This window comes from Mauremys mutica, chromosome 16, assembly GCF_020497125.1.
Source record: "Mauremys mutica isolate MM-2020 ecotype Southern chromosome 16, ASM2049712v1, whole genome shotgun sequence".
NCBI lineage: Eukaryota > Metazoa > Chordata > Testudines > Geoemydidae > Mauremys > Mauremys mutica.
The window spans coordinates 31,338,027-31,480,222 of record NC_059087.1 but is presented as its reverse complement, the minus strand read 5'-3'; the positions used below and the strand labels follow the sequence as shown (position 1 = coordinate 31,480,222).

At 50.1% G+C, this 142,196-nt stretch overlaps 1 protein-coding gene across 5 annotated transcripts; it reads right to left on the bottom strand.

Moving 5' to 3' along the window:
- Positions 1 to 24,680: 24,680 nt before the first annotated feature.
- On the bottom strand, positions 24,681 to 123,385 carry NF2 (NF2, moesin-ezrin-radixin like (MERLIN) tumor suppressor). Of its 5 annotated transcripts, none has more exons than XM_044989754.1 (18): positions 119,850 to 120,195; positions 119,692 to 119,817; positions 87,073 to 87,198; positions 85,660 to 85,782; positions 81,521 to 81,604; positions 76,881 to 76,949; positions 75,553 to 75,635; positions 71,138 to 71,213; positions 70,581 to 70,715; positions 63,710 to 63,784; positions 61,986 to 62,099; positions 58,255 to 58,377; positions 57,625 to 57,842; positions 55,399 to 55,504; positions 43,520 to 43,647; positions 41,937 to 42,096; positions 39,340 to 39,384; positions 24,681 to 26,415 (listed from the first exon to the last, which is right to left on the bottom strand). In XM_044989754.1, the coding sequence occupies exons 2-17, from the start codon at positions 119,803 to 119,805 to the stop codon at positions 39,349 to 39,351; spliced, it is 1,770 nt and encodes a 589-aa protein (XP_044845689.1). In that variant the 5' UTR covers positions 119,806 to 119,817; positions 119,850 to 120,195; the 3' UTR covers positions 24,681 to 26,415; positions 39,340 to 39,348. The 5 variants fall into 5 exon arrangements, with proteins under 5 accessions (XP_044845689.1, XP_044845688.1, XP_044845690.1 ...); XM_044989753.1 differs by having other exon boundaries at positions 43,520 to 43,650; positions 119,850 to 120,189; XM_044989755.1 differs by lacking the exons at positions 39,340 to 39,384; positions 119,692 to 119,817; positions 119,850 to 120,195 and adding exons at positions 122,365 to 122,513; positions 123,270 to 123,385 and having other exon boundaries at positions 43,520 to 43,650.
- Between the last annotated feature and the right edge of the window lie 18,811 nt (positions 123,386 to 142,196).

The window sequence follows — 142,196 nt, the reverse complement described above, 5'->3', positions numbered from 1 at the left end:
GGTGTGGGAGGGGGCTCGGGGCTGGGGAAGGGGTTTGGGGTGGGGGGGGCTCGGGGCTGGGGAAGGGGGTTAGGGTGTGGGGGGGCTCGGGGCAGGGGAAGGGGGTTGGGGTGTGGGGGGGCTCGGGGCTGGGGAAGGGGGTTGGGGTGGGGGGGGCTCGGGGCTGGGGCAGGGGGTTGGGGTGTGGGAGGGAGCTCGGGGCTGGGGAAGGGGGTTGGGGTGTGGGAGGGGGCTCGGGGCTGGGGAAGGGGGTTGGGGTGTGGGGGGGGCTCGGGGCTGGGGAAGGGGGTTGGGGTGTGGGGGGGGCTCGGGGCTGGGGAAGGGGGTTGGGGTGTGGGGGGGCTCCAGGCTGGGGAAGGGGGTTGGGTGTGGGGAGGGGGCTCGGGGCTGGGGCAGGGGGTTGGGGTGTGGGGGGGGCTCTGGGCTGGGGAAGGGGGTTAGGGTGTGGGGGGGCTCGGGGCTGGGGAAGGGGGTGGGGGTTTGGGAGGGGGCTGGGGCAGGGGTCTGGGTGTGGGAGGGCGCTCGGGGCTGGGGAAGGGGGTTGGGGTGTGGGGGGGCTCGGGGATGGGGAAGGGGGTTGGGGTGTGGGGGGGCTCTGGGCTGGGGCAGGGGGTTGGGATGTGGGGGGGCTCCGGGCTGGGGCTGGGGGTCGGGATGTGGGAGGGGGCTCGGGGCTGGGGAAGGGGGTTGGGGTGTGGTGGGCTCCGGGCTGGGGCAGGGGGTTGGGGTGTGGGAGGGGGCCTCCGGGCTGGGGAAGGGGGTTGGGGTGTGGGAGGGAGCTCCGGGCTGGGGAAGGGGGTCGGGGTGTGGGGGGGGCTCGGGGCTGGGGAAGGGGGTTGGGGTGTGGGAGGGGGCTCTGGGCTGGGGAAGGGGGTTAGGGTGTGGGAGGGGGCTCGGGGCTGGGGAAGGGGGTTGGGGTGTGGGAGGGGGCTCGGGGCTGGGGAAGGGGGTTGGGGTGTGGGCGGGCGATCGGGGCTGGGGAAGGGGGTTGGGGTGTGGGGGGGCTCGGGGCTGGGGAAGGGGGTCGGGGTGTGGGAGGGGGCTCGGGGCTGGGGAAGGGGGTTGGGGTGTGGGTGGGCTCCGGGCTGGGGCAGGGGTTTGGGGTGTGGGAGGGGGCCTCCGGGCTGGGGAAGGGGGTCGGGGTGTGGGAGGGGGCTCGGGGCTGGGGAAGGGGGAAGGGGTGTGGGAGGGGGCTCGGGTCTGGGGAAGGGGGTTGGGGTGTGGGGGGGCTCTGGACTGGGGAAGGGGGTTGGGGGTGTGGGAGGGAGCTCCGGGCTGGGGAAGGGGGTCGGGGGTGTGGGAGGGAGCTCGGGGCTGGGGAAGGGGGTCGGGGTGTGGGAGGGAGCTCCGGGCTGGGGAAGGGGGTCGGGGTGTGGGAGGGGGCTCGGGGCTGGGGAAGGGGGTTGGGGTGTGGGAGGGGGCTCGGGGCTGGGGAAGGGGGTTGGGGTGTGGGAGGGGGCTCGGGGCTGGGGAAGGGGGTTGGGGTGTGGGAGGGGGCTCGGGGCTGGGGAAGGGGGTTGGGGTGTGGGGGGGCTCCAGGCAGGGGCAGGGGTGTGGGGTGTCGGAGGGGGCTCTGGGCTGGGGAAGGGGGTTGGGGTGTGGGAGGGGGCTCCGGGCTGGGGCAGGGGTAGGGGGGTTGGAGGGCGCTCGGGGCTGGGGAAGGGGGTTGGGGTGTGGGGGGCTCGGGTCTGGGGAAGGGGGTTGGGGTGTGGGGGGGCTCCGGGCTGGGGCAGGGGGTCGGGGTGTGGGAGGGGGCTCGGGGCTGGGGAAGGGGGTTGGGGTGTGGGTGGGCTCCGGGCTGGGGCAGGGGTTTGGGGTGTGGGAGGGGGCCTCCGGGCTGGGGAAGGGGGTTGGGGTGTGTGAGGGAGCTCCAGGCTGGGGAAGGGGGTCGGGGTGTGGGAGGGGGCTCGGGGCTGGGGAAGGGGGTCGGGGTGTGGGAGGGAGCTCCGGGCTGGGGAAGGGGGGGGGTGTGGGGGGGGGGCTCGGGGCTGGGGAAGGGGGTCGGGGTGTGGGAGGGGGCTCGGGGCTGGGGAAGGGGGTCGGGGTGTGTGGGGCACCGGGCTGGGGAAGGGGGTCGGGGGGGTGGGAGGGGGCTCGGGGCTGGGGAAGGGGGGAGGGGTGTGGGTGGGCTCAGGGCGCTGGAAGGGGGTCGGGGTGTGGGAGGGGGCTCGGGTCTGGGGAAGGGGGTCGGGTGTGTGGGAGGGAGCTCCAGGCTGGGGAAGGGGGTCGGGGTGTGGGAGGGAGCTCCGGGCTGGGGAAGGGGGTGGGGGTGTGGGAGGGGGCTCTGGGCTGGGGAAGGGGGTTAGGGTGTGGGGGGGCTCGGGGCTGGGGAAGGGGGTTGGGTGTGGGAGGGGGCTCGGGGCTGGGGCAGGGGTCGGGGTGTGGGAGGGCGCTCGGGGCTGGGGAAGGGGGTTGGGGTGTGGGGGGGCACGGGGCTGGGGCAGGGGGTTGGGGTGTGGGGGCGCTCCGGGCAGCGGCAGACGCTCGGGGTGTCGGGGGGGGCTCGGGGCTGGGGAAGGGGGTTGGGGTGTGGGTGGGCTCCGGGCTGGGGCAGGGGTTTGGGGTGTGGGAGGGGGCCTCCGGGCTGGGGAAGGGGGTTGGGGTGTGGGAGGGAGCTCCGGGCTGGGGAAGGGGGTCGGGGTGTGGGAGGGGGCTCGGGGCTGGGGAAGGGGGTCGGGGTGTGGGAGGGAGCTCCGGGCTGGGGAAGGGGGTGGGGGTGTGGGGGGGGCTCCGGGGGGGGGAAGGGGGTCGGGGTGTGGGGAGGGGGCTCGGGGCTGGGGAAGGGGGTCGGGGTGTGGGAGGGGGCTCGGGGCTGGGGAAGGGGGTCGGGGTGCGGGAGGGAGCTCCGGGCGGGGGAAGGGGGTTGGGGTGTGGGGGGGGGCTCCGGGCTGGGGAAGGGGGTTGGGTGTGGGGAGGGGGCTCGGGGCTGGGGAAGGGGGTCGGGGTGTGGGAGGGGGCTCGGGGCTGGGGAAGGGGGTCGGGGTGTGGGGGGGCTCCAGGCTGGGGTAGGGGGTTGGGTGTGGGGAGGAGGCTCGGGGCTGGGGAAGGGGGTACGCGAGTGGGGGGGGGCTCCGGGCTGGGGATGGGGGTGGGGTGTGGGGAGGGGGCTCGGGGCTGGGGAAGGGGGTCAGGGTGTGGGAGGGGGCTCGGGGCTGGGGAAGGGGGTTGGGGGGTGGGAGGGAGCTCCGGGCTGGGGAAGGGGGTCAGCTCGGGGCTGGGGAAGGGGGTTGGGGTGTGGGTGGGCTCCGGGCTGGGGAAGGGGGTCGGGGTGTGGGAGGGGGCTCGGGGCTGGGGAAGGGGGTCGGGGTGTGGGAGGGAGCTCCGGGCTGGGGAAGGGGGTCGGGGTGTGGGAGGGAGCTCCGGGCTGGGGAAGGGGGTCGGGGTGTGGGAGGGGGCTCAGGAAGGGGTGCAGGAGGAGGTGTGAAAGGTGGTTCTGACCTGGGGCAAGAGGTTGGGGTGCAGGTGGGAGTGCGGGGTCTGGGCGGGAGTTACGGTGCAGCAGGGGATTCCAACCTGCGGCAGGGGGCTGGGGTGCAGGAGGCGGTTTGGGGTGTGGCCTGCAGCAGGGCGGCGCTTACCTCAGGCGGCCCCCAGGCGGCGTCGCAGTGGGGCTAAGGCAGGCTCCCAGCCTGCCCCGGCTCTGCGCTGCTCCCGGAAGCGTCGGGCATGTCCCTGCAGCCTCTAGGCGGAGGCGCGACCAGGCGGCTCTGCGAGGTGCACACTGCCCGGCCCACAGGCACCGCCCCCACAGCTCCCATTGGCTGTGGTCCCCGGCCAATGGGAGCTGTGGGGCCCCCGCTGGGGGTGGGGGCAGCACTTGGAGCTTCCCTGATTGTCCCTGCACCTAGGGACAGACAGTCTGGCTACTTCTGGGGAGCTTTGCAGAGCCAGGGCAGGCAGGGAGCTGCCTTAGCTCCGCTGTGCCGCTGACCGGACTTTGAACTGTCCCGTCAGCAGTGCTGCCCAGAGCCACCAGGGTCCCTGTTCGACTGGCAGCCCCGGCCCCGGCCCCGGCCCCTCCGCTAGCCTGAGGGCACTTGCACAGGCCAGCTGACTTCAACCTGCCGCTGGCCCTGAATTAGCGCAGCTGTGCTGGCGAGGCCCATGTCAGAATGACATTCACCCCCCTCTGCCATGGCTGGGGCGGCCCCGCGGGGCTCACTCGGCCAGGTGCCGGCCCCTCCCCCGTCGCTGGGGCGGCCCCACAGGGCTCACTCGGCCAGGTGCCGGCCCCTCCCCCGCCGCTGGGGCGGCCCCACAGGGCTCACTCGGCCAGGTGCCGGCCCCTCCCCCGCCGCTGGGGCGGCCCCACAGGGCTAGTTGTTAACACAGAGTAAAACCTTCCCTTTGTCCTTCACGTCCCGGCTGTGAGCAACGCTCCCCGGCGCCAGGCCAGGAGAGGGAGACGGGGCCGTGTTCAGTCCCTTTAACGCTGACCGTCTCCCCCAGCCTGGCCTACAAAGGAGTTTCCCCTGCCCCTTGGCCTAGCCCCAAAGGAACGTGTTACCCCGGGCGAGGCCTGTCTTCACGCCCCTGACCCACCCAGGCTGGGGGGCTCTGGCTCCCTGGCCCCGGAGCCCCTTGCTCCCTGCATCATGGCGATCCTGGCCCGACTAGGGGAGACGCGCTCCTCCCCTGCATCCAACCCAGCCCAGGTGCTGCTGCGGGGAGTCCTCTCTCCCCACCATAGCCCCAGGGCAGCCTGCACCCCAAGCCCCTCATCCCTGGCACCCCCCCCCGAGCCCGCATCCTCAGCCAGAGCCCACACCCCCTGCGCCCGAATCCTCTGCCCAGCCCTGAGCCCCTTCCCACGCCCTGAACCCCTCATCCCTGGCCCCACCCCAGAGCCTGCACCCTCAGCTGGAGCCCTCATCGCCCTGCACCCCAACCCTCTGCCCCAGACCCAATCCCCCCACACACACTCCAAACCCCTCAGCCCCGCTCCCGCCACATGAATTTTGTTATGTGCACCAATATGGAGGTGCTGTGTCACATCACTTCCATACTGATGCACATAACAAAATTCATTCCGCACATGGGTGGGAAAAATTAGAGGGACACCCCTTGTGCTCCCCGTAAGTCTGGTGCCACCTGTTATCTCATCTTAGATTACAAGGTCTTTGTTCTGTGTCTGTCCAGCGCCTAGCACACCAGGGCCCGGGCCCACGGCTGGGACAGCTCAGCTCTGCGGGAATACACCTCAATAACAGCAGCTTCTCTCTGTCCCTCGTCAGGGCAGAGCTAAGGCCTGTGGAAGCCACGCTGTTCCTGAACGCTCCCAGCCCATGGGCACAGCCAGGCCTCCTGGGGGAGAGGCTGCATTGAGGAGTTACATTAGACCTGCAGCTCCTCGACCGTAGGTGGCCAGCTGGCAGGCACTGGCCTTGGGACCGCAGCAGGCTGGTCTCTCACTCCCTGGAGCCGAACTACTGTTAGCAACGGGGGGCAGATTTCAGGGAGGAGGAGCTTAGTGTAGACAAGAGCACTGAGCTCTGGCTCTGGCCCTTCTGCATCGGGGAGGAATGAGCACCCCCTGCCCTCCCAGCACTGGGGGTGTTTGGTTGTCGCTGGAGAGGTAATCATGGAAGGGTGTGCAGCACTTCTTACCATGCAAATGCAGCCTCCTGGAGAGCCCCTTGTAAGGAGCTGGCTAGTGAGTGTATGAGCCTTGTTGCCCTCTATTGGCTGGAATCAGAACTGCTCAGCTGTGTGTCAGACTCCCTATACTGCTGGCAGCTAACAGAGATTCTCCTTTAACTCAAGGGGTAGAGGTCTGTGCTTTTGCAGCAGAAGTATTCCCCACCCCCCACCCTACTCACAATCACTGTGAAGTCCTAGCTAACCACAGCTTTGTTAGTGAATGGCGCTGATCCCTGGATGGAGCATCTCAGGGTTGGAAAGACATGGGGTAGCATGTGATGTAGGGGTGGGGAGTCAGGACTCCTGGTCTCTGCTCCCAGCTCTGCCGCAGACTCACTGTATGACCTTGGGCAAGTCACTTCACCTCTGTGTGCCTCAGTTTCTTCATCTGTAAACTGGGGCTAATGATACATTCCTCATGGGGGTGGCTGTGACATTGAATTCCTTAACGCTGGGAAATCACGTTGTGGTGGGATGCTAAAGGTGTCTAGGTGCTTCCATGGCCCTCTTCCTCACTGCACCTGAGCACGTCCCAGCCAGTAAATGCACACAGCCTGGGCAGGAGGGGAGGAGCAGCCCCACCCCCACGAGGAGCAGATGGGAAAACTGGGGCACAGGGGGTAGATTAGGTGACTTGGACAAGGTCACACACGGATTCTGCGGCTGAGTCGGGAACTGAACGCAGGTCTGTGGGATCCCAAGCCAATGCCCCAGCCCCGCGCTTGCCCTTCCACCCACATTCTGAGAAGGGGCATTGTCATGGCACCGGTACCCTGGCTTTCCATCCAAACATGCTGGAAGCTGAGTATCTAAAGGGTTGAAACAATCCGGTTGCGGGGCGGATCACCTGCCTGCAGAAAGCAGCTGGGAAAGACGGATCTGACACATCCAGTCTTGCTTTTAATGCGGCCACGGCGAAAAGGGGCAAATGTGCTGCTCTGAGCACCTCGCACTGTTCACTAAAGCGCCTGCCCGGGACACGAGCTGAGCACTAACTAGTGCTTGTGGGGTGACACCTGCTTGAAAAGCTGGGTGGAATTGCTCTTTGCTAGACGGTGTGGCAGAGCTCTGACCTTGCTCCTGTGGGTCCTGCACTTCTAGGTGGTTTATGCTGCCTCAGTGGCTCACTGACCCTCCACGTAGCCCTTCTCTCTCTAGGGCCAGGGTTACAGTCTACTGAGCCCTTTTCATCATAGGCTGCAAGGAGGTTGGTGAGAGAACTCCCACAGTCTCTGTTCAGCCTCCTGTCCTGACAGGGACCTGACTTCCCCTTCCAGGAGCTGTTCCTGTAGTGGTGGGTTGGGGGGAACCCGGGCCCGCCCTCTACTCCGGTTCCAGCCCAGGGACCCTAATGGTAGCAGTTGTTGGCAGCCAACCTTTCACTGCCAGAGTTGCTACATTTCCCTGGGCCACTTCCCCACAGCTCTCCTGCTTCTCCCTTCTTCACCCTTACCCTTAACGATGGTTTGAGGGTGTCTTCAGTAACCAGCCCTTCAGCTGCCCTTCCTCTCCTCTGGCTCCCCGACTCCCCTGCCTGACTGGAGTGAGCCCTTTGTATAGTAACAGCTGGGCCTGAATTAGAGTCAGGTGGTCACATTAGCTTAATGGCCTCACCTGACTCTTTGCAGGTTAATTAGAGTCAGGTGTTCTCATTAGCCTGGAGCAGCCCCTGCTCTGGTCAGTCAGGGAACAGAAAACTGTTAATCCAGTGGCCAGTGTATCTGCCTTCTGCTATTCTGCTGTACCCAACTGGCCTGGGTCTATCACAATGGTTAAAGTGGAAATCAATCCAGAAAGGCCAGAGGATGGGGGCAGTGGGGGAGGGGGAGGAAACAGCGTTTCACTCCCTCAGCCCTGCTGGAAATGCAGCTAACCCTGAAGAGAGGGATCGGAGAAGGAATTCCTCTGCCTTGGGGAGGGCCTGAAACAGCTGGCACAGAAATAGAGCTCCCCTTTCCCTCGCTGCTCCCACTTAACGCCCACTGTGGGGACGTAAGCTGATGCCTGACCGAGCACAAAGCACCAGGCAAGAGAGCTGCACTGCCAGGGGTCTTTGTCACCACAAATCAACCCGAGCCTTCCCCAGGCTGACAGCGTGCCGGCCCAGAGCCCCACCCTGCTGGGTGCTAGGCCCCCGGCACTGGGCTGTGTACCCCAGGTGCGTGCACACGAGCACACCCATGCTAAATACCCCCCCACCCACACATGACATGCCCGGGTAGGTGCACTCATGCACACCAGCCTTCACATCCACATGCCCAGCCATGGCCATACCCATGCACCGGCATCCCTACCCGTACCAGTGCACACCCTCGCACCTGGCGCTGCCAGCCTCACAGCCGCATGCCCATGTAGGCCACATCTACACCAATAGGAACTGCCCCTGCCCCACGCCCATCCCTTTGCACACCAAACCACCTTGATATGGAAATACTAACGTCTCTTTCCCATTCCATTAGGAATTTCCTTTCTCCTCTCCAGAGAGTCCGGCCTGGCAAGTGGCACCCCTGGTGGCAGGTGCAAGGTCTGTTGTCTGGTACCCATCAGGTGCATGGTACCATTGAGATGGCAGCTCGTGTTCCTGGCAGGGCCCTTCGGATGGCAGCATTGTCCCATAGTGACAAGTAGGAGCCATCATGAGGAGGTTTCTAAAGTGAAGTCGGCACACGACTTTTCTTCTCCCTTTGTGGCTTAGGCAGCTGGAGCTATGGAGACCTGGCTTTACAGGTGGAGGAATATGGGAAATGGTGCCCATCAGAAAATGACACTACACTTCTCTAGGATAAGCCACATCAACAGGGAGCTAGTCCCATGCACACCAGCCCTGGCCACTCCTGACCACATGGGCTCTAAAACGGGGCTGAGGCCTGCCAGGGCGCCCTCCAGTGGCCATGCACAGTACAACAGGGGAGTCCTGCCTTACTTTCCCCTTTGCTGCCCCAAGGACCAACCAAGTTGCCCATCTTTTCCCCTGACCAGCAGCCATTTTGCCTGCCCAGGAAAGGAGGGATGGCTTCTCAAGTCCAGTTCAAGGCCTGCCTCTGGGCATAGTTTATTCGTACCATTCTACAGAGAGAAAATTCATAACCCCTAACGTCAAGTGAGGTAAGAGGCAACAGTTCTCCCGTTCCCTTGTACCCAGTTCCCCTGCCCTTATTCCAGGGCATTTACACCACTTCCCAGGCACCAGGCTTTTTACCACAAGCTGTTCTGCCACAAGCCTGAGCTCAGGGCTCTCTGCAGCATTCCACTTCCCAGCCCCTCTGCCTGTTAGTCCTACCGCTGCTGAGCTCCTCCAGGGTCACCTTTCTGCTCTGTGCTTCAGCCTGCCTCTGCACCTAGGGACCTCTGCATGAGCCTTCTTCTCAACTAGGCTCCCCTGCTCTGGCCACGTTCATCACAGCCTTAGCAGCAGGGCTGGCCCACAACATTTTGGCAGCTGAGGCGGGGAGCTCAAATGATGCCCCCATGTCCTCTTGCTTGGGACAAAACTCTGAAAGGTCTCAATTCTGCCTTCTTCCCGTTCTACTCCTCTCATCGTACTGCTCTGCTACTTACCCCAATAAAGGAGAACTAACAACTTAAAATGCCTTGTTCAAAAATTTTAAGTAACACTTAACTTTCAAACGCCTGAACAGCAAATGTAACTTTTCTTGTCTGCATAGTAAACATTGGCATTTGTCTCTGTTTGAATAATCAAAGTGGTGCTTTCCGTGCCTTCTTGGTTGCAAAGATTTGAACTGCTTCCTGCTGAAGGTCCACAGTCTGGGCCAGCTCATGCTCTATGGAGATGGTTGCAAGGCCGACCAGCCTCTCCTGTGTCATTGTGGAGCGTAGATGTGTTTTTATTAACTTCAGCTTGTAGAAGCTGCGTTCTCCACTGGCCACTGTTACAGGATGGGTTAGAAGTATGTGCAGAGCAACAAAAGCATTTGGAAAGAGGGTGGTCATCTTATTTGTGCACATATATTCCAGAACAGCCTTTGGAGTTGATCCTGCTGGAATGTATCTTGAAAGGGCTTTCAGTTCATCACCTAAATCACTCGCATCAGTATCATGCATGTCATCATGTGTCAACACTGTTTCTAGTGCCCTGCACTGCTGGTGTAGGTCTTCTTCAGGTAGAGTTTGCAACAAAAACACTATGCTGCATTCTGGGTTTTTGAGTACCTAAGCCATGGCCTCACCATTTTGTCACCACTGGGGATTTCACACCAGGAATGTGCAGTGATGAGCTGCCAATTTTTTAACAACGGGTTCCCTCCTCCCTCCAAAATTTTAACAACGGGTTCCCTCCTCCCCCCCCCTCCGTGGGGGGGGTCGTGCCCCATCCAACCCCTCATGTTCCTTAACACACACACTCCGAGACCCCTGACCCATCCCCCCCTTCCCTGTCCCCTGACTGCCCCTTGCCGCCCCACCCAACCCCTCCTCTCATTCTCAATGGCCCCCCAGAACCCCTACCCCATACAACTACCCCTTCTCTCTGTCCCTGAGTGCCCCCACCACCTCATCCAACCCTGCTCTTTCCTGACTGCTCCCCGGGACCCTTGCCCCCATTCAATCCCCCTGTTCCCTGCCCTCTGACTGCCCTGACCCCTATCCACCCCCCCACAACCCACCCCCTCCCTGCCCCCTTACCACACTGCCTGGGGACCGGGTCCACTCTGCCAGGACCACGACCGGCGCCGCTCGGCCCGACTCCCCGGGCCGGCACCGGGGCCCGGCCGCTCGGCGGCAGCCGTGGGGCCCGACTCCCCGGGCCGGCGCTGGGCTGGAGGGAGCCGCGGTCTGGGACCGGGAGCTGCTGAGCCAGCCGCACCTCCCCTCCCCCTCCGCGCCCCAGCTTACCTGCTGGCTGCCTCCATGCTGCTTGTTCAGGCTTCCCGCGAACATCTGATTCGCGGGAAGCAGGGGAGGGGGAGGAGAAGGGGGCGGAGCAGGAGAGGAGTGGGCGGGAACTTTTGTTAAATTTAGCAGCCCTTAACAAGCGGTTCTAAAATGGCTGCTAAATTTAACAACGGGTTCCCGCGAACCCGTGCGAACCCGCTGCAGCTCACCCCTGGGAATGTGTTGGTTGGAAACTTCTATTTTCATTGTCTTTGGGGAACATGAAGTTTTTCACTTGCTGTGGCCCAGGCAGTACAAGGAAGTCCCTCAAGCTACTGCTCAAGTGGGTCCACAGTCCTGGATCATCTAGATTTAAGGAACTAAACTCAGCAGCAGCTGTTTCTTGTGCCTCCACCACACTCTTCTCTGATCTACACTTTTCTTCAGGAATGTTCATGGTTACATCCATCTGAGATGGAGATTTGGATGCTGCAGTAGCTGCCAGGTCACCTGCACTCTGACTAACTGGAAGATCAGGCATCTCCTCACCACTCACATCCTCACTGGGGCCGGAAGGCTCAGCGTGAACATGTGTGTCTCTGTATCTCAGGAAAGCTCCTGCCTGCTTAGATAGAAAAGCTTCCTTTGCTTGCTTTCTTTTTCTGAATGTTGCCCCAGGGGGGCGTTTTCTTCTTTCACTCATGACTGCTGTTCTGTACCAGCTCTCAACACTCACTTGAAGGGGACAAATAAGCAGGCTGGTAGCAGGGCCTGAGTGAGGGAAGATCTCAGCGTCTTAAGGGCCTAACTGGCTCCTACTACTTCAGGTGACTGCCTGTTCCCCTCAAGCGGGTTCAGGGAAGCAGCAGGAACCAGGAAGCTCCCTGAGAAGCTGGTGTGAATCAGCCCTGGGGGCTCCTCCTCCTCTCTCTCCCTGCAGCTCCTGCTTTCTGTTATTCCCGCTCACCTTTTCTCCTGCCTGCCTGTTATGTCTCTTGTGCCCCCTTCCTCCAGCACAGCACTCCACCAGCTCTGTGCACCAGCAGCAGACACAATTTTCTACACTCTGGGTCCTAGTGGCCCCTCCACAGTCTGGCACCTGAGGCGGCTGCATCAGTTCGCCTCATGGTAAGGCCAGCCCTGTCTGGCTGCTCCAGGCAGCTCTCCCCCAGCCACTTCTCTCCCAGGGTTCCAGCAGCTGCCTGGAGGGAACTCCCATAATACCCGGCTGATTCCTTCTTCTCAGCTACTGCCTGACCAATGAGGCAGCGAATGAGTCATAAGTGAACTGGACCCATTCCCTCTTCAGGGATCATTCACCCTGTGCCAACCCCACTTCCCCGTCCTGTGAAATCACATAACCACAGGCACCAACTGTCTCCGGCGCTAGTGGGTTCCCGCGCCCCCCCCCCTTACCCCTTTCCCCGCTCCTACTCCGCCCCCTCCCTGCCCCTATTGGATCCCTTCCCCAAATCCCCGCCCCGGCCCCACCTCTTCCCCCAGTGCGCTGCGTTCCCCCTCCTCCCCCCACCACCCTGCCCTGCGAATCAGCTGTCTGGCGGCGCAGGTGCTGGGAGGGAGCGGGGAGAAGCAGGCTGCGGTGGCGCGCTTGCCGAGGAGGCAGTGGTAAGCTGGAGCAGGAGGGGCGGGGCGGGGAGCTGCCAGTGGGTGCTGAGCAGCCACCAATTTTTTTCTGTGGGTGCTCCAGCCCCGGAGCACCCACGGAGTCAGCACCTATGCACATAACAGCCCTGTGGCAGCCACAGTTCTTGCTCCTATGGCGTTTCTGTGTTGAGCTGTCATGAGAACCATGGGACCAGCCATTGGTCCCTGGGCCACCCTCAGGAACTGCTGCCCTAAACCGTTCCTGGCTTTGGAGGAAGCTTTGGGATACACAGCGGGGAGACGGGGGGTGTTCTGTCTGTGTGCTGGGCCAGCTCTGCACAGACAGCTGGCCCAGCAGACCTCAGTCGAACTGCCCAAAGAGCCCACAGACTCGGTTCAGTAGCGAAGATGCTCCATCAGGTTTATTGCTGACAAAGCGTGCTCCTAGCGCCGCGGGATAATGTCCACAGTTACATGGACGCCTGTGAAAATGGACCCATCTCAGTGAACCCTCCGTTCCCCCCCAGGCCGGACAAAGACACACACCTGGTGACCCCTCTTTTATACACTGATACAGACACGCTACGACCTGCCCTTCTTACGTGGTTAGTTACCACCCTTCACCTTGTACATGTTGGTTCAATCCAAACATCCCTCTCCGTCACCCTGTCATCCTGACCTGATCTTTAAGAGGGGTCACTGTGTCCCTGCACCATCTCCGGGCAGTGTGTTTACACCATCACCCTGGATTGGGGTGTTCTGGTGCCGCCCTTCTGGAATGTGTTTGCATGAGTGTCCGGTGCCCAGCACTTCTCCGGAATGTGTGGGGGTTTTGCAATCCCAGCCCTGCTCTTGCCAGGTTCTGTGAACTTGCAAGTAGGTGTGTTTTGTAACAGGGCCTGACTTTTGCTCATAGCTTGACTCGTGCTAACGTTGCTTTATATCAGCAGGGCCTGTTCAGGACAAATGTCCAGTGGTGCCAAAAGAACTGGTTGCAAACCCCAGCAGGGCAGGGCAGGAGGACCGTGCCTCGGGGAGGGAGGGTTCAGGCGAGCAGCTCGGGCCGGGCCAGCTCTGTGCGGGTGGGTGGGTGCCAAGGGGTCTTTGACTGGTCCCACAAGCGTTTGGGGGGAGCTCAGTCTGGTCCCAAGCGGGCAGGTGGTAGAGGGGAACCTCGGCCCAACACCAAGCAGGCGGGTGACGGGGGGGCTCAGGCCGGCCCCATGCACAAAGGAGAGAGGGGTGCCTCAGGCCAGCGCCGTGCCGCCAAGAGGCAGAGAGGGCTGGGAGCTGGGGCTCGTGGGGGGAGGGGCCTTGGGCTGGCCCCATGTGGTAACCTGTTTTCCCTTTGGGAAAATATGGTTGGTCACCCTAAGCCCAGAAAGCTTCAGGCAGGTTGGGGTTGGAAGCAGCGTGAAGCAGGTCCAGGATGAAAAGGGTTAAGCTGAAAACAAACACAGCTGATCTGAAAGGGGGGCTGCCCTAGGCATGGGCTGCAGACGCAGAGGAGTTGCACAGCTGTGAACTGTCTGAAGACCAGGGCTTCTGCACAGGTGTCATGAGAGGTGAACAGGACCCCTTAGTCCTGGGGACGATGTGTGAGAAGGGAAGGGCCTGGCTTGACTCCCAGAGTTCAGGGTAAGTTTGTGGGGCTGGCAAAGCCCCTAGGGGAGTCAGATGCCCAGCCGTCACTGATAACTTTCCTTAGGCACCCGGGAAAATCCCACCCTACAGCTTATTACTGGTAGCCAGAGCCCATTTGAGCAGGAGCCCTAGAACCACCATGAAACCAGGCCCCCTGCTACTATTTCTACAGAGTCTCTCTAAGATGAGACACACACTGCTAGGAATGGGATTTATCATCATGGAAACACTGGCCCCGCCCCCAGCACCACTGGGATTTACACCTCTAGGATCAATGCCAACTACGGGCTTGCTGATAAGGCCCAGCCATGCTGGGGGCAGCCGCTAGGATGCCTTCGGCAGCTTGGACAAAGCCAAGATGCATGGCCGGAAGAGCAGCGGCCTCAGCCTCTTAACTCTTGCAAAGTGCTGGAAGTTAGGCAGGGCCTGAGGTGCCCAGCAGCCCCACTATCCCCAGCCCCCCAGGCGGCTGCCAAGGCCAGGGAGTCTTTGGGAAGGAATGGAGGATAGTTTAACTCCCAGCCCCCGAAAAGCCGACACAGCCCTTACCTGGTAGGACAGAGCCCTGATAACAGCCCTGCAGCACAGCTGCAGCTGGCCTGGGGCAGCCCACTTTACATTGCAGTGTAGCCATTTGGGCACAGGGACCCTCCCCCCAAGGCTCATGGGGTCTCCAGCCTGAGCCTGAACAGCTACACTGCAGTTTGACAGCCCCACAACCCGAGCCCTGCACGGCTGAGCCAGCTGGCCCAGGCCAGCCGTGGGTCTTGTTGCAGTGTAAACGTGCCCCTAGAGGCTCCAACCAAGCTTGGGGACCCGTTGCACTAGGTGCTGTGCAGACACATGGCAAGAGACAGTCACTCCCCTCAAAGCGTTTACAGCCTAAATGAACAAGACAGACAAGGTGGGAGAAAGGGATTATTTTTACTCCTCTGTTATGGTGGGAACTGAGGCACAGAGCAATTAAAGGATGTGCCCAAGGTCATACAGGAATTATGTGGCAAAGCCAAGATTTGAATCCAGGGTCCTTCAATTCCAGGGCAGTGCTTTATCCAAGTGTCTGCTCCCAGTTCTTCTAATCCCATCACAAACCTGCCAACTCCACCAAGCTTTTCTAGCTCTCTTTTCCCTAGAGATCTTTCAATCCCATCCTCTCTCTGGAGCTTGCCACTTTCTGCCTAGATCTTCTATTCACCCCACTTCCAGGCCTTCTCCCCTCACCTAGGTAGTCCTTCCACATATGGCATGTTTGTAAAGTGCTTTGAGGTCCTGGAATGCAAAGCAGTAGGGAAGCACAAACCAGCTCAATCATCATTAGGGTTCAGAGTAAACACCCAAATAAGATGAATGGAGCAGTTCAAACCTTTCTCTAAGCTCCTGATCCATGACTGTCTTCAAGGGACGACCTCACATCCTTAAAGTTTCTTTCATAACAAAAAAGCCAGAATCTTTTTTTTAAAGCTTATATTCAGCAGAGAAGATCAGAAATACCAAAATCCTGTGGAGAGGCCCCAAACCTGGGCAGTAGCAAAGAATTTCAGCCACATGGGTTTCCAGGATATTATGGGGAGGGATAGCTCAGTGGTTTGAGCATTGGCCTGCTAAACCTGGGCTTGTGAGTTCAATCCTTGAGGGGGCCGTTTAGGGATCTGGGGTGCGCACACACACAAAAACCAACCACACTGTTAGGAACAGTACTTGGTCCTGCTAGTGAAGGCAGGGGGCTGGACTCAATGACCTTTCAAGGTCCCTTCCAGCTCTATGAGATAGGTATATCTCCATATATTTGACTCATAGACTTTAAGGTCAGAAGGGACCATTATGATCATCTAGTCTGACCTCCTGCACAATGCAGGCCACAGAATCTCACCCACCCACTCCTGTAACAAACCCCTAACCTATGTCTGAGTTACTGAAGTCCTCAAATTGTGGTTTGAAGACCTCAAGCTGCAGAGAATCCTCCAGCAAGTGACCCATGCCCCATGCTGCAGAGGAAGGCGAAAAACCTCCAGGGCCTCTGCCAATATGCCCTGGAGGAAAATTCCTTCCCGACCCCAAATATGGCAATCAGCTAAACCCTGAGCATGTGGGCAAGACGCACCAGCCAGCACCCAGGAAAGAATTCTCTGTAGTAACTCAGATCCCATCACAGACCACTGGGCATACTTACCTGCTGATAATCAAAGATTAATTGCCAAAATTAGGCTATCCCATCATACCATCCCCTCCATAAACTTATTAAGCTTAGTCTTAAAGCCAGATGTCTTTTTCCCCAACTACTCCCCTTGGAAGGCTGTTCCAGAACTTCACTCCTCTAATGGTTAGAAACAGTCATCTAATTTCAAGTCTAAACTTCCTAGTGTCCAGTTTATATCCATTTGTTCTTGTGTCCACATTGTTACTAAGCTTAAATGATTCCTCTCCCTCCCTAATATTAATCCCTCTGATATATTTATAAAGAGCAATCATATCCCCCCTTAACCTTCTTTTGGTTAGGCTAAACAAGCCAAGCTCTTTCAGTCTCCTTTCATAAGACAGGTTTTCCATTCCTCGGATCATCCTAGTAGCCCGTTTCTGAACCTGTTCCAGTTTGAATTCATCCTTCTTAAACATGGGAGACCAGAACTGCACACACTATTCCAGATGAGGTCTCACCAGTGCCTTGTACAATGGTACTAACACCTCCTTATCTTTGCTGGAAATACCTCACCTGATGCATCCTAAAACTGCATTAGCTTTTTTAACGGCCATATCACATTGGAGGCTCATAGTCATTCTGTGATCAACCAATACTCTGAGGTCCTTCTCCTCCTCTGTTACTTCCAGCTGATGTGTCCCCAATTTATAACTAAAATTCTTGTTATTAATCCCTAAATGTATGACCTTGCACTTTTCACTATTAAATTTCATCCTATTACTATTACTCCAGTTTACAAGGTCATCCAGATCTTCCTGTAAGATATCCCGGTCCTTCTCTGTATTGGCAATACCTCCCAGCTTTGTGTCATCCGCAAACTTTATTAGCACATTCCCACTTTTTGTGCCAAGGTCAGTAATAAAAAATATATATTATATTAGTTATTCTCTCACACACACTTGACTTCATTCTAGTCACATTCCTCAGCAATTCCCTAGACCGTCAGCCTTCCCCAGCAACCAGCCTGATGTTAAAAGGAATAATAACTCTCACTTCCCTGGTGCTGCTGAGCTGAGGATCTCAAAACTTGTTGCATCTATGAGTGAATTCAATCTGGCACCACCAGCAGAAGGGGTATCACAGCTGAGGAGAGGGAGGCACGGAAAGACTATAGCTGACCTGCAGTGGGGAGACACAAGCTGTTTCTACCCCCTCCACCAAGAGTCTATGCTGATTGCAGAACCAGTCAGCTCATGATGTCAGAGACACCAAGGAAGGGAAAAGTGAGCTCCTGAGAGAGGATAGGGTTGTTGTTCCACTCTCTGGTTTCGTTGACACCTATTTAGCTCCAACACAATAAACAACTGGAATAAAGATCTGTTACTTGAAGATTCAACATCTACCCCCAGCCCCACCAATTAAGGGCTTCTCTAACTTCATCAATTTTAATGAGAGCTGGATTGAGCCCATAACGACAGAGAAAGCCCCATTCCAGGTCTTTAGTCCATCAAAGGCAGGTAACATTTTGCTGATGTTCCTAAAGGGCATAAAGCTGTTTTCCCCTCTTGCAGGTCACGGTAAAGTTCCTTGTCCAAGAACGGCCAGACTGGGTCAGACCAAGGGTCCATCCAGCCCAGGATCCTGTCCTCTGACAGTGGCCAGTGCCAGGTGCCCCAGAGGGAATGAACAGAACAGGGCAATCATTGAGTGATCCATCCCCTGTCATCCAGTCCCAGATTTGGCAGTTGGAGGTTTAGGGACACCCAGAGCTTGGGGTTTCATTCCTGCCCCTCCTGGCTAATAGCCACTGATGGACTCATCCTCCATGAACTTATCAAATTCTTTTTTGAACTCTTTTACAATTTTGGTCTTCACAACATCTCCTGGCAAGAAGTTCCACAGGTTGACTGTGCATCACACAATGAGTCAATGGTGGGGCTGGAAAGAGAACCCACATTTTACAGTGATAGACACGGGTGCAGTCTAATTAGCATACCAAGAAGACAAAGGGGTGACTTGATCCCAGTCCATAAGTACCTGCATGGGGAACAACTATTTGATACGTAGCTCTTCGACCTAGCAGACAAATGCATAACGAGATCCAATGGCTGGAAGTTGAAGCTAGACAAATTCAGACTGAAAATATGGTGTCAATTGTAACAGTGAGGGTAATTAACCACTGGAATAATTTACCGAGGGCCGTGGTGGATTCTCCATCAGTAGCAATTTCAAAATCAAGATGGGCCGTTTTTTAAAGGATTGGCAGGAATTATGGTAGGAGAGGTCTCTGGCCTGTGCTATTCAGGAGGTCAGGCCCGACGATCACAATGGGCCCTTTTGGCCTTGGGATCTCTGAGTGCCCTTGGCCATTGTTCTCCCCACTAGAACACACTGCCTCTCAGAGCGCACTGCAGGCCATTCCCGCTGCTGCATGCGAGACCCCACCCCCAGGAGCTGCTCCTGTCTGAGAGGTCAGCCATTATGTCACAAATTCACCACATTCCCCAGCAGCCTAGCAGCAACTCTGGCTTCGGCGGCACTTGGCTCAGGCTCTCTACCAGCACACAGGCTTGGACTGGGCCCTGGGAACAGCAGAGGCTGGCTGAGCAGTCCTGGCCCAGGCTAATCTGCTTAGCATGCAGACGCAGTCAGCAGCGAGGAACACGGGCCATCCTAATCATTAGTGCTGCCATTAATCACTCTGCTGTTCCGAGAGAGGGGTGGGGCAAGGCTGGGGCTCGCGCCGAATATTTATTAGCCAAGGCAGAGCTTGTCTCTGGAAAATACAAGGCATCTTTCTACCTAGGTGCCAAATGGGAAACTCAGCTTGCTCCTGGGAAGCCCAATAACAGACTCCAATAGGGAGGGGGATGAGAAATGCCGGCTGCACTGGAATGCCAAACCAAGCCATTTCTCTAGCAGGCTTCCTACTGTGTCACGTTGGTACGGGCCATGCCAGGGTCCTTTCCCCAGTCGCTGCATGTGCCACTGGGGAGTTGCTTTTCAGGACCCATGTCTCTGTTGCTGGGTGCAAAATGGGGCTTCTGGCTGCCAGGTTAAGTGGGATCTTGAGCTTGGAGCTTGACACCTCCACACAATTTCATCTTGCTGAAACTAGGGGAGACTTGGAGCCCTCTGTCCCTTCCCCCGCACTGCTCTCCCCACACTCCCACCCAGCTGGCTTCCGAGGGAAATTAGGCCTCTAAAGACACCAGATGAGATCCCACACTGAAGAAAGGGAGGGATGGAGGAGAATGGGGGGAAACTGATTTAAATAAAACAATGAGAAGCAGATGGAATGACCTCAGCTCTGCCTAGTAATGGAATGGGGGGCTGCGGGGGGGCACTGAGGCAGGAATCCCAAGGCATTGATGCAAACATGTTGCAACGAAGACTAAAGTGAGGGCTTCTTTCTGGTGGCTGTTAACAGCTGAGAATCCACGAGAGATGCTGATGTGATATACAAGCTGGGAAGGGAACGTAGTGCAGGGATGGGATGTGGGTGATGGGAGGAGGACTGAAGGCTTTGAGAAGGGAAACACAGTGCAATACTTTTGCACAGTCAGAAATTCCTTCCTGACTCTTGTGATCAGCTTGTGCCCTGAATTTTGAGTATTGACAGCTCCTTATAACATGAGACAAGGAAGGACTAAGAAGCCATGGTTGGATTTCACTCATCTGCACCGCTGCTCTCCGTGGTGCTGATGTCTCACAAATGATCAAGGTGGCTCTTGACTCAGGTGTGTGCTCACCCAGGTAACCGCCACCTGTCATGTTGATCTTCTCGAGATGGATTTTTTCCTAATGTTTTAAAAATAACTGTTTGCTCAGGAGCTGTCAGAACATGTTTCAGAGGCCTGAGATCACTCAATCCTTTCAGCATATTCTCTTTTGCATGTACTTTATTTTCCTTAGGCTGCTGGACATGCTTCATGTGTAGGAATGGCTGTTTTGATGGGATGCAAAACTTTATTGGGGTTCAGTCAGGCTACTCCTGCAAGCCCATCTCCTCCCCTCTACCCCACAGGAGGCCTTGGGGCAGCTAAGAAGAAATAAGCCTTGATGTCAGAGACAGGCTATTGCTACCTCCCCATCACTTTCAGGGCTGCCCTCCCCCACCTCTTTCCCCTTTAGTTTCATGTAGTTAACGCTTGCGTGCATTACAGAATACACCACTCATCAGCTGAAAATCCTAACCTGGGACTTGCTGGGAGCATTTATAAAAACCTTTTAGTCTGTGTACCCGCTAAATTCCTTGAGATCTGAGGTTCTTGCCTGCCACACACATTCACACCATGAGCTCTATTATATAGAAATAGTCTGTGTTTGATGCCAGTGAAATCAGGTCAGTGTCTCTATTTTCCCTTTGTTTTGCAGCCTGGTCCTTACAGAGCAGTGCAGGCAGACCCCCCTTTTCCTTTCAGCATCTCTTAAAAAACTAAAGTCAACCCCTCTCGTAGGGGCAGGCCCAAAACTGACACAAACCAACAGCAGAAGAGGCACCTCAGCCTACCCACCTCTGCTGAGTCAATTATTTACTGAAAAAAGTGGACATAAATGTGACAAACAGAACCATCATTCTAGGACAAGCCCTCGTCAAGAGCTAAATTTCATCTCCAGGGGTTTTGCTGCCGGGGCTGTGCAAACACAGAGCAGATAAACAACTCTGCTGCTGAATTCATTAAATGACATATGCAAACACCCCGCTGCAAACCTGCCTGTGGCTCAGATAGCAGAGAAAGGGGCCAGGCAGAGGGAGCAGCCTCCTTGCTTTTTGTGTGCATGTCCTCATGCCCTCTGTAAAGGCCTGAATGATGGATAATGAAAATTAAACATTTCCTGCTCCCATCCTAGCTGAGGCAGCTGGGTCAAATATCTATTAACCCAGCTCTGCAGCAGCTCCCTGCACCCAAACCCATGCGTTCAAGGACAGCACAAGTGGCTAAGAAATGAGAGCTGATTGAAGGGGCACATGCCACAGAGCTGGAATGAGTTATGTGCCAAGTGTGCTTGGCACTACTCAGAAACTCCGGGAGAGGCTGCCAAGCCGGTCTGAACACAACTCTGGGGACAGGTCAGGGAACAGGGCAGCTGGGAGCAAAGCAGAGGAAGACGAGCCTTCCCAAGTCAAGTCGGATCAGGATCGACAGCTGCCAAGAACTTCTCTCTGACGTTTAATGAACAGCAGCAACCTCATCCAGCCACTTCATTTATAAGCCAGAATGAGCCAATTTATTAAGCAAGTAGCATGTCCGCAGCCATGCCTCCTGTATGGGGGAACGGGGATAGTGGCCCTGCACTGCCTCCTTCCCCTCCTGCACTGCAATAGCCCAGTAGTAGAATGGCCCATGCAAGAGAGGCAGAGGCTGCCTTGTGGCCCCTTTACTCTACTGAGCAGACATGGTGGACTAGGGACGATATGGCCCATAGTGTTTTGATATAGCAGAATGGGCACAGTTGTGTCTCAGTGCTGGGGTTCCGGGTGCCATGCTGTGACATAGCGGCGGGGCTGCAGTCGTGTCTCAGTGATGGGGATTCCCAGGACCTGGGCTATAGCAGAGGGGCTGCAGGTACATCTCAATGCTCAGGGTTCCTGGGTGCTGTGATGTAGCAGAGGGGAGGCAGACACATCTCTGTTTTGGAAGCTCTTTGATGGTGAATTTAATATTCTGGAGATGATGCAATCATGGGTCTTGTTAAACCTGCTGTATGACTCGCTGTAATATTGCAAGAACAACGTGCTCTTTATTCTTTTTAACCCACCCCCCAAAAAACCAACTGCACCTCCAACTGCTTTCAATTTTTATTAAAACAAATGAGAAAACAATGGTATCTTTAGAATATAACAATCCACGGGAATAGAAAAAAAGGCCTTTCTGTCCCGGACCCCATCCCAAGGAAAAGACTGCTTCATCCATCTGAATTTCAGACACATACACTTCCAAATGGGAGGAGAGTCAATGCAAATCATGGACCTTTTAAATAAACGGGTTCAAGGGTGTGATCTGCTAAAAGCCACGATATACTATGCTGAGCCATGGGCTGACTCTGGGCCAAATCCACCCTGTCCATAACTCAACTGAAATCACCACAGGGCTAAATTCAGCCCTCTGTGATTAAACCAAGCTGTTGAAAAAAGTAAAATAAAGGCAAGTGAATTGGGTGGGTTAAAGACAGACCATTAGTGTTTGCTCAGCATTGCTAAGAGTGGGCAGCAAGGACACGATTGCTAGTAATTGTTTAAATATGAACGGCCAGACTGGGTCAGATCAATGGTCCATCTAGCCTCGTGTCCCGTCTCTGAGGCTTCAGAGGCAATGAATGGTGCAGGGCAGTTACTGAGTGATCCATCCCCAGCATCTGGCAGTCAGAGGCTTACAGACACCCGCGGCATAGGGTTTAATCCCTAACCATCTTGGCTAATGGCCATTGATGGACCAATCCTCCATGAATTTACCAAATTCTTTATTGAACCCAGGTCTAGTTTTGGCCATCACATTTTCTGATGAGTTCCATGGGCTGACTGTGCACTATGTGAAGAAGTTCTTCCTTGTGTTCTTCCTGCTGCCTGTTAATTTCAATGGGAGCCCCCTGGCTCTAGTGTTATGACAGTGCTGGATTTAAGGGGAGAGGGGTGGGGAAATAACTCCTCTTTGGCCCTGGCTCCAGTCAGAACTTGCCCCAATTCCACCAATTTATAGCCAGCCAGCTATGTAGCTGCTCCATTGTAAACCTCAAGCATAGATAAGGTAAATTGCAATTTGGATCCAGCTTAAAATCAGGCTTGACTTCACTGGAGTTAGTCATGAGCTCAAAGTTGACCACATGTATCTGTAACTGCCGGATTATGGTCTAAAGCCCAGATCCTCAAAGGTATTTAGGCTCCTAACTTCCACTGAAATCAATAGAAGTTAGGAACTGAAATACCTCTGAGGATCTGGACCTAAGTGTGTACGTAAAACGCTGGCATGAAATGTGCGTTTCTAACTAGCACCAATGAAATGGCTGCAAACTCTGGGTGCCATCCTGGCTCCACTGAATTCCCATTGACTCCCTGGGGCCAGGATTTACTATTTCAAGCTGAAATGGCTGTTGGTTGGGTGTAGCCCCTGGATCACCCCAAGGGCCCTAGCCCAACCTTTCAGAGGGGCAGTAAATATAACCAACGCTGAGTCACTAGGGAGAGAGACTGGTCGATGGAAAAGCATCTTTTAATAAAAGATCTTGTTCCCCCTCTTTCCTTTTGTCCCTTTACGGTCTCATCTCACACTGGTCTCTCTAGAGCGGAGAACCAGCTAGGGCTCCCTCAGAGCCAGGCAAGAACTCTTCTTGAATTGGCCAGAGATGTGCTACAGATCAGTGCAATACATGCCTGCACTTTCCTGTCCCCGCAGTCAAGCCTGGAAATCAACCCCTCATGGCAGGTCACTTTTCTGCTCTTATAACTTGAAAATGGCTTAACAGTTTTTCCTCTTTAAATTAAGCATCTTTCTGCTCCTAAGCCAAGCCCAGATCTGCTGAGGTTATAGCCCCGAGGGAGTGCTAAGAGCTGATCTATAAACCTCTCAAAAGCAGGATTTAGGATGGAGACTCTGAGCGGGACTTAATCCCAGTCACCTGAACTGAGACAGCTCAAGAGAAAAGCTAATCCGTAGCCCACTATTACTGCAACTTTGCAGCCTGCTCCAACCTCTGGGATACCCCATTGCTACCTGCAAGGCTTTCTGCTGGGACCATTGGGTGTTCTTTCTGCTCCCTAGGGTGGCAAAGAACATTGATACAAAAGATGTACAAACATTTCGCATCGTGGCCGTAACCCTTTATGGTGGTATATGTGTGAGAAGCTCCTACTCTAGAGTTCAGCCATTGAAGCACTTGTCCGGCAGGAGACATGCTTAGCACTTGCTCTCCTTGCAGCATCGACGAGAGGACATGGGGAGTCAATGCTGTTTGCACTGGGAGGAATCATGCTTCCCTATACTCCAAGTGTCCCCATGTCACAGGAAAGATCCTGACACTGTGCATTCCAGGACAACACCTGGATTAACCCGGTAGAAGCTGCACTGTTCAAACTGGCTGCAGTCTGGGAAGCAGCAGCACTTAAGGGTTGAATAGTGTATTTCTTTATATGTAATGAATATAACCGCCAGGGCACGAAAGCTTTATGCTGGTGCAGAACAGCAGCAAAGGGGTGAGCTTATGGGATAATAGCTGCCTATAGGTAGGGTAAGCGGGGGGGGGGGGGGAGAGGGAGTAGACCAGAGGCCATTACACAAAGGCAGGGCCCAAGTGCATTATATGAGGGGCTGCCAACAGTGGTGCTGGAACAATTTGTATAGTGGGGGTGCTGGAAGCCATTGAACCAAACGGTAAACCCTGGATATGATGGAAACCACTTCAAGCCCGAGGGTGCAGCAGCGCCCCTACTTCCAGCGCCTGGGAGATAAATTGAAAGTGATTTCTAGCACCTCTCCCCCCTCACCCCTCAAAACACAGAATACAAAGCAGGGCAGGATGGGGGCTAGCACTGGCAAAGGAGGCAGGATGATAAACCATGTGCCAGGAGTTACTCCTCTCTTCCCAAGGCAGCAGACCTATGTCCTTTCGAGAGCTGAGGATGCCACTGACTTCTTTGACAGAGCTGCCTAGAGTCCCTGGCTAGGAGAGAGAGACTTTAGCAGCCAACCTCACCTTGGCTGCTTAGGGCTGGTCTACACTGGGGGTGGGGGAATCGATCTAAGATACGCAACTTCAGCTATGTGAATAGCGTAGCTGAAGTCGAAGTATCTCAGATCGATCTACCTCGAGTCCTCACAGCGCGGGAGCGATGTCCGCAGCTCCCCCGTCGACTCTGCTACCGCCGTTCGCGCTGGTGGAGTTCCAGAATCGACGGGGAGCATGTTCAGGGATCGATATATCACATCTAGATGAGACGCGATATATCGATCTCCAAGAAAAAGATCGCTACCCGCCGGTAAGGCGGGTAGTCTGGACGTACCCTTAGTAACTCAACCCTGTTGCTTAGCTCGCATGAGTGTTCACAGCATGCTCCTTCAGGGACTGGAAACCATAGGCTCTGCCACCACCAGAGCAAGGCAGCTCCTGCCACTCTCACTCAACAGGACTCAACAGTAAAGAGATGCTGGGACTGCTCTCAGTAGAGTCCCAGCTTGTGGGGTGCTGGTTACCACTCTACCAGGGGAATCAAAATGGAGCAAGGGAGGTGATGTGCAGAGAGGCTGAGCACATGCAGCTCCCATGAGTAGATCAGACCCATGGTCCATCTAGCAGTGGCAGGTGCCAGATGCTTCAGAGGAAAGTGAAAAGAAGGCTGCAGTAGGTAGCTATGGGATGACTAGGGCACAGAGGAAATTCCCTCCTGATCTACATTATTTAGAGGTCAGCTTCTAGGCACAAGCATGAAGGTTCATATCTCTTCCAGAACCCCTTCACTTTTTAAATGTCCCCTGCTAGATTTCTGGCTATTTTTGTATCCAGACAAAGATCAAATCCTACAAAATTTTTTGTGTCAGTGGAATCTTGTAGCAAGGAGTTCCAGAGGCTCATTGCACACTGTGTGGGAAAGTATTTCCTTTGATCAGTGCTGGATATGCCACCTTTCAGTTTCCTTGACTGTGTCCTTGCTCTTGCGTCATACTGGAGAAGGAAGATCTACCTTCTCCATACCATTCATTAGTTTGCACACCTTTGTAATGTCCCCTCTATGCAGCAGCTCTCTAAGGTAAACAGCCAGAGTCTTTTCAATCTCTCCTTATACAGAAGTCGTTCCAAACCTATTCCCACGGCATATCTCTGAACCCCTTCTAGGTCCGTTAGATCCTCTGACAGGCAGGAAGACCAGACCTAAGCATGCTCTCATAGGGGAGGCCGCACCACTGATTAAAGCATTCCATTATACCACTGTGTGTGTCACCAATGGGGGCTACCAGTACTCAGCCCCTCCAAGAGTCAGGCAGAAGTACTGGGGATATGGAGAGGATGGCACACATCTCACCGCCTGGCTCCTGAACTGCTGAAAGCGCCACATCTCCACCTGCAGAAGTGCACATTATTTGTGGTATTCCCTAAAGCAGGGGCGGAATGGAAAGGCATCCCTTCCAAGGCACACGCGCCTGCTCACCAGCTCCCAGGAAGTCACATGACAGTCACACTCAAATACAAATACTGCTTAAAAAGACTGCAAGGGATACACAGCTCTGCATTATAAACGGTAGAAGAGAGTAGCTAGTTAAAAACCTACGAGGGGGATTAGGATACACTAAACTTGAGATCATCACGCTGAAATCCACAGACAGCTGACGGACCGAGTCCACTGCACAGGAGCAGCATCATGTCCCAGAATGCACTCAGCCAGCATGTAGAGGGGCTGTGTTCCTGGCTCCCCAGCCATTGGGATGGGCCTATATGGCCTGGCTGAAGGAGGTTCTGGCTGGCAGGTGGCTGGCTCGCTCGCTGGAAGCAGCAGTGCAGGATGGTTGGGTCACCTCCTAGAGCTCCTCGAAGAAGGCCACACGGGACTTGGTGCTCTGCAAAGTGAGCTGCAAGAGAGTTGAGAGAGAGGCTGAAGAAATAGCTTGACCTGCTTTCCCATCAGCCCTGCATAATGCTATCCCAACACAGTCTGGGGGACTGCAACATACCACAGGAGTTTAGGTTCACAGGCCTGATACACAGAAGTGCTGAGCTCCTGCGTCTACCAGTGAGGTCCGTTGGTACTGCTGGTGTTCAGAAAGGCTGTTCCAGATTACAAACGCTGATCAAACATTTACGGCCTTCCCCTTTTCCGCATCTGAGAACAGTCTTACAGCATGAGAACACTGGTAGTCTGATCAGACAAAAAACACCTGGAGGGTCCTGAAACATTTTGGCCAGCTGTTGATACATGAGCATCTCCTACAGAAGAGGCTTCTGAGTAACACACTTTCTAATGCACCTTTGTATGAGGCATATTCATTGAGATGGGGGGATGTTTTCAGTAAGCACTGTAGTTCAGAATTACTTAGATCAGCTGTTCCTCTAAGTTGGATGATGGAACTGGATTCTCCCAGAAGCTGGTTGGTGAGACTTGGGTAGGGTCTAGACTCACTTGGCCACTATCAGTTGTGGAGCTACAATGAGACACCTGCTGTAGCAGCCAGGGGAAGGAGAGGGGCAGGAATTCCCCATCACTCAGCCCAGAGTATCCTGGAGCCAAGATTCCATCTAGCCAAGATAGCAGGAAGGAGGAGGTACAGGAAGAGCATTTAAATGAAGTGCCATTGGAGGAACATCTCAGAAGATGAGTCCATCAATGAGACTTACTCTCTCCCACCTAGACAACTGATGAAAGCTCCCGGCTTGGGCCTTCTTCACCTCACCAACGACAAGGGCCCAAGATCTCTCCAGGCCACCCCACTTTGTGAGCGGCAGAGAATGGTCTGAGGGATTCTAAGCTACCACGTTGAGACCATGAGTCTGCATAGCCCTTCCCTCTCCCACATCAGCACATGATCTACCCCATGCACTGCTATGCAATCCCAGGCAGGCTGGCTGTGGACTTTGGTATTTTAAGCAAGTTCTTAAATATTCAGCAGACTTCTCCATTGTGCTGGAACCATGGGAGCCCACCATGGTCTATGCCTTGCAGCACCTCTCTGGCTGGGGATATTAGCTGCATGATCAGCCTCTGTTTCCATTGTGCTGCACAGAAAGAGGAAAGATTTTTTTTGTCCCCATTTCTTCGGCCACTGGCCTGCTAGCTGGGGAACTGCAGCCCACCCCAGCCATTGCTAGACATCCCTGCAAGAGGTGTGTGGGGGGTGGGGGACATGTCCCTGCACTGTTCCTGGGAGCCTGGCAGTGGAAATGGCTGGGGCTCAGGGGGAGGAGCCAGTAAAGATGCCTGCTCAGGTCTTGCAGTCAGGGAGCAGTAGGAGCCAGAGCTGGAGTCAGGTGAGGAGTGGCCAGCGTTGCTGGGAACGGGGTGGTGCCAAGCTGCTATTTACAAACAGCCTTTCAGAAGAGCTGCATGGATTTTAGACCCGCTCCCTTGGCCTACCCTGCCTGATACTACTGAGGCCCCAGTTAGAGACACCCTCCCACTGTGGTGTAAAAGGGAAGCCAGCCTCATTGGCTCCTCTCTCCAATTCCTTAAGTGTCCACTGCCATCCCAGCCTGACTCAGCCCCCATCCTTTCCCAGGGGTAATGTGGCAGGGGGTCTCCAGCAGCGATACCTGGGCAGTGGATACAGGAGGGGAGCAGCAGGCTAGGACGAGCAGCAGGCTTTAGCAGACCTAGTAGATACTGATAGTTGCACTCTGTGTTTTTTGACAACTCTCATCTGAAGAGAAGGGTGCTGCATGGCAACAGAATAAATTAATGTAATTAACATTGCTGCAGCATTTAGGTTTGTTATCTCATGGAGAAAATGGGGCCCTGCGATGGGTCAGATCCTGCTTCTAATGAAGTCACTAGGAGTTTTGCATTGAGTGAACAGGAGCAGGATCGGCTTTACAAACCTGGATCACCGAGTGCTGAAAGCCCTGTCCAAGGAGCTGCCTCGCTGCAAGCCATGGCACGTTAAGGTGGGGATGAACAATTAAAATTCACCACAGTTTGAACCACTTTCCTCCCCCTCCTGTTTACAGGGGAACTTGGAGGCTCTCTGCTGAAAGTCTGGTGGGATCACTCCACATTCACTAAAACATGAGAGGCAGGAACAGCAGGCAGTCAGCTGAATGAGTGACCGGTTGAGTTCAGAAGGCGGCAGGCCAGACAAACTGACTCATGGTGCCAGTGTTTGATCCTGCTGCCGCCCTTGCTGGGTTCTTTGTGTTGTTTGGGGATGGTTTAAGCCAGTGCATTCTCCTCTTGATAACGGTGCTCCCAAAGCCAGGGTCCAACTAGCTATGCTGAGAAGAGTCCACTACAAGGTATTATTTGCTGATCCCAAGCAAGAAGTTTAGTGCAGTTCAGTCCTGCTACCCCAAAACTAGGGGAATGTGTGTTCAGGTGGAGACTGTCAAGTACTCCCTCTTCACCACCTCTGCAATGCACAGATCCACGGCCTGATTTGAAGAGGGACAGAGCTCTATCTCCTAGTGAAGCTTCAAGTCTCAAGCCCCTCTGAAAGTCAGCCCACTTGTAACTGCTTACTATAGCTGCGAGCCACATCTGCTTCAGGTGGCAGGCCCCTTCTTCAAACCCATGCTCACCTTCCTCCTCAACAAATCCCTCACCTGAGAGCTGCCTGCTCTTATTTAGGGCCAGATCCTGCAAAGCGCTGAGCATCTTTGACTCCCACTGAAGGCAGGAGCAGCGGAGGACATGCAGCACCCCTGAGAGCACTTTCTCCATTGCAGGGCAGGGAATGTGTCTCATCTCTGTCTGGGAAGCAGCAGCAGATTATTTATGCTGCCATAGAGGGTATTTATAAAATAATACCCCGGCAAGAACCACCACTCAGTCTTCTTTGGAAACAAGACCCTGAGCAGGAAGATAAAGGAAACACCAGGGCCCCACAAGGAAGTCACTTAGGGCTAGTCTACACTTACCAGCCGGGTCGACGCGGTGAGTTCGACTTCTCGGAGTCTGAACTATCGCGTCTAATCTGGACGCGATAGTTCGAACTCCGGAAGCGCCGCGGTCGACTCCGGTACTCCACCACTGCAAAAGGCGGTGGCGGAGTCGACTTTGGAGCCGCGGACTTCGATTCCGCGGCGTCTGGACGGGTGAGTAGTTCGAACTAGGGTACTTCGAATTCAGCTACGCTATTCACGTAGCTGAACTTGCGTACCCTAGTTCGACCCCCGCCCTTAGTGTAGACCTGCCCTTAAATCCAGTTACAGAAACAAGTGCCCTAGGACAACTTCTAAACAGCAACTGAATCAGTAAATGAGTTGAGGAGGGACCAAAGCAGCTGACGCAGGGCGTCTACAGAATCCAGTGCTCAGTGGAGGTGGTTTAGACTCAGATGGATTTACTGATGTCCCATCCATGCACTAGGGAGAAGAAAGACTCATTCTACTGGCAAGCCACTTCCCTTGCAAAGCCCTGGCCCTCCTCAAGACACTTGCAGGATCCAATGTTGTAATTAATTTGCATGAGGCAGGAAGAGGAAAAGGCACGCAGCTCTACAAGAGAAACATTCTCACTGAGATCCAGCAAGAACTAAACCTGGTCTCTTGCGATCGCGTAGCGCCGTTAGCCAATCATTACAATAAGAGAGGGTTAAGGGTAATGCTGGGCATTGGGAGAAGCAGGAGGGCAGCAGAATACCTGCTCTAGGCCAATTTCATGAAGAAATGTTGTTTACAGCAGTGGATGGATGCTCGGTTATGGCTACTCACTGCAATATGCCAACAAGAGGGATCAGCTTGCAAAAGCAAATATAACCCCCCTAATGCCAGTTTAGTTCACTGGGTTCTTCCTTCCCTTGAAGCAAAGCCTCTGCTGCCATAATACTCCCTCTGAATCATTCTAGTCCAAATTCTACTGGCAGTGAGCAGGGGTGAAGAAGAGAGGGGTCAGTTGAGCAGTAAGAAAAAGCAGGGAAATTATTTAAGGAAAACACTCTCCACTGGGGAGTTGCAGAAGGGTTAGTCAAAACTAGATGCCTTGTGTATCTGCAGAGTCCATTTGATGTATTTGTTTTTGCAGAAGTAGCTCCCCACTCCAAAGAGAGGAGCCTCTCTCTCCTCCTACCATGCCCTGATCAGACAATCATTCACTATGGTTTGCTGGTTTTCCCCCTCAGCTGAGCATGAGCAAGAGAAGACATGCCACTGCCTCTGAGCATCTTGGTCTAGCAAAGGGTTAACTCAGCTTGAAGCAATTCATCATCCCTTACCATTAGGCTCATGGCTGGGAGAACAGGAATGGCCTGGGGGTAAAAGTTCCCATGAGCTTCCAATCCCATAGTCACTTGCAAATCCTTTGCTTGGTGCGGCCATCAAGGTACCTGCTCAATTAAAGAGGAAATATTGGAAGCCCTTAATTGGATCGAGACACACAAAGAAACCCTGGCCTATAGGAAGAGGATTGTGACTGAAAAGTGCTACTCAGAGAGACCACCATGAACTTAGTGCTCAGACACTTCAGTGAAAAGAGCCAGTTAAGAACACTGATCTAAGGTGAAGGGAAATATAGAATGTTTCCCTCAGGTTTAAGAGGGAGATTCTGACCTATTTTGATTCAACACTCCACTCTTGTTGATACCTTCTGATGTACGTGGGCTTTTCCATCAATTCCCATCCCCCTCGGTGTTTCTAGTAACACCTTAAACCAATACAATCACTCTTTTTGCAGCAGCCTCAGAGCTGAAGGCTGCACAAGTCTGGGTAAATGCTGCTGCAAATCTGGACAGGGCATAGGAAAGCACAGCAATGAGCGGATCCTACATAGATGCAAGGAGAAAAAAAAATCTAGCTCTGTTCTATCCTTCTAGGCATTAACACCATTCAGTGCTTGATTAATACTTTTGATCTGTAGATCTCACATCCCTTCTCCTGAGCAGACCTGCATTGCTCTCTGCATTTAATATATAAGGAAACTGAGGCACAGAGTGATGAGGTGACTTGCTCAAGGTCACAAAGTGAGCCAATGGGAGACCTGGAAACAGAATGCAGGTGTCCTGTAACCTCCTGGGTTGGGTCAGCTATTGCAGGTTCTAGCATAATGGCCACAATGGCCAGGAGATACAGGCCATACATCCAAGTACAGCACTGAGCAATGAGAGCCAAGTTTTGCCTGGTTACATTCGAGTGGCCCAGCTGATTTCTGTGGAACTTGCACCAGTATAACAGTCGAATTTGGCCAGAGATCCCATATATACATTGAATTGGCTGTACTAGAACAGACCAATTGGGGCACTGTTTGGGTCAATGGTTAACGCTGGGTGTTCTGAGAAAGCCATAAACCTCCTCATAATTCCACAGAGAAAAATTCTTTCCTGACCCTATCTTATGCCCACATGCAGGAGTTGGGAAGTTTCACCCTTATCCTCCTAGCTGGTGTAACCTAGAGGGCCCCATACTAATAGGAGGTGGGTTATTCCAGGCAGTGAGGGCTCACCATCCTGTTAGCCGGCTAAAGGCCCCGGCTGCAATTCCACTCCAGGAATCCAGACAGCAGCGCAAGGTTGCTCCACCCCTATTACTCTAGGTGTGGGGACAACTCTTGACAGCCATCAGCAGGCTGTCACAAATCGGGAGTAGCTTCCACCAGACCCACATCTCTCATCCAGCTGCCCTCTCACATCTGATTAAAATCTGTCGTGTGAATAACACAGAAGGAATTTAAGTTTGCTCTTGACTGAGCAGACTGTTACTTTCCAGCAGTGATGACATCCTGCTCCTGGACAGAAAACTTTTTAAAGAGCTTGTAAATATATTTATTACTGTTCTTCCGCTGTGGAAAAATTCCAGAAGGGCTGTGTTTGGTTGGCTCCCCTCCCCCACCTCTGGCATCAACAAGAAAAGCTCAGGTGAATAAGCTCAGGGAAGCTCTGATCCCAGGAAGTGTTTCGCCAATCAGCCTGCCTACTGCTTTTGACAGCCACTGTGCTGCACGCTGCCCAGAGAGCTGCACACTCACTCTGGAGTCGCACGTAGCAACTGCATCCACACTGCAAGTGGCATGACAAAGCCTGACACACCCACTCAAGTAAAAAGAAGGTCAGAGCCAATGAAGGCTCTGTCCCCAGCTTCTGCAGAGAGGAAACAAGCCTGACTCATCATACTGAGCACTGCTGGGTGGCCAGAGGACTTATGTAAGTGGGAGGTGCAGTGGGATTCCTTGAATCAAGCTTGTTTTCATTTTATTTCTGCTGCAAAAGAGACAGGCACCAGATATCTGGGAAATCCCACTCCCTATTCTGGGAACCACTAGTTTCACTCCTACCTGCCCTGCACCATGGTTCTATAAAAGTAGGAGACTGCAGTACTCCCTATGGCCAGTATTCCTACACTGCTGCCCATAGCCAGAGGCTGGGACGGGAACAGCTGACAGCTGCCGCTGTTTTTACACCATTCCCTATAGCACCCCTAAGACCGGCAACTAAAACTGAGAGGCGCCTCATCACTTCCCCCCAGTGCCTCCTGGCTGGTACTAGTTTAGCTGTTAGCAACAACTCCAGCACCTCCTGTCTGGAAAGCCTGGCCCTGGATCAGCTGCCCTCCTAAAGCATTCCATACACCGATTCCATTTCCCCACAGTGAAGCAAGAATAAATAAATATCTATGTGTAACATAAGATTGTGCAGCCAAAGCCGAGTGATTAAGAGCAAATTACATTTTCGTCAGTGCAGAGAGAAAATTGATTTACAAGGCAGTATTATGATAATCTCCTTCTTGCAGGAAGGGGGGGGGGGGATGGACTCCACAACGTACTACTAGAGCCATCAAAGAAAATGTAGAGGGAGAGAGGAAGGGCAATTAGGCAGCTAGAGCTAAAATGCATCAAGAGAAGGAAAAGAGAACATGGAGATTCATTCCCTGTCTCTCTTTGCTGGGGCTTTGCAGACCATCTGCCCTTAATCCAGGGGTTCCAGATTTTTTATTTGATTTTAAAGCAAACAATAAGTCCCTCACATCCAAACCCGTTTTACAGCAGCTAACCCAATAACTCCATGCGCAGAACTTCTGCTGGCATAGCAAAATCATGTGGCATTGAAATGCGACCACCAAATCCATTTACACACCCTCCCCAATGCACTGGAGATTAAGGGTTGGAAGGAGGAGGGGAGGAGGTACTGGGAATAAAATGCTAATCTTTTAGGGCAGGAGCTCGAGCCTCCAGGCATGGAGTCTGTTTACAGCACAGGGATGCCGCAAACCCACCAAGAAGCTCGGGGGGGAATAAAAGCCTGGACACGTGTGATAAACATTCCCTTTTCGCTCAGGGGCACGAAAGAGGGGACAGAGGAGACTTCTGCTTTATGGGATGCTCATATTAACAGCCCAGTTTTAAATAGTAATTTCCTTACCTGTGCTACAAGCACCACCTCAATGACTGCAACCGAGAATTCTCATTTCATGGTTTATGCTGCATCCCTGCCAGCCTCAAGGGGTGAGTGACCTATACCCCCCAAGAGAGGCAGGTCTTACCCCCAGCACCCCAGTCGAAGCGTGGCATGGCACATCTTCAGATTGTTGGTAGAGCTACATTCTCTATTAATCGTACATTCAAAGCACTGCACACAGCTAGCACCCTCCCCCCCTTGCTTCCCATTCCATTCCCACATCTGCCCTTCTCAGGCGCCACTTCTAGCTGGATGCTTTAACTTTCCTTCTCTATTTTAAAGACTCCCACCATTTTTCCTCTCCCCCACCCCCAATTCTCTACTCCCCTTGCCGATCTCTCTATCTCTATTACTCCCATGCCATCTTTACTCTTCTCAGGACGGGGGCCAGAGCACAGGTCCTCCTTGTCCTCCCAACGTGGGTGAGGAATGTGTTGAATGGGAGCAGATGAAAGTCAATTTGCAGGTGATACCTTCCAAACACTGGCAAGATGACAGCCCTGATTTTTACTTGTTGCATTTCAGTATGAACAAGAAAAAAAAAAAGCTGGTCATTTTCCTTTATGTTTCTAGTCCAGGGGTGGGCAAATTTTTTGGCCCAAGGGCCACATCGAGTTTCAGAAATTGTATGGAGGGCCAGTTAGTGGAGGGGGTCGTGGTCCGGCCCCCACCTCCTATCTGTCCACCCAGGACCCCTGCCCCATCCAACCCCCCCCGTTCCCTGACACCCCCCCCGGGATCCCTGCCCCATCCACACACCCCACTACCTGTCCCCTGATCACCCCCGGATCCCCGCCGTCCCATCCAACCCCTCCTCTCATTCCTGATGGCCCCCCCTTATCCCTGTCCCGACTGACCCCAGAACCCCTGCACTGATTGCCCCCTGCCACCCCATCCAACCCCACCTCCTTCCTGACTGCTCCCCAGGACCCCTGCCCCCATTCAACCCCCTATTTTCCCTCGACTCCTATCTACACCCCCGCCCCCTGACCACCACCCTGAACTCCCCTGCCCTCTATCCAACACCCCCTGCTCTATGCCTCTGTGCTCACTGCCTAGAGTGCCCACGCCGCCTGGCTGCAGCCAGGCCACGCCGCCACCACGCAGCACAGAGCACTGGGTCAGGCTGCCCCAGGAGCTTACAGCCCCACTGCCCAGAGCATTGCGCCGGTGGCGGAGCAAGCGAGCTGTGGGGGAGGAGGGACAGCAGGAAAGGGCCAGGGGCGAGCATCCCGGGCCAGGAGCTCAGGGGCCGGGCAGGATGGTCCCACGGGCCATTTGCCCACCTCTGTTCTAGTCAGTTTCACTCTCTGGCTCAGAGGAGGTCTAGAGCACATGGCTGTTAAAGCTGGTGCCTTGTCTACACAAATACTCACACCATCAGGTAGCCAGGATGGGAAATAAAAAAGTTATTGTGGATATGGGTTTATGGGACCCCTAGATATGCTCCACACGCCTGATTTTCAGCTGTACTCCTTTGACTTGCTCAGCTTGCACCTTACCTGCCGTTTTAGTCCTCAGGGAGATGGTAGTGTGAAGTAGGGATTGCTCTTACAGGGACGTTACCCTGCAGTCACACACTCCTCTTTTTGCTGCCAGAAGGTGTGTTTGTAGGTGCCAGGGTGCACTGCCCCATAAGACTCCATTGTTAACGTGCACATTACCAGTGTCAACGTGAGGGCTCTGGCAGGAGAATGTCAAGAGGAATACACAAAAGTAAGTTGAATCTATAAGTTTGACTCCTGACTCTGAACCTGACTTGCCAGCAATAGCTTACACACAGCCATGGACATCAGGATCAGCTTTTATTGAGCAAAAGAATGTCAACCTGGCCGAAAGAAATTACATCCCTTCTCCTTTCCTCAGAGTGCCATGGGATCTCCAAGTTCCACCTGAGGAGCCCATCGGAAAATGAAGCAAGGTATAAGTCAAAGTGCAATCACTGAATGGAAACCCTGGGCACTGGAAGACATGGCAGCTGCATGAAAAGAGATTCTGACACTAAGAGACTAATCCCATTTGCAGAACTACCAAATCACTGACTAACAACAAGACTGCTGCTCTAGGAACAGACAACGCCTAGCTCCCAGACTGGGTACCTCCCAGGAGGTCATTGTGATAGGTGGAGAAATCCAGGCAAGAGAAAATCAAGTGGGGAAAAAACTGACACCTCAACAAATTCTGTTCAATCCTGTTGACATTAAGCAGAGCTTTGTTACCTGTCCTGAGAGGGGCCCCTGAAGTCAAAGAGTGTGGAGAAGAGAAAATGCCTTGAAGTTTTTATTCCACAGCAGTCTAAGAAGCAAACCCTCCTGAAGCTGAGCCAGCTGGAGTTAGTAGAGCCAATCGGCATCAGAGAGAACAAGATACATGGGAAGGAAATCAGTTTCCAGATGAGGTGCTTGTGCTGTGCCCACAGAGCTCATAAAAAGGGATTAGCATGTTAACCACATAATTAAACATGAAAAATTTAGCAGGCATCTTCAAAGGCAGGCAGTGAAAACCCAGAGGTCACAAAAACAACATTTGCTGTGAATCAGGTTTAATTACAGGAAGGGCTCCTTCCAGACCCAGAATTTCTTACAGTTGATGGATTATTTCTTTCAAGAGCTATCAGTGCTTCATTTTATCCCAGTGTTGTGCCCACAACTGGATTAAAAGATGACACTAGGTTTCTTAAAAATAACTGCAGATTAAGAGATGGGACAGCAGGCTCCAACATAAATGTTCATCCAGCCCCACCTGAACACTTAACCCAAACCTGTCGGAGGGGTGACAAAAGCTGAATGAAGTCATTCAATGCCACTCTACACACTTTCATTTAATTTTTTTGGCGTCTTTGGTCCTGAGGGCAGGAAATGCCAAAATACAATGAGAATGGCTTTTCTTGGAGCACCTGCAGTTCAGCCAGGAGCAGCAAGGAGCGGATTGATTACACAAAATCTTGACTGAACGATTCACAGATGCAAGAGGTCTGGACAGCTCAAATAAGCATCCAGACCACTCCATTAACAATGCAGATCCAGGATCTAGGAGTGAAGAGTCTATGGTTAACACTTTAACCTGCATCACGTCATCCCTATGGTGAGCTCTAACTGAACAGAATGCTCTCCACACAGTCAGCCTACAGATGCCACTCACACACCTAAGACTGGAGTTGCAGATTTAATAAAAAAAGCACTAATATTTTTGTCTACACTGACTCCTGCTACTTTTCGAACAGAACAAACATCTTTGATTCAGAAATAGATCCTGAAACAACACTGATCAATTTGAAAAATAAAATACGGCAAACTGAACATCCAAAAAGGTGAAATTCTGGGCATCTTTCTTTTCCCCCAGTTTTAGTAATAGTGTATCATTAAATAGGAAATGAACTAAAATACAATGCTAAAATCAAATTTCAAATACTTAGCTCCTACACATCCACACAACCCTAAGCACTCTGAAAAGAGCCATTATCCCCATTTTACAGATGGGGAAACTAAGGCAGAGAGCAGTGGAGTCACTTGCCTAAGCCAAAAAAAGCCAGGACTCCTGATTCCAAGCCCAGTGCTCTATCCACAGCAGCACTGCCTCCCAAGACTGAAGCTTCTCTTCCTGGTTTTGAATCAGGGGCCTTTCATGTGTTAGGCCAACCTGATGCCCACTACAGAACAGTGCATTTCAAAATGAGTTTGCCAAGAAGCTTTCTGCTTGCATTTGAGAGGGGCTGCTAGTCTGGCAGGCAGCCTCAGAGTTTCTTCTTTCAATGCTACAATCAGGGCCTACTGTAGCTCTCCGGTGTCTGAAGATCAGGACACACCTGCTTTCTCTTTGGCGATGGTAAAGCTTTGAAGCTGTCTGAGGTATTAAAAAGGTCTTCACAAAGGCACACAAGTCAGTAAACTGCACACATGCCACCACAGACCAAGGCTTATCCAAGAGGCTAAGTCTTTAGAGAAAAGCACATATCGTAGACAACAGACATGGTGTTAACTGAGCAGGAGGCATTAGTACACTTGGGGACAGGGAGTCGGGCAACAGCATTGCAGCAGAGGGATGAAAGATGAGAAAGACAAAATTTGAGAGATGGTAGCATTAGTTTAAGCTGCAATGGTCACATTCTGCTCCCGTTGACTTCAGTGGAGTTGTGCACCTGTTACAGAGCAGAATTTGGCCCCTAGATATTAGGGCAATAAAGAAAGATTAATTGGTTCCTTGTCCAGAGTCCTAGTCTGGCCATGCTACCCCCCATGGTACTAACACTGTGAAATGTAGGCATCGCTATGAAAGAGATTGAGGAAGTCTTGCTGCTCAGCTAACATTCCATCAATAAAACAGCTTCCCAGAGGAAGTGGTGGAAGCACCATTACCAGAGTCATTTAAAAATGGACTGGATAGTTCCCTGGAGAACGGATTAAAGGGAACAACTGTGCTCCCAAGGGGCTGGGCAAGATGGGACTTAAAAGGTCTTTTCCATTTCCAGGATTCTACAGGACTGCAGACAACGAGCGAGAACGTGGCCCTTAAAACTGAGAATACCAGTCTCTGGGTATCAATTGTGGTGAACAATTCTAACTGTGTTAGTCTCATAGGACTAGCTTTAGCTGCACGCCTGCCTGGTTGATGCTTCCAGATACCGGCTGGCTTCAGTTGTTTCCCTTGACATTTCTCTTGAATAAGCAGCTCTCAGCCGAGAGATGCGGACTCTACATTCATCGGCTGCTCTGCTCTAAGACAGAGCCATGGCTTCCGTAAGGCAGTTTTGAAGCAAAAGCGGCAGCATCAAGAGTGAATTTAAGTTGAAGGGTTTTTTTTGTTTGTTTTTTGTTTTTTTTTTAAACTCATGAATTTTCATCTGCAGCAAATAGAGGAGGAAGCAACTTCCACTTTACTTTGCAACACCCTGCAGAGTCTGCAAAGGGCATCCATTTCTCTGGTACATTTCCACCCACACGCAGTGAAGTGGGATCAGGCAAGTGAGGCATTCCACATTTAGTCCACTCCTAGAGTGACCAGATGAGAGGAAGAAAATATCGGGACACTGGGGGGGGATGGGGGTGGTCGTTGCCAGCAGAGTGAAAAAAAAAAAGCGCTGAGTGCTGCCGGTGGAGAAAAAAAAAAGGGGGGGGGGGGAGGTGGGTACCGCTCCCTACTTACTGTCCCAGTTCAGCTTTCATCAAGGAGGACACCACCGAGACAGAGGACTTTGGACAGAAGTGAATAGACAAAAGCTGTGAACCCCACAGACAAGATGAGACAGAACAATCCTGCTGTCATGTAAGGGTGGGGTGGGACATGGCACTGGATCTCACACTTGCAAAGCATACTGCTGGGGTGGCTCAGGCTCATGGTGCACTTTGGGGGCTGCAGCACTGACAGTTGGCTATAGCAGCATGTTTCACAGGCAAGCTCATGCACAGGTTAGTATTACAGATGGCGATCCCATCACCACACACAGAGTACCTTGGAATAACCTACTTTGAAGTCTCAAATGCAGATAGGTCTTCTGCCCTGGGCTTGAGGCTAAACCAGCAAAGTAAAATGAACAAAAACAAAACAAATTCCTCTGTGATTTGAGCAGTGCCAAGTCATTTGTGCAATCTGTACAGTTTGCCCGTCAGGCTGGAGTGTTTAGCAGTGTCCAGGAGAGGTGAGGGGGTTATTAGTTAAGTAGGGAAAAACTATTGATATACTTTTCTCTTTCAGGTGTCTCAAATCTCCCCTTCTGTCATAGTGGTAAAGATTAAAGCCCTCCTCATACCCAGATGGCACGAAACAAGTTGTCTGAGTTTTTACTTTAACTCCTCCTTCTAACAGACTCAGTTTTAAAAAATCTTTGCTCCACTGCCTGAGATAATAAACAACAACAATCCCTAGCTCTTAGATAGTGCTGTTCGTTGGTAGATCTCAAAAGCTCTTTATAAAGCGGGTCAGTAGCATTAGCCCCATTTTACAGATGGGGAAACTGAGCACAGGTGAAGTGACTTGCCCAAGGGCAGCAGCTGCCCTGGGAACAGAACCCCAGTTTTCTGAGGCCTAGTCCAGTGTTCTATTCACTAGGCAACATGGCCTAGTGGTGCCAGAGCTTCTCTGTTGCTTCCCCCCTTGGAAAATACTTCAGAAGGTAAGCGGAGAGGACAAGATTCAAGCTTCAGCTAGTGAACAAAGACTGAGTAGACAGTCCTGATTGCAATGACGATTCACCCACGATTCACGAATGCCTAACCACCTTCCTCAATGAGACAAATGGGACTCACTCTCCTCTCTGCCAACAGCTTTTGAGATTTGTAGAGAGGTCAAATGTAGCATTTTCAGCTACAAAGGGGATTCTCCAGCATGTAAACGGAGAGCTTTATCAAAGCCTAATATGAACAAAGAGGCTTCCAGACTCTAAAAACACAAGCTCTGTGAGCATTTAAGTATTAGTATCTCTCTCGCTCTCTCAACTAAGAACCCAGGCAGCATAGGGCTAGAACAGGAGAACTAGGAAGTGAAACTGACTAGATTATTTTACTCTTTGTTCCAAGTTCAGTTGGGACAGTAAAACCAAACTCTCCATGGTGAAAGCAGAGCAAATCAGAACTTTGAAATGTTTTGTTTTAATACTCTGATGGGATTAGTAACACAGGGAAGATCTAATTTTTAAAGTGTGACTTTTACCACTGGCATTGTCCCCTTTAAACTGTAGCCCCGGCACATATCTTAGGAGTTCTAGACCTTTCAAAAGGAAGGAAACTGTAAGAACGCCTGGCTAAAAAACACTCCTTATGCTTGGATTTCCAAATCAGACCCTTGTTAAAATTTCCCCAGTTGAGGGGGATTGATTAAGTAGCAGAGTTTCTCAGCAACAGAAGAAACTGGATCAGTTTTTTAAAAAGGATAAGTTTTGTTAGGACCTTTTCGTTTGCTTAATGCTGATGCCAGTAATGTACAGTCATTTTAAATCCTTTGGCCAAGTACAGGTAGCTCCTGGATCCAGACAGTGACTTGAAACAAGGGGTAATGAACCTCATGCAATAGGTGCAATTCAAGAATCTTACTATCAGTATTTAAAGCTTTACAAGGTTTAGGACCAGTCAACCTGATGCACCCACCTGTCCCCTTTTGTCTTTCTATGGTAAGTGAGATGGGAGGGGCTGAGACTGCTGGCTGCCTAGATCCAGGCTAGAAGGGGCCTTCTCCACCTAGGACCCATAACTCAGGAACGCATAGTGTAATGTCTCTCACATTATGGAATAGACAAGTGTCAGCTGTGATGGCCAAAGAGAGACCCTTATGATTTTTCCTGACTCTCTAGTTCCCAAATTAAGGGCTGGACTTCACTAAGGGAAGATCCACACTGGGATCGATTTAGCGGATCTAGTGAAGACCTGCTAAATCAACAGCAGAGCACTCTCCAGTTGACCTCAGTACTACTACTCTCTGTGAAGTGTAAGGTAAGGCGACTGGAGAGCATCTCCCATCAATGCAGCGCAGTGAAGACATTGGAGTAAGTCGACCTAAGCTATGCCGACTCCAGCTACGATCAGGGGTCGGCAACCTTTCTGAAGTGGTGTGCCGAGTCTTCATTTATTCACTCTAATTTAAGGTTTTGCGTGCCAGTAATACATTTTAACGTTTTTAGAAGGTCTCTTTCTATAAGTCTATAACTAAACTATTGTTGTATGGAAAGTAAATAAGGTTTTTAAAATGTTTAAGAAGCTTCATTTAAAATTAAATTAAAATGCAGAGCCCCCCGGACCGGTGGCCAGGACCTGGGCAGTGTGAGTGCCCCACTGAAAATCAGCTCACGTGCCACCTTCGGCACCCGTGCCATAGGTTGCCTACCCCTGAGCTATGTTATTCACGTAACTGGAGTAGCGTAACTTAGGGCTTGTCTTCACTACAAGGGTAAGTCAACCAACACACACCCACACACCAGTCTGAGCTACCTAGAGTTATTGCACAGAGTCTCTGTAAATCTTGTTCTGGATTAAGCATTCATGGACAAACACCTAAATCAAATTATTATTATGACTCCTTGAGCAGAGTCTAAGCCCTGTTTTTCATCAGGAGCAAGGTAGGAACCCGAGTACCTTTTTAATGGTGTTGTGCTTGCTGTTGCCTCGGTCGGCATTCTCGTTGTGCAGTATATCCAGCGCTGTCTCCCTCTCCTTCAGTTTCAGCGCCTCAATCTCAGTCTTCAACTCATTCAGTTGCTCTTGCAGGTGCTTGCTCTTCTCCATGTACTCCACTCTGGCACACACAGTACACAGCCTTGTGGTTATGCTGTACAGTGAACTACACTGAGCAGTTTGTTCATTATTAAAAACAGATGCCAGATAGCCAATTCAAGAGCAAAACTGTGTCACGTAGGCATGAAAAAATAGCCAGTCTAGCATGCCCAGATGATGTTTATACGCCTCCCCATCTCTGCTAGTAACTGCAGCATGATGCTGGTTAGTCCTCTGCAATTCCAATGAGAGCTACTGGTTTTAACAATGTTGTTCTACTCCACAGTGTATTTATAAACCCAGTCTATCAAAATGCATGAAATTCTCAATTAATCTAGGCCAGATTTCCCAAGAGTGACTAGTGATTCTGGGTGCCTCGAGAGGATTTTTAGAGGGTGGGGGCTCAGCACTGTCTCAAAAATAGGTCTCTTTAAGGTGTCAAATACTGATGCACCTAAAATGGTTAGTCACTTTGGCCTTACTTGTCTCCCATTATACACTGCCTAGCACACTATAGGCAGCCAAGACTGTGACTCAGTACCGAGACCAAAGCAATAACACATGGCAAAGCATGCAGAGGTAGCAAAATACCAGCACACCCCAGGTTGCCTTGCTAAGCGTAAGGCCCTGTTACGAACTGCACCCAAGCACTTGGAGTACAGACATTCCTGCAGTGGATCAACACAGATAGAATATTTTTATTCTTCTCATTTGAGCTGTGTGGTTAGAGAGGGATGATGTGATCCAGTGATTTAAGCACTGGACTGGGAATTGGAAACTCCTGAGCTCTTATCCCAGCTCTAATCCTCTCCTCTGTGGCCTCGGGCAAGTCATTTAACCTCTCTGCATCTCAGTTTCCCCACATATGGTAAAACCATAGGAACTGCCATACCGTATCAGAGTGTGGTCCATTTAGTTGAATCTCTCACCCCAACAGTGGTCAACACCAGACGATTGAGGAAAAAGGTGCAAGAAACCTCAGAATGGATAGTTACGGACTAACTGGACTATAGGGGAAGTTTAATTCAAATCCTAAGAAGTTAGTGGCTAGCTCATGTCCACAGCAGGTGAGTGAATATCCCGTCTGTTTTTTAACATAGTAACTGAACAGGTCTCATTGTTCAAACCTGTTTTGAATCCTGCTCAGCTATTGGTCTCAATGAGATCAGGATTCCACCAGGGCAACATAGAGAACCCATCCTGGGGGACAGAAGACTAGGTTTCTTAACAACTACACCACATGCCTGGCAGGGACTCAGCTGGTCTGCTCCAGCAGACTGAAACGTAGAGGCCTTCCCATTTTGCCTCACACTGCCGCCAATCTGAGATCTACCATTTCAGAACAATAGGCCAAATTCACCAGGAATAACTCCATTCATTGCAGTTGTGCTACACAAGAAACTAAACTGACTTGTGCACACAGACTATGGAAGCAAGCTACATACTTCTCTTTCTCTATTTCCATGGAAAGTCTCTTCATGTCTGTATCCTTGAAGTCAAAGGAGAGGCTCTCGCTGATTAGGTTGAAGCTTGGCAGGTCGGCAGGCAGCGCTGTCATACCTGAGTTCATGGGCTGCTAAAGACAGAGCACAGATTAATCATCTTTGGTCACACGGCCACTGCTATCTGTGAGCGTTTTGTAGCAGGAAGCTAAAGAGACAAGACAATGGCTGACCCTGTAATGCAAGAAGCTACTTAGTGGTGCTTGAGCGAAGACCTGGCTCTCTGACTGCATGGACAATGCTGGCTATGTGCTAATTCACTGCATCCCTTTTCAAGGACATTATGCTGCCTCCAACGACATTGATCAAGAAAGTATCTCATTTAGTGTGTACAGGGGTCGGAGAGTATTGCTGGGACAATGTGATTCATACCTTCATTATCAAAACCATCGGAAGAACCTAGCATATGCCACAGTGGAAATAAAAGATAACTACTTACATTAAACATAGTGCCTTTCAAACTGAAGGATTTCTAACACTTTAAGCACTTTAAATGAGGCAGTATGGCCCACTGCATAGAGAACTGAGCTGGGACTCACAGAACCTGGGTTCTATTACCAGCGCTGCCATTGACCTGCTGAGTGACCCTGAGCAACTCACTTTGCCTCTGTACCTCAGTTTCCCCATCTGTAAAATGGGGATAATATTACTGACCTTTGAGATCTATTGAAGAAGAGCACTATTTAAAAGTTAGATATTATTTTTATTTTATATATACACACAAGGATCACTAAAGACACTGCTGGAATGCAGCTGCCTCTGGGGTGAAACTCGGCAGCTATTTAACAGTAAAACTGCATACCAGTTAAGGACAGGAAGCGACGGGTGTTAGTACAAAACCCTCTATGACAGAAGAATCCTATATTCAATTGGAAGAGCAGAGAAAAGGGTGGCAGAATGGAATTACCCAAAATCAGAAACCGGTCAGGACCTCAGACTCTGACTAACACATCCTGACCCTTGCAAAGTTCCATGGTATAGTCAATTGTCACGATTGGTCAGAACATCCATTTTAAGCTTCAACTGAAAGACGGCACCTTATCTCACACAGCACCCTCTAGTATTATGCTGAGGAACCGGCTCATTATTGACTCAAAGGAAAGAGCGCCATGTACTAAAATCACCAACACTAATTCCTGCACACACTTTTCCTTTAAGGTCTTCTGGCCAAAGGCTAACCTGCCCCAACTGTGTTTGGCTTGGGAGATCATAGCAAAAGGTGTTATAAAGGACTATGGGCTGGTGGGAGGTTTGACAATAACTGTCAAGAATAAGGCCATGCTTTGTGTGTATTGACTCTGGGACCGAAGGCAGGAACTATCTGCGGATTTCACAGACTAGAATGCTGTGCTGAGCTCCCTTGCTCCCTAGATTAAGATAATCCAAGGACAGTTGTAGCTAGTCCAAGGTTGGCAGCAGCAGCTCTGATTGGGATAGCAATGGATTTACTCTGCACAATAAGCCTCCCTCCCTTGCCATAGGCATAAACTTCTCTTGCAGTAGGGGCTTGTCCCTCGCTTGCAATGAACAAATCCAGCAGGACATCATTTCATTTGTCCTGCAGAACTGAAGCAGAAATGGGAACATTTTGAACAAGCAAAAGCTGCGAGAACAAGGCAGCTGAAGCTAGATGCTTGGTCTGGCACAAGGGTTACGTTAATTTACCCACTTTGTGCATATAATGTAAATACCATTTCCTACTCCTGTTTCTTTGCCAACACACAGTTTATCCTGCTGCTGTTTGTGTGCAATGCAGCCAAGTTAATATTGCTGTGAGACTCTTCAAAGGGACACCTGTGACTTTAAATTCCAGAATCTCAGAGAGAGGCAAAACAGACTAAAGCGCCTAAGTGACTGAAGAGCCTAAGGGTACGTCTACATTCAATCAAAGGTGTGACTGCTGCATGCGTAGACATACCCGAGCTAGCTGAGATCTAGCTAGCTTGAACAATAGCAGTGAAGCCATGGCAGCATGGGCTAGCTGCTCGGGCAGCGTTGTTCAGCCCATGCTGCCGCAGCTTCAGTGCTATTGTTATTCCAGCTATCTAGATTAAAGCTAGCTTGGGCATGTCTACACTTGCTACAGTCTCACCTCCTGACTGCAGTGTAGACAGACCCTGAATCTCATGGACTTTCAGTGGGACTTAGGCACTTTGGACAGCTTTACCTGTATGAAGTTTTCTGGCCTATGCAAGAAGTCAGACTAGATGATCATAACGGTTCCTTTTCTGCACTTTAAATAATTTGTTAAAAAATTACTAGATTTCAAGCTTTACAGATTTTAACAGTAGTTTCAGATATTGCATCTGCTGAGTTCCCATGCCAACTTTCCGCTGTTATACAACTACATTCCTCCCTCTCTTCACTGTTGCTGTATGGAAGAGCCACCTAAGCAGGTGAAGAACAGACTAACTGATCATATGCACCGGAGACCACATAGAGAGCAAAGAACAGTGAAACCAATTATACACAAAGTACTATCAGGTACATCAACTTCAAATCTGGGGGAAATATTTTCCCATCTCACTTCTCTCATTTTCAGTAATCCTAGGATACACTTGTAACAAAAGAAGGTGAGAAATTCCCAGGGCAAATTGTGATTACTAAACTGAGGTGGCTTAAGAGAAGGTTACTCACCTTGTGTGGTAACTGAGGTTGTTCAAGATGTGTATCCCTGTGGGTGCTCCACTTCAGGTGTCGGTGCATCCCGGTGCTGTCAATTGGAGATTTTCGGTAGCAGTGTCCACCAGGGAAACATGGGCACAGTAGTCATCTTGCCGCGCCATTGGTGCCTTGACTAGTGTGCGTACAACCATACTCCCTCAAGTCCTTCTCTACTGTAGAGTCCATACTGTGAACTCCAAAGTAGAAGGGAGGAGGGTGGGTAGTGGAGCACCCACAGGGGACACATCTTGAATAACTTCTGTTATTCCACAAGGTGAGTAACCTTCTCTTCTTCTTCGAGTGCTGTCTATGTGGGTGCTCCACTTCAGGTGATTGTAGAGCTGTGCCCTGCTATGACGGAGGGTGGAGGCGGAGGGACTTTGGAGTTATGTGCATAGTGGAGGAAAACACAGTTAGGCCTAGTATAGAGTCTGATCATGAGTCTTGGGTAATTGCATAGTGGTTGATGAACATATGCTCAGAGACCCAAGTAGCAGCTCTGCAGACGTCTGGGATTGGTACATTGTTCAGGAAAGCTACTGATGTCGGGTAGAGTGAGATCTGAGCCCTCTTGGCAATTCTGTTTTATTCAGTTGATAACAGAGTTGGATGCACCTGGAGATCCCTTTAGAGTGTCTGTGTGTAGATATACCGGGGTCCTTGGATCACTCTGTTGTGGAGATGAAAAGCCTTAAGGATTTTCAGAAAGGCTTTGTTCTGTCCAGGTAAAACCTATTACGCGTCTAATGTCTAGAGAGTGCAAAATAGTCCCTTGTGCGCTCCCACGCACTTTGGGATAAAATGTGGGAAGGTGAATAGGTTGGTTTAGATGGAAGGATGATATTTTAGGGGGGAATTTTGGATGAGGTCTCAATGTGACCTTGTCCTTAAAAAATACAGTGCATCGGGGATTGGCTATTAGTGCTCCTATCTCATTTACTCATCTGGCGGAGCTGATTGCAACCAATAATGCCACCTTCGTCGATAGATGGAGCAAGAAGCAAATAGCCAGAGGTTCGAATGGGGGTCTGGTGAGGCGTTTGAGAACCAGGTTTAGGTCCCATGCAGGTTGGCGCACTTCCAGATAGAGATTCTGTATGCCAGTGAGGAAATGTTTCGTGATCAGATGCACGAATATCAATATTCTGTTGATCTTATGATGGAAAACTATAATCGGCATGAGATGTACTTTAATGGAGCTTATGGACAGGCCCAAATGCTTTAATTCTAGTAGGTAGTCAAACACTAGCAGAAGTGGTGTAGTGCTTGTAGTGAACTGTTTGTTCTAGCACTATATGGAGAATCTTTTCTGTTTTTTAAGGTAAGCATTACATGTGGTTGATCTCCTGCTGTTCAATATCACGTGTTTAACCTGTTGCGAACAGGCTAGTTTGTGGTGATGGAACCATGAAGGAGCCATGCTTTCAGGTGAAGTTTCTCCAGGTTCAGGTTACCGTTGTCCTGAGAAAGACGGTCCGCCCTTGATGGGAAAGTTAGTGGGACATATACTGCCATGTGCATCAGGTCGGGATACTAGGCCAGATTGGGGCTATCAGTATGACTTTGGCCTTGTTGGCACATAACTTGTGCATCACCCTCGAGGGCAGTGGAATCAGTGGGAATGCATATAGAAGTGATGCGTCTCATGTGATGAGGAAGGCATCCCCTAATGACTAATGTCCCAATCCTGCTCTCAAGCAGAAGAGTGGACACTTGTGGTGTAGTGACGTTGCAAATAAATCGATGGGAGCGAAGGCTCATTGTTGCAATATGGATTATAGGACTGTGTGGTTCATTTCCCATTCGTGGTCTTGAGAGAACTGTGTAGAGTGTCTGCTGTCCTGTTCTGACATCCGGGGAGGTAGGAGGCCAAGATGTTTATGTGGTGGTGGATGCACTAGTTCCATAATTTCATGGCCTCATTGCACAGTGAGTGGGAACTTGCCCCGCCCCTTCTTGTCGATTAACATAAAACATGCATGCAATGTTGTTGGTCATCACTGGTACTGTTCTGTTCTTTATGAGTGGTAGGCTGCAGAGACAGGCATTGTGTACTGCTTGCAGTTCTAGCAGGTTGATATGGAGTTGGGTCTCCACATGTGACCACCTGCCTTAAACTGTATGGTGGTACAGGAGGGTGCCAAAGCCTAACAGATGAAGCATCTGTTGTGATTATTATCAATGGCGGATCCTGATGAAAGGGGATCCCTGTGCACACATTCTCTGGTCTTGTCCACCACTGTAGGGATTCCAGTACCTTTGGTGGTGGTGGTAGCTTTATGTTTAGGCTGTGTTTGTTGGGTGTGTACACCGAATTCAGCCACCCTTGAAGGCAGTGCCTGTGTAGTCTTGGGTGACTTACTATGAAGGTCGTAACTGCTATGACTTAACGATTGCAGGCAGGTTTCGTGCCATGATTCATGGACTGGTGTTGACTACCAAGATGAGATTGATCATTGTCATGCTTCTGTTCATCGGTAGTGCCGCTCTGGCCTATATGGAGTTAAGGTGCATCCCAATGCTGCACGGACATAAGGGTTGACTTTTGTATGTTTATTTATAGACTTAGGTTCTGGAAGAGTGAGAGGGCTCTCTGGGTGATCTCTGTCGCTACCATCTGGGTAGGGCCTTTCAGGGGCCAATTGTTTAGGTACAGGAAAATCATTGTTCCTTGTTTGCGAAGGTGTGCTGAGACTACCCTGAGAGTTTTGGAGAAGACTTTTGGTGCAGTGGACAGACCGAAGGGTAGAACCCTGTATTGGTAGTGGTTGTTTTCTACTGTGAATTGCAGGAATCGTCTATGAGCTTGGTGTATGGTAATGTGGAAATATGCGTCTTGTAGGGTGAGGGCTGAAAACCAGTGCCCACGTTCCAGTGCAGGTATTATCGTACTTAGTGTGACCATCTTGAAACTCTGGGATTGGACGAACTTGTTGAGCTTCCTGAGATCTCTCCATCCCCAGTTTTTCTTCTGGGTTAAGAAGTAGTGGGAGTAGAAACCTTTTCCCCTGTATTGCAGGGGTACTAGTTCCACAGCACCAAGTTGTAGAAGATTGTTTACTTCCTGTTACAGCAGGTGCTCGTGAGAAGGGTACCTGAAGAGGGATGGGGACGGGGGTAAGGTGGGTGGGCAAGAGGTAAAGGGGATAGCATAGCCAATCTTATGACCTCTAAGACCCAACAGTCCGTGGTGATTGTTACCCATGAATGGTCGCAGTCGATGGCCAAATAAGTGAGAAGTATTTGTCAGTGGTGCTGTCTGGTGAGGGAGGTCATTCAGACCCTGGACCAACCTTTCAAAACTGTTTGTTCGCTGTCGGCTGTGATGAGATGGTTGGTGTTGAGATGGTCTCCATCTCTGTCTTTGCGTTTCATAGGGTCTCTGGAACGATGTGTCTCTATGTCGTGGGTATGGCTGGTAGCGCTTCCGTTTGATGAGAGGTGTGTAAGTACCTAGTGTGCGGAGAGCCACTCAAGACCTCATTGGTTTAGGTGGAAAACAGTTTTTCCCTATCGAAAGGGAGTTCTTCTACTTTCACTTGCAACTCTTTCGGAATTCCTGAAGATTGTAGCCGTAACACCCTATGCATGACAACCACTGTAGCTGTTGCTTGTGCCGCTGTGTCAGTGACATCCAGGGATGCTTGCAAGACCATTCTGGCTACCAGTTGTCCTTCCATCAATATGGCTCTAAATTGGCCCCACTTCTCTTCCGGCAGATTGTTGGTAAATTCATATAATTTGCCATAATTATTGTGGTTGTACTTTGTAGCAGAGCACTGTAATTAGCTCTGTGAACTGCAAAGTTGCTGAGGAATAGACTTTCCTCCCGAAGAGGTCGAGCCTCATGCAGTCCTTGTCCTGAGGAGTGGACCTGTAATGTGGATGCTTGCCATGTTAGTTAGCTGCCTCAACTACTAGAGAGTTGGGTGGTAGGCAGGAGAAGAGGAAATCCATTCCTTTGGTAGGCATATAATATTTCCTGTCAGCCCTCTTGCATGTTGGTGGGATGGTAGCTGGTGTTTGCCATAACTTCTCTGCTGGTTCCAGGCTGGCATCATTTATCACCAAGGCTATCTTAGAGGTGGACGAGGTTTGTAAAATCTGTAAAAGTTTGTATTGTGTGTCCTGGACCTCCTCCAGGAGGCTGTCCTGGCTCAACAGAATTCTTTTGAACAGTTCTTGAAACTGTTTGAAATCATATGCTATGGTAGGAGGTGGTGGCATAATGGCTTCATCTGGCGATGAAGAGGAATTGTGAGCTAGTGATGTGGGTTCTTATTCAGCGTCCTCCTCCCCTTCCTCTCCTGTGTCCTCCTGGGCTACTGAGGTTTGTGGACTGGAGGATGGTGGAGGTGATCTGAGTTCGCCTCTAGGTGGAGATAAGGGTCTGATATAATGAGCGCTGTATGCCGCCTATGGGGCCCAGGGTGGCCACTGCATGAGGACTGGCATAGGTGGACACATCCAGGGTTTCGTATTCACCCACGAAAGCTCCTGCTCCAATACGTCTGTTAGTCTATAAGGTGCCACAGGACTCTTTGCTGCTGTTACAGATCCAGACTAACATGGCTACCCTTCTGATACTTGACATCCAGGGTTGTCCATACCATGGATGGACTGCCTGCCTACACTGGGTTTTAGACTGTAAAGGGTCCCCCCGGTAGTCTGCATTCCTCAGGGGAGGAATGCCGTGATTAAAAGGCATGCAGCCACCTCCTCTTCATCATTCTCTTCGTCACTAAGCATTGATGGTGCAATAAAAGATGTAGGCTGGTCTGTGGCAATGCATTCTGCAGAGCCATCAGTAGTGAAGAGACTGAAATGTCTGTTTGACTGAGAAATTGTTGTGGTGCCATTGCTTGCAGTACTGGTGGTACCGATGATGTAGTCTTAAATGGAGCCGTAGAGTGAGCCAATGTCTTGTGACTTGATTTAGCTGATGCGGGCGGCACCATCTTGACTCTGTCCATCAGTGCTGACAAAGTAGATGGTGCCAGTGGTGGCTGCATGACTGTCAGTGAGGGTCTCCGTGCAGTTTCTTGCACCATTGTGGTCGGCGTCGTGGAGGAGGCATGTCTATGTTTATACCTTGACTCCGTGTCTCTCGCTTTAGGCTCAGCAGAGGTCTTGGTACAGACAGCGCTGGAGGTGCCCTGTGCCTCAAAAGTGCTCGCCCATGTGGAGGTCAGCACCAAGGACAGCGACCTGGCAGGAGACAGTCTCTTTTTTTGTGGTTCTCTCTGTGGAGAGGTCGATACTCTTTTCTTTGAAACTGTCGAGGACTGAGCCTTGTCTTTAGTTGATTCCAAAGTGGACGGGGAGGTCTGTTGTCCTGGTTCGATTGGAGCGATTTCTCCATAAGAATCAGTTTGAGGTGGAAGTCATGTTCATGCCTGGTTCTCACTTTGAGACTACTACAGTGAGCGAACTTTTGAGGGATGTGCCACTCACTGAGGCATCGGAAACTCAAGGAGAGTCCATTGGAGACCGGTATCGCTTCGCGGCAGGGGCCACATCTCTTAAAGCCTGAGGAATCAGGCATCGTTGAGGCAGTTGAGTGTTTCCGGGGGAACAACGATGAAGTAAGAAAAAAAAAATTTTTAACTAGCCAATCTCTTATGAAGTATACAACTAACTTACCTAAACTGTTTCTTGTAGAAGATGACATTGGAACACTTCCCCAGAGCTCTGTCTCAGGCTGAGGACAGTTAAGAAGGAACTGAGGGGGTCAGGTCGCACACTAGTCAGTCAAGGTGCCAACAGCGCCACGAGATGACTACTACACACGCATGGCCCTGACAGACGCTGCTGCCGAAAATCTCAGATTGATGGCGCCGGGCCTCACTGACACCTGAAGTGGAGCACCCACAGGGAAATCACTCGAAGAACGTTTGCATTTCCTCCCTTGAAGTGATTTTAACTGTACAACCTTAACTGCTGCACTACCAGTCTCTTGCACTTAATAAATATAGGCTAACAGTCTGCTTGTAGCGGCCATCACCAAGAGGTAAGGTTTAAGTGCCTGAAGGCATGGAAGACACCGATTGGCAGAAGGAATGAAAACAAAGCCACGTCATAGTCATGGCCTGTAAGTTGCCATCTTCTTTTGTCCTTGCCAGCTGGAAAATTTAGGACAAGCACAGTAGAACTGGTTATGCTAACAGGATCAAAGAAAGGCAGACAATATTTAGAACTGCCTGGAGTGTTCAGTATCTAAGCGCAGTGAAATAGGCTGAGGGCACACTGAAATAATGAGATACAAGTAGTACCATGAATGGAAAAAAAACAAAGGGCTGCGACAGATCATTAAGCAAGGAGAGGGAGTGGAGGTAGCTGCTGACAGCTGCTGACAGCCGAGATCAAGAGTCGCATCTGAAAAGCGTGATGTCATTGATTGTAAAGGCTCCATCATGCTCTTCTCAGAGCCTCAAGGGTGTTCCCCCCTCAGCTATGTAAAGACCTTCTCTCCTTCCCACTGATGGGAACCTGATAACGCTCCCTTTGGAGCCAATCAGCCCAAACTGAGTCACTGAAGAGTGGTGCAAAGATGCCTCCTACCCCTGCTGATCTGAGACTCAAATTCACACACTGGCCCTAAATAAGCCTAATTCTCCCTGCTTGGTAACATAAAAAAACCCTCAAAAGCAGGCTGGTCATGGGCTTCAAGAGCTCTGAGAACAACTTAGCACCTTTTATAAAGCATCTCTGCTACCAGTTTGGTGGAAGACTGAGTTACAAAAATAGTAAGTCTCCTCCTGTCCTTTCTGTAGCTTAGCCACCTGCTCCTTAGGCAGCACAGAGGGATCAGATCCTGCCGGCTCTGGAGTTGAGGGACTGTGTAACCAAAGTACAGGAATGAGACAAGAAAGAACACATTCAGTGGGACAGACTGATTAACAGAGGGAGGAAGTCTGGGTACTGTACTGTGTATTAGACAGCTGCCTTCACCTGAGGGACACGTATCCTGATCCCCCTTAAGCCACTATGTTCTTATTCTCTTTCTTTGATGGCTCTTGCCCAGCTGGGTCTCTCTGCATGTTAGCAGGAAAGGAGGACTTACCAGAAGCCAGTTCTTTGAAGCAATGTGCAAGAACAGGATTTCAGTACATTTCACTTGACTGCCCTGGAACACACATGCAGCAGAGCAGAGCAGAAAGAGAGAGACCGCATGGGAAAAGCAAAACAGACAGGCATAGCAATGGAAGGACAGGAGAGAGAGAGATTTAAAAATAAGTATTACTGTACTTCTGAAAGTACAATAGCCATACTCGCATACTACTGACATTTGGCACCTTGGAAAATAGCAGCCTTTGAGCTGGTGTGATGTCTTGGTACCTGCAGAGTTAACCCAAAGGGCAGAAGCAGGAGCACCAGCAAATCCACAGGGAGCCTCTGCAATGTAACTGAGGATGAGAGAGGGGGGAGGGATAGCTCAGTGGTTTGAGCACTGGCCTTTTAAACCCAGGGTTGTGGGTTCAATCCTTGAGGGGGCCATTTAGGGACCTGGGGCAAAAAAAAAAAAAAAAAAAAAGGTTGGGAATTGGCCCTGCTTTGAGCAGGGGGTTGGACTAGATACCTCCTGAGGTCCCTTCCCACCCTGACATTCTATGATTCTTTCTCCATACTGGGTGCTCTGGTGGGAGAAGGTCCCCTGTCTCTAAGGAAAGGAGGAGAGGCAACATAATATACAGCAGGAAAAACAATTCTCTATGCAATGCCTCTAGGACAGATGCAGCTGGAGGGGTGGAGTCAAGCTTGATTCTGTCCAACAATCTTTCCCTTAATTATACTTCCGTTCTATAGGCAAAATAGATCTACACTGGCTGCTGATTAGCACAGAATGAGACAGAGGGGTGTGTGCAGGAGAGGAGAGAACTCGCTAGTCTCTGCTTTCTGGGTTTAACAAAGGACAGACCCACCAGCCTGAGGGAGCTTGGAGCTGCAAGCTCCTCACAGCTGTTGGTACTTGGCTGATATGACCATTCGGCTTCCAAACCACAATCCTCCACCATCTGTGTACGACAAAGTCATCATTAGAATTATTGGACCCCAGCAGCCTGTTGGTCCATAGGGTAGTAAAGCTAGGTGTGCTCAAAGAGTAGGTTTATGAAGCACAGAAGCCGTTAGCACTCAGTGGAGGAGCCCTAAGTCTGGAAGTCTCAGACATTTAATCACTGCAATTTCTTAAAAGTTTCTGATCATTCGCAGATAGCTTCGGAGAATGTGGACGAGAAGTCATTTACTTCTAACCACCTTCATGCGGCTTGTTTAAACTCTTACTTGAGGTGATGGCATTTCAAAGAAAAATTGAAATGGTGAAAGGTTTGGTAATTGCTCCAGATGGGATGCATCTGTGGAGATTATTCACACCCCTTCACGCCACAGTCTCCCACCTCTTGGGAGTAACAAACAGGATGGATAGCAAGGCCACCAGGTGTATGCTGCAGGGTGGAGACCACTTGATGGCATTCACAGGTCCCAATAAAATTCACAGCAAAAGAAGCAAAGCCAGGAGGAAAGGAATTGCCAGATTGGATCAGAACAACTTTCATTTAGCCCAGTATTTGGTCTTCAATGGCAACCAGTACCAGATCCGCCAAAGGAAGGTGTGCAATCCTCTTACTAGCAGTTACAGAGTAATCTCTCACAGGGTAAGTTTCTTCCTGAACACAGGAAGGGAGGTTGGGTTAATGCGTTTATAGGTTCAGATCAATTTTTATCTGATCTAAAGAAACAGAGGATGCCCTTATTCACACAAGTGTTTAATCCTATTTTGAATGCTACTAAGCCCTTGGCCTCAATACTTATATTTGTCTCCACAGGTTAACAAAACACGATTTTATTGGGTTTAAATCCGTTGTCTTTTCAATTTCATTTGTACCTCATTGTTCTTGTATTAGGCAAAAGGGTAGATGGGAGACAGAGTGAAGCAGTCTGTTCTCTGCTAAACTGCAGACTACCAGATCTGGACTTGGCTGAGGTGCACAGGAAACCGTTTGCAATTCCCCTAACTGAGTTCCACAACAAAGTAGTCTCATAACCCTCCTGATTAGGAGGTGGCACTATGGAAAACAGCCCAACTTCTTTTAAAGCCCTCAAGTGGATGCTGACCTCTTCCTGGGAAAAAATGGAGCTGTAATACAAAACACTCTTACCGTGTATGACGACTTGCTGGTGATCTCCAAGAGCTTCTGCTTTGCTCTCCGCTCGGACTCTCGAGCCTCCTGAAGGTCCTGCTTTAGCTGATCAGCCTCCTTTGCCCTATGTACAGTAACAAACATCAGATCAGAGATGGACAGGGAAGGAATGGAGTGGGATGAAAGTCAGAGAAGGAGAAATGGAGCAGCACCAAAGTGTGGGTGAAGGGGGTTTGGGATTTATCAGGCAATGAGATCTATTAAGCTGCAGAATAATTTCCAAAAGGGAAATGGTGGAAACCCAATCACTTGAGACCTTCCAACTAGACTGGACAAATACTTAAGAAAACAAACCTGCACTGGCTGCCAAGGATGGAGAAGATTGGCTAGATCAGTGGTTCTCAAACTAGGGCCGCCACTTGTTCAGGGAAAGCCTCTGGTGGGCCGGGCCAATTTGTTTACCTGCCGTGCCCACAGGTTCGGCCGATCGCAGCTCTCATTGGCTGCGGTTCACCGCTCCAAGCCAACGGGAGCTGCAGGAAGCGGCGTGGGCCGAGGGACGTACTGGCCGCCACTTCCCACTGCCCCCATTGGCCAGGAGCAGTGAACCGTGGCCACTGGGAGCAGCGATCAGCCGAACCTGCAGACGCAGCAGGTAAACAAACTGGCCTGGCCCGCCAGGGGCTTTCCCTGAACAAGCGGTGGCCCTAGTTTGAGAATCACTGGGCTAGATGTCCTACCAGGTGATCTCCTTCTAGATAGGATCTGATACTGCATATGGGGCTGTTACCCACTCAATTTAGGGCACCCTAAATTTAAGGGGTTCCCCCCCCCCATTTCAGTGGTGAACATCGAGTTTCACCCAAGGCTGGTTTAACAGGGGACAGGAGAGGGGCTGATCAGGTCTCAGGCCTGCAGGGCAGTGGAGAACACAAACAAAGAAGCAGCAGGAAATCCAAGTCACAAAAGGGCATGCTCTAAAATATGGATGTTGTGTTAGCATTTGCAAAAAGACTGACACCTGGAGAATCAGGTCAAGCTGTTGGAGTGGAGAGGACAACTTGAGAACACAGTGAGTGACCAAAATCAAAGCAGAGGTAGGAAGCTTTGGCTTGGGGAGCAGAATCTTTGTTCTTCTGAATATTAATCATCTACTGAGGGTTGTTTGTCTAAAAGGAACAGAAGAAAATGCCCAACACGTCCTGTATGGACTTTAACATGCCAATTTCAGGGCCCAAGGGTTCTAATACTACCATTTATCCTTGATGTATGGCAGCTCCTGAGAACACTCCCTGGGTAGAAAGCAAAAGGAGAGATGAGAGGAGAGAGAGAGAGAGAGAGAGAGAGGGAACCCTTCTTTGCTGAATCAGAATTTACAGGGAGCTCAAGACAGAGAAGGGATGACTGGGGATAAAGTTATTGAACAAGTGAGAGGGCTGAAGCCCAGTGCACTCATAAGTGTTAACAGGGAGGAAGTTAGTGTTGTTTTTAATTCACCCACTAATTAATGCAACATGTGACAAGAGCTCTGGCATACCAAGGCTGTGAACACCAGGCATAACACGCAACAGGGTCTCTGGCGCAAAGGGTCCCCGAGGCAACAGAAGCCTCGTGACTAGTCAGGAAGGTGAGAGATCTGGGAGTGCAATGCCGTGCAAGGGAGAGAATGATGAATTGAGTTTAATATCTAGAAACAAAACTCAAGTGTTATTAATTAATGGAGCCAAATACTTTAGAGAATACGGCAGGTGTTTCTGTGCCGGATCCTACAGCTCCTTGATAATCTGAGCCAATGGCTGCACATTCCAGTTAGTGCTCCAAGATGAGCCAGGGAAGAAGAGTCCTATGGACAGTTTGAAAGGAAGAATATATTCCAGCCACCCACCAAAGCCAGTAGCTGAAATTCCCTCTCCTGGTCACTCTCTCCTCATTGTATCTCTCCTATAAGAATTCTCCAGCATCAGGCTCAAATACACGAAAATTAGGGAGGCCCAATATGTTTATTAGCATCAGTTTACCATTCAGCATCAGCCTAATTTTGACAAACATAACTGCCTAAAGAAAGAAACCAGCTGGGTCTTGTGGTCAACTAGCCCTCACACTTGTCTGGTATACCAAGGGCTCACTGCACACAGTTTGGAAGGCCTGTATAAAGGTGTGACCCCAGGATACTGTCTCAGCTAAACTCATTGGCAGATCTGGAAAGTGGAGCATGGAAGCAGGTGTAGGGTTCCTCACTCTGACCTTCTCTCCGATTCTTCTGCCATCTTCAATGCCAACATCTCTGCCTCCAGGACCTTCTGTTCCATCAACCGTTTCTCTTCCTCTGTCCGGATTGCCGTGGCTTTGATCCGCTGCATCTCCTGCTCCGCCTCAGCTGCTTTCTGAGCCAGCAGCTTGGCTTCCTCTTCTGTGATCTGGGCTTTTTCAGCCAGCAAGTCTGCTGTCTCTTCAGATCTCATCTGGGAACCAACACATACAGCAGTGTCAGCATACACAAGGGCCCCACCCTGACATGTTCAAGATCCCTATGGTAGGGACCCTAGGTCCCCTGCCCCACCTTTATACTATGACCCACATGTGCTCAAATTCCCATTTCCACAATCCTTGCAGTGCCCTGGCCACTGCAATAAGCTCTCAACCAAGACTTTGATACTCTCAGGCTCTTTGCCTCCAGTTAATCCTCCACTGAGACCGTGTCATAGCAGGACCCTTGCACCACACCATTCAACTGACCCATCTGTCTTTTTAATCACTGTTCACAAACTGGGACTTACAAATAGCCTTAGAATGCACATTGTATGTCTGCTGACTTCAACAAAGGAAGTCACGAACATCTGGAGTGACTGGAGAACAACCATCACAAAGACATACCAGAGCCTCATTGGCCATTGTCGCCTCATCCTTTAACTGCAACAACCTCCTCTCCAACTCATCCCTTGTTCGCTCTGCCTCTTCTCTCATCTGCTTCTCTCGAGCCAGCCGCTGTCTTTCCATCTAGGGAGATGAGGGGAGAGGAAGGAAAGGAAATAAATATTAGAATAACCAACATTCAGTGTATTCCTGCGATGGGGCACATTTGCCCCACACTGGACAGGCAAGGGTTAACACTACATTGTGTTAACCAAGCCCTCTCAACTCTACTGGGCATGCTCCAAATGCACTAGTAAAAAAGGGAGAAGCTCAGCTCAGTTGCTGCTGGGAGTTGCTGCCAGGGAGGAAGGATGCCACCAGCTCCAGCCAAGAATCAGCTGAAGCCCAAGGCCATGGGAGCCGGAGATGCCGCAACCCAGGCAGACACCAAGCTACCCACGGAGGCCCTGCAGAGTCTGGAGTCGCCGGGGACAGTGCAGACCAGGGAACTCGGAGACAGCTGAGATGCCCAGACTGCAGCAGCGGGAAATATGGTAGGAAGCAGCCCAGGGCAATTAGATAGTGGCCCAGTTAGTGACCCTGAATTTTGAGTCAGCGTGTTTCAGTCAGAACCGCCCCGCTGACTCAGTGGCATGCGTTCCAGGCACTCCCAGGACCCTGGACTGGGGTCCAGTGGAGAGGAAGGGCCCAGACCCCTTTGTGTGCATGGCGGCCCCCTTCCCGACAGACCGCTTGGCCTCACCACCTTGCTACCAGGGATGAATTTACTGACTTTGGCCATTAGACCTTACTGCCCTGCTAAGAGAGGTGCACCTATGGACTCTAGCCACTAGGCCTTACTGCTCCTCTGACTGAGGCAAATTATTGACACTGGTCATTGGGTTGCACTGCCCAGCTATTAGAGGCAAGTACATTGACTTTTGCCTTAAGGCCTCATTGCCCTGCTAAGAAGGGCAAGTATATTGACTCAGGCTAAGGAGGCACAGATGTAGGTTACGTACGTCCCACCCCTAGCCCTAAGAGAGACGGAAGGCACTCGCCCCGCACTGGATGGAGTCTCCCCCAACCCTGTTACAATTCCCTAGGTATGGTGCATTTCATGGACAGGATGGGAATGTTGTCTGGTGGCTGGAGAGCACTCGGATGAGTAAGATCTCCTCCTTCTGCTTCAATTTACCCATTTGTCAACTAGGGATATTTCACTACCAAAAGAGGACAGGCCTATTCATGTGTGTGAAGCACTTTGTGATCCCAGGATGACAAGCACTGTAAGCCACAAGTTCAAACACCACGGACCTTTGTTATTTTCTATCAGATACAACAGAAGATTAAGCCTAATGCACTGGAAATTCTTCCCCATTCCATTCATTTAATGGGTAGGCCAGAAAGCATATGATTACCAACAATAAGATTCCTATACAAGTCAAGCTGCCTCCTCTCACAGTGTTCAAGTCACAGGACTTCTCCATGTGAGAAACAGCCAGTCAGGCCCTCTCTGATACAACCTAATCTAGCGGAATCCCTTCCATCTGCTCCCAGGAGAATGTGCAGCACATATACTGCCTCTGAAAGCACCCCACATTCAGTATCTTAAGCAGCAGCTGCACACTGTACAACTTGCAACCTTTGCTAACCAAGCGGTGGAAGGGAACTGCAAAACCAGTTAATTCACCACCTCTCAGCACCCAGATCTCACAGTGATGGGCCCACTAAATACCTAGGCTACATGTATAGATCACCGCATTACTCAGGCCACATGATGAGTTTAATGAGCCGAACAAGGAGACAAGCCATCTCCCTGTGATCCTCAGGCACCGGCTATGTTCTGAAAGCAGGACACCCATTGCTTTATTGGAGGTGCTTCTCTCTACTAAAGTACATCAATCACCACTTGTTATGATCAGGATCCCATTCAAGGCTCATGATGTGAGAAGGCTGCTCAGAGCCAGTTCACATAGTAACCCTGGAGTGTAGGCAGCGAGATACAATAAGGGGGTTAATCCACGGGAGGGCGGCAAATCTCCACATTTCTTATACAGCCTAGTGGCGAGGGCACTGGACTGTGCCTGAGGTCACCTGGGTTTAATTAACAGCTCTGCCACTGGCCTGCTGGGCGGCCTTGGGCAAGTCACTTTCCCTCTGTAAAGCAAGATAGTGAGCCTGACCTCCTCTGCAAAGCACTTTGGGATCTCTGGATTAAAAGCACTAGATATGAGCCAGGTATTATTCCTCCTCCTCTGGGCCCACTTGCAAAAGCTCTAACCATTTAATCTCCAATTCAGTAATAAATGTGTGCCCAGCCCCCACCTCCAGAGCCAGGTGGTCACTTCCCTGGTAACCCTTCCAAAGCCTCTGGACCCCTACCAGGCAGTCACCCAGCCGTCTCAGTTCTTCCTGGCTTCATTCAGACAGGTCCTCCATATCCCTCAAAGAGCCCATCAAATTCCAAACAGTGCCCTCTTCCCCACTAACTTCTGAAGATTCCAGGTCACTCATCATCCTCAACCTCCAGGAGGACTGCTTGGGGCTCCTTTTAGTCTGCCAACACCATCCCTATACTGGCCAGAGGCACCTAGGTTAGATGCGAGCAGTCTCTCCTCCCAACCAAAGACAAGGGTGCTGCCCTTGCCATGCTCTGAGCCTCTCTGAACACAGGAAGCTGAAGAAAGGAGAACTGGACACAGGTCTCCTGCATAGCAGGAGGTTGGGCAAGGGACTCAGTTCTAACCCCCAATCCTGTGCAATAAATCCCAGCAGACACATCCGAATCCAAGGGTACGTCTACACTACCTGCCAGATCGGCGGGTAGTAATCGATCTATTGAGGAATCGATTTATTGTGTCTAGTGTAGACGCCATAAAATCGATCCCCGATAGCTCTGCCATCGACTCTGGAACTCCACTGCGGCAAGAGGCAGAAGCGGAATTGACGGGGGAGTGGCAGTAGTTGACTCGCTGCTGTTCTCACGGCCAGGTAAATCGACCTAAGATACGCCAACTTCAGCTACGCTATTCGTATCTTAGGTCGACTCCCCTGCCCAGTGTAGACCTAGCCCAAGAGCAGTACATCTGCATTTAAAGTCTCTTGGTACAGCTGGCTGATACTGCTGCTATCTAGTGGCTTATCCAGAAATGAACATTTATATTCTAAGCAGCAGCACTCAGATTAGCTGTGTGGGTTTCAATGAGTAGAAAAGGTCTATAAACAGAAAACAATGATTCATACAATCCAACTTGCTGCTATATGCTCATTGGCTACAAGCATATAGCTGCTGCCTGACCTGTGGCGGATAGAGGCCAGGACCAAATCAGCATGCAAGCTGCATGCCCCAAAATGTCAGCATGCATTCCATCACCATCTAATTAGGAAATGAGAGCACAGAGCAATGGCAAAGCACAACTCCTGCCTTAATTACAATCAACTTTCCTGCAGCAGGACTAGGTAGGGATGGATGCAAACATATGTACCATGTGCACAGGTTATCCTTTTCCCCACCCACTTATACCTCCGAGCCTGTAGTCTGGTGACTTGTCAGCCATTTTGCCATCAGCCCACATATCGAAGCGTAAGAACTACAGGTAATAACAGGGCAGGCTACGAGAGATGAGCAGTTCAGCAGGGCCTGCCTTGCACACCTAGTGCTGGTGGTTTGTAATATTCTGTTCCCTCCTAGTATATTTATATTTCTGATTTTGGCTCACAGCTGGGTTGTATTACAAGGTGTGTCTCACCTGCTTTCTGGCCTTCTCCTCCCTGGCCTGTGCTTTCATCTGCTGGACCTCCAGTGAGTCTGCCTTCCTCCTCCTCATGAATAGATCATGGTTTCCAATACACAGCTGAAGAATCTGTCCCAACCAAAGATAAGGGGGAAGAAAGGAAAGAAATTAACACATACATACTCGGATGACATGATCTGTATGCCACCACACAGACCAGAGTTATTAATACTTAGTGCTCATATAGCACCTTCATCCATAGATCTGAAAGCATTTTACAAAGTATCATTATCCCCATTTTACAGATGGGGAAACTAAGGCACAGAAAGGTGGAGTGAGTTACCCTCAGGAATGGAACCCGGGTCTTCTACATCCCAATGCATTTTCCTATGCACTGGATCACAACCCCCCTCCAGGTTCAAGGAGCACTATGGGATGAGGTTTACAGTGCTGTAAGAAATATATCTTCAGTCTCGGGAAGGAAGGGGGGATGAAAAGACGGAAAAGCTACCCGATGCACAGCATTCAACCCATTTACTCCAACCAGCCTGAGGCAGGATCACAGCCTTGCTGGAGGCCTTCAGCCATGCCTGTTGCACAGCTTGTGGAGCAATGTAGTTGATTCTAGCCCCTGGGGCAGAGGAGGAGGAGGATGATCTGAAATTGACAGTGGTGGGAAGAATGGTAGGAAAAAGCTAAGGGGTAGGTGAAAACTCTATAACCTTCCTCAGACTCATCTCTAAGGGCCTCAGTACAGTGAAGTCAGTGGAGCTATACCATTGTGAGACTGAGGAGAGTACAGTAAGTATAAGGCCCAAGGATTAGGCCCTGCGCCTTGGTAAGGTAACAGTACCTTTCCTGAGACTAGGTGGAGGGCAGACTATGTTGGCAGAGTCAGGACAGAAATCCCTCTGCCTACCCCCAAAAGAACCCAAAATATACTCCTCTAGAGAGATCATCTGGGTATTACAGATTCTGGGTCAGATTTTCAAGAGCCAGCAGCTCTTATTGTTCTCTTGATGCAGAGTGCTGTTGAAAGTCTGGTTACTAGTCTGGATGCCTCAACAAGCACTGTTGGCTACCGAGCAATTTTGAAAATCTGGCTCTAGATTTATGATGTGGTTTTCTGGCTGTAAACTTTAGAGTCAAAAAAGACACGAATGTCTAAAGTGAGTGACTTTTTTTTTCCACCTTGCATAAATGGCCATAAGTAACATGAATGCAATGGATCCGAGTTAGTCTCTCCTCTTCAGACAACCACTTGTCATGACTCAAGGGATGTGTCCCAATAAAAGCTCAATACTGAGTGAGCCCAGACCAGTTAGTGTTTTCTATTAGACACTGCAATCATCCTGAAACATCAGCAGAGCAGCAGGGGAAGCCCAGGAGAAGCAAAAGGACATTCGGGGAATGAAGGAGATGAGAAGAATGTTTTATTTACAGTGCAGGGCAGATGTAACCAAAAGGCTCAAAAAAGGGGATCAATGGAAGAGATGGGGAGAAATTCCATGAAGGAGCTTGACTCTTCCCCCACCCTCTCTCAGAGGCCATAAATTCTTGACTGGATCCAAAACATTGGATCAGACCTGCAGTCCCTCAAGTCAGGTGTGTTACCTCTGACAGTAGTCAAGATGTGTGAATAAGGAAAACCCTGAAAGAACATTGCCTCACATTGCCTACAGAGACTTCCTCAAGAGCCACTGCTGCAGACAATAAAATCACTGTGCCTGTGAACTTACCAGCTTATTCACACGCAGCTTTGATGAATTGAATTTAAAGACATCGATCTTTTTGTCCAGTGGCTTAATTGTAAACTGAAAAGAGAGAAAAAGAAAAAAAAAGTTATCAAACTCAGAGCCTAGAACAAAACAGGGTAGCAGAAAGAATTTCACAGCATGCTGGCTAAGAGCAGGTCAATGGAGTGCTGGATAACCAAGCCTGAGAGCAGTCCTCATGGCTTCCTGCCAAACAGGCCAGCTAGGATCAAAAGCAATCAAGAACTGCTGTTCCCCATCATGAAAGCTCAAGTGCTTCCAGAAGCAATGTCCTTAAGCTGCAAGAGGAGAGAGTGATTCCTGTCTGCTCAGCAAGTGCTCTCTGATGACCAACTCACAGGTCTTGGATGGGGTTGTTTACCCACCCTTCCAACCAAAGACGAGGTGCTTCTGTCCAGCAGGATATGGGGAACTAAGAACAGGGAGGATTAAAAACAATTGTGACCCATCAGAATACAGCAGGGGTGGGCAAACAACACATGGGCCGGATCCAGTCCCTCAGGGCTTTGGACCCGGCCCGTGGGATTGCCCCCCGTGGCACTGCAGGCCACGCGCCTCTCTCAGAAACAGCCAGCACCACTTCCCTGCGGCCCCTGGGCAGGGGGGCAGAGGACTCCGTCCATTGCCCTTGCCTCCAGGCACCGCCCCCCCCGGGGCTCCCATTGGCTGGGAACGGGGAACCGTGGCCAATGGGAGCTTCGGGGGAGGTACCTGAAGGGGCGGCAAGGGCAGCGCACGCAGAGCCCTCTGCCCCTCCTCCCCCAGGGGCCACAGCGCTTCCTGGAGTGGCACAGCGTGGGGCCAGGGCAGGCATGCAGGGAGCCTGCCGTGGCCCTGGTGTGTGCCGCTGCCACCCCGGAGCCACTTTAGGTAAACGGCATCAGCAAACAGTCTTTCACATAGGCTGATGTGCATGAATTTCTTTGGATTTTAACTCCAACAGAGTCCATGTTTTTTATTTATAGATATATTAGTGATAAAGTTCCTCCTCTACCTTGGTGGGTCCTGCGCTTATTGGTGGATTTTGCTTGCCTCCGAGATTCACAGTAGCCCTCAGTTTGGCCACTTTCGTGGCTCAAATCTGCTGTTCACTCAGATAACCTCATCACTGGCCAGTATGGGGGAAAAAAAAGAGTAAGAACAATCCCTGCAGTTTCTGCTGATTCACCATGTGGGTCGGGGAACAGCCCAGAGACCTTCCCCTCTGGTGGAACCTCCTGTGTCAGATCAGGAATTGGGAGGTTTGGGGGGAATCCAGGCCCGCCCTCTACCCCAGGTTCCAGAGTAATACCAGTTCCACATACACAGTTGATCATTGTTAAAATAGATTAAACACCTCCACTGTGTCAATATAGCTGTCATTCACTGCTATTAAGCCTGCTTACTATCATGTCAGATCAGTTTGTGGTCATTTTATTACAAGGATTGTTGACATGATAGAAGATGACAGTGCCTTCCCCCAGGAGAAAGATCTATTACGCCCAGGCCTACTTGCAGCTGCTTCAGCCTCAGAGTCCTAGAGTAACGCATGATCAGGGAGCTTGCACTGCACTGACCTGGGTATGGGCAGAAAAGAGTGTTAAGACAAACTGATGTGCTTGGGCTGTTGCTCTACATTATGCAGAGCTTGAGTTTTAATTCTTTAAAAAAAAAAAGATTAAATTATGCGCTTATTACTTAAGAAAAACATGCATAAACTCAGCTGAAGTGAGAAATCTTTAGCTTTTTGCCCTCATCAAATATCTTTAAATTAAAAATAAAACAGAAATTAAACAGCTAATTTGTTTACTATCATGAAGGTAGCTAGTTTCCTTTGTGCAATTACCTCAGACTGGACAAGCAATTGGTCATTTTCACTTTCTATAGTCAATGTTACCTCCTATGGGCCTGGCTACACTTGCAGCTGTAGAGCGCTGTGAGTTAAACCCGCCTTCGGAGAGCGCAGCCTGACCACACTGACCGCTGCTTGCGCACTGGCGTGGCCACATTGGTGGCACTTGCAGCAGCATTGGGAGCGGTGCATTATGGGTGGCTATCCCACAGAGCACCTCTTCCCATTCCGGCGCTGTGGCTTATGGGAAGGGGGCAGGGCATTTTGGGTCTTGTCCCAACGCCCCGTGATGCATCGGTTTGCATCCCAGCATTCCCTGTGCTTCCATACACATTTGGCGCCATCTTTCAACGTTTTTTGTACTGCATGCTCAGTCTTCCTTTTCGGTCTGTGGGAATACAGCCCGAACTGCTGAGGAGTATACTGTCGAGTCTCGCCAACACGTCACGTTTGGCAGTCGAGTTATTCCTTAGGATCCAAAGTGACAATGAGGGCTCCGACGAGGATTGCGACTCAAGTAACGCATACGACACAACTACTTGTGGCATTCACAGACATGATCAGCACCGTGAAACGCCACTTTTGGGCTTGGGAAACAAGCACTGAGTGGTGGGATCACATTGTCATGCAAGTCTGGGATGATAAGCAGTGGCTGCAGAGTTTTCGGATGAGAAAAGGCCACTTTCGTGGGACAATGTGAGGAGTTCGCCCCCATCCTGTGGCGCAAGGACGTGAGATTGAGAGCTGCCCTGACAGTGGAGAAGTGGGTGGCTATTGCAATCTGGAAGCTGGCAACTCCAGACAGCTACCAATCGGTCGCTAACCAGTTTGGAGTAGGAAAGTCAACCATTGGAATCGTGTTGATGCAAGTTTGCAGGGCCATTAATCGCATCCTGCTAAGAAGACTCTGGGTAACGTGCAGGACATTGTGGATGGCTTTGCACAAATGGGTTTCCCTAACTGTGGAGGGGCAATAGATGGCACGCATATTCCAATTCTGGCACCAGCCCACCTAGCCTCCGAGTTCAGTAATCAGAAGGGGTATTTCTCTATGGTTCTCCAAGCACTTGTGGATCACCGTGGGCATTTCATTAACATTAATGCAGGCTGGCCCGGAACGGTGCATGACGCACGCATCTTTTGGCCTGTTCAGGAAGCTGCAAGCTGGGACTTTTTTCCCAGACCAGAAGATCACCGTAGGGGAAGTCGAAATGCCCATTGTGATCCTTGGAGACCCCACTTACCCTTTAATGCCGTGGCTCATGAAACCCTACACAGGGAGCCTTGATAGCAGCAAGGAGTAGTTCAACAGGCTGAGCCGGTGCAGAATGACTGTGGAGTGTGCTTCTAGCTGTTTAAAGGGCCACTAGCTCTCTCTGTATGGGAAGCTGGACCTGGCCGATGACAGCATCTCCGCAGTTATATCCACGTGCTGTACCCTCCATAACATTTGTGATGGGAAGGATGAACGATTCACTCAGGCATGGAACTTGGAGGTTCAACACCTGGAGGCTGAATCTGAACAGCCAGAGAGCAGGGCTATTAGAGGGGCCCAGCGCGGGACTGCAAGGATTAGGGATGCCTTGAGGGAGCAATTTGACGCTGAAAGTCACCAGTAATGTCTGGTGCCCTGCACGGTAGTGAAGTGCAGTGGTTCCAATGTTAGTAGGAATCTATGTTTCCTAAGCTGCCTTGCAGTGCCTGTTTCTTTCCTGGGCTAAGGTATCTTTTACTTTATGCAATAATAATGAATGTTTTCAAAGTCAAAAAATCCATTTATTTATTTAAAAGAAACAGCTGCTTGGGAAACAGGAAGGACAAGGGGATGGAGTGGGGAACGGTACGATCACAGATTTGTGTATGTCCCATCTGGAGCGCTGTGCAATGAGTGCTGCACTTCAGGATGGCTATACTGCATGGTGATGGGGGTTGAGTGCAGTGGGTAAGGGTCATAGATTTCAGGTCTGGGTGGTGAAGCTACAGGTGTTGGAGGCAGCTGGTGGCGGTAAGAACCCAGATATTGGGGAAAGTGGGTTGGAGGTGAAATGGGGGCACAAGGGAAAGTTTTGGGACAAGGGCTGTGGGGGGGGGGGGCGCAGTAGCGTTCCGCCTGCATGGCTACGAGTGCCTGGATAGAGTCTGCTTGGCGCTCCATTATGCTTATCAGCCGATCCATGCTTTTCTGCTGGAGCACCACACTTTTATGCCAGCACTCCTCGTTCTGCTGGTGAATCCTCCTTTCACTCTCCTGCAACTCCTGCACTTTTTGATTTTCATTACTTGAATGCTGCATTACTTCATGCAACATGTCTTCCTTGCTTCTACGTGGCCTCTTTTTGATTCTTTGGAGTCTTTTGGCCAGTGATAACATGGACAGCTGAGATCTCAAGGTTGCATCTGTAAAGGCAAAATGCAACACTTTACAGAGGCAGCATTGTTCACACCAGACAGAGCAATGATTCCTCTGTACTTAAAGGCAAGCACAGTCTACACAATAGCATGATTTGCCCATCCCAAAGCAAGCACACATAAACCCACGGGAGCCCCAAAATGGTAAGCAAAGGGTCAAGCGTGACTGATTGTTTCACGACTGTACTGTTCTCTGGGTTTCTGTGCCATGGGGAGAGCCAACAGCAGCAGGGGGCCCCTATACTGAACACTGTCCTCACATTTTCCACAGGAGTTCGTCCTGGAAGATATCTCGCTGCTGAGAGTGACCTCGGAAGCAAGGGAGGGTCTTCTACTGCAATGCGGCTTCCACCCTGGCCCATATGCAGCTTGCCTGTGTGCAGCAATGGTCCCCCCGCCCCTCACAGCACAGTGGCACAGACAAGTTAGCCTTACTGGGGCAAGGACCACAGTGGCTCTCCTGAGAAACCCACACAAGTGGATTGCCCAAGTTTTGGATGAGACCTTTGAAGAAATCACTGAGGCCGATTACTGCGATGTGAGAGCACATCAGTGCCCTATCTAGGCATGCATGCAGCCCCAATCCTCTTCGCCCTAAGAGCCCCCACCGAGTAACTTCCTTCCCAAAATAAAAGCTGCTTACCGGGAACCTCCTCTGGTGTTTGTCCTTCCCCAAGCACTGGCTGCCGCAACTGGCTACCTTCCTCCTGGCTTGAGAACAGCTCCTGGCTGCATGCATCTAGGGATCCTGGGGTGCCTTCCTCTGCCTCAGCACACTTGCTCCCGCTTTGCTCCTCCTCCTCCTCCTGCCTTGTTGAACTGGGCTCTGAAGTGTCCATGGTGGTACTCAGAGTGGAGGTCGGGTTGCCCCCAAGTATCACATCCAGCTCTTTGTAGAAACAGGTGGTCATGGGGGCAGCACCAGAGCAGTTGTTTGCCTCACAGGCTTTGCAGTAGGCATTCCACAGCTCCTTTACTTTAGCCCTGCACTGCAGAGCGTCCCAGTCATGGCCCCTTTCCATCATGTCCCTTGATATCTGCCCAAAGGTATCGTAATTCCTACCGCTGTAGCACAGCTGGGACTGGACAGCTTCCTCTCCCCAAACACTGATGGGGTCCAGCACCTCGCCACTGCTCCATACTGGGGATCGCCTGGCGCGTGGAGGCATGGTCACCTGGAAAGATTCGCTGAGAGCACTCCACGCGTGACTGAGCAAACAGGAAGGGGATTTTCAAAATTCCCATAGAATTTAGAGAGCAAGTCTGAGGGTTGGTCACCTGAGGGCAGGGCAGTAGAGTTCAAAGTGATGACCAGAGTGGCTAAAACAGGCATTGTGGGACACTTCTGGAGGCCGATCAGAGCGCATTAACAGGACAGGTCGTCCACACTGGCACCACGGTGCTCCAGGGGGACGCCGCAAACGTTATTCCACTCGCCAAGGTGGAGTACCAGCAGCGCTGTAGCCGCAGAGTCAGAGGGCTCTACGTGCCTTGCCCCTGTGGATGGGGAATGAGCTAGGGAGCCCGTGGCTTCTTTATTGCGCTGTAACTTGCAAGTGTAGCCAAGCCATTATTCTAGTCTTAGTGGTGTTGGTGTTTGGATTACAACTATTCAGGAAGTCATTCCTATCAGGGCCGGTGCAAGGAAGTTTCGCACCCTAGGAGAAACTGCCACCTTGCGCCCCCGCCCCCCCCCCAAGCCCTGCGGCAGCTCCGCCCTGAGGCGCCCCCCATCCCCCACGGCAGCTCCCCCCCCGCCCTGAGGCACCCCCCCCCCCAGCAGCAGCTCCTCTCCCCCCCCCGGGAGCCGTCTGGCACCTCCCCACCCCAGCTCACCTCTGCTCCAGAAGCCCTGCTGTGGGAACTCCTGGGCTGGCTGCCGCCGGCGGCGCGCTGACCCAGGGGAACCCGTGGGCTGCCTGCCGGCAGCTCAGACTCCCTCTCCCTCCCAGCGCAGCGGCCACTGAAAGGCTTTAAAAAAAAATAGGGGCACCGCTTTTTGGCGCCCCCAAATGTTGGCTCCCTAGGCAACCGCCTAGTTGGCCTAAATGGTAGTACCAGTCCTGATTCCTATTCACATAAACAGTTTAATCAAAACCGACCATAGGTGTTGGGCCTACACTACTTGACACCAAGAAAAGATTCAATCTGTTGCACTGAGCCTGGCAGTCTGAAAGTTTGGAAGCTCAGAGTACTATAATGAAGCAGTGAGAGCCAACAGCATTTCTTACCAGGAATGCATTTAATTATACTTCACAATGCCAGGGCATATTCATAGTAAGACAAGATTCTCATCTTCTGAACTTTCAGCTGGCTGAGCTGTGCACACTAGGGGTAATTTTCTTTTTAAAATGGTTAAACAGAGGGCTCTAAAAAAAAAAAAAAAAAAAAAGATAGCTCCTGGGCTGAGCTCTGGAATGCCTGCTTTCAAAAAACATACAAAAGCCTGGGAATAAAGGGTTCTATTGGAAAGACTGAGACAGCTTTGGCTGTGACTGTGAGAGCAAGTGCAAGTGAAACAGGAGATCAGAGAAGTCCCTCTGATTTGTTATTGCATTCCTATTGGTATTTGTACATAGGATAAAGGTGCCCTACCTCCTTATCACTGTAAGAGATATTCCGGATCTCATTCCATGGAAAAGAGATTTTGGGGGTCAGCCTGTTTTCTGGGTCGTAGATGTGAAGCCCCAGTGCATCAACCCCAAGCAACAGCTCAGTGCCCTTCTTATTCTACAGGAGGGAAGAACAGAGCAGAACACACCATTTCCATTTGAAGCAGGAAGATTTAAGGAGGATCTGACACAAATGGTTACATTCTACTAGTTTCATCCAGCCCTGACCAGGGATGCAGTACCAACTATCCCAGAGGGGATCCTGCTTCCCAGGCATAATGCACTGCAGTAGTGACTCATTCACTCATCCTCTTGGGAGGCTTCTGGCAGCAGCTTATCCACTGCCTCCTCCTCCCCCCCGCCCACAGGTGAAATACTGTGGGAGTGCAGCCAGCATTGAGTTCCACACAGTAGGCTCAAGACAAGTTGGCAAGGGGACCTTTAACACTAGGACTATCCCTCTCAAATGCCTCTTCCCCTGCCCCAGACACACAATGGACTCAAGATGCCTTGAAAACATGACCCAAACTCTGAACTCACCCTAATTGCAAAGTAGTTTACTCCATACATCTCCAAATCCTGAGCGATCTTCAAATATTCCATTTCAGCTTCATCTCTGTCAGGTAAATACAGGCCAAAGTTACAGACAGGAAGAGAGACGGGGGGGGGGGGGGGGGGGGAAAGGTGCCTTCTAAGCCTTGCAGGCATGTAACGCACTGGAGCCAGGACTGTCTCTATTGCAAGGGTCAAGTCTCTGTTTACCAGCAGGATCGATAAAGATCCCCAGCAAATCCCAGTTTGCAGCTTACCTGCATCCTAATGTCTATTAATGACAGAACAGAGGATGCAATGTTTCAGGCCTTGTCTCTACCCCAATCCCTTGAACAGACTCAGTTTGTGTGTTTCAGACATCTCTTGCTTTTTGCTCATCCCCAAGGAGAAGTGTATTGTCCAGTTAGGGTATAACTACCCATACTAGCTTGTGGTACAAGGAATCATTAAGTGAGTGAAATCTCACGAATCCAGACTCCTATTTCTCTCTCCTGCCCACTGAGCATCACTCCCATCTCAACAGTCATTTCAGTAGCTCAGCAGCAGGAGTGATGCCACGCCCTACCACATGCATGGCCCTGCTGCAGTGGCATTCCAAAGCCTCCCACTGGAATCTCATCAACATACTATTATGACAGGCCAGCAGGGGGCACTAGGAGTGGTAAAAGCTCTCTCCAACTGCTCCTTTAAGACTTGTCTACGTACAAAATTGTACCACACTAGCCATACTCATAACGACAATGGTACAAACACTCTCACGTTGCTGCAGTTCTATTGATATAATGGTGCGTATGCTGGTATATCTTATTCCGGTAGGGGAAGGGGTATAATCTATATTGCTATGTAGGTGCCTTGTACAGATATAACTGCATCCACACTAAGGGTGTACTGATTTAACAATTTTGGTAGAAAAAAATCATCTAGCTGAGATAGTTGTATTGCACAAAAAACTGTGTAGACACGTTCTTTGTTGTAAGCATTATCTCCACTGTGCTGGCAGCCTAGAAAGAGGGAGGTTGCCTTGCTAAATTGACTTCTAGTCCAAAGGGCTGATCCAGAACACCACTGTTCACACTTTTCCCCCTCCCCACAATACAGTATTTGTAATTCAGATCACTCTTCCATAGTCTCTTCCTTTTCACTATCCAGCATGAATAGAGCCCTACCAAATTCACGGTCCATTTTGGTCAAATTCACAACCATAGGATTTTTAAAATAGTAAATTTCATGTTTTCAGCTATTTAAATTTGAAATTTCATGGTTTTGGAATTGTCGGGGTCCTGACGCAAAAAGGAGTTGTGGGGTGCCTCAAAGTTACTGTAGGGGGGTTTGCTGTACTTCTACCCTTACTTCTGCGCTGCTGCTGGTGGTAGTGCTGCCTTCAGAGCTGGGCAGCTAGAGAGCGGCAGCTGCTGGCTGGGAGCCCAGCTCTGAAGGCAGAGCCACCGCCAGCAGCAGCCCAGAAGTAAGGATGGTATGGTATGCTATTGCCACCCTTACTTCTGTGTTGCTGCCTGCAGAGCTGAGCCCTCAGTCAGCAGCCACCACTCTCTAGCCTCCCAGCTCGGAAGGCAGCAGCACAGAAGTAAGGGTAGCAATACCATACAATGCCATCCTTACTTCTGTGCTGCTGCTCGTAGAGCGCTGCTTTCAGAGCTCAGCGCCCGGCCAACAGCCACCACTTTCTGGCCACCCAGCTCTGAAGGCAACACAGAAGCCAGGGCAGCAATACTGTGACCCCTGCCTAAAATAACCTTGTGACCCCCTTGCAACTCCCTTTTGGGTCAGGACGCCCAATTTGAAAAACGCTGGTCTCCCCCATGAAATCATAGAATATTAGGATTGGAAGGGACCTCAGGAGGCATCTAGTCCAATCCTCTGCTCAAAGCAAGACCAACCCCAACTAAATCATCCCAGCCAGGGCTTTGTCAAGCTGGGCCTTAAAAACCTCTAAGGATGGAGATTCCACCACCTCCCTAGGTAACCCATTCCTGTGTTTCACCACCCTCCTAGTGAAATAGTGTTTCCTAATATCCAACGTAGACCTCCCCCACTGCAACTTGAGACCATTACTCCTTGTTCTGTCACCTGCCACCACTGAGAACAGCCAAGCTCCATCCTGTTTGGAACCCCCCTTCAGGTAGTTGAAGGCTGCTATCAAATCCCCCCTCATTCTTCTCTAGACTAAATAACCCCAGGTCCCTCAGCCTCTCCTCATAAGTCATGTGCCCCAGCCCACTAATCATTTCCGTTGCCCTTCGCTGGACTCACATACCTTTGTAGTGGGGGGAGCAAAGCTGGACGCAGTACTCCAGGTGTGGCCTCACCAGTGCCGAATAGAGGGGAATAATCACTTCCCTCAATCTGCTGGCAATGCTCCTACTAATACAGCCCAATATGCCATTGGCCTTCTTGGCAACAAGGGCGCCCTGCTGACTCATATCCAGCTTCTTCTCCACTGTAATCCCCAGGTCCTTTTCTGCAGAACTGCTGCTTAGCCAGTCGGTCCCCAGCCTGTAGCAGTGCATGGGATTCTTCCTTCCTAAGTGTAGGACTCTGCACTTGTCTTTGTTGAACCTCATCAGATTTCTTTTGGCCCAATCCTCCAATTTGTCTAGGTCACTGTGGACCCTATCCCTACCCTCCAGCGTTATCTACCTCTCCTCCCATCTTAGTGTCATCTGCGAACTTGCTAAGACTGCAATTCATCCCATCATCCAGATCATTAAAGACGTTGAACAAAACCAGCCCCAGGACCAACCCCTGGGGCACTCTGCTTGATACCGGCTGCCAACTAGATGTCAAGCTGTCGATCACTACTCATTGAGCCCGACAATCTAGCCAGCTTTCTATCCACCTTATAGTCCATTCATCTAATCCATACTTGTTTAACTTGCTGGCAAGAATACTGTGGGAGACTGTATCAAAAGCTTTGCTAAAGTCAAGATATATCACATCCACTGCTTTCCCCATATCAACAGACCCAGTTATCGCCTCATAGAAGGCAATTAGGTTAGTCAGGCATGATTTGCCCTTGGTGAATCCGTGCTGACTGTTCCTGATCATCTTCCTCTTGTCCAAGTGCTTCAAAATGGATTCCTTGAGGACTTGCTCCATGATTTTGCCAGGGACTGAAGTGAGGCTGACCAGTCTGAAGTTCTCCGGGTTCTCTTTCTTCCCTTTTTTAAATATAGGCACTATATTTGCCTTTTTCCAATCATCCAGGACCTCTCCCAATCGCCATGAATTTTCAAAGATAATGGCCAATGGCTCTGCAATCACATCAGCCAACTCCCTCAGCACCCTCAGATGCATTAGATCTGGACCCATGGACTTGTGCCTGTTCAGCTTTTCTAAATAGTCCTTAACCTGTTCTTTCACCACAGAGGGCTAGTCACCTCCACCCCATGCTGTGCTGCCCAGTGCAGCACTCTGGGAGCTGACCTTGTCTCTGAAGACTGAGGCAAAAAAAAAAAAAAAAAGGACTGAGTACTTCAGCTTTTTCCACATCCTCTGTCACTGTGTTGCCTCCCTCATTCAGTAAGGGTTCCACACTTTCCCTGACCACCTTCTTGTTGCTAACATACGTGTAGAAACCCTTCTTGTAACCCTTTACATCCCTTGCTAGCTGCAACTCCAATTGTGCCTTGGCCTTCCTGATTACACCCCTGAATGCTCGAGCAATATTTTTATACTCTTTCCTAGTCATCTGTACAAGTTTCCACTTCTTGTAAGCTTCCTTTGTGTGTTTAATCTCATTGAAGATTTCTCTGTTAAGCCAAACTGGTCGCCTGCCATATTTGCTATTCTTTTTGCACATCAGGATGGTTTGTTCCTGCGCCCTCAATAAGGCTTCTTTAAAATACAGCCAGCTCTCCTGGACTCCTTTCCCCCTCATATTAGCTTCCCAGGGGATCCTGCCCATCAGTTCCCTAAGTCTGCTTTTCTGAAGTCCAGGGTCCGTATTTTGCTACTCTCCTTTCTTCCTTTTGTCAGGATCCTGAACTCAACCATCTCATGGTCACTGCTGCCTAGGTCTCCACCCACTTCTACTTCCTCTACCAATTCTTATCTGTTTGTAAGCAGCAGGTCAGGAGGAGCACGGCCCCTAGTCAGTTCCTCCAGCACTTGTACAGTGAATAGTATAGTATAGGGTAAAAGCACACAAAAGACACGATTTCATGAGGGCGGGGAGGGGAAGAGATCAGATTTCATGGTCCGTAATGCATTTTTCATGGCTGTGAATTTGGCAGAGACCTGAGCTTGACCTACCAGAAGTGCTCTTTTAGCAGAACTCGTCCATAGCCTGCTAGGGATCTTAGAGTCCCTATTCACTCTCTGACAGCTCACAGAGGGGCTAGAGAATTTACACCAGTCAATAGCCCAACTTAACAGACACTCACCTTGCCCTGCCTCGATGTTCTGCATACCAGGCTGTTATTCTTTCCTCCCACATTTCTGGAGTCATCTGGTACAGGTTAATTACCTGGGAAAGACAGGCAGAGAAATCCTCAACTCACAGTGTCCTACCTGTGGCTTTGACTCATCACCTGATGAATGAGCCAGAAACAGGGAGCCTCAAGCTCAAAATGCCCTTCTTGTCCCCTCACATACACCATCCCAACCCTAACATCTAATCTCCAGTTCATAGGCCTTTCCAACTCCCTCGTGACTAAGCTACGATCAACTCTATGCTCTCATTAATCAGCTCTCAGTTAGCCTTCCTGAGCACACCACACTCCAACCACCCGCAAGCCAACACCAGGACACCTGCAGAATGCAGCTGCTATTCTGGCAAAAGCCAGTGGGCAGAAAACATTCACTTTCATATTTATTAAAATATTCTAGATACAGATTAAGGTTTCCTCATTCAGTATGGCCAGGTTTACACTACAAAGTTCTGTGGATATAGCTATGTCCCTCTGCCAGCCACAGAGAGAACAGCTACACTGCAGCTGGGAAGGAGCCTCCCTGCCTGGGGAGAGAGACTTTTCCTAGTGGGGTTCATGCTAAAAACAGCAGCATGGATGCTGTGGCTTGGACTGGAGCTCAGGCTCTCAAGCCTCGACGGTCATGTGGGCTTGAGAGCCCGAGCCACAATCTCCACACTGCTACTTTTAGTGCTCCAACTCAAGCCCCGCTAGCAAGAGTCTGGCCACACAGACTGGGAGGCTCGCTCCCCGTTGCAACATAGGCATACCCAGAGCTATGCTACCAAATCCCGCAGTGTAGATGCAGGGGGAGGGCTAGCTCAGTGGTTTGAGCATTGGCCTGCTAAGCCCAGGGTTGTGAGTTCAATCCTTGAGGGGGCTATTTAGGAATCTGGGGAAAAAAATCTGTCTGGGGATTGGTCTTGCTTTGAGCAGGGGGTTGGATTACATGACCTCCTGAGGTCCTTTCCAACCCTGGTATTCTATGATTCTATGCCGACAGATGAGTGCTTCTGTTGGCATAGCTAATGTCATTCGGTGAGGGGGTGGTGTTTCTATACCTTCTGCTGGTAGAAGTTCTGTAGGCTGCTGTTCTGGTACAGCTTTACCAGGTGACCATTTGTGGCCAAGGGGCATGGCACATTGTATCACTTGCCTCAATAAGGGAGCTTTGATCGAGAGAAAATAATTTACCGTTGTGGCTTTTGTAGGTAGTCCTACAGGAATATTCTACAGAAGATGCCAGTAAGTCCTAGAGACCCTGCAACAAATTTAGGATTCTGCCTGGTTGAACTCCTTACCTGTTTTGGAAGCAACTCCTCTTGAGCTAAGAAGCCACGCTGATGAACAGTGGGATCGTAATCACCATACTGAAAAGAAACGCAAACACTGCATGTTTAAGATGGCAACAACGCACAGAGACTATGTCTGAAGATGAGATAGAAACCATCTACACTCTTGAATTTGAACTCAATATCACACACCCTTAAAATAACCACTGTGAGAGAGTAGAGTACACAATACACATTGGCCAGTGTGTCAGCCCCATATGTTTTCTTTGTGATGTTAGTGCTGCTGTATGGTGCAGGCCTGGAGACCAACTACCTTCTTTCATCTCCAGAGCAGCTGGACAGTAGTACAGCAAACACCCCTCAATGGGCCTCAGCCCTGTCCTCCAGGGTCTCCTTCTAGCAGCAAGAGGGGAGTTTGCTCTTCATAGCTATTCAGACTTTGACCTCTAAGCTAGGCTGTCCACAAGGGGTCAAGTTGCATCAATGGTTTTTGTGGCATGGACCAAGAGCAGCAAGTCATTTGATGCAGCTGGCACCCCCTTTCAGTCACCTCTCAGTGTCCTATTTAATAAATTTAACGTTAGGAACATTTTTTAAAGAGAGATTTCAATGGACAGGAGTTTGTCCCACTGCCAGAAGTTTTAAAGAGAGATTTCAATGGACAGTTCTCAGACAGGAGTTTGTCCCACTGCCAGAAGTTCTATTACTTAAATTAGGTCAGAAAATACTATTCTTATTTGAAAAGTGTGCTCAATAATTATTCACACTAGTTTAGATTATAAATTATTTCAAGCTTCATATAAAATGAAATTGGCAAAACCACCACTTCAGATATAAAGTGAATCGGTTAAAGATTCAAAAACTGAATATCTCTGCAGTGTGTGTGAAACTCAACGTTCCTCCTGCACAGTACGCAGGGCATGTAATGGCCAAGTCACAGCGCCTGAAATGAGTCAGTTGACTGAAAGGAGATGATTTACAAGTGATATGTACAGGAAATACTTTGATTTTAATTCATCTCTCAATGCAAGAGTCACAATACAGCATCATCCAATTAAAGACAGGACACCATTTCCCTAAGTCAGTCATTTCATGATGAAAATGCCCTTCATCTCTCTTTCTTGCTTGGAAAAAACAAACAGTAGCAATTGTTACAAGACAGACAAATAATAAAACACAGCAACAATAGGAAGTCAAGAGACATTCCAAATCAGCCTTCATTTAATGCCTGAGCTGTGACGACATACACTAACAAACACCAGAGCTCAGAATCAGCAATCTGTACATATAACCCCTCAGCAGCAAAACAGTCAACATCTCATACAACTGGAGATTAAAGATGGAATTACTGATTTAGAGCCAACACAGACATAAATTAATACAACAAAGATACCACTGGCCTGATCCTGAGAGGTGCTGAGCACCTGGCAACTCCCCACTGGCTTCAATCATAGCTCAGTGCTTCTCAAAAACAGGCTGCATATATGGATCTACTGAACACATGTCAAACTGGGAAATAATAAAAATGCAGGAGTTGGGAGGGAAAACAACTCCTATAAACTTGGACAGGCAGAAAATAAATTATTTCTGGTTGGAAAAAAATGATAAATAGTATTAATATGATTATTTTAGGTTGTGATCTATCATGGGGACCTAAGACAATGTGTGGATTATGTGATTTTAGTACGGTCAAGGATGTCACCACATCCCAAAGGAATGTGTGTGCAGGGAGCAACTCTGGATGAGAACATTAATTATTCAAAAATGAAAATCAACAAATGGCCGAAATACTGCAGGATATATTGGTTCAAGTGATTTGGCAAACATATTAAAAAAACTTCCAATTTAATTATAACTCAAAAACTGTCATGGCAATTTAGTTCTTGTTAATTGAACTATATGATTAATATTTGTGTTTATACTCTGAGATTGTCTTTATATCACTCAGACATCTGGTTTATATTGTACTGTATAAATCTGTGTACATTAATATTTTGAATATGAATGCAATGCATTATTTATTTAGGAAAAAAATAAAAACAAATAGGGACAAAATAACTCTTGCAGGAATCCTACAACATCAGAGAGACTCAACGGGCTTAGAGTCTGAATGACTCGCATTGAAAAAAATAGGAAAATCTCTGATTTTATTGTTTTCAGCAGGGATGTATTTTTCCAATAGATTCTGTCCTAATGCTTACTATTTAAAACTGAAGACTATAACAACATTTGAAAATAGTGAAGGTGATTTGAAAGCAACACTGGAGGGAAAAATTCACAGTATTTGTAATACTACTCTGTTCATTCTTGGAATTAAAGACATATTTTATGTCCCTGATGGCTACATTGTTATTATAGATAAAGGTAAAACAGCAACACAAACATGCACTTGTCAATCAGTGAAATCAAATGTAAATGCATCGGTCTGCATTGCTGTTAAGCACCTGCTTACAACAAACAGCTGATCATTAGGGAAATGCCTCTTAGTGGCTTCATCCCTACCTCTAGAGGCCACTGTCCCACAGTTTATCAGGTGAGAGACCAGCAGTCAAAAATTTCTCTCTTCCTAGCTCTGACCAGCACCAGCCCAACTGCAGGAAGTAAGCCAGCTTCTGCTCAGCCAGTAGATGACAGTGGTGCGGTCACTAGAGGAAGCAGTCATGGAAGCACTAGGATTAAGATGTTGAAAATCAAGGGGGATTTTTTGCTGCCCTCTTGTGATTCCATAGAATATCACAATTCAGAGGTAGGAAATCCTGCTTAAAACCATGCTGCACCTTACAAACAACTAAACACCAAGCACAATTCAATAGTATGTTAATATGCATGTGGTCAATAGAGGAACTGCAGAAGTGGCTGGGGCAGGAGAGAGGGTACAGTGAAAAGATCACATATGTCTTGCCTAACTTCAGCCTAGCATTGAGCATGTGAACTGTAGCTGAAGTGGCTGGGAAACTAACAGCACAGAGTGTTTACTCAACAGTTCTACTATTTTTGTGATTGAAAGAGTCACTGTGGGCTTGTCTACACATACATACATGCTGCACTGCTGCAGCACATCTGGTGAAGACACTCTATTCCAATGGGAGAGAGCTCTCCCGTCGGCATAATAAAAACCACCTCTGCAAGCGGCGGTAGCTATGTCGGTGGGAGAAGCTCTCCTGCCAACATAGCACTGTCCACATGAGCGCTTATGTCCATGTAATTTATGTCACTCGGGGGGGGGGGCAGTTTATTCACCCCTCTGAATGACAAATTATTCCAACATAAGCTGTAGTATAGACAGCCTGTATGTATATTCTGTATGAAACAAGAAATGAGAGAAATCAAACCAAATGTTCGCTCATGCTCTTGAATACAAGGGTGCTGAATGAATATTCAGTACAATGCTTCTTAGCAAATAAATATTTTTAAAAGATCCATTTCCCTGGCTAGTAACTGCTCTAAATAAAATTATAACACTTTGTTAAAAACAGAGACAAGATGTTTTAGTTATAAAACAAATAAAACCCAAAAGCCCTACACTTTTTTTTAATAAGTCCAAACTTTTATCAATATATACTTATGTCAAATGCCACCCAACTATGCAGAGGTAACAACACTAATGAGGTACGTAGTCTGAACAAAGGGTAGGATGACACAACAGGCGAAGTGCCAGACAGGTAGGAAAAGACAAGGGGTTACGTGTTGGCTCTACAAAGACAGTGAGACAAATTCCCCCTTCTGCAACTGCAGTTCATAAAGAAGAGGAACATCATGGATGGCTTGAGAGAAGTAGGATGTCTCTATGCCCAGTGTATCACTAAGCACTGCTCCACATCCACACTCTCATACGTGGGTGGAGGGGGCAGGCCACTCCTTTGGCAAAAGCTCTGATTAGTAGGCATGTAGAAAGCTGTAACTATGACTACAGCCTGCAGGTTTCAATAATGATGGTGTGGTTGCTCTGAGTTCTGACTCTGTGATCCCTTCTCCACCCGGCTAGCCACTTTCATATGGGTCCCCAGCACAATTCAGGTTTATTATGCAAGACAAGAATTTGACTCAAAGGGAGGAAACCCAATGACTGCTGAACCTGTGATCTGGCCAGGCCAGCTGTAACAAGAGAACCCATGACCTGATGTCTAAGAGAAAGGAAGAGAGGAAAGAAAAACACCTCACTATATTTCCCTCACCCCAACAAATCTGAAGCAAGGCTTGGTGCCAGCAATGGAGGGTTTATTTGAATACCATGGTGGCAGTCCAGCTGGAGGGTCTTTGGCAGAAAGAAGAGTTGAAAGGTGGAAGAACAGGGAGTAGAATGGCTTCTGCAGAGAGCAGGGGTTGGGTATGACGACTTATCAGATCCTGTAGCAACACCAGCTGGTGTGGGTACTGCAGTTTATAAGCTCTGCCCTCGCTGCAAATTCCTAATAGGGGATGCAGGGTCTATCCTAAGGACCAAAGGGTCACTAGCACAGAGAAGGCAATGAAGCTGGCATTCCTGCCATTCACTCAAGTCTGCACAAATCTAGCACCGCCCCAGTTCCTCAGCAGATGAAGGTCTATCACTGAGCATCTGACACCTCAAAAGGCATGAGGACATAAAATCGAATCACTCGGACATCAATGGGCTCATGGGAGATTTCCCATCATTCATCTGTGCCTACCTTGGCTTGGACGGCATAGGAGGCCAGCAGCACAGATGCCTCAGGAGGACAGTAGATCTTCTCATCTAAAATCTGTTTCTTTACCTGAGCAAAGCAGCAAAGGAGATATAACATTGCTTTAGTGGAGCTATGCAAGGCACAACCATCACAGTAGATGGCCGCAGTTTGTTTTAATTAGGGCTGCCAACCAGCCAGTTAAAGATTTTCCTCAGACAGGGCACAAGTCTGGCTGATGCAAACTCTGGCACTCTTCGGGGAACAGGCTCAGGTTTCCACAAACCACTGTTTTCAGATGGATTCATGCAGTGGCGGATTAGCCACTGGACCCACAGGGCCCGGGCGCCCCGGCTTCTGCCACCTGGCAGATGAAGCCCCTGCAACCCCTGACCAGGTCCCCAGCACAAGCCGCGGGATGGGGGAAGCCCCCCCAGCACACACCCCTACCCTGTCCCCGGCAGAAGCCATGGGATGGGGGAAGCCCCCCCCAGCAACCCCTGTCCCCAGCAGAAGCCATGGGATTAGGATCTCCTGACCCCAGTAACCTCCCCGACCTCACCCACGGCAGAAGCCCCTCAGAGAGGGAAGCCCCCCCCAGCAACACCCGACCCCGTCCCTGGCATAGGAAGCCCCCAGTGCCCCGACCCTGTCCCAGGAGAAGCCGCGGGCACCAGGGGAAGCCCCCCCCCCGCCCCCTGATCTGACTCTCCAGAAGCGCCGGGCGGGCAGGGAAGGAGAAACTCCAACACCCCTACCCTGGTCCCCTGAAGACGCGCAGGGGTGGTGGGGGAAGCTGTGGCACGGGGACAGAGCTTCTCCTGTCCTGGGGTCACCAGGGGATGGGGGTGACCAGAAAGGAGCAAATGGGCTGTGGGGCTGGCAGAATGGGAGGAGACCCCCGGATGGAACAGGGGCGGGGTCCCAGGGAAGAGGCAGAAAGGGGTGAGGCTGTGGGTGGGGCCACAAGTGGAAGGGGTGGGGAGAGGCCCCCTACTTGCTGTGGCCCAGGGCCCTGGGAAACTTTAATCCACCTCTGGATTCATGAGAAGAACTTTAGTTCCACATGCAAAACTACTGAGCAAAAAAATAAACCCATCCCTTTGCTAAAGATAAAATTTTATGTCTAACACGCGCACACACACTTCAAAACGATGACTTGTACAGTATCTGCAGCTCCTTCCCTTTGAGCACATGAAGGATTTTTTATTATTATATACGGGAAAAATTGTGATTGCTTTAGTGCTCAGTCAGTGCTGACCTACGAACCAGACTTTTACAAGGCCTATAGCTTGCTCATGAACTAGACTCCTATGATCCTTTATGGCAGGGGTTCCCAATGCAGTGCCCATGGGCCGCGTCTAAGTGCGCCCATGTACTGGCCGGCAGACGAGCATCCACCGAAATGCCGCCGACAAGCAGCGTCATGCAGAGGCATCGCTGCCTAAATGCTGCCGATTTTCTGTGGTATTTCAGTGGCGACGCCTCTGGATGATGCTGCTTGTCAGCAGCATTTCGGCGGTGACGTCTATTGACGTTGCCACTTGTCGGTGGCATTTTGGCAGATGCTCGTCCGCCGCCACGGTCCTCCGTGGCTCATCATCTGGCGCCCGCCAGACAAAAAAAACCACTGTTCTATGGTCATGCTAAGAAGGGAAAATACAAGCTTGCTAAACTTAAGATATAGTGACCTTTTAACACAGTGTCCTGCTTTTGTGACTGAGCAAGTAATGTCTTAAACCACAACCGACAGGAATATATAAAATATAAAAGTAATGAGTAACCAAACAGCTGTCTGGATCATGTGCTTGAAAATGTATGAAATGTACCAGACAAATATGTATTTTCATCCCTGATATGGAAAGAGGAACTAATGGGATTGTAACCAACCTTACTATAAATATTGGCAAGGGATAAGCAATTATCAGGACCAAGACAAGACTGTGATTAGTTTGTCATCGCTGTAGTGTCGCTTCTCTGGATTCTGGTAACCATGACTGATACCTATTTCCATCATGCACTGTTTTAATGTCTCATCTTCTAATACGTTAAATCACTGACTTACCCACATTTTTTTAAATTCTTTCATAAATTCAATCTGTATTAACAATTGGCTATTGATTAATAAATGGCTACTGGATACTGATTAATTATTGACTATTGGATTTTTGGAAACCCTGATCTTCATCCAGGAGGTGCCAACCACCCTCAAATTCCACTGACCATTATCAGAGTTGCGGGTCGCCTTGTGATAGTACTTTTAGTGGCATGCACAGTACTGCACACACTCCCAAGAGGGCCAAATTACAGCTACTGAGGACCACTACTTTGCATTTCCGGACTTTCATGCATTTGATTATTTTTTTTTTATTAAACACTAATTTTCCAAAGGGAAAAAAGTTTATTTTATTTCAATGTGAACTTTAAATGGATTGTCACACTGACACACAATCAGCTACAGTAACATCACTTTGCACTTATAGTAAAAAGTCACATGCTGCACTTGCAAGATGCAGTTTTCAACTGCTTTAACTCTTCAATTACATCAAAGGCACTTTTCCTCATCCAGGATTAAATCCGTGGCAAATTTGTCATTTTAAAATAATTTTAAAATACCTATGTGAGGTATCTGAGCAACAAAAAGGGCCTGAAAATTAACACCAATACTTTGCTCCCTAGAGTAAAGGTACTATATAAGGGTACAGAGTACTTAATGAACATTAAGCCTCACAACAACCCATTGAGGTAGCTTTTATACCCATTTTACAGAGGGACAAAAAAAACAGCACAGTGAGAATTGAATCCTACATTTGCAAGTGTTCACTGATCTGGATGGCTTCCGTTTTGGGGTTAAATAGCCAAGCATCTACTAATTTGGGGTGCTTTAACTTAGGACACCGGAAAATCCAACCTCCTTCTTCAACTTGAGGCACCCAAAACAGAAAAGTCAGCAGACACTTGAAAGTTTAAGCCTAAATGACTTGTCCAAGGAAAAACAGCTGGGAATAGAACCCAGGAATCCGACTAATCACTAGACATCACTGTAATTTTCCTAGTCCGGTAAGTCTCTCACACATACACACAAGTCCCACTATGGGCTGAGAATAAACCTGGAATGTTGCAGCCCAAAAGGTAGTTATTTCAGAAATCATCCTTGCCTGAAAAATGGGGACTTCTGATGAAAGTACCTCAATAACCTGAAGTAGAGAGCTGCCCACTGCAACAGCATCAGCGCAGATTTCCCCAAAACAAAGTTGCATGGCATTTTCCTTCTCTCTCAAAATCCTTAAAGCTAAAGAGCCTATTACTAGAAATGTAGCCTAGTGGACGGGGTTCTATTCCCAGCTCTGGCCTGCTGGGTGGCCTTGGGCAACCCACTTTGGCTCTGTGCCTCAGTTTCCCTATCTGTAAAAAGACAGTGATAGTGACTCTGACCTCCTTTGTCAAATACTTTGAGATCTACTGGATGAAAAGTGCTGCACAAGAGCTAGGTGTGGTTATCACAGTTTGCAAACGACAATGTGCTAGTTGGAACATTTAGTTCTCCATCCCACTCCATCTTAGCCATCAGCTTCTGATTCCATTGGGCTTCTGGGATTTTCTTCTGCTCCAGTAATTTGGGGCCTACTTTGGTGAAGAGAAGAGTTTTATAGTGTACCCTGAATATGGCAAGGGCTGGACTTGTCCTGCTCTCCTTCAAGAGGATGTACCTGTGTTTTATACAATAAAAATGCTAGCCATGCATTATAGACAGCTAGCATATCTTGATACAAGACATTTGCACTGTCTGCAAGGGTGTGACGCCGCCCGCACTTTGCTTAGCTCCTGAAACTGCCCCTCTCTCACACAGATACTCTCCCGCTAGGGGGGTATAACCTATTAATATTGCTAGTCACCTCACTGCTCCCAGATTTACAGACTGATTAGGCTGAATGCTGCTAGGTTTACACAAATCATCTTTTCTCTATTTTTACAACACCATGTGCTTGTTGAAGTTGCTCATTTCAGAGTGGGTTTGAACTTAAAGAAGAGAAGCCATGCTGGGATGGCCAGAGCCAGTCAACATTAAGAAACACATCTACAGCCCTACCACCCACCACATTCCCCAGCCCTTGGGAAGGACAACTAATTGCTGAAGTGCATACCTGCAGAAAGAACAAGTGCTGTGTGATCTCCTGAACCAGCTCCTCCTCTGCATTCTCAGGGTAAAATTTGGCAAGGAAGTGAAAAGTGACTGGCTCCTCTGTTGGAACGTCGTGATCCAGAACCTGCAGGATTTGACAATCAATCAGTGACTCCAACCTCTCCAACGCCATTGCCTCTTACAGCCTAGACACAGGTGCTAAACTTCTACTTCCCCTCAAACTGCAGTACCCCCCTCTCCAGATTTTCCGGTCACCTGGTCAATATCATGAAATCTGGGAAGTTCAGGAACCATTGCCCCACAGGCTTGTAAGAAGTTTGCAATTTCTACATATTTATAAAACAAACTCGAAGCAGAAATAAATCATCCTGCATGCCATGGAGTACAATTTTTCACAAGGCAGAGGATTCATTTTTCTTCTTCCCTGCTGAGCACATACAGGGTTCTACCAACACACAAATCTTTCTTCAAAATATGCAGTTTCCTGCTACAAAGACAACTGGTGAGCCTGGAATTTGCTGCTTATTATTTGCTTTTATTTTTTCTTAGGCAGAGAGAGATACAATCCTAACTTCTGTTCACTGGACTAAATATCTTGTGTTTTGAAACAGAGGCTCAACCGGACCCTTGTTTCAATACTGCTCAAGAAAGGTTCCTCTCAGACACCAGAAGGAAGAATACCTGGGGAGTGGGAGGGGAGGGCATATAGGATTATTCCCTATTGTACATTTTCTAGTGGTTTGTCCAGTTTAGTTTTAAATCATACAAGCAAAGGAAATGTGGTTCCATTAGGAGATTATTCAACAACGGAGAGGATCACACTCTCGGGAAGTATTCTTTTCCTTAACTTCATCTCCCATATACATTCGCTATTGTCTCTCCTTCCTAGGTACTCCCATACCTCAAACACTGGCAGACTGTTAGTAAAGAAATGTCATACTTCAACCTCACTTTTCCACTATTTGCACAGAATATTCTGGAAAGCTACCGTCTCTTAAGGGTCTGCCCTTCATGTACACTTGGGGACTCTCCAAATAGGATATTAGACCCTATTTACATTACAATCATCTTGGGGGCATGGTTATAACATGGCTGTCCCTTGAAACAGCTAACACACCAGTTATATAGCGTAGAAGGGACCTTGTATGTATAGTCTAAGGCTTTGTGATGGTTCAGGGATAGACTAAAGGTCCAACTTAACACTAGCTGTGCTGGAGGACAATCAGCTGGAGGACAATCATCTTGTATTTGGATCTCCTGATCTATAGATCAGCCAAAGCCTAGTTTTGCTCCTGGTGCACCCTCAGAATTCCCACTGATGCATCTCCGAGTTTCATGCATGGACAGCCAGGGAAAGATCTACCCTTCCACCCACCACACACATCCCCCACCAAAAAAAAAGTCCTATTCCAACCTTCTTGTCCATTTTGAGCCAGGCCACGGTATCCTTGATCGTGTACTGAAGTCCAAAGAACCAGGTTTCTCGGAGTCCTAGGGTCCTGCACACCAAGTCAAACAAATCCTTCCCTTTCCACTTCACCTGCAGCAAGAGAACAAAGAGCAAATGGCATTTTAAAAATTCAATTATATATAACCCCATCCCCCACTTTTCCATTCAGCCACATCAAATGCACTTTCTCCTGCATGTGTGCTTGGCCTCCCCCACTACTCCCACTGCCATGCCTGGTAATGCAGATACAGCACTAGGAATGCCACGGTTATCCTTTTGCAATCACACTGTACATTAAATCCTCCCACAGAATGCAGACAGCAGATCGGCAATTTACCCTGCACTGCACGGAAGGGTGGTTTTACTCTGGAAACAGACCACAAACATGACGGTCCCATATTGAGCATGTCTCGGTGAAACCATATCAAATTGGTTCGGTTTAGAAGAAGTCAGTCAGTTTCTCTTACTGCCAATGCACCAAACCTCACCTGGGATCTGAAAAATCTGAGTTCTTTTTGATGCCCACGTCACCATCAGCAGTCAATATTCAACATGCAAAATTCTGCCCTTAATTGCACATGTGCAACCTCAATGTCTTCAAATCCGGTTCCCAGCTATCCCTAGACTCACTTCAATATCTTCTATCGGGTTTCACAGATGTTGCAGAGCAGAATTTGGCCCTGCAACTGGAACTTAAACAATTTCTAACAATGATGCACAAACAAGAGTAGAGCATCTTATTCTTCCAGAGCCATTAGCTCTGCAGGACTGCCAGGAATAAAAAGTAACAAAAGCCTCATTTTTATCAGTGAAGTCTGCAGCTCTGTTCTAGACACACACAAGGAGCAGCTGTGGTATAACAAAGGGCTATTTTTACACAGACTACAACCACACTTTACACTAGAGACATTTGGTAATAAAAAGTAACTGCTGGAGCTGAGAAAACTGGTCCAGGCCACAAGCCATGACCTTCCAACAGTTCCATAGTTGCCTCGGCCTTGTTAAAGTTTGATTTTAAAAAATGAAAGGGGGAGGGAGGAAGATAAAGAGAGATATAAAACAGGAGATCCTATATTCCAAAGCCACTTCGCTTTTCCACTTGCATGGATGGAAACACTGCTGGGCAGGGACATAGGGCCATTTTTCCAAAGCCCATGGGCAGCACCGCCCCTGTCACTGCTGCTCAATCTTAGTACCACCTGGACAGCTTCAATATTAATGCTAAAGAACACCAGAGAAGGTGCTTCACCAGTACCAGCTGCTGTCACACACTGCCACCCTGTGGGTAATGCAGTCAAGGAATATGTAGTCCCTTTCATTACTTCACAGCCGTTTTGAGTCAAAAGGAGCAGATCAGAACTCCTTCCTCCACCCAACACACACATAAATGTTACCAGAGCATTCCGAAGAACAGAAGAATCCAGATGCTCAAATAAAAACAAATCAAATGTTAGCCCTGGTCTACACACAGCCCCTGGTTCGAACTAGGGTACGCGAATTCAGCTACGTGAATAACGTAGCTGAATTCGAACTACCCTAGTTCGAATGACTTACCGTCCAGACGCCGCGGAAGCGAACTCCGCGGCTCCAAGGTCGACTCCGGCAACTCCTCCTGCCGCGGTGGAGTACCGGAGTCGACCGCGGCACTTCCGGAGTTCGAACTATCGCATCTAGATCAGACGCGATAGTTCGAACTCCGAGAAGTCGAACTCGCCGCGTCGACCCGGCGGGTAAGTATAGACGTGGCCTCAGAGAGCATCTCTGTGATTCACATAAGACACAGTGAGGTTGAAAAACCCAGGGTTGATTTTCCAGTGTTGCCATTAGAAAGCCCTAATTCAGGGGTCAGCAACCTTTCAGAAGTGGTGTGCCGAGCCTTCATTTATTCACTCTAATTTAAGGTTTCGCGTGCCAGTAATACATTTTAATGTTTTTTAGAAGGTCTCTTTCTATAAGTCTATAATATATAACTAAACTATTGTTGTATGGAAAGTAAATAAGGTTTTTAAAATGTTTAAGAAGCTTCATTTAAAATTAAATTAAAATGCAGAGCCCTCCGGACCGGTGGCCAGGACTTGGGCAGTGTGAGTGCCACTGAAAATCAGCTCGTGTGCCGCCTTTGGCACATGTGCCATAGGTTGCCTACCCTTGCCCTAATTTCAGGGGTTCAAATGTACCCCCTGCAATGGGATACAAGTTGGTGTATGAGGGCTCAGCCTGGGAGGGAGTTTTTTCTGGCCAGTTTTTTCAAGGGGAGTTTAATCTGGGGTTTTAAGTAAAATACAGATAGAATAAAAGATTTAAGATGCTATTTTGCACTTCTAAAATTCAGAACACAGATTTGGGTTGCCAATATTTTTAGAAAGAGGTTATTTCCTAACTAGGACTAAATTGCTTTGCGTAAAACAGCATCAGCAATTTTTTTAAAAGGCCATTTTTATGGCTATTGTTTTAAAGGACCAATTAATGTTTACGTGCAGACATTTATCCACCATAGATGGAAAAGAAAGCGTTCTCAAATTCAGGTTACTGCGCATTGCCATTGGGAGGCTTTCATCCACAGATGCAATTTGTACTCTATGGAATCAATGTTTTGAAACTCCAGCTGTGCTTTAGACTGCAAACTACATTGAGGCACCCCAGCTGGAGTTTAAACCAGCCTGCAGACTACAAATGATCTGCAGTTACATAACTTTGTGCGAAAACCTATGTTAAAATTCTCAACAACAAACACTGAGTTAACTACCACAAGTAAGGAAATTCAAAAGATTCTCTCCTCCCCAGAAAGAGGTCTATGGTTAGTTTAAAATACCAGTGGTCAGCATTTAACTGAGATCCGTGGTTTCTCTCCACAAATGTAATTTCACCCTTTGTGTATAAAGTATTTTGAATGACTGTTTATGCTATTAAGTTTTAGGCCTTAACGCACACATGTAACGACAGAGTTATGGTTGCTGTGGGAACCATACGTTTTACTGTGGTGTTAAAATCCCAACCACATCATATTACCATACTCCCACACACACACTTTAATTGAAAATAGAAGTTGAATAGGAATCCAGTTTATTTCAGCGTAAATGATTGAATTCCACACCTTTGTATTTATAATTAAGGCTATGATTTAATCATGGGTGTTTTTACTAAAAAGTCATGGACAGGTCACGGGCAAGAAACAAAAAAAAAATCAATCTTAGGGGTGGGGGTGGTTTGAGCAGTGGCCTGCTAAACCCAGGGTTCAATCCTTGAGGGGGCCACTTAGGGATCTAGGGCAAATCAGTACTTGGTCCTGCTAGTGAAGGCAGGGGGCTGGACTCAATGACCCTTTGGGGTCCCTTCCAGTTCTAGGAGATAAATAAATTAATGGAGATATACCTATTTTATAACTGTCCAGGTCTGCCAGAGCAGCAGCCAGTGCAGCTGGCCTGGGGGCTGGGGCCACTCCAGCAGCAGCTGGTGTGGCTGGCTGCGGGGCCCCCAGAGATGCTTACTGCAGAGCTGCTTCAGCAGCAGCCTGTGTGGCTGTTCCCAGGGCCACCCAAGCAGCTGGCCCTGGGGTCAGCCACACTGGCCGCTGCAGAAGTCACGGAGGTTGCAGGAAGTCATGGAATCTGTGACTTCCTGCAACCTCCATGACAAACACCGTGCTCTACTTTTAACAATTTGCATTTTAGACAGCATGAACTCCAAGTGTTTTACAGACATTCCTAATCTAAACACCCAGCACCCTATTAGATAGGCAAGTATCAGTAACCCCCATTTTACAAGCAAAGAACATAAAAAGGCACAGAGAGGCAAAATGACTTGGCCTGGTTACACAGAGAGCCTGTGACACAGCCAGGAATAAAACTCAAGACTTCTTGACTCTCTGACCTGTGCTTTACACCACCATCCCCCCACTTATATTAATCATGGGCCTTTTTAGCATAAAGGATCATCTTTTAGAAAGTTGTGTGTGCCTGAAAGCAAGGTTTATAATGAACATTCTCCACCTCGGCCATGAACTAGAATGGTTCCTGTAATAAAAGCTAAATCCCCAAATGAAAACTACGTTAGATGAGTGACCTTAAACTAACAGCAATGGCTCTGCTACTGTCCAGGCACAACAAGGTTTGGGGCCACCATGCTCCTTCAATGTCACTGTTGAGCCAGAGCCTTCAAAAAGAACGATCTTGCATTTGTGGTCTCATATTATCCCACTGACTTTATCTTCACATGATTTGTTAGCTATATTTGCGAGTCTTGGGGGAATAGTGGATGAACTACTCTATAAACAGGGCTAAGTGCTGCAAAGCTGTTATTTTGTGGGGCTGGAATTTATTTTCTTTACTAAGTGCAGAGTGCTTGTAATTTATCAGCACAGAGTGCGTTAAATAAACTGCACTAAGCACTTAAAAACTCAGCAGCTGGTTGCTGGAATACAGCACTTCCAGCATGGGTTATTCACATGATCAGATTTGGGCTCTATTAACAGGGGGTACGTTACCTATTAACCTGCACCAGGAGACATATGCAATTAGCGGGCAGCCAAAGCATCACTCTGATAATACGTCCCATGCGTCTGACAAAGTGGGTATTCACCCACAAAAGCTCATGCTCCAATACTTATGTTAGTCTAAGGTGCCACAGGACTCTTTGTCGCTTTTTACAGACCCAGACTAACACAGCTATCCCTCTGATATCTGATAATACAATTTATTTTGGTATTGCATCCTTACTATAAGTGTCACAACTGCTTCTTAGGCAGTTACAGCCTACACAGTAGTTACAAATATGAGAGAGAGGTTGGTTGAGCTTCCATAAATACTGCAGGGTAAATGGTAGGGAGGCCACATTTTAGTGAAAAAACATACAAGGAGAGGATCCAGTTGCTGTGAGAGAAAGTTCATGTATGGATCTACTCTGCAAAATGATAGTAAGGCAGGCATTGTGCTGTTCCATGTTTTTGTTTCAATGACTCCAGATCAAATTCACAAGGAAAAATGGGTTTTCTAACTACTAGCCCTGCAAACTCTGCCACCCGAGAGTCAAGCTGAGTTCTGACCTTCTGGAGTTTCATTAGGAAAACAGTTCTGCAGGCCAAATTCAGCTCTCAGTCACACTTGTGCAACACCACTGTCACCACTGGGATTGCACAGGTTTAACCAAGAGCACAACTGGAATGTAACTGATGATACATGAGCCACAACAGAATCCAGCTCGCTCCCTTGTAGCTGTGTTGGCTCAGTAGAGTGAACAGGAGTCAAATATTACTTTTGTGACTAAAGTAAGCAGGTATGGCCCCAAATATGAAACAGGGATAAGACCTGTTATATAAGAAGGAAGTATTTATTCAGTCACTTGTTAGAATCAAATTGTAGGGGTCAAACTGTCAATTGAAAGTGTGACTTTGAAGAGATTATTCGAGTCTATAGAACAAACATTTGTTTGTACTACTTTACTTAGTGACTAATGCAGAAAATGGATCCTCAGTCAAGCAGGTGACTTTATTATTTATTTAAGCACTGAGATTCTACTGAGCCCTGTACCATTCCTAGAGGACACAGTCCTGGCTCGGTGAGCGTACAGTCTAAAAAGAAAGATCAGACACAGAGGAGTGAAACAGAGTCCCAGAGAATAGCACTAACTCTTAACATGACACACATGTGTTTATTGGTCTTGTGGATGAAGTGAGCTTTGAGGACAGAATGAAAAGAAGATGGGCACCTATCATGCTGGAATAAGGAGGATGATCCAGGTGTAGGGAGCAGAATAAAATAGAAGTGACAAGGGGAGGGGAGGTAAGCAGGTTTCACTAGCAAAACTGAAAGTAATGGGACTGTCAAGAAGGAAGAAAGTCAAGGAAAGTGTGGGCCCCTTGCTGAATGAGGGAGGGAACCTAGTGACAGAGGATGTGGAGAAAGCTAGTGTACTCAATGCTTTTTTTGCCTCTGTCTTCACAGACAAGGTCAGCTCCCAGACAGCTGCACTCTGCAGCACGGTATGGGGAGGAGGTGACCAGCTCTCTGTGGAGAAAGAAGTAGTTCGGGGCTATTTAGGAAAGCTGGACGAGCACAAGTCCATGGGGCCGGATGCGCTGCATCCGAGGGTGCTAAAGGAGTTGGCCGATGAGATTGCAGAGCCATTGGCCATTATCTTTGAAAAATCATGGCGATCAGGGGAGGTCCCAGATGACTGGAAAAAAGCTAATGTAGTGCCCATCTTTAAAAAAGGGAAGAAGGAAGATCCAGGGAACTACAGGCCAGTCAGTCTCACCTCAGTCCCTGGAAAAATCATGGAACAGGTCCTCAAGGAATCAATCCTGAACCACTTAAAGGAGGGGAAAGTGATCAGGAACAGTCAGCATGGATTCACCAAGGGCAAGTCATGCCTGACTAACCTAATTGCCTTCTATGACGAGATAATCGGCTCTGTGGATGAGGGGAAAGCAGTGGATGTACTATTTCTGGACTTTAGCAAAGCTTTTGATACAGTCTCCCACAGTATTCTTGCCAGCAAGTTAAAGAAGTATGGGCTGGATGAATGGACGGTAAGGTGGATAGAAAACTGGCTAGATGGTCGGGCTCAACGGGTAGTGATCAATGGTTCCATGTCTAGATGGCAGCCGGTATCAAGTGGAGTGCCCCAAGGGTCGGTGCTGGGGCCGGTTTTGTTCAATATCTTCATTAACGATCTGGAGGATGGTGTGGACTGCACCCTTAGCAAGTTTGCAGATGACACTAAACTGGGAGGAGTGGTTGATACGCTGGAGGGTAGGGATAGGATACAGAGGGACCTAGACAAATTAGAGGATTGGGCCAAAAGAAATATGATGAGGTTCAACAAGGACAAGTGCAGAGTCCTGCACTTAGGACGGAAGAATCCCATGCACTGCTACAGACTAGGGACCGAATGGCTGGGTAGCAGTTCTGCAGAAAAGGACCTAGGGGTTACGGTGGACGAAAAGCTGAATATGAGTCAACAGTGTGCCCTTGTTGCCAAGAAGGCTAATGGCATTTTGGGTTGTATAAGTAGGGGCATTTCCAGCAGATCAAGGGATGTGATCATCCCCCTCTACTCAGCACTGGTGAGGCCTCATTTGGAGTACTGTGTCCAGTTTTGGGCCCCACACTACAAGAAGGATGTGGATAAATTGGAGAGAGTCCAGCGGAGGGCAACAAAAATGATTAGGGGGCTGGAGCACATGACTTATGAGGAGAGGCTGAGGGAACTGGGATTGTTTAGTCTGCAGAAGAGAAGAATGAGGGGGGATTTGATAGCTGCTTTCAACTACCTGAAAGGGGGTTCCAAAGAGGATGGATCTAGACTGTTCTCAGTGGTAGAAGATGACAGAACAAGGAGTAATGGTCTCAAGTTGCAGAGGGGGAGGTTTAGGTTGGATATTAGGAAAAACTTTTTCACTAGTAGGGTGGTGAAGAACTGGAATGGGTTACCTAGGGAGGTAGTGGAATCTCCTTCCTTAGAGGCTTTTAAGGTCAGGCTTGACAAAGCCCTGGCTGGGATGATTTAGTTGGGTTTGGTCCTGCTTTGAGCAGGGGGTTGGACTAGATGACCTCCTGAGGTCCCTTCCAACCCTGAGATTCTATGATTCTATGACTGGGTGGAGTAAGTAGGCTGAAGTGGAGAAAAATTAGACTGGCTGAACATTGTTAGCTGTGCTTTTTAAAACAGCAAGGTGCATCAAATAAGAGGTAGTAAAATGGAGGGTGCATCAAACAACAGGTTGTAACAAGAGAGACAGACACATCCACCCCCTGGCCCATAGAGAGATGTCCAAATGACTCCCAACGCATCTTATAAATCCAAACGAGGCATACCCACGGTAGCTTGCTATGGGGTGTACTCCCTTCTTACTGGGAATTTTAAACTATAGCAGCAGTAGGGAAAAAAAAAGACCACAATATAGTTGGATTTAAAACCTTCTGAGAGCAGACAGGAAATGAAAAATATTGAATATTTTTTAAATTCTTTTTTAATGAACAGATGTCAAATCCTTGAAACTGCCACTTATTAAGTCACAAGAGGCAGCTGTTAAAGTTATTTTTATTTACTAATGTTGTAGGACAACTTGATAATGAGATTTTAATTAAACTATTTCAGTTAACCACCAAGGAGGTTGAAAATGCACTAAGGCACATCAACCCAGATGGTGCAGTTGAGCGTGTATCTCAGCATATGCCTGGGATCTAGAAAGGAGGGAGTGGTGGTGGAAGCTTATCCAGGTAACAGTGGGTATTTTAGGGGAAAATAGCCAGAAGAAATGTTGAAAATTTGAACAGACCTCCTAGCCTGAGGGTGTTTACCACCATTTAACACTTGAGTTTGTAATTTGGGAGTGAGATAATCAGATAGCAACAGTAACTGGGATGGCTTTCTCCCACCCTGGATGTGTCCAGGAGGTTATGCACCTGTCAGATCAACATCTCAGTTCTGCAATCTGTGCCTTTGTCACCTTGAGATTAGAGTACAATAATGTGCTCTACAAGGAGAGGCACCTGAAATCCATTTGGAGACAGAAACAGGTGCAGAATGCAACTACCTCCTTGTTAAGTGGGGCTCTTCACAGTGAATATTATACCGGTACTCTGTGATCTGCATTGGTTGCCAACTGGTTTCTGGGTGGAGTTTAAGGAGAAAGCACCCAATCCTTCACTAATACTGATACACTAGTGCCACATTTCATAATCAATGGGTCACAATCCCTGGGGATAGGTCGCAAAAGGCAATCGGAAGGGGTTGCAAGGCACTGAAGATGTTATTACAGTTCTAAAGCAAAGAAAATAAAATTTCTGGAATAACTTCACGAGGGCCAAAACCTTCAAAGTTGGTGAGGTCAAACATAGTTTGACCTGAGGGGACGGATAGCTCAGTGGTTTGAGCATTGGCCTGCTAAACCCAGGGTTGTGAGTTCAATCCTTGAGGGGGCCATTTAGGGGACTGGGGTAAAAATCTGTATGGGGATTGGTCCTGCTTTGAGCAGGGGGTTGGACTAGATGACCTCCTGAGGTCCCTTCCAACCTTGATATTCTATGAATTTTAGTTATAGTTTATTTCCAGGTCAAGTATTCTCTGGCAACTGCTATATACAGACATTATATAAGCTTACCAAGGATAACATGGTTACAATTTTATTCTTACATTTGTAGCAATTGTAAGGGTATCCTGAAAATTTCTGAGTTTGAATAAAGGATCGCCAACCTGAAATGGTCAAGAAACCCTCTACTACTGTATTGAGTTCAGGAGTTACTCCTGACTGACAAAGGTGTACAACAGAAGAATTGGTATCACAATTTTTGCCTACAAAGGCCATAACAGATTGGCATCTGCCTTTCCAAGAAATCTCCATGCACTATACTGCCATAGTTGAGACCAGCAGACACACTCAAGCTGAAGGCGCCTCACCATACAACTAAGAAGGGGGCTGCCAGCAGGTCTTTCCTCCTGAAGGTAACGTCAATCGAGCACATTTGGGCAGGGAATTACACACCTGATAGGCACTCTGCAAAACCCATCAATGTTCTTGGGCTCTAGGAGAGGGCAGAAATGTTTGGAAGGAATGTAGCTTTTGGGGAGGTGAGGCTCTTCTGTTACCAACTGTATTTGTGGGGGAGCTATCAGTTGTTGATTTTTGGGGGCGGCATGATTGCGTTTTCAGCGAAAGCCCAGCATATTTTGATTTATTTAAAGCACTAAGAGTGGAACGCTCTTAACTTCACAGGATCTCTGCAATCCATTCCCCAGTATTTGTGGTACTACTCAGTAAAAAGACACTGTTGCAGATTTATGTTGCACAGTAGCCACAAAAAGGTTTTGCTCCTCTATATTATTCATATTGAGCATAAAAGTGTACTGGGCATTTACACATATTGTAATATTAATACAGATACAGACAGACTGGGGAGCACAAAGAAACAATGAGACATTGTTATACACTGTGAAACAGAACTTAGATTACTAAGATCTCATATGCCTTGTCTTATACTTTGATTATAAGTTCTTCGGGGCAGGGACAGTCTTTTTGCTCAGTGTCTGTACAACGTCTAGCACAATGGGGGCCTGGCCCATGCCTGGAACTTCTAGCCACTACAATAATACAAATAATAAAATAATAGGATAGACAGCTTTTGGAGAAATGCTGTTTGTTAGTTGTGATGCAGTGCTTTCTGGAAGCGAGATAAGCCATTGGTAAAGTTAGTTCCTTGTCCAAATTGCTCAGACTAAGGCTACATGTACACTACCGCGGTAAATCAACCTATGCTACCCAACTCCAGCTACATGAATAACATAGCTGGAGTCGGCGTACCTTAGATAGAGTACCGCGGGGGGTCTACGGGAGAAACTCTCCCGTTGACTTACCTTACTCTTCTCAGCTGGGACAGAGTACAGGAGTCGACTGGAAAGCGATCTGCTGTCGATCTGGCGGGTCTTCACTAGACCCGCTAAATCGACCCCCGGTGAATCGATCTCAGAGCATCGATCCCAGCTATAGTGTAGACCTCCCCTGAATCTCCTAGGCTGCTGCCTGTACGCTGCCACTGAAAGCAAAACAAGAGCATTATATAGTATTAAAAATACACACACAACCAGATAAACAAACATTCTTTTTTGAGGTCAAAATTCATCTATCTTAAAAATAACGACAGTCTGTCAGAGCTACAGAAACTGTCATGGTTTATAGGGAATTAGAGGACTGTGGTAGAAAAGGTAGGATTTGTAAAAAAAATTGAGAGAAGATGGTTATGGGCAGGGGTGGCTCTACGAATTCCGCCGCCCCAAGCAGGGCAGCGCACTGCGCTGCTCGCGCTGCCGGGCGCCGGTTCCGCGCCTCAGCGGGACCTCCCGCAGACGTGCCGCTGATCCCGCGGCTCCGGTGGAGCAGCCGCAGGCATGCCTGCGGGAGGTCCACACGAGCCGCGGGACCAGCGCACCCGCCGCAGGCATGCCTGCGGGAGGTCCACACGAGCCACGGGACCAGCGCACCCGCCGCAGTCATGCCTGCGGGAGGTCCGGTCGTCCCGCAGCTCCGTTGGACCTCCCGCAGGCATGACTGCGGAAGGTCCGCCGGACCCGCCTGCCGCCCTCCTGTTAAAATGCCACCCCACGCGCGCGCTTGGCGTGCTGGGGTCTGGAGCCAGCCCTGGTTATGGGGCATACAGGATCAGAGAGGGCTGTCCATTCATAGGGGACAGTACAAAGGAAGGTACATAGACCACAGAATATGTCTCACGTGAATGACTTAAGTATTATAAGAAGGGAGAAGCAAAGCTGAATTATACCACAGGCAAGGCAGATGTCTCTGATAAGCTAATTCCCAAGTCACACAACCTGTTAGAATTCAATTGGCATTGTGTTCTTTTTTGGTGTGCACACCTCCTCATTGCATCACCAGAAAGTTCAAATTAAAATAGGACCCTCCACTCTGCATTTCCTGTATTTAAAATAAATAAATAAATAAAAAAATAAAATCAGCAGCTTCCAATTGGCACCCACCTCCCGAACATTCTCAGAACGTTATAAGAGCACTGGGCAATCACACATTGATTTGGCAGTTGGCATTTCAGTTACTTCACTGAAATTCACTTTGCAGTCAGGGAAGGGTTTGGGTTTTTTCCCTCTCCTACCTTTTAAAAAGAAAATGTACTGCTGCTGACAACCATATGTTTTTCCCTGAGCTGTTAACTTGCCAGCTATTTGTTGAAGCTCAGCTGCATTAAGAGAGCTCATTGTTACTATCAGTATTGTTACACCACTGTCAAATTGCTGTCATTTGGTATTTATCTACAGGTGGGGAGGGATGTACACAACTATGTTTGAGTATTGTGCAAAAGAAGGGAAGGGGGGGACAGATAGCTCAGTGGTTTGAGCATTGGTCTGCTAAACCCAGGGTTGTGAGTTCAATCCTTGAGGGGGCCACGTAGGGATCTGGGGCAAAAATTGGTCCTGCTAGTGAAGGGAGGGGCTGGACTCAATGACCTTTCAAGGTCCCTTCCAGTTCTAGGAGATTGGTATATCTCCAATTATTACCTTTATCTCCCATTTACTCATCTGCCATCACTTTTTCACACTAAGAATCAAACTAGTGAGGAGGGATAGCTCAGTGGTTTGAGCATTGGCCTGCTAAACCCAGGGTTGTGAGTTCAATCCCTGAGGGGGCCATTTAGGGATCTGGGGCAAAAATCTGTCTGGGGAGTGGTCCTGCTTTGAGCAGGGGGTTGGACTATCTGACCTCCTGAGGTCCCTTCCAACCCTGACATTCTATGATTCTATGAAATTCTGCCCTGATTTACAGCCTCATCGCTTCCTGTGCAACACCCATGAAGTCAATTTGGCCCCACAACTTGCCAGAAAGAGAACCCTGGTTTACTACTGGGTTGAAACATAGGTGTCATGGCTCAGCTATAAGTAGTGCTCAACATCCTGCTAAGGAATCTTACCACAAATACCATACAGTGCCAGCGGTTGGGCCTCCATCTACTGAAAAAAGTCAACTGAACAGCTTTCCAACCAATAAAGAATTAGTTTAAGCCCCAGACCAGGATGCAAGTTTAGACAAATACATTTAGTCTAAACTTGCATCTTGTTGGTTTGGGAGCTTAAATTATTCCTCTATATTGGTTGCAAACCTTTTCATTTCACTTTTAATATAAGACCCACAAACCTCCTGCTGTCAAAGTACAGTCAAACCTCTCAATAACATGCCCCGCCATAACGCGAAATCGCATATAATGCGATCATAGGTTGGCTCCCCTTTAAGGCATAATACCAGTGGTCCCCAAAACCATGGCAGGGGAGAGAAGCTGCGGCCTCGCGCCTGCCAGGGACAGAGAGCACCAGTGCCCGCAACCTCGGAGTTCTCTGTGCCCGGCAGGCACGGGCCCGCGGCTCCTCTTGAAGCCGGAGAGAAGCCACGGCCTCGCACCTGCCGCGGACAGAGAGCACTGGCGCTCGCAGCCTCGGAGTTCTCTGTCCCCGGCAGGCGGGGGGCCGCAGCTCCTCTCCCCTGCTGGGCACTAGGCAGCGCACATCAATGCACCGCGTTGGGGACCACTGACTTAAACTGACTGGCTTGAAACCCCGCTATTTATCGCAATGGAAGTTTTTGGACCCCAAACGTTGCGTTATAGCGGGGTTTCACTGTATTAAGGTCAGGGAATGAGCTGGGGTAGCAGCTAAATCTCTGCAGAGTAAGAATTTGAAGAGGAGTTTTGGATCTAAGATCCCAGGCCTTACAGAAGGGGTTGAACGGAGCACCCACCCTACTGGAAGGACAGTCACCCTACCAGATGTGGAACTTTGCAGAGAAAAGGAGAAAGTGGGGTATGGAAGGAGATACACAAGTGAAGAGCAAAAAATATGGGGCCCCTGGCCAGCCACAAAATCAGCGGGAGTTAGGAGACCAACCTACCCTTAATTCATGGGGAGAAAGAACACCCCCCAAAAAAGCATGGAAAGATGCAATTTCCTTCCTAAATGAATTTGATCATCTCACAATGCCACACAGGGACAGGAGTTCAGACACAGCAGCAGAAATCAGGGATATTACAGTACCTCATCTGGAAGTTTCACCTACTGACAGAACTGCATTACTGTTGCTAGATTACTTTAACAGCTTACATCATGACTAATGTGGAAGCCAGGAAATAATTAACAAGGATTTGAAGGGATCTTAATGAATGTCAGTTACTTAGCATGAGTTAGGCTAGCTGTGACCCTAATGACGTGAGATTTGTAGAAGCAAGATAATGTGAGACAGAGTGAACTGTGTGAAAAGTTATTACGACCTTGCAATTCAGATAACCGAATATGCAGTCTTGCTGTTTCTTAGGAGTGAGACAAATAAGATAGCAGAAAAGCTTATGTATAAACAAAATGTATTTGTTGCTTTTTACCGTCTGTATTATTGCTAGAAATTGTCTGTAACAAAGGTATAAAGCTTGCTGTAATTGTTTACCAGTTGAGAGACCTGTCCGGGACTGGGGTGACCCTGTGTCCTAGGACAGTCTCTCCCTCCATTGTAATTACTGGAGAAATAATAAAGTATTTGATTTTGCTGCACCCAAACAAAAAGCGAGAACTGAGTTTTTCTCCGACACTAAGGATAAGATTATGTCACGGATGTGACAGATTCTGTGAGTTCCAGAGACCTCTGTGACATTTTCCGCTTCAGCCCCAGGAGCGGTGGGGCTGAAAGTATCAGCCAGTGGGGACCCTGGAGCTCTGAGCCACCACAGGCGGTGGGGGGAGCCGGAGCACTCAGCTGCTGTGGGCAGCAGGGGGACCCCAGAGCTCTGAGTCACTGGGGTTGTGGCACAGGCACTGGCGCTGTCAGATGCTGCAGTGTGGGTGCTGGACTCCCTTCTCCCACAGTAGAGCTTGAACTTTTTCCCTGCCTTCGTGGGGTTCAGACTTCAGCCCTCTCCCCGTCAGCCCCCTCCCATTATTTTTAGTAAAAGTCACAGACAGATCAGTTGCCCGTGACCTGTCTGTAACTTTTACTAAATAGAACCATGACAAAATCTTAACCTTAATCATGACACAGTGCTAACTGTACTGGAACATTTAAATAAGACAATCTTGCTGAAAGAAGGTCTATGTTGATCTCCAAGCAGGTTACCTGTACAAAGCCATCTGGCAATATTATAAAACATCTGTGGTCTAGTTCTCAGGGAGGTGGGGCAAACCCAGCTTTTCCATAATGCAGTGATATTAAGAGCTATGCAAGTAGGGTATGTCCACTTAAACCACTGCAGCTGCAGTAGCGCTTCAGTGTAGACACTTACTACAGCAACAGGAGGGGTTCTCCCATCACTGTAGTAAATCCACCTCACCGAGAGGCAATAACTAGGTCAGGGATCGGCAACCTTTGGTGTCTGCAGGTTTGGCCAATTGCAGCTCCCACTGGCTGCGGTTTGCCATTCCAGGCCAATGGGGACTGCGGGCAGAGGTGGCCTGGCCCGCGCCGCTTCCCACAGCCCCCACTGGCCTGAACAGTGAACCGCAGCCAGTGGGAGCTGCAATCGGAACCTGCAGACACTGCAGGTAAACAAACTGCCCCTGCCCACCAGCAGCTTTCCCTGATGGGCTGAGTGCCAAAGGTTGCTGATTCCTGAGGTAAGTCAACAGAAGAACGCTTCCATCAATCTAGTCCTGTCTACAGGGAGGCTTAGGCTGGCTTAGCTACAATGCTCAGGGTGCAGATTTTTCACACCCTGAGCAACACAGCTGAGTTGATCTGATTTTCTAGTGTAAAACCAGCCCTAGGTCTCCATCCTTAATATGCTGCTGATTAATTAAACTTCACACTTCAATGGCAGAAAAACAGGGAGAGAGGGTGGGTTTGTACCTTTAATATTTCCCTAAACAAATTAAAAGCTTTAAAATAAAATCCTAACTGTGTTTATGAAGTTGTACAGTGTAAAAAGACATTAAGCTTCCATTTCTAGGAATTATTATAGATTTGGGTTTAATTTAGAGATGTTAGTTGCACTGTAGACAGATGCAAAGGAGGTTTAATCTCCCAAAATATACATCTGGGAATTGCTATGGGGCAGATTTAAAACAGAATATATTTAAACAAACCAAAACTAGTGCTCTATGAGGTTTAGTACAAAATGAGAGAAGGAGCCCGTGAGAGAGCCTTGTAAAAAGAATTATTAAAGTATGCCCTGTGAGGTATCATTTGAAAACGCCATCTGCTGAACATTATTGCCCTGGTAAAATACATGTATCAACACTAACAACGAGGAGTCCTTGTGGCACCTTAGAGACTAACAAATTTATTCAGATGAAGTGGGTTTTAGCCCATGAAAGCTTATCCTAAATAATTCTGTTACTCTCTAAGGTGCCACAAGGACTCCTTGTTTTTGCTGATACAGACTAACACAGCCACCACTCTGAATGTATCAATATTGTATGTGGGTTATAAGATTCTATTACACATCATTGCTGTAACATGCGCCAAGTTTAAGAAAAGCAGGCTCAAACAAGTGTTCAGAAACAAAGGCCTGGTCTACACTACGAGTTTAGGTCAAATTTAGCAGCATTAAATCGAATGAACCCTGCACCGTCCACACAACAAAGCCATTTACTTTGACATAAAGGGCTCTTAAAATCGATTTCTGTACTCCTCCCCGACGACGAGATAGGTGCTGAAATCTATCTCGCCGGTTCGAATTAGGGTTAGTGTGGACGCAATTTGACGGTGTTGGCCTCCGGGAACTATCCCACAGTGCACCATTGTGACTGCTCTGGACAGCACTTTCAACTCAGATGCACTGGCCAGCAGTACAGGAAAAGCCCCGTGAACTTTTGAATCTCATTTCCTGTTTGGCCAGTCGAGCTCATCATCACAGGTGACCATGCAGTCCGAGAATCGAAAAAGAGCTCCAGCATGGACCGTACGGGAGGTACTGGATCTGATCGCTGTATGGGGAGACGATTCCGTGCTATCCAAACTCCGTTCCAAAAGACGGAATGCGAATACATTTGAAAAAGTCTCCAAGGGCACGATGGAGAGAGGACACAATAGAGACTCACTACAGTGCCGCGTGAAAGTTAAGGAGCTCAGACAAGCGTACCAGAAAACCAAAGAATCAAACGGACACTCCAGGGCAGAGCCGCAGACATGCCGCTTCTACGCTGAGCTGCATGCAATTCTGGGGGGGGGGCTGCCAACACTACCCCACCCCTGACCGTCAATTCTGAGGAGGGGGTACTCTCAGCTATGCCTAAGGATTTTGCAGATGGGGAAGATGAGGAGGAGGACGATGACGACCTTGAGGAGAGCACACAGCACACCGTTCTCCCCAACAGCCAGGATCTTTTTCTCACCCTGACTGAAATACCCTCCCAAGCAGTACATGGTTTGAAAGCAAGCATTTAATGATTAATTTGCCCTGCAGACTTGGGATGCATTCGCGGCCCGTACAGCTAATGGAAAAGTCTGTTAACATGTCTGGGGATGGAGCGGAAATCCTCCAGGGACATCTCCATAAAGCTCTCCTGGAGATACTCGAAAAGCCTTTGCAGAAGGTTTCTGGGGAGAGCAGCCTTATTCCATCCTCCATGGTAGGACACTTGACCACATCATGCTAATAGCAAGTAATCTGGTATCATTGCATGACAAAGCCTGGCAGCGTATGGTCCCGGTGTTTGCTGGCATTCAAGTAACATCCGTTCTTTATCTCACTGTGTTACCCTCAGGAGAATGATATCGTTCATGGTAACCTGGTTGAAATACGGGAGTTTAATTAAGGGGACATTCAGAGGTGGCTGTTCCTACTGGGCTGTTTGCCTGTGGCTGAAAAGAAATCCTCCCCGCAGTTAGCCAACCCCGGGGGGGAGGGGGGTGTGGCATTGGCACTGAGCTGTTCGCATTTGGCTAGCAGGGATCGTCCCTGATACCAGCCACGTGGTGGGGGGAGGGGTAAAGCGATCATCCCTGAGAATTGGATTGTGGGGGGTACTTTGGTTTCTGCTGCTGCACGTTAACACGAAAACTGCAGCACTCACCAGGCTTTGCTTGGTATGGGAAAGGAGGATGCTGCTTTTATGAAGGTTGCAGAAGTCGAAAGACTATGTCTTACCATGGCCGCCTGCAAGCCAAATTCTGTTGCCCGGCCCTGCGACTGTGATCTCCAACACCAAAGCTGCAGGCACTCAATATTAAGATGCAAAATGCGACCTTGTGCCGAAATCACATGTACTATGTAATGTGAATAGTGTTGTTCACCATGAAAGAGTATACCCATTGTCCTGTAAAATGTATCTTTTTAAATACTTCTCTCCCTTTTTTTCCCTCCCGCAGCTGCAAATTTTTCAAGCCTCCCTCCTCCGTTCTCTGAGATCATGCAGTCGACCCGCAATGAAAGAGCTCATCTGAATGAGTGGAAGGACACATCATCACAGTACAGGAAAGCGGCCAATGAACATGAGGACAGGAGGGATGAACGTGAGGACAGGAGGGACGATCGAGATGAGAGGTGGCGGCAGAAAGATCAGGAGTAGGCAGGATGCAACGCTTGGGCTACTGCGGGATCAAACGGACATGCGCCAGCATCTGGTAGAGCTTCAGGAATGGCAGCAGGATCACAGAGTGCCACTGCAGCCCCTGCTTAACCACCCTCCCCAAGTTCCATAGCCTCCTCACCAGACGCCCAAGAACATTGGGGGGGGGAGGCTCCGTGCACCCTGCCACTCCACCCCAGTGGACAGCCCAAGCAACAGAAGGCTGTCGTTCAACAAGTTCTGAAGTGGCCTTTTCCTTCCTTCCTCTCCTCCTCCCACACCCCACCCAGGGTACCTTGTCAGTTCTCTCCCTATTTTTATAATCAATTCATAGAATCATAGAATCTCAGGGTTGGAAGGGACCTCAGGAGGTATCTAGTCCAACCCCCTGCTCAAAGCAGGACCAATCCCCAACTAAATCCCCAAATCCTTAAATGACCCCCTCAAGGATTGAACTCACAACCCTAGGTTTAGCAGGCCAATGCTCAAACCACTGAGCTATCCCTCCTCCTCTTTAAAAAAAAAAAAAAAAAAAAAATTGGAGATATACCTATCTCCTAGAACTGGAAGGGACCTTGAAAGGTCATCGAGTCCAGCCCCCTGCCTCCACTAGCAGGACCAAGTACTGATTTTTGTCCCAGATCCCTAAGTGGCCCCCTCAAGGATTGAACTCACAACCCTGGGTTTAGCAGGCCGTTGAATTCACGGCGGGGGGGGGGGGAGGGGAAGCAAATGAATACAAAACAAATCGGGTCAATTTCTTGTTTTGATCCACTCCATCTATCTTTTACATCTTAGGCTGGCAGCAGACGGTGTAATACGACTGCTAGCCATCATCATCTCCTGGCTGCTCGGCAGAAAATGGGAATGACTTGGCTGAGTCACTCCCACGTCTGCAAAGGCATCCCTGACCGACCTCACCAAGGTCGGCTAAAAGAGCACCCAGGAGTACGATGACAATGGCTACTGGGCATAATGCACCGTCTGCTGCCAAAAAGCAATGAGCTGCTGCTGTATAGCAATGCAGTCCCACGTCTGCCAGCACCCAAGAGACATACGGTGACGGTCAGCTGACCAGGGTCCATGCTTGCCGTGGTATGGTGTCTGCACAGGTAACCCAGGAAAAAAGGTGCAAAACGATTGTCTGCTGTTGCTTTCACGGAGGGAGGAAGGGAGAGGGGGGCCTGACGACACGTACCCAGAACCACCCGCGACAATGTTTTTTGCCCCATCAGGCACTGGGATCTCAACCCAGAATTCCAATGGGCGGGGGAGACTGCGGGAACTATGGGATAGCTACCCACAGTGCAACGCTCCAGAAGTCGACGCTAGCCTCAGTACTATAGACGCACACCACCGAATTAATGTGCTTAGTGTGGACACATGCACTCGACTTTATACAATCTGTTGCCAAAAATCAAATTCTGTAAAATCAGAGTAATTTCGTAGTGTAGACATACCCAAAGACATACCAGCACTCCAGCCAGGTGTTAAGGAGCTATCAAGGCGTAAGCAGCCATTCTTCAGCAACAGGAAAGTATAAACAAGAAATTTCCACTTCAGGGACCATTCAAACCTCATGTCCTGCTTGATCTGCGTGTCACCATGACTGAGCAAGGATGTTTCTACCACAAGAAATTATGTTATAAAGGGAGAGGAAAACACTTGACTTCACGTCTCCTCCTCCCATCTCTCTGCTCACGATATTAACCACTCTCAAAAGAACTGAAGTAAGGGGGAGTGGTCCTAGGCTGAAAGGAGACCCAGTCTGTGGAATTTACTACAGTGTATGGTGAGACAAAACTTTTGCTTTTAAGTTCATTTAAGCTTGTTAAATACTAGCTTGTGCATTACTCATTTCTTTTGTAACCAGTCCTGACTTTTATGCATCACCACTTGTAATCTCTTAAAATCTTTCTTAATAAATTTATCTTATTGTTTTATTTTATCCAGTATGTTTGGATTAGAGTAGGTGGGAAACATCCATTTTCCTTTGATGAAGTGATGGACTTTCTATGAGCGTATACTGTTCAGAAAGGTACTGAGCAGCACAAGACACACATTGCTGGGGGACAAGGCTGGGAGTAAGAATTTGCAGGTGTCACCCTGTATGTAATCCATGAGTGACTCCTCAGCATGCTCATGTATTTCACTGGGAGTGAATTTGCGTGCTGAAGGCTGCGCAAGCAAGTCAGTAGTGGCTGTTCTGACTACAAAGCAGTGTAAAAAGCACCCCTGGCTAGAGACTTAAAGGGACACCAATGGTCAACAGCCCAGACTGTACCTTGGGGAATGTCACATCCACAGGGGTCAGGGGCACTTGATTCATTTACATTTGTTAAAGGCTTTGAGATTTTTGGATTAAAGGCACTAAAGAAGTGCAAATAATTATATTATTCCCACAAAAAAGACCTTTTAAAATAAGAGTTAAGTTTGTTGAAGTTCATTTCCCAGCAACAATACAAAGCATGTAAGCCACCAATTAGAGCTACATAACATACAGCACAACCTCAAACACATGCTCTACCAGCCAGCATCATAACTACCAGATCCCCTCAAACCCTTCACCTCACATCACCATACAGCTGCCAACACACACAGCCAATTCACTTACACACGTGGTGGAGGCAGGGGCAGCAGAACGATGGATGAGGATGGAGACAGAGAAGCAGCATGCAGTGAAGGGCGGACAGGGAGGGAGGCAGGGGAGCAGATGGTGGCGGGCAGGTGGATATCAGGAGACTGGGCGGGAGGTTGTGGGGATACCAAGGGGTTTGAAGTGGGGAGGAAGTAAAAACAGAATTAAAATGCATTCCCTGCCCAAATCTAGGCAATTACTAACAAACTAATCCTTTCCAATATTTCACAGCCTCAATAGCAATGAGGTCCCCAATGGTTGGCCAGAAGCCTTGGGAGTGAACAGCACTGTCAGAAAGACATGGGCAGGGGCAAGCAAATGCAGGAGGAGCAGAAGGCCAGATGTAGTAATTCCCTGCCTTCTCCACCCAATAGACCTGCCATGGCTCATCAGGGAGAAGAGTCCCTGTACTGCCAGCCATAGCAGGAACACTGTAGCAGCTCTCCCCCTGCATGGGACTAACTGGCCATTAGCTCCTCCCAGAACAAAGGAAAAGTTGCTTTGTGCACAAATGACAAGTGAATGGAAAGAGCAAGAATAAATCTGCACCCTACATTTCTCCCATGAGAACAAATCTCTAGGAAGCCGCTTCACCGGCAGCTTCATCCCCTCACCACAAAGTCTTGCCCCTTTGGGGTATGACCATCCTTCCAACCTGAAGACAGACTCTTCATTACAGCTCTGCATGTCTGTGTGTGCGCGGGGCGGGGTGGGGGGGTTCCAGGACAAACATGGCAGTTAGTTGCTGCATATCATTCTTTCACCCCATGTCCCAATGCTATTTTCAGGGTTCATTCCAGGATCCCCATCATCAAAGGCTTAAATTGCAGCAGACTGCCTTTTGGCTGGTTATCAAATCCCCTGCAGCTAAATATAATCCCTCCAACATTGCTTCTAGCCTGGAAGGCAAGGGACGATGGTGGAATGCAAGCCCTGATGTGCTGCCACCAGGCCACAAGTCACCTCCCTTCATTTCTTCCTTCCCCACAAAGATAAGGCTCCCCAACAGCCGCAGCAAAGGATTGTAGCTGAGTTCCCGCAGGTCCTGCTTTTATAACAGCACTGACAGAGAAGACACTGACAATTCTTGTCAGTTTCTCTGTGTGCTTTCAGGAGAAGCTGTGGAAGTTCATCTGCAATGACAAAAATAGAGCTTCTTTAGCAGAAGCCTCCCTGAGGAGTCATTTGAAGATGTAAGACTTGCCAGTTCAAATCCAACCCACATTGTTATCTGACAAATACTGTACAGCCTATAGGAAGTGACAAGTTTTCACACCATAGAAAGCCACTACATATGTTATTAACTGACATTCTTACAGGGAGAGAACAATTGTCTGGTACAAGACAACTCCCCCTCTGTCCCTGGAGAGGAAAGAGGTGTCCTCCTGAGCAATTCTGAGGCCTGGTCTACACTTCGAGGTTAGGTCGAATTTAGCCATGTTAGGTCTACACAACCAACCCCGTTCCGCCAGCCTAAAGGGCCCTTAAAATCGACCGCTGTACTCCTCCTCGACGAGGGGAGTAGCGCTAAAATCGACCTTCCTGGGTCTAATTTGGAGTAGTGTAGACGCAGTGCAGTGCAATTCAATGGTATCGGCCTCTGGGAGCTATCCCAGAATGCTCCAATGTGACCACTCTGGACAGCACTTTCAACTCCGATGCACTTGCCAGGAACACAGGAAAAGCACCGGGAACTTCTGAATTTCATTTCCTGTTTGGTCAGCATGGCGAGCTCAGCAGCACAAGTGACCATGCAGTCCCAGAATCACAAACGAGCTCCAGCATGGAGCTAACGGGAGACATTGGAACTGACTGCAGTATGGGGAGAAGACTCTGGCTGTGGCTACACTTAGCACTTCTTTGAAGCGCTAAGTGTAGTCAAAGCGCCAGCGCTGGGAAAGAGCTCTCCCAGCGCTGTCCGTACTCCACCTCCCTGTGGGGAGTAACGGACAGCACTGGGAGCCGCGCTCCCAGCGCTGGGGCTTTGACCACACTGGCGCTTTGCAGCGCTGCAAATTGCAGCGCTGGAGAGGGTGTGTTTTCACACCCTGCTGCAGCGCTGCAAATTTGTAAGTGTAGCCAAGCCCTCTGTGCAGGCAGAACTCTGATCCAGCAGAAGAAATGCTGATTTTAAATACATATACATACATATATATATATATATATATATATATATATATATATATATATATATGTATGTATGTATGTATATGTGCCAAAATTGCACAGCGCATGGTGGACAGAGGCTACACCAGGGATGCACAGCAGTGCCACATGAAAATTAAGGAGTTCAGGTAAGCCTACCAAAAGACAAAGGTGGTAAACGGTTGCTCCAGATCAGAGCCCCAAACATGCCATTTCTATGATCAGCTGCATGCCGTTCTAGGGGGGGACCCTACTAGTACCCCAACACTCTCCGTGGACACCTGCAAGGTGGCAGCCTCATGCAACACGGATGAGGATTTTGTGGATGAGGAAAAGGAGGAGGAGAATGCGCAGCAGGCAAGTGGAGAATCCGTTCTCACCAGCAGCCGGGACCTTTTCCTCACCCTGGAGCCAATACCGTCCCAGGCAGTGATGAGCTGCCAAAATCTTAACAACGGATTCCCTATAAAAAGTTCTGATTTAACAACGGGTTCCCTATAAAAAGTTCTGATTTAAGGGATGTGCGACAGCATGTATTTTTTGTACCAATAGGGTTACCATACGTCCATATTTTCCCAGGAGGTGATTAAGAACCGAAAAGCCTGACATGTCCAGGAAAATACAGATGTATTTTAACCCTACCTAAAGTTCTTTTTTAAAAAGATGGGGCTGAACTAGAAATGAGCTCCGTTTCACATGTGTGGGTGGTGATCAGGGACAGTCTCAATTTTTGGGTCTTTTTCTTATATAGGCTCCTATTACCCCTCACCCCCGTCCCGATTTTTCACACTTGCTGTCTGGTCACTCTAGGGTGTGCACATGTGTGGGTCCCAGCTGCTCCCTGCCCCCCCCTCATTAAAGCACGTGTGCAGGGTTACTGCCCTGGGAACTGCAGGGCACCAGTGGATGTGGGGCTGGCTGCAGATAGGGGCGTGGGGCAGGGCTAGCTGGAGGCAGGGAGTGACACGGGCTGGCTGTGGGCAGGTGATGCAGACGGGCGGGCTGCGGGCGGCTGTGGGCAGAGGCTGGCTGCGGGCAGGGGGTGGCTGTGGCAGGGGCTGGGGGCAGGGGGCGGCTGCGGGCGGCTGCGGGCAGGGGCTGGCTGCGGGCAGGGGCTGGCTGTGGGCAGGGGCTGGCTGGGGGCAGGGAAGGCGGGGGAGGGGCGCAGATACTCACCCGGGGGGAGGGGCTGGGAGCAGCAGGAGGCAGCCGGGGACTCACCAGGCAGCAGCCGGAGCCCCAGGGCCAGAGGTCCAAAGAGCAGGAGCAGCAACAGGGCCAGGAGGCAGCTCACATGGCTCTCGCAGCACAGCGCAGCGCCCCCCGGCGGCCGGGAGGAGGAATTACAGGCTTCCCAGGCAGAGCCCATCAAAGCTTCCCTCGCAGGGAAGCTAGTTAACAAGCGGTTCTAAAACCGCTTCTAAATTTAACAACGGGTTCGCGCGAACCGGCTCTAGCTCACCCCTGGTCCCAGGGCCTATTGCTCCCGGACCCTGAAGGCGGAGAAGGCACCTCTGGTGAGTGCACATTTGTAACGACACTACAGGGGTTAAAAGCAATTTGATTTGCCCTGAGCAATTGGGATGCATTCGCAGCCAGTACAGCTAATGGAAAAGTCTGTTAACGTGTCTGGGGATGGAGCGGGAATCCTCCAGGGACATCTCCATGAAGCTCTCCTGGAGGTACTCTGAAAGCCTTTGCAGAAGGTTTCTGGGGAGGGCTGCCTTATTTCATCTTCCAAGGTAGGACACTTTACCACACCAAGGCAATAGCAACTGGTCTGAAATTACAGCAGCACAAAACATGGCAGCCAATGGTCCTGGGTTTTGGTCACATTCATGCAACATTCGGTCTTTATCTTTCTGTGTCAGTCTCAGGAGAGTGATATCATTCATGGTCACCTGGTTGAAATAGGGGAAGTTTTGTAAGGGAACAGTAATCCCTCTGTTTGCTGATCCCTGACACATTAGACCCTAGGCATGCTAGGCTGTTTGCGCTTGGTTAAAAAGGATCATTCCGGAGAATCACCTTCCCTCCATGGGGTTGAGGAGTGTGCTGCACATCCACCCCAAAACCACAGCCTCTCCTTTTAAACGGCAAAAACAACCGACATTAGTTGCTATGGGGAAGGAGGGCGCTGCAGTTTGAAACCTCTCTCACATGTCATGAATGCGGAAGAAGCCAACCCCACATAACCTTTGGCTTACCATGGCTGCCTGCAAACCGAATTCTGTCGCCTAGCCGTGTGTGATGTGTCACCACACCAGCAAGCACTTAATATAAAAGGCAAAACGCGACCCTGTACCTAAAACACATGTGCTGCCTGCTGTGAATTGCTTGATTCACTGTGAAAGAGTCTCCCTTTTGTTCTCAGAAATGTATCTTCTGTAAAGTCTACTCTCCCTTTTCCCCCCCTGCAGCTGCAAATGCTTCTATGCTCCCTGCATCAACTCCATTCCTGAGGTTATCGCAGATTAGAAGGTGAAAAAAACCGCACTCGCAATGACGTTTTCAGAGCTCATGCAATCTTCCCGCACTGATTGGGCACAGCTGAATGCATGGAGGCATTCGGTGGCAGAGGCCAGGAAAGCATACAGTGAGTGTGAGCGGAACACGCAGGAGGAGATGCTGAGGCTAATGGGGGAGCAAATGGACATGATGAGGCATCTGGTGGAGCTGCAGGAAAGGCAACTAGAGTACAGAACCCGGCTGCATCCATTGTATAACCGCCTACCCTCCTTGCCAAGTTCCATATCCTCCTCACCCAGATGCCCAAGAAGAGGGGGGAGGGGGAGGCTCCGGGCACCCTGCCACTCAACTCCAGGGGATGGCTCAAGCAAAAGAAGGCTGTCATTCAACCCCCTAACCCTAATCCTAACCCTTCCCTCCTCCCCCACTCCACCCATTATCAAACCCTTTGTACACCTAGGCTTCCTTTTACTAATCAGCGTTGTCAGTGATCTCAAGTATTTTTTAATAAATAAAGAATGAATGGATTCAGAACAATAGGGACTTTATTTTCTGAGCCAGCTGTGGTCAAAAGGGGGAGGGGGATTGTCTTACAGGGAAGGGATTAAGAAGGGATAGAATGGATAAAACAGTCTGTCTGGGCAAAAATCACATTGAGGAAGAAAGCTACTAGAGCCTCCCCTGATATAGTGCTTGGGGTGTGCTATAGACCATTTGGATATGGATAGAAGTAAATACTAATGGGAATTGTGTGATCATGGGAGACTAACTTCCCAGATATAGACTGGAGGACAAATGCTAGTAATAATAATAGGGCTCAGATTTTCCTAGATGCGATAGCTGATGGATTCCTTCACCAAGTAGTTGCTGAACCAACAAGAGGGGATGCCATTTTAGATTTGGTTTTGGTGAGTAGTGAGGACCTCATAGAAGAAATGGTTGTAGGGGACAACCTTGGTTCAAGCGATCATGAGCTAATTCAGTTTAAACTAAATGGAAGGATAAATAAAAATAGATCTGGACTAGGGTTTTTTATTTCAAAAGGGCTAACATTAAAGAATTAAGGAAATTAGTTAGGGAAGTGGATTGGACTGAAGAACCTGGGGATCTAAAGGTGGAGGAAGCCTAGAATTACTTCAAGTCAAAGTTGCAGAAACTATCAGAAGCCTGCATCCCAAGATGGGGGGAAAAATTCATAGGCAAGCTGGATGACCAAGCATCTCAGAGAGGTGATTAAGAAAAAGCAGAAAGCCTACAAGGAATGGAACATGGTTTTACAAAAGGTAGATCGTGCCAAACCAACCCGATCTCCTTCTTTGAGAAGGTAACAGATTTTTTTAGACAAAGGAAATGCAGTGGATCTAATTTACCTCGATTTCAGTAAGGCATTTGATACAGTTTCACATGGAGAATTATTAGCTAAATTGGAAAAGATGGGGATCAATATGAAAATTGAAAGGTGGATAAGGAACTGGTTAAAGGGAGACTACAACAGGTCGTACTGAAAGGTGAATTGTCAGGGAGGGAGGTTACTAGTGGAGTTCCTCAGGGATCGATTTTGGGACCAATCTTTTTATTACTGACCTTGGCACAAAAAGTGGGAATGTGCTAATAAAGTCTGCAGATGACACAAAGCTGGGAGGTATTGCCAATACAGAGAAGGACTGAGATATCATACAGGAAGATCTGGATGACCTTGTAAACTGGAGTAATAGTAATTGGATGAAATTCAGTAGTGAAAAGTGCAAGGTCATTCATTTAGGAATAACAAGAACTATTGTTATAAGCTGGGGAGGCATCTGTTGGAAGTAACAGAGGAGGAGAAGGACCTCGGAGTATTGGTTGATCACAGGAGGACTATGAGCTGCCAGTGTGATATGGCTGTGAAAAAAGCTAATGCGGTCTTGGGATGCATCAGGCGAGGTATTTCCAGTGGAGATAAGGAGGTGTTAGTACCGTTATACAAGGCACTGGCGAGACCTCATCTGGAATATTGTGTGCAGTTCTGGTCTCCCATGTTTAAGGAGGATGAATTCAAACTGGAACAGGTTCAGAGAAGGGCTACTAGGATGATCTGAGGAATGGAAACCCTGTCTTATGAAAGGAGACTCAAAGAGCTTGGCTTGTTTAGCCTAACCAAAAGAAGGCTGAGGGGAAATATGATGGCTCTCTATAAATATATCAGAGGGATAAATATTAGGGAGGGAGAGGAATTATTTAAGCTCAGTACCAATGTGGACACAAGAAAAAATGGATATAAACTGGCTATCAGGAAGTTTAGACTTGAAATTAGACGAAGGTTTCGAACCATCAGAGGAGTGAAGTTCTGGAACAGCCTTCCAAGGAGAACAGTGGAGGCAAAAGACATATGGCTTCAAGACTAAGCTTGATAAGTTTATGGAGGGGATGATATGATGGGATAGCCTAATTTTGGCAATTAATTCATCTTTGACTACTAGTGGTAAATATGCCCAATGGCTTGTGATGAGATATTAGATGGGGTGGGATCTGAGGTACTACAGAGAATTCTTTCCTGGGTGTCTGGCTGGTGAGTCTTGCCCACATGCTCAGGGTTTAGCTGATTGCCATATTTGGGGTTGGGAAGGAATTTTCCTCCAGGGCAGATTGGCAGAAGCCTTGAAGGGTTTTCGCCTTCCTCTGCAGCGTTGGGCACGGATCACTTGCTGAAAGGTTCTCTGCACCTTAAAGTCTTTAAACCATGATTTGAGGACTTCAATGGCTCAGACACAGGTTTGATACAGGAGTGGATGGGTAAGATTCTGTGGCCTGCGTTGCGCAGGAGGTCAGACTAGATGATCATAATGGTCCCTTCTGACCTTAAAGTCTATGATTCTAAGTACATTCACCAAAGGGTGCGGCTTTGCATCAAGGACAAACGCACACAACTGTCACACCGTAGCCTGGTCAGTCATTAAACTGTTTTTCAAAGCCTCTCTGATGCGCAGCGTGTCTCGGTGTGCTCTTCTAATTGCCCTGGTGTCTGGCTGTTCAAAATTGACCACCAGGTGATCTGCCTCAACCTCCCATCCTGCCATAAACATCTTCACCTTACTCTCACAGATATGAAGCACATAGCAAGCAGCAATAACAATGGGAATATTGCTTTCGCTGAGGTCTGACCTACTCAGCAAGCTGCGCCTGCATCCCTTTAAACATCCAAAGGCACATGCTACCACCATTCTGCACTTGCTCAGCCTACAGTTGAACTGCTCCTTACTGCTGTCCAGGCTGTCTGTCTACGGCTTCATAAGCCATGGGAGCAAGGGGTAGGCTGGGTCCCCAAGGATAACTATTGCCATTTCAACATCCCCAACAGTAATTTTCTGGCCTGGGAAGAAAGTTCCTTCTTGCAGCTTTCCTTAGCAGAAGGGTACGGATTGCCCTGGCTACTTGGATCACAGCAGCCCCCACCATAGATTTGCCCACTCCAAACTGATTACCAACTGACCAGTAGCAGTCAGGCATTGCAAGCTTCCACAGGGCTATCGCCACTTGCTTCTCAACTGTTGGGGCAGGTCTCATCTTGGTATTCTTGAGCTTCAGAGCGGAGGAAAGCAACTTAAAGTTCCATGAAAGTGGCCTTACGCATGTGAAAGTTTCGCAGCCACTGGGAATCATCCCATACCTGCAACACTATGCAGTCCCACCAGTTTGTGCTTGTTTGCCGGGCCCAGAATCAGCGTTCCACTGTATCAACATGCCCCAGTGCCACCAGGATATCCCAACTGCCCCATCCCGTGCTTTCAGGAACGTCTGTGTCCATGTCCTCCTCACAATCTTCCTCGTGCTGGCGGCTCCTAGCTAGGCTCTGCACATACTGCAGGATAATGCGCGAGGTAGTTACAATGCTCACAAAAGCAGTGTGCAGCTGAGCGGGCTCCATGCTTGCTGTGCTATGGCATCTGCACGGATAACCCAGGAAAAAAGGCATGAAATGATTATTTGCCATTGCTTTCAAGGAGGGAGGGAGGAAGGAGACTGATGACATGTACCTAAAAATCACCCACAACAATGTTTTTGCCCCATCAGGCATTGGGAGCTTAACCCAGAATTCCAATGGGCAGCAGGGACTGTGGGATAGCTACCCACAATTCACCACTCTGTGAGTCAATGCTAACCACAGTATTGAGAACGCACTCCACCAACCTAATGCGCTTAGTGGGGACATGCATGATCAACTGTATAAAATCGGTTACTAAAGATCAACGTCTATAAAATCAACCTAATATCGTAGTGCAGACATGCCCTGAGATACACAGTTGAGGGAAGTTTGCATTGCTATGCTCTATTATCTCTACCTCTTCTGGGGATTGAGGATTTCATTATCCAGGGCCATTAATGACATTTTACAAATGATAAAAACATACAAGGCCAAATTCACCCCGGCATAATTGCATTGGAGTCAATGGAGTTACAGCAGACCCATGACTCTTTTTAAACTACTTGTAAAAAGGTTGTGCTTTTTTAAATGGAGGGCAACATCAGCTTCCTATCATCCATTACCCAATTTAGAAGTCCACCGGATCATTAGAAAACACAGCAATATGAGTTAGGCTTATGAGGGTTAAATATCAACCACAAAGAAAAAACAGTGTTTATAAACTATTATAAGCTAGAAAATTGAAATATTGAAGAAACAACAGATGGAAAAGGAAGAGAAAGCCACAATAAAATCCCTTTAGCCTACACATCTTCTTGAACAATTTTCAGCTACTAGAGAGGCCCAATAACCCATATAAGATTTGAAGGCTTTGTTTATCATTGTCACAGACAGCATTTGATCAGTCATTCTAGGAGCTTAGATTTAAACTACACCAACCAGTATAACTCAAGATCTACAAAAGCCAATTCACTGGTTGCTCAGTAGCAAGTGCAAAATAAATGAGTTACAAACAACTCTTTTTGCCCCCACTTACTGAAAAACCTCTCATTTTGGGCTCAAGTTTTCCATGCTTGATCTTAGCTGAAACAAGATGTATTTATTTAAGAACATAAGGAGAGAATCCATTCAATTGTTTTTTATTTAAATTAGGCCAGGGTGTGGGTATTGAATATTAACGTTCCTTATTCTTAAAGGTCACTCACAAACAGGAACCAAAAATGGGTTTATGCCCTCTTTGTTCAGGGTGGGCATAAAAGTCTGAAAGTGGCCTTTTTTTAACTGGGGGAGCTACTACTCCTTAGAAATCAGTAATATCAAGTCTTCTCTTTCCTTTTTGAAGGTCTTCTTGGAGGACCAGAGAACACAAAGCTTTCTCAGACCTTAACTGAAGGGGCAGAAGAGTTGAATTTTTAACAGAGATTTTTTTCTTTCTAACTGATTTCAGAGTAGCAGCCGTGTTAGTCTGTATCAACAAAAAGAACAGGAGTACTTGTGGCACCACAAGTACTCCTGTTCTTTCTAACTGTTGTCAAGTATTTGAGTTAAACAGGAGAGGGTGTTTAAAAAAAAAAAAAGCCAAGAGTTTTAAGTAGTGTCATTCCTCTCTCAATCGCTCAGACTGAGGAGGGTCGCTGATAGCCTCCCTCAAGGCAGTATATTATAATTAAGGCTAAGATTGTGTCACAGATATTTTTCATAAAAGTCACGAACAGGTCACAGGCAAAAAAGAAAAAGTCACGGAAGCCATGACCTGTCCGTGACTTTTACTAAAAATATCTGTGACAAAATGGGGGTCTGTGGAAGCCGGCAGTGACCAGGAGCTATGGGGTACCCTGTGGCAGACAGGAGCTGTGGGGTACCCTGCTGCCTGCGGCAGCTTGGAGCTCTGGGGGCCACCAGAGGTGGTGGGGGTACCCTGCTGCTCCCTGCCCCTGTGGGCAGTGGGGGACCCTGCAGCTCCTGACCACCACAGGCTGAAGGCATGGAGGTCACTGGAAGTCACGGATTCCGTGACTAAATCATTGCTTATTCTCAGAGGCAAGTATAATTAAGGCTAAGCACTCAAACTAGAGAGACAGTGTGCTAGGAGTACCTAGAGAGAGCAAGCAGTAGAGTGGCCATCACATCAGCAACCTGACATGAGTATTGAGAGGAAGCTTCAAGTGTAATTAGACACCTTCTAGCTGTGGACTAATTGGAGGCCCAAATCAAGTCTGGAGACAACAGCCTGCCAGGATTCTCAGCACCCACCCCTTCCAGTAGTTGAGGGGTGAAGACTTCTCATCAGAGCAATGCCTCTGGATTTATCTGATGGACCCCTCCAAATCCTCCCTCACGTTGTTTGCATCATTCTCCAGATAGCAAGTGCTTGGATACTGTACATTCTTAGGACTCCAGCTTAGTGACATTTTGCCTAGGAACAAGTTATTTACCAACATAATAGGGGATGACCCAGAGCCAACTTGGTTATTTTGCAGTATAATCAGAGCAATTATTTTTTGACCCCACCCCCAATTCCTTTGCTCAAGGATGAGTTGTACCATTCCGGTAGAGGTTGGGAGTCACAAGAGAATTGCACTGAGGAACCTTCTGTGCGAAGACATGACTTCCCCTCTTCTATATTATCGCACAGTACCCTGGAACCTCCCACAACAAGACACAACTGCATCCCCTCTGGTGTACCACAGCACCAAGGAACCTCCTGCACTGACACACAAGTTCTTTATATTCATACCGTTTCTCTCCCAACACATCTTTTGGGTAAGTCATTACACTTTGTTGCTAGATTAACAATGGATTCCTAGAGGGCCTCCCTGTAGTCTTCCAGTGCCTGTACAATGCAGGCATATGAAAACCAGCACCATTTACGAATAGGGCTTCGTAACCACAACAGATGCAGGTGGCCGTGAGTAGATCCAAGGACATTCAAACTGAAACCGCACATGTTCCAACTTTGGCTACAAACACATTCATCTCTCAAGAGACACTCCAGAGGAGCTGTACAATATTTAGCTAGCAGGTCCCCACCACTGGTAGAAAGGAAAATCAGTGGGGAGGGGGGACACCAGAAAGTGGATTCAGTGGGGAGCACTTTTCTCTGGTGTACCAATAAGCCAGAGCCCCCAACAGGATGCAATGGGCCATTTGGGGGGCGGGAAGTACTCGGTTTTAGATGATATCAAGCCCATTTTTGTTCATTAAAGTTCACTTAAAGCGTTTCACAAGGGTGTGCTAGCCCTGGGTCCTGACCACATTCCACCTCGGGGAGCTACATCGTGCCTCCCTCAACCCCCTGCAGCCAGACGGTCCCGGTAATCCCCGTCGGGCCTGCCAGCACCGGCGCGCGGCCCCCCGGGGCCACGCTCCAGCCCAGGGCGGGGGTTTCTGTGCCGGCCAAGGAGCAGGCCGCCCGGCGCTCGGTTACCTCGCAGCTGAACTCCATCTCGGCGTCCATGGTGACGATCCGCACAGTGAAGGTTTTCGGCTGTTTTCTCTTCAGCGAGCTGAAGCTCATCCGAGACGCTATGGCACCGGCCATGGTGGGGCGCCGGGGACCCCCGCCTCGGCCCCAGGCAGGCGCCGAGAAGGCCCGACGCCCGCCCGGTGCAGTACCGGACTCGGGCAGGTCAGCCAACCCCGCCGGCTTGCACCGGCCTGACGCCGGGCCCGGGCTCACCCCAGCGCGGGACAGGGGTCGGCAAGACCTGGCCTAGGGGCCGGGGTGGGGGTCGGCGGGACCTAGCCGGGGGCGGGCGGGAGCTCGGGGCCCTGGCCCGTGGGACGGGGCGGCCTCCACCGCTCCGGGGGCCGCTCGGGGATCGGGCCCTGCCGGGGGGCGGGGCTGCTCTCAGGGGCGGGGGTCCGCAGAAAGCAGCGCTACCTGCCTCACAAAGCTCTGCTCGCCTCAGCCAGCGCAGCCTAGCCGCACCGCTCTCCGCCATTGGCCCAGCAGCCCTCCAGGGGCGGGACACCGCCCTTTCTCCCGCCTCCCGGAGGGGCATCTTAACCAATAGAATGTTTCTCCCCCTAGACTTCGGAGTTATCTACAATTTGACTGGCTATTGGCGCTGCCATTCGGTAGCCTTTGATATCCATACGGTCCCGCCTTCCTAGCAGGGTTGGTTGAGAGACTGCTGAGCACGGCAGGCCGCTGGTGGGAAGGCGAAGCATGGGCTCTGGCTCCCCCTAGTGGTAGCCCTCCCCCTGCTCAGCCTCACGGCCGGGGGTCCCCTCTGTGACAGCGAACCGGGAGGAAACGTCACAGCAGCACACATGGGCAGGGCAGGGCAGGGCAGGGGCGCTGAAACAGTTCTTATAGTGGGGGGTGTTGATGATGGAAACCACGTATTTGGTGTTTGTTATTACTGCTTCAAGTCAGGGGGTGCAGCAGCATCCTCAGCATCCCTAGTTCCAGCACCACTGTACATGGGGTGTGGGGGCCCTCACAGATCTGTGCATGGTCATGTTTGCCCCCACCACAGCAGACTGATAGGATAGCACTATCTGTCATCGTCACGTCAGCATCACACCAGGACGACCGCCGTGCAAGACACTATGATGTTGCACAGCACAGTGAAAACACTGTTTACACATAGCCTTGGAAGGATTCGATTTTTATCAGTAAACATCAATTTCACCATGTACACACACAGACCCATGCAAAAACATCCCCATCAGTAATAACCAAAACTGGCAGATAGGCAAAAGAAGAAAAATGCTGCCTCAGAGCTTGGGTTAAGGATACTTTGTCTATTTTGACATGTGATGTTGCCAAGTGGCGCTTTAACAGTCATAGACCTTTAACATTCTGAATTTCATCATCTCTTGCCATTAAATAATTATTGTCTCAGCTGCCCTGCCCAGAATTTCCTGCAACTGTAAACATCTTGGTGGATCAATAACTGAAAAATATGCTTAAAATCCATAATTTTGCACAACCGGGAAAATGTAAATAGACAACAATTTAAAAATAAATGCTTATAAATAAACATTGATATTATCCATCAAAATGTTTACACTTGATTGTAGCCAAAAGGCTGAGAAGTGATATCAGTTGAAATTATTGAAAAAAAATTAAATTTAATTTTGCCAAGCCTCCTCACAGGCTAGCACTAGTAGAGTAAACTCCAGAAGGTGGCTGGCAAACCTGAGCTCCTAGAAATTTTACATGTAGCAAGAGTAGTGTCTACAGACTCATGGATTCTATTCCAACTTCTGCCACGCTCACCATGAGTTCTTAGACAGGGTATTTAATTTCAGTGGGTCTCTCTAGTTCACCCCTGTGCTGTGGGTTTGCTAGCATAAGGGGTCACTAAGCTGATGGATCTGTGCCCTAGGGAATTTCCCCTATGTAGGGAGCTTTCCCTGATGGCACAGAGGAGAAATGGGGCTGTTGCACTCTAGTTATTCCAAGCTGTTGGAACAGTCATATGGACCCTAGGCAGCCAGGAGGCAAGTTGGGCTGCTCTGAGGGATGAAGAAGCCCACAGCTGGCTCAGGGCAGGCAAGACACAAAGGAGGCCCAGCCTTCTTGGGCCCTGTGCTGAGCTCAGCTCTGGCACTGGAATGCAATGAGCTATGTGTGTCAGCTTCCTTATCTGTAAAATAGGGATCCTGATCCTTCCCTGACTCCCAGGATAGAGGGGTTGTGAGGCTTATTGAGTTAAAACCTGTGTTACCCACACTTCCACAGTGGATCTCTCTGTCTCCCTATAGTGGCTAGTCCCAGGCATAGGTGCTGGCACTTGGTGTGCTGGGGGTACTGCAGCATCCCCTGGCGTGAAGTGGTTTCCATCATATCCAAGGTTTACAGTTTGTTTCAATGGCTCTCAGCACCCCCACTATACAAACTGTTCCAGCACTCCTGGTCACAGGGGCATTGGAACAGGGGCAGGTCGGGGGCCCTGACCTCATCACTTTTAAAAGCTCAGAGCACATGGCAGGAAGGGGATAAAAACCCTAAGGCAAAGGACCTAGCACCTCTGTGCTGCTTGGAGGGCAAGGTGTTTCTAGGCATAAGCAAGAACTCCCCAGCAACTTAGCCTGGGTTAGCCCTAAAGGACAATTACAGCTTGCTGATGATAGAAGCCTATATTACCTTTTGAAACGTGAGCTTGTAACCCATTTGTGTGTCTATGTTCACTTGCTTTAGCCTTGTAAATAACTCTCCCATGTCCTTTTCCTCCTTGATAAATCTTCATGTAGTTTATTATAGGGTCAGCTACAAACATTGTCTTTGGATGAGACCTAAAGAGTAATTGCCCTGAGGTAAGTGATTGGTCCTTTAGGATTAGGAGTAACTTGCATCTGACGAAGTGGGTATTCACCCATGAAAGCTCATGCTCCAATACGTCTGTTAGTCTATAAGGTGCCACAGGACTCTTTGCTGCTTTTACTGAATATTGCTGTGATCCTTCTTGGTGTAAGGGGCCATCTATCACAGAGCTACACTCACCTGGGTGGCAAGACAGACCAGAGCACCCATAGGGACTGTCTGTGACTCCGTGTTCAGGCTGTGAAGGTGCCTGAGGAGTTTGTACTTGATGCAATCAAAGTTTAGAACTCACAACCAATTTGGGGATGGTGCCCTGGTTTCTAACAGCCTGCTGTGAGGTTGGTACTCACGCTCTTGGGAGTGTCACACCACTTATAGGGGTTCATGAGTCCACTTCAGCCTTGGAGCATTGCAGCAACTCACCAGCATGGTGCCTCCCACTGGACATCCAGGGAATTAGCTCACCAGCCTCCGGAGCAGCCTCTGTCGGCCAGCGTCCCTCCTGGACCCCAGTGCCCCTTTTCCCAGTACCCCCCCAGTCTCTGGGTCTCCCCTCCCAGGGGAACCCCCTATCCCCACCTCACCTCAGTCTATGGCTACTGCCAGTCACCATCTAGCCCCCACTCACTGGGGCAGACTGCAGTGTACAAGCCATTCATCACTGGCTAGCAGGGGGTTGGACCTGCTGCCTCTGCCTACCCCAGGCTACCCCTCTGTAGCCCCAGTACCTGTTCTGGCCTTTGTCAAGGCCTGCAGCCAGGGGGTCCTCCAAGCTGGAGCTCCCCAGCCCTACTCCACTCTAGGTGCCCTGCTCAGCAACCAGGGCCTTCTCTCTAGGGGCAGGGGGGCTCTGTCAGCTCCTGGCTCACAGTCCTTTTCTAGGGCCAGCTGTGGCCTGACTGGGGTGTGGCCCAGCTGCGGCTGCTTCCCCAATCAGCCCAGCCTTTAGCTTTCGGCCCAGGCTTACTGGTTCCCCGCCACAGCCCTCTCCGAGGGCAGGAGTGGGGTTAGTCTGTGTTCTTTACCCAGGCAAGAGAGCTTCATGCACTGAAGTCCCAGGCCCAATCCCTCCACCTGATGCCCCATCCAGGGGAACACGTCACATAAAGCAGGAAGGTAGAGGAGGGCAAAGCACCGTTTCTGTGATTCCATTTTTCAGGGGTGGCCAAACATGCAGCCTACGGTGTTCTCCAGTGAAGCTTGTGGGCGTGGATGCCTCCATCTTCTTTACTGAAGCATGGCCTGTGCTGCAGCACCTACAGCTCCAGCTGAGCATTGTCATGGGCCACACTGCATTTGATGAGGGACAGAATGTGAAGAACATCCTCATTGCTTCAGATGCGTGTGTGCAGGGGGGTCCTTCTGCCAGGTCTGGAGAACTCAGCAGGGGGATGGGAGACAGCAGATCTTGAGTTCTAATCCTGACCCCACCACTGCCATGCTCCATGGTGGTGGGTAAGTCACTCCTATAACTCTGGACTGTTATTTCTGAACTAGGGGGTCACACACTGTGTTGCTCCTGTAGGTCGAGCTCTGCGTGTTATCCAGTATTTTAAGGGCAAATGGAGGTGAGGGGCTGGGGCTGGTTGTAGGGTTGCCAGGCATCTGGTTTTCAACCAGAATGGCCCAGTTGAAAAAGGACCAGTTTAAAAGAGAACTAGATAAATTCATGGAGGTTAGCTGGCTGGAGGGGGGCATGGGCCCTGGCTGGGGGAGCTGGCTGGAGGGGGGCATGGGCCCTGGGGGGGGGAGCTGGCTGGAGTGGGGGCATGGGACCTGGTGGGAGGAGCTGGCTGGAGGGGGGCACGGGCCCTGGTAGGGAGCTGGCTGGAGGGGGGGCAAGGGCCCTGGTAGGGAGCTGGCTGGAGTGGGGCAAGGGCCCTGGGGGGGAGCTGGCTGGAGGGGGGCATGGGCCCTGGCGGGGGGAGCTGGCTGGAGGGGGGCATGGGCCCTGGCTGGTGGAGCTGGCTGGAGGGGGGCATGGGCCCTGGTGGGGGGAGCTGGCTGGAGGGGGGCATGGGCCCTGGTGGGGGGAGCTGGCTGGAGGGGGGCATGGGCCCTGGTGGGAGGAGCTGGCTGGAGGGGGGCATGGGCCCTGGGGGGGAGCTGGCTGGAGGGGGGCATGGGCCCTGGTGGGAGGAGCTGGCTGGAGGGGGGCAAGGGCCCTGGTGGGGAGCTGGCTGGAGGGGGGCATGGGCCCTGGCTGGGGGAGCTGGCTGGAGGGGAGCATGGGCCCTGGCGGGGGGGGGTGGCTGGAGGGGGGCATGGGCCCTGGTGGGGAGCTGGCTGGAGGGGGGCATGGGCCCTGGCTCGTGGAGCTGGCTGGAGGGGGGCATGGGCCCTGGCGGGGAGCTGGCTGGAGGGGGGCATGGGCCCTGGGGGGGAGCCGGCTGGAGGGGGGCAAGGGACCTGGCGGGGGGAGCTGGCTGGAGGGGGGAATGGGCCCTGGCTGGGGGAGCCGGCTGGAGGGGGGCAAGGGCCCTGGCTGGGGGAGCTGGCTGGAGGGGGGCATGGGCCCTGGCGGGGGGAGCTGGCTGGAGGGGGGCATGGGCCCTGGCTGGGGGAGCTGGCTGGAGTGGGGTAAGGGCCCTGGGGGGGAGCTGGCTGGACGGGGGCATGGGCCCTGGGGGGGAGCTGGCTGGAGGGGGGCATGGGCCCTGGCTGGTGGAGCTGGCTGGAGGGGGGCATGGGCCCTGGCGGGGGGAGCTGGCTGGAGGGGGGCATGGGCCCTGGCTGGGGGAGCTGGCTGGAGGGGGGCATGGGCCCTGGCTGGGGGAGGTGGCTGGAGGGGGGCATGGGCCCTGGCTGGTGGAGCTGGCTGGAGGGGGGCAAGGGACCTGGCTGGCTGTACTGCTCTGCTTTCATGTGCATGGCAGCACGCAGCCCCCAAGTAACAGATGCCCCATGTTCCCATTATGGACCCCGAGAGAAGTGCTCGTTAGTTGAATGTGGGGCTTCGCTTGGCCAGTTCAGCAACACCCTCTTCTGGAGCCCCAGCACTTCTGCTCAGTCACCCCTGCCCAGCTCCTGCTGCCCTCTCCCGCTGCCAAGCTCAATCCCCAGCCCTGCTTGTCCTCCCCCCGCCCCCACCAGAGTCAGCCCTATACAGCCCATTCTCATCCCTCAGTTTCCCCAGCTGTAAATGGGATGATAGTTCTCCCCAGGCCTCTAGATTGTATTGCCTCCACTGTGAAAAATACACGGACAGTACCGACTCCTACCCAGCACAGCCTGACAAGCCAGCGTAAGTTGGTGCTCTGAGCCACTGTCCTGGCCACTTAAAGTTCTAACTTGTTTGTATTTCAGTAGCACTTGGCAGCCCCAGTCACGGCCCAGGCCCTCATGGTGCTCGGCTCTGTACAAATGCAGGACAAAGAGATGGCCCCTGCCCCAGTGGGCTTACACACTGCAATCTCTCCCCTGCACAGGCTGCCTGACCTAGCTCAGTGCCTGGGGGCAGAGTGGGACATGAAGCAAAGAGCACTCAGTCCAGACTGGCACATGCTCCTACGTGCAAGGAAATCCAATCGCAGCCCTGGCTTGCCTAAGGCTACTGAATCTATTAGCTGTAGTGGAAGCTTTACTAAAACCCAGCAAGCATGGTACTGCTCCCCATGCATGGGCTTTTTCACACCTCCAGCTTGCTGTGTGGCCTCTGAATTGTCACCCTGAATTGTTAGAAACCTGAGGAAAGTCAAAGCTATTAAATGCTTTCATAACTCACCGCCCCCTGCTCAACCTCGGTGTGCAGGGTATGAGGGATGACTCCGGATCTTCCATTTGTAACATTGAAATCAGCCCTATGGTAACAGATTGAGCTGTTCCTGTGGCACAGAATGGGAGCCCAGGCTACAGGTGACTTGTGGGCTTAGAACAGGTTTTTTGCTGTTTTTTTTTTTTTGATGAAGAATGCAGGAAACAATGCCTCCTCCTGGCTGTCTGCCAAGCACTTTTGCTTTATCCTAAGGAAAGGGGAGCCACACCAAATATATATTAAGCATTATTGTAAATCATGTCTCCTTCAGGCCAAACAGGATTAGTATAGAGGTGACCTGCAAGGAGAAAAAAATGTCCATGCTGTGTTTGCTCCTTTTCAATGGATAGAAGGTTTTTTTAAGTCCCCCCCCCACCTCATTTTTATACCTTAGGCCTGGTCTACACTACACGTTTATACCGAATTTAGCAGCGTTAAACCGAATTAACCCTGCACCCGTCCACACAACAAAGCCCTTTATATCAATATAAAGGGCTCTTAAAACCGATTTCTGTACTCCTCCCCGACTAGGGGAGTAGTGCTCAAATCGGTATTGCCATGTTGGATTAGGGTTAGCGTGGCTGCAAATCGATGGTATTGGCCTCCGGGCGGTATCTCACAGTGCACCATTGTGACCGCTTTGGACAGCAATCTGAACTCAGATGCACTGGCCAGGTAGACAGGAAAAGCCCCGCGAACTTTTGAATTTCATTTCCTGTTTGGCCAGCGTGGAGAGCTCATCAGCACAGGTGACCACGCAGAGCTCATCAGCACAGGTAACAAAGCAGTCTCCTGAGAATCAAAAAAGAGCTCCAGCATGGACTGCACGGGAGGTACTGGATCTGATTGCTGCATGGGGAGAGGATTCTATGCTAACAGAACTCCGTTCCAAAAGACGAAATGGAAAAACATTTGAAAAAATTTCCAAGGCCATGATGCAGAGAGGCCTCACCAGGGACTCAGTACTGTGCCGTGTGAAAGTTAAGGAGCTCAGACAAGCCTACCAGAAAACCAAAGAAGCAAACGGAAAGTCCGGGGCAGGGCCAAAAACATGCCGCTTCTATGCTGAGCTGCATGCAATCTTAGGGGGGTCCGCCACCACTACCCCACCCCTGTCCGTGGATTCCAAGGTGGGGGTGGTAATCGCAGCCGTGCCTGAGGATTCTGCGGACAGGGAAGATGAGGAGGAAGAGGAGGATGCACTTTCAGAGAGCACACAGCAGTCCGTTCTCCCCAACAGCCAGGAGCTTTTTCGCAGCCTGACGGAATTACCCTCCCAGCCCTCCCAAGCCACTATCCCAGACAATGAAGCCATGGAAGTGAGTGTACCTTGTAAATATAAGACATGGTTTAAAAGCAAGCGTTTTTTAATGATTAATTTGCCCAGAGGACTTGGGATGCATTCACGGCCAGTACAGTTACTGGAAAAGTCTGTTAACATGTCTGGGGATGGAGCGGAAATCCTCCAGGGACATCTCCATGAAGCTCTCCTGGAGGTACTCCAAAAGCCTTTGCAGAAGGTTTCTGGGCAGGGCAGCCTTATTCCGTCCTCCATGGTAGGACACTTGACCACGCCATGCATGTAGCAAGTAATCTGGTATCATTGCATGACAAAGCCTAGCTGCGTATGATCCCGGTTATTGCTGGCATTCAAGCAACATCCGTTCTTTATCTCGCTGTGTTATCCTCAGGAGAGTGATATCGTTCATGGTAACCTGGTTGAAATACGGGAATTAAATTAAGGGGACAGAGGTGGCCATTCCTACTGGGCTGTTTGCCTGTGGCTGAAAAAAAACCCTTCCCTGGAGTTAGCCAAGCAGGGGGAGGAGTGGGGGGGAGGTGATTGGCGCTGAGCATTTTTGCATTTGGCTAGCAGGGATCTTCCCTGATACCAGCCACGGGGTGGGAGGAGGGGTAAAGTGATCATCCCATAGAATTGGATGTGGGGGGTGGAGTTTGGTTTCTGCTGCTCCACGTTAACAGGAAAGACGCAGCACTCAACGGGCTTTGCTTGGTATTTGGGAAAGGAGGGCGCTGGATATATGAAGGCTGCAGAAACCAAAAGACAATGGCTTACTGTGATGGAATAGGGGCTGTCTGTGTGCTTGGTAGGCAGAGACAGGTATGCAGCTGTAACATGAGCCTGGCCTGGGGGAGGGGAGGTCTCACCTCTAGCCGGTAGCTAGACAAAGGGAGGGGGGAAGTGAAATCAGTCTTCGGTTGGGAGCTGGGAGGTGGGTTTCAGGGGATCCTAGGCTGGGATCCAAGCACCCTGAAACCCCCCAGAAAGGCCAGATTGAGGGGTCCTGGCTCTGAACCCAAGCTGGGCTGTATCCTGTGTTCCTGTTGTTCAATAAACCTTCTGTTTTACTCGCTGGCTGAGAGTCACTGTGAGACCGGGAAGAGGGGTGCAGGGCCGGACTCCCCCACACTCCCTCTCCCCCCTCCGAGACTGAACTGAGCGGGGTCACTCTGCCCAGTGACCTGGGGAAGTTCAGGGCCTCCTCTCCGGGACAGCGCGTCCGCTATCAGGTTGGCACTTCCCTTCACGTGGACCACGTCCATGTCATAGTCCTGCAGGAGCAGGCTCCACCTCAGCAGCTTGGCGTTGGCTCCTTTCATCTGGTGCAGCCAGGTCAGGGGAGAGTGGTCGGTGTACACGGTGAAGTGGCGCCCAAAGAGATAGGGCTCCAGTTTCTTCAGGGCCCACACCATGGCCAGGCATTCCTTCTCGATGGCCGCGTAGTTCTGCTCCCGGGGTAGCAACTTCTTGCTCAGGTACACGATGGGGTGTCTCTCCCCCTTTTCATCCTCCTGCATCAACACCGCCCCCAGGCCCATGTCGGAGGCGTCGGTAAACACCATAAAGGGCTTGTCAAAGTTTGGGTTTGCCAGAACTGGGCCTTTGAGCAGAGCCTCCTTCAGTGCCTGGAGAGCCTGCTGGCACTGCTCGGTCCAGACCACCTTGTCCGGCTTCCCCTTCTTGCACAGCTCAGTGATGGGGGCGGCTATGGCACTAAAGTGGGGCACGAACCTTCGATAGTACCCCGCCATCCCGATAAAGGCCTGGACCTGCTTTTTGGTCTGGGGGGCGGGCCAGTCTCTGATCGCCTCCACCTTGGCCGGTTCCGGCTTTAGGCAGCCGCTCCCCACCCGATGGCCCAGGTAAGATACTTCAGCCATCCCCACCTTACACTTCTCAGCCTTGATGGTTAACCCCGCCTCCCGGAGTCGGTCCAGCACTTGTCTAACCTGGGACACGTGGTCCTCCCAGGTCTGGCTGAAGACGCAGATGTCATCAATATACGCCACAGCAAAGCTCTCCATCCCCCTCAGTAGCTGATCCACCAGGCGCTGGAAGGTGGCCGGCGCTCCCTTGAGGCCGAAGGGCAGGGTCAGAAACTCATAGAGCCCCAGGGGAGTGATGAAGGCCGATTTCAGCCTGGCATCTGGGTCCAGCGGCACTTGCCAGTAGCCCTTTGTAAGATCCATGGTGGTGAGGTACCGAGCGCCTCCCAGCTTGTCTAGGAGCTCATCAGGCCTTGGCATGGGGTAGGCATCAGATACGGTGATGGCATTGAGCTTTCGATAGTCCACGCAGAACCGGATCGACCCGTCCTTCTTGGGGACCAGCACCACTGGGGAGGCCCAGGGGCTGGCGGACGGCTGGATCACCCCTAAAGCCAGCATGTCCCTGACCTCCCTTTCCAGGTCCTGGGCAGTCTTCCCGGTAACCCGAAAAGGGGAGCAGCGTATCGGGGTGTGTGCCCCAGTCTCCACCCGGTGGACAGTCAAATTAGTGCACCCAGGCTGGTTGGAAAACAACGGTCGGTACAGTTGCAGCACCCCTCTGATCTCAGCATGCTGAGCCGGGGACAGCTGATCTGAGAGGGGAATCGCCTCCAGGGGGGAACCAGCCTTTGTCCCTGGGAATAGATCCACTAGAGGGTCATCCCCCGGCTCCTCCCAGTGGCCACACACGGCCAACACCATATTCCCCCGGTCATAATATGGCTTCATCATATTCACATGGTACACCCGGCGGTGGTGCGCCCGGTTCGACAGCTCCACCACATAGTTTACCTCATTCAGTTGCTGGACAACCTTGAAGGGCCCTTCCCAGGCAGCCTGGAGTTTGTTTTTCCTCACGGGGATGAGAACCATCACTTGGTCCCCGGTGGCGAAGGCGCGGGCCCGCGCCGTGCGGTCGTACCAGACCTTCTGCTTCCTCTGGGCGCGGGCCAGATTCTCCCTGGCCAGGCCCATGAGCTCAGTAAGCCTTTCCCGGAAGGTCAGGACATACTCCACCACTGACTCGCCATCGGGAGCGGCCTTCCCCTCCCATTCGTCTCTCATCAGGTCCAGGGGCCCGCTTACCCGCCTTCCATATAACAGTTCGAACGGCGAAAACCCAGTAGACTCCTGGGGTACCTCCCTGTACGCAAACAGCAGGTGCGGTAAGTACTTGTCCCAGTCCTGTGGGTGCTGGTGCATGAATGTTTTTAGCATCATCTTTAGCGTCCCGTTGAACCTCTCCACCAGCCCGTTGGTCTGGGGGTGGTACGCTGAGGCCCAGCTGGGTCGGACCCCACATTTCTCCCACAGGGACTGGAGCAGGTCCGACATGAAGTTGGACCCCTGGTCCGTTAAGACTTCCTGGGGAAACCCCACCCGGCTGAAAATAGTCATCAGCGCATCCGCCACGGTGGCTGCTTCGGTAGAGGACAAGGCCACCGCCTCGGGGTATCGAGTGGCGAAATCTACCACCACCAAGATGTATTTCTTTCCTGACCGGGTCGCCTTGCTGAGAGGCCCCACCATGTCCATGGCCACCTTCTGGAAAGGCTCTTCTATGATGGGCAAAGGCCTCAGAGCTGCTTTCCCCTTGTCCCGGGCCTTCCCCACCCGCTGGCAGGGGTCACAGGATTGGCAGTACTGCCGGACATGGGTAAAGACCCCAGGCCAGTAAAAGTTCTGTAGCAGCCTCTGCCTGGTGCGCCGGATTCCCTGGTGCCCTGCGAGGGGGATGTCATGGGCCAGGTACAGCAGCTTGTGGCGAAACTTCTGGGGAACCACCAGCTGCCTCCTAATCCCCCATGCATCCACCTCCCCGGGGGGAGCCCATTCCCGGTACAGGAACCCCTTCTCCCACAGGAACCTCTCCTTGCAACCTCTCCTCATGGTCTGCGCTGCATTGAGGTCAGCCCGGTCCCTGGGCTTCTGCAAGAAGGGATCCTTCTGCACCTCGGCCTGGAACTCAGCAGCTGGGACAGGGAAGGGGCCCTGCTCTCTCTCACCGGCTGGGTCTGAGGCCGCAGCCTCTCTGGGTCGTGTCTCTGGGCGTTCCCTCCCCACCAGGCACTCGGGCAGAGTACTTTCCCCGTTGTCAGGGTGCAGAGCCCTGCGCCGACTCTGACTACGGGTCACAATCAGGGTACCCCGGGTATTGCCGGGCCAGGTCTCGAGGTCCCCCCCCATTAGCACCTCTGTGGGCAAATGGGAGTGCACTCCCACATCCTTGGGGCCCTCCTTGACCCCCCACTTCAGGTGCACCCTCGCCACGGGCACCTTGAATGGGGTCCCGCTCACGCCCATCAGGGACAGGTAGGTATCAGGCACCATCCGATTTCGGCCCACCACCTCGGGCCGGGCCAGCGTCACCTCTGCGCCTGTGTCCCAGTACCCAGTGACCTTCTTCCCATCCACCTCCAGGGGAACAAGGCACTCGCTCCGGAGGGGCAGCCCCGTGGCCACCCTGTAGCAGCCCCTTGGGACCGGAGCATCCAGCCCCCCAGAGGCGCTGACCGGGGGCCTTCCTCCCTCCTCCCCAGGTGGGACGCTGCCAGCCCCCCTCTCTTGGGCATGTTGCCCCTCCTCCGATTGGGTCTGTATCCAGTCAACCCTCGGCGGGTTGTGTCTGCTCGGTCTATCTCTGAGCTTGGGGCACTGGGCCCGTATGTGGCCTTGTTGGCCACAGTGAAAGCAGCCCATGTCTCGTGGGTCCCCTCGAGGGGGTCGGGTGGATCTGACGCTGGACGTTCCCCTTTTGTGGGGGTTCTCCGTAGGGCCCCGCTGGGACGTCCCGTGGTGACTCTCTCTCTGCGTTGAGGCAGACCTGCCCCCTCGAGACTCCTCCCTGCCATCCCCTGCCCGACTGTCCACATATTGGTCGGCCAGCTGGCCGGCATGCTGCGGGTTCTCCGGCTTCTGGTCCATCAGCCATCGCTTCAGGTCGGATGGGCACTGCGCATACAGGTGCTCCAGTACGAATAGGTCAAGCAGGTCCTCTCTGGTTTGGGCCCCGGCTGTCCACTTGCGGGCGTACCCCTGCGCCCGGTTGACCAGTTGCAGGTAGGTGCCCTCCCGGGTCTTACGTTGACTCCGGAACTTCTTCCGGTACATCTCCGGGGTCAGCCCAAACTCGCGGAGCAGGGCCTCTTTGAACAGGTTGTAGTCCCGCGCCTCCGCCCCTTTCAGTCGGCTGTACACCTCCACGGCGGTGGAGTCCAGTAAGGGGGTGAGGCGCCGGATCCTGTCTGCAGGGTCAACCTGGTGCAGCTCACAGGCATTCTCAAAGGCCGTCAGGAAGGTGTCTATGTCCTCCCCCTCCTTACGCGGGGCCAGGAAGTTCGTATCGAAGCTCTTTGTAGGCTTGGGCCCCCCCTCACTCACCGCAGCCGGGGTCTTACTGTTGTTCTGCTGGGCCAGGGCCAGTTCATGTCTGCGCTGCTCCTCCTTCTCTCTCGCTTCGAATTCACGTTGCTTCTCCTTCTCTCTCGCCTCGTATTCACGCTGGCTTTGTCTTTCCTCATATGCCCTCAGCTCCTTACGCTCCTCCATCTCCATCCGTTTGATCTCTCTCTCCAACTCCAGCCGCCTGAGTTCCACGGAGGCCGAGCGTCGCCGGGACGATCCTCTGCTGGCTGGGGGGGGTCACGGTGCCCTCGGTAGCTGGGCTCCTCCTCCCCCTCCCCCTAGGCCTAGGGGTGGGGGGTCTCGAGAAGCCCTCATCCGCCGACTGGCCACTCCCAGCGAGTCCAGACATTGGGGCCTGCGCTGCATCTGCCCGGTTGCTTCCCTCAGAGGCCGGGTCCGGTTCATTGACTCGATCTCTCTCCTCCAGCCGGGTAATCAGCTGGGCCTTGGTGAGCTTCCCATAGTGCAGCCCCCTCTGCTTACATTGCTCCACCAGGTCACACTTGCGCTGCGTGGCATACATCTTCCTGCTGGCCGCTCGCAGGCCGGGGTGCTCGCCGCTCCCCACGGGTTCCAGGGGGACCCCTAGTGTGCCAGTCCTTGAGGTCACCACCCCTCTGCCAGGGTCGAGCTGCAGACTCCTCCGCCCCGGGGCTCGCTCGCTGTGATCCCCCGGGGGACCCTGTTACTGCCAAGTCCTTCCCTCTGGCCACACTCGCCCAGGGGTGGATCGCCCCTTCGTTTTACTGCTCCCCAGTCACTTACTGCAGGAAGCGCCGTCCGCGGGGTGCAGTCGATCCCACCACTGCCACCAGTTGTCACGGAGTGTGGGGGAGTCCGGCCCTGCACCCCTCTTCCCGGTCTCACAGTGACTCTCAGCCAGCGAGTAAAACAGAAGGTTTATTGAACAACAGGAACACAGGATACAGCCCAGCTTGGGTTCAGAGCCAGGACCCCTCAATCTGGCCTTTCTGGGGGGTTTCAGGGTGCTTGGATCCCAGCCTAGGATCCCCTGAAACCCACCTCCCAGCTCCCAACCGAAGACTGATTTCACTTCCCCCCTCCCTTTGTCTAGCTACCGGCTAGAGGTGAGACCTCCCCTCCCCCAGGCCAGGCTCATGTTACAGCTGCATACCTGTCTCTGCCTACCAAGCACACAGACAGCCCCTATTCCATCACACTTACCATGGCCGCATGCAAGCCGAATTCTGTTGCCTGGACCTGCGTCTGTGATCTCTAACATCGAAGCTGCAGGCACTCAATATTAAGATGCAAAATGTGACCTTGTACGGAAATCACATGTGCAATGTAATGTGAATAGTGTTGTTCACCGTGAAAGAGTATAAGCATTGTTTATAAGGTCAGGTTTTTAAGGTCAGGCTTGACAAAGCCCTGGCTGGGATGATTTAGTTGGGTTTGGTCCTGCTTTGAGCAGGGGGTTGGACTAGATACCTCCTGAGGTCCTGTTGCCGGCACAAAAGGCCTGAGGCGACAGCAACAGTGGTTCGCTGCCCGGAGTGCCTCGCTCCAATTAGACACACCAAGGTGGAGAAGCAAAAAGTTTATTTGAGATCTCAAAGCCCAGTGCTCGGAGACCACGTCTCAGATCAAGCACACACCATACAAGCAGCTCTCTGTCTTTATACATGATTTTAGCTAAGCATGTCTATTACCCCCAATGCCCAGCTCCCCCTTTCCCCCCCCCTTCTTCCCTCCCTTCTAGTTCCCATACAGCAAATACATTATAACGTAGCAATTACTCTAAACAGGTTAGATCATACTTGGCAAAAGACATATTATCTCGTTAGTAACTTTTCTTGACCGGTCATTCTGTTTCACTCCCTTTAGCCAGGTGCAAGCAGGCTGTATAATTGCCTCCTGGTACTGATAACTAGTTGCCACACATTCCATTCTTTCCATCTAGCCTGTGGAGTTAATTAAAGTCTAAACATAGAAGCGGTTAGGACAAGCAGAGGCCTAATACAGGGAGCCTTCATTGGCACTGTCATTTTCCACCCCTCTGTTAACACTGGGCCATGCCTGGTGCCACCAACAATTCCCTCCTTTGAGAATACTCAACAAACCTTTGGCTGAGTGTTCTCATATACTGTGGACAAAACGTAATTGAGTTCTATGGAGCTGGGGCTGTCAATGAGAGGGTACATAGGGACCTTTGGGGCACGGGGGGTACAAAGTTTACGGAGGAGCAGTTTAAAACAAGCAAGCAGGAGGAGGGTGACCAGGCACAGTATCACACCTGTGAGGAGGAGACGTTGGGTTATGGTGGACGAAAAGCTGAATATGAGTCAACAGTGTGCCCTTGTTGCCAAGAAGGCTAATGGCATTTTGGGTTGTATAAGTAGGGGCATTTCCAGCAGATCAAGGGATGTGATCATCCCCCTCTACTCAGCACTGGTGAGGCCTCATTTGGAGTACTGTGTCCAGTTTTGGGCCCCACACTACAAGAAGGATGTGGATAAATTGGAGAGAGTCCAGCGGAGGGCAACAAAAATGATTAGGGGGCTGGAGCACATGACTTATGAGGAGAGGCTGAGGGAACTGGGATTGTTTAGTCTGCAGAAGAGAAGAATGAGGGGGGATTTGATAGCTGCTTTCAACTACCTGAAAGGGGGTTCCAAAGAGGATGGATCTAGACTGTTCTCAGTGGTAGAAGATGACAGAACAAGGAGTAATGGTCTCAAGTTGCAGAGGGGGAGGTTTAGGTTGGATATTAGGAAAAACTTTTTCACTAGTAGGGTGGTGAAGAACTGGAATGGGTTACCTAGGGAGGTAGTGGAATCTCCTTCCTTAGAGGTTTTTAAGGTCAGGCTTGACAAAGCCCTGGCTGGGATGATTTAGTTGGGTTTGGTCCTGCTTTGAGCAGGGGGTTGGACTAGATGACCTCCTGAGGTCCCTTCCAACCCTGAGATTCTATGATTCTAAGGCCACTTCCCAGTCCTCCGAGGTTGGGCAACCAACTCCAAAGGGAATCAAAAATTGTGGGTTCCCTTTCCTGGGCCTTCCACTCCTCGAAAGCCTGTTCGGCTGACAGGATGTGTTTGTTAATGTCCTGTGCGTTTTCTGGGACATAAGTACAACATTCGTTCCCAATAAGGGCACATACCCCGCCCTGAGAGGCTAAAACATAATCTAGGGCCTGTCTGTTCTGCAAGGCCAGCAACCGGAGCTGATAAAGCTCTGAGTTAAGACTTTTTTCTATGGCCAGGGTCTCATTAGCAAACTTGGTGAGAAACGTAGAGAGCTTACGGTAAATTTGAGACAGCCGGCCCACCCCATAAGATGGGAGGAGGATCATGCCAAGTCTGTCTCCCTCCCTAATGGGCTCTGGGGTGGCATACAAGGACCTACGGTGCCTGGGGCAACCAGGGGGCAGCTTAGGGAGCACTCGAAGGGGAGGGGCAAGATATCCTACATAACAGCTTCCATACCACCGATTCAGGAGCCACTTATAGGCAGAGGTACCACAAACGTAAAAGGAGTGGCCATTTTCTACCAACCCATTATTCCCACTTCTCCATTGTCTTGCTTTGGCACCACTGAGAGTTCCAAACCGGGCGATGGAGTTGGATTTGCCATTAACATAGACTGGGAGAGAATCATTATCATCAGGGGAGACATAATACTGACAGGTGCTATTTCCAGCAGACCAAGTGTGATTGTCGGACTGGAACTGTTGATAGCACACTAACCCGGGGTCCACTGACCGCAGCCTAATAGGGGTAGGAATACATGTCGAGTTGGCCTGCGGTTCCCAGGGGTCGTCCCTCAATGCATACTGGGATTCAATAGTACAGTTGTGACAAGAGGGTACCCGAGATGTTCTTTCCCCTACTGAACCATCCCCAACAGAGATCTGACCAATTTTGGGGAACCACCCTCCAGGGCAACCCAGCTGCATGGTGCGGGATTTGGGAGCATATCCAGCAGTTAGAGAGATTAAACTCTTGGGCAAAGCAAATCTTCAGGTTCTCATACGTATTTGACTCTAATTTGTTAGGGATTCCCCTCCATCCCGCATGTGCCTGGGGAGAAACGGGAATCAACGAGAGGAGTGTTCCCATAGCAAAGAGTAACATTGTGGCAAATCCTAGGCCTGGATCCATACTGGGCCAGTGATCCTAAGGCCTAACAATTACAATTCCCCAAATACCCACAAAATTACTACTACTACTAACAAGCAGATTAAAAACAAAAGGGACCAGGCCCACAGGTTAGGCTGGCCCTGTAAAAATAAACACAGCCAACGCTCAGAGTGTTCACGGGGAGTGCGCTGTAACTGTCCAAAGGGGTCACAGGGCATTCCCAGCAGGCCTTACTGTCGCCTGAATAACAGCTTAAGTCCCAGATCGTCGTTGGCAGTCTTCTCCGCAGGTTGGACGGTCCACCGTTCAGGAGCTGGCACTGCTTTCAGACGGGAGTAGTGGATCCAGTTCTTGTATCCCTCGACCTTTGCTGCTGTGTGGGTGATCAGCAGGACGGTGTGAGGTCCCTTCCACTTCTCTTGGAAAGGCTCGTCCTTCCAGGTACGAATGAGAACGGAGTCACCAGGCTGCAGGGAGTGGACAGGGGCATCCAGCGGGAGAGGCTGCAAATCTTTGGTATACCTGTGGAGAGAAAGAACAGCAGACAGAGAGCACATGTACTGAGATAAGAAACCGCAGCCTACCTCCCACTCCCCTAACAGAACCGGTGTACCATTCATAGGCCATGCTCTCCCAAACATAATCTCGAAGGGACTAAGCCCTAACCTGCCCTTTGGGAGAGCAGGGACTCGGAGCAAAACAAGGGGTAAGGCATCAGGCCACCGAAGAGAGGCCTCTTGGCAGACCTTTGAGAGATGCCGCTTGAGTGTCTGATTAGTACGTTCCACTACTCCACTGGCCTGTGGTCGCCATGGAGTGTGGAGCTTCCAGGTGATCTGTAGAACATCCGAAATCCCCTGAATGACTTGCGATGTGAAGTGTGTTCCATTGTCAGATTCCATCCACTGGGGGAGTCCAAAGCGAGGAATGATCTCCTTGACAAACTTGAGAGCTACCGTTCTGGCAGTGTTGTTACGGCATGGGAAGGCTTCAGGCCATCCGCTGAATCGATCCACCATGACGAGGAGGTACCTGAACCCTTGGGTTCGGGGGAATTCAGTGAAGTCTACTTGCCACACCAATCCTGGCCCTGGGGTAGGTTCCAGAGTGGCTGGTGGCACTGACACTCCTGGTCGAGGGTTGTTCTTTTGACAGACTAAACACTCAGCCTGTACCTGGGAAGCCAGGGGTCTTAATCCAGAGGTTAGAAAATACTTATTCATAAGCTGGGTGAGAGCCTCCCTTCCAGCGTGAGTGGTCTGATGTAGTTTCTGTAGTACTGGCCATATTAGGCTTTTAGGTAGGAGGATTTTTCCTTCTGTGGAGTGGAGCCATCCCTCCTTTTCCTGGAGCCCAAGGGAGTCGGCCAGATTCCTTTCTTCACGAGAGTACTGAGGGGCTGGGAGCTCACCCACTGATGGGATGAGGGCATGCACATGGGCCTCCTCAGCTTCCAATGGTTCCAGGGTGGCAGCCCGCTTGGCTTCCCTGTCGGCCCTGGCGTTGCCCTTGGCTACGTCCTGGTCTTCTCGTTGATGAGCCTTGCAGTGCACCACTGCTACCTCTGAGGGGAGCTGCACCGCTTCCAGAAGCCGGAGAATTTGTGTCCCATGCTTGACCGGGGACCCCTGAGCTGTAAGCATTCCTCTTTGCTTCCAGAGACCTGCATGAGCATGTAGCACTCCAAAGGCATATCTGGAATCAGTAAAAATGTTAACTCTTTTTCCTTTTGACAGTTCGAGTGCACGGGTTAAAGCTACCAATTCAGCCAGCTGGGCTGACGTTCCGGCAGGCAAACTTTCCGCTTCCACAGTTTCGTGGAGAGTTACAACAGCATAGCCAGCCCTCCTTTGCCCGTCTGTAACAAAGCTGCTGCCATCAGTGTACCACTCGTACTCTGCATTGGGGAGTGGCTGATCTTTTAAGTCTGGACGGCTGGAGTACTGGGCATCTATGATTTCTAAACAGTCATGTTCCTGCTCCTCTGTTTCTGGCAACATAGTGGCTGGGTTGAGGGAGGGGCAGGTCTGCAGGGTAACTTCAGGATTTTCTAGGAGTTTAGCCTGGTACCGAGCTATCCGAGCCTGGGTGAGCCAGAGACCACCCTTAGTGTCCAGCAGGGCTTGAACCATATGAGGGGTATACACCTGCACAGTCCCCCCCAAAGTCAGTTTCTCTGCTTCACCAAGCACTAGGGCAGTTGCCGCGACAGCTCGCAAGCAAGCTGGCCACCCCTTGGCAACTTGATCCAGTTGTTTAGAGAAATATGCCACAGGACGTTTCCAAGTGCCTAATAATTGAGTAGTATCAGAGGGGTAGCCGTGTTAGTCTGGTTCTGTAGAAGCAGCAAAGAATCCTGTGGCACCTTATAGACTAACAGAGTCTGTTAGTCTATAAGGTGCCACAGGATTCTTTGCTGCTAATAATTGAGTAAGCACCCCTAGAGCCACTCCCTTCCTTTCATGCACATACAGTTGAAACGGCTTAAAGATGTCTGGAAGACCGAGTGCCGGGGCTTTCATTAGCTTTTGCTTTAACACTTTAAATGCCTTGTCAGCTTCTGAGGACCAGTGAAAGGGGTCGTGATCCATTCCCTTAACACATTCATACAAGGGCTTAGCCCACAGTCCGAACTCTGGGATCCATATTCTGCAAAAGCCTGCCATGCCCAGAAAAGCCCTGAGCTGTTTACGATTGCTTGGGACAGGAATTTGACAGATTGCTTCCTTCCTCTCATTTGAAAGCTGTCTCTCCCCCTGTCTTATGTGAAATCCTAAGTACTGTACTTCTGAGAGGGCAATTTGAGCCTTGCTCTGAGCTACCCGGTATCCTCGGAGACCAACAAAGTTCAGGAGGCTCACAGTGGCGTGGAGGCAAGGGGTTAATCCCACCGCCCCTATTAACAGGTCGTCAACATACTGCAGGAGTATTCCACTCCTCCAGGTCTTTGGCCAGAGCCTGGCCGAAAAGCGTAGGGGAGTTCTTAAATCCCTGTGCTAACACAGTCCAGCAAAGCTGCTTTTTAACCCTTCGGTCGTCTTCCCACTCGAAGGAGAAAATCTCCTGAGATTGTGTGTCGACCGGAATTGTGAAGAAAGCATCTTTCAGGTCTAGGACCGAAAAGTGGGTGTACTGCCCTCCTATAGATGCCAACAGTGTATATGGGTTTGGAACAAGGGGGTGCAGAGTCTTAACCCGTTCATTAACTGCCCTCAGGTCCTGGACCAGCCGATAGGTGCCATTGGGCTTTCGAACAGGCAGGATGGGGGTGTTCCAGGCTGACTGGCATTCTCGCAGTACCCCGTACTTCAGAAACTGATTTATAGTTTCCTGCAGCCCTTCTCTGGCTTCCCTCTTTATCGGATACTGCTTGATCCGCACCGGACCTTTTCCTGGCAGGAGCTGAACCTTAATGGGGGTGTGATGTGCTGCCTTTCCTGGGACCCCCGATGCCCATACTAGAGGAAAAACCTGGTCCTCCCACTGGCTCCACTCTGGGGCTTGCATGGCTGAGGGCTCAACTGCAAGAGTCATTATCCAGGCATTCTCTGGGGGCAGGGTGAGGGTGATTTCATCTTGGGTGAAGTGCAGGGTGGCACCTAAGCGACAAAGCAGATCCCGTCCCAGTAGAGGCGTTGGGCAGTCGGGGAGGTAAACCAGCTTGTGGGAGAGAATTCTGTCTCCCAAAGCACATTCTGCTGGGGCATACACTGGACATTTGATTCCTTTTCCTGTAGCGCCGACCACAGTGAGGGAATCTGCCACGGGCAGCTGGAGGGGTTGATTTACAGCGGTTCAAGCTGCTCCAGAGTCTACTAAAAAGTCTATTTCAGAATTTCCCACCCGCATTTTTACTCGGGGTTCCGGGGGCAGGATAGGCTGTCTCCCCTGACACCCCTAGTCTTGATTCTCTGCTGCCATCATAGGGGTATCTTCCCTCTCGGGGCACTCATTTTTCCAGTGTCCCTCCTTTCGGCATATGGCACACTGATTGCGACCCAAACGCCTTTCCTGTGAGCCAGGGCGCCCACGTCCACGGCCTCTCATTCCCCGGCCCCTTCCACCTCCTTCCTGAAACTTCCTCTTGTCACTGGCCTGTACTGCTGCAACCATCATCTTCACTTGCCTTTTTTCCTTCTCTCCCTCTCTAAGGCTGTAAACCTTGTTTGCAGTTTCCAAAATCTGTGCCACAGACATGCCCATCAAATCCTCCTTTTTCTGCAATTTCCTTTTAATGTCAGGGGCAGCACGGCTGGTAAAGATACCTTTTATAATTGCCTCAGTTGCTGCATTATCAGGGTCTGCGTTAGTGTTTTGCCGAATGGTATCCCGGATGCGCTGCAGAAAAGTGACCGGACTTTCCTTAGGCTCCTGTATGAGCTCATAAGGTTTGGCCCAATTGTTATGGCGAACAGCTGAGCGTCGGAGTCCTAGCAAGAGCAGCTCCTTGTACACAGTGAGGCGGGTCCGATCCAGTGGATCATTAGGATTCCACCCAGGATCTGCTAGGGGGACCATATTGGCAGGAGTGGCAATATTAGCTGGATCCCGATCATGCCTTAGTTGTGCTTCTTCTCTTGCCTTAGCTATAACCTGATTCCTCTCCACTTCAGACAACAGGGTCCTCATAAGGATATTACAGTCATCCCAGTCAGGCTTGTGACTGGCAAAACATCCCTCAAAAACCGAAATAAACTTGCTGGGATTCGTGGAGAATTCCCCTGCCTGTGCCTTAAAGGCTGCTAGGTCCACTGGGTTAAAAGGCACATGTGAGTAAACTAGCATAGTAGTGGCCCGGCGCCCCTCCGCTCCCGGGCGAGCCACCACAGTCTCAGTAATCAACGGATAAAGTCCCACTGAAGGAGCAATCTCTGAAACCTGAGGCACCTGGTCTTTATATGGTGGGGGTGTAGGAGCCAAAGGGGACACTGACTCTGCCATTACAACCAGGGAGGGGTTCGGGGAACTAACAGTGACTGCCGAGCCTGTCGGAGTCAGATTACACTCTTGCAACAGATCTGACCTATCTCTCAACAACATAAACAACTGTGCATTCATAAATTCATTCCACTTATTCATTCGCTGACAAAACAAAGCTAATT

What these genes read in the sequence shown, in the direction of transcription:
- NF2 (XM_044989751.1), bottom strand. Translation starts at nt 119,805, where the DNA reads ATGGCCGGTGCCATAGCGTCTCGGATGAGCTTCAGCTCGCTGAAGAGA. An exon ending in TAAACTACTTTGCAATTAGG is followed by an intron (nt 70,716 to 71,137) that starts GTGAGTTCAGAG and finishes TCCCTCCTGTAG; the next exon opens with AATAAGAAGGGCACTGAGCT. An exon ending in GCAGAAGAATCGGAGAGAAG is followed by an intron (nt 55,505 to 57,624) that starts GTCAGAGTGAGG and finishes TACTGTACATAG; the next exon opens with GGCAAAGGAGGCTGATCAGC.